The sequence below is a fragment of the Salmo trutta genome, chromosome 11 (genome assembly GCF_901001165.1).
Source record: "Salmo trutta chromosome 11, fSalTru1.1, whole genome shotgun sequence".
In the NCBI taxonomy this organism is placed as follows: Eukaryota; Metazoa; Chordata; class Actinopteri; order Salmoniformes; family Salmonidae; genus Salmo; species Salmo trutta.
This window is the reverse complement of record NC_042967.1, coordinates 689,164-833,342: the sequence shown is the minus strand read 5'-3', so window position 1 is coordinate 833,342 and position 144,179 is coordinate 689,164. Positions and strand designations below refer to the sequence as shown.

At 41.6% G+C, this 144,179-nt stretch overlaps 3 protein-coding genes and 1 non-coding gene across 6 annotated transcripts; 1 reads left to right on the top strand and 3 right to left on the bottom strand.

Moving 5' to 3' along the window:
* Positions 1–215: 215 nt before the first annotated feature.
* LOC115202058 (guanylate cyclase soluble subunit alpha-1-like) lies at positions 216–14,043 on the bottom strand. Its single transcript, XM_029765916.1, has 8 exons — positions 13,646–14,043; positions 13,314–13,375; positions 12,834–12,928; positions 11,806–12,596; positions 7,280–7,765; positions 5,531–5,674; positions 2,371–2,525; positions 216–1,162 (listed from the first exon to the last, which is right to left on the bottom strand). The coding sequence occupies exons 1-8, from the start codon at positions 13,886–13,888 to the stop codon at positions 967–969; spliced, it is 2,172 nt and encodes a 723-aa protein (XP_029621776.1). The 5' UTR covers positions 13,889–14,043; the 3' UTR covers positions 216–966.
* Positions 14,044–59,649: 45,606 nt separating this feature from the next.
* Positions 59,650–90,241, top strand: LOC115202057 (cilia- and flagella-associated protein 97-like). Of its 3 annotated transcripts, none has more exons than XM_029765914.1 (6): positions 59,650–59,921; positions 60,752–61,073; positions 62,238–62,419; positions 67,099–67,390; positions 80,632–80,788; positions 89,022–90,241. In XM_029765914.1, exons 3-6 carry the CDS (start codon positions 62,310–62,312, stop codon positions 89,150–89,152), a joined length of 690 nt encoding a protein of 229 aa, XP_029621774.1. In that variant the 5' UTR covers positions 59,650–59,921; positions 60,752–61,073; positions 62,238–62,309; the 3' UTR covers positions 89,153–90,241. The 3 variants fall into 3 exon arrangements, with proteins under 3 accessions (XP_029621774.1, XP_029621773.1, XP_029621775.1); XM_029765913.1 differs by having other exon boundaries at positions 60,752–61,088; XM_029765915.1 differs by lacking the exons at positions 59,650–59,921; positions 60,752–61,073 and adding an exon at positions 61,379–61,416.
* On the bottom strand, positions 70,979–71,070 carry trnar-ucu (transfer RNA arginine (anticodon UCU)). The gene is given in 2 exon segments: positions 70,979–71,014; positions 71,034–71,070. It is a non-coding gene; the product is annotated as a tRNA-Arg (tRNA).
* A 1,100-nt stretch (positions 90,242–91,341) lies between the features above and the next one.
* LOC115202056 (ADP/ATP translocase 2) lies at positions 91,342–93,980 on the bottom strand. Its single transcript, XM_029765912.1, has 4 exons — positions 93,740–93,980; positions 92,414–92,900; positions 92,141–92,281; positions 91,342–91,957 (listed from the first exon to the last, which is right to left on the bottom strand). Exons 1-4 carry the CDS (start codon positions 93,848–93,850, stop codon positions 91,800–91,802), a joined length of 897 nt encoding a protein of 298 aa, XP_029621772.1. The 5' UTR covers positions 93,851–93,980; the 3' UTR covers positions 91,342–91,799.
* Positions 93,981–144,179: the final 50,199 nt, after the last annotated feature.

Genomic DNA, 144,179 nt, shown 5'->3' with positions numbered 1-144,179 from the left:
AATGGTGTTGCATCCCTCCGATAGTTTCCAGACACTTATATAATCTATGCCAAGGTGCACTGACGATATTCTGGCTCGTGGTGGCCCAACGCCCTATTAAGGCATTTTATGTTAGTGTTTCCTTTATTTTGGCAGTTACCTGTACTATGACTATGCTCGCAGGAAAACTGAAAATATATTCCAAACATCAGAGTAGTAGAACAAAACTGTTAATCACAATATTTATTGTCGCTTGGACAATACAAAAATAATCACAGTAATAAATATTAATTGGAATGGAAGCACATTCATTGTGTTCTAGCCATGCCGTGACATTAGTTATTGTGTAATTCTCTTTAAAGGGATAGTTCAACCAAATTACAAAATTGCATATTGGTTTCCTTGGCACTTAGCCTGTATGCAGTCTAAGGACAAGATGAGAGGCGAAAAATGCAGGGATATTGACTTGCATTTGGAGACCAGTTAATCCAAATTAAAGCATGGATTGCTTTCTTAATTTGTCCATAGACTGCTTACAGGGTAAGGAAACCAATATGTAATTTTGGTGACTATCCCTTTAAGTCCCAATGTGTGATTAATACCTGTATGTATTTACATGGTAGTTACATAGGCAGTTGTAGTGTAATTATAGTTTAAGAAATGACGTGAATCTGGTGAGGTGAATAAACCAGTGAAAGCATACAAAATGTACATCTAGTGATTTTGTAAGAGAATAATCAACATTTCTACATCCCCTAAAGAAATCTACAGCAACGGGTGCTAGCTGTATTTAGACCTGGGTACAAATATTAGTTCTTTCAAATACTTTAGCTCTGCTCGATTGAGCTTGCATGGCGCAATGGAACCAATGAAATATTGCTAAAAGTGCAAACTCAACCAATTTGGTGCTCCAGGCAGGCTCAATCAAACGCTCAAAGATTTAGAATATTAATTGAACCCAGGTTTGGCTATGTCTCATTATACCATCTATGTTTGCTCAACCATGAAGTTTGTATTGCTGTAGCATGGTTCATCAGTCTCACAGTCACTTGTGGTTTTGCCCGACCATTGATCAAAAGCCTCCAAGAAGTAACAAACACCAGGAATATCCGGCGGGAAGTTTGGCGGAAGATCCTGTCTGGTCCGGGGAATGAAGACGAACTCTGGACAATCTTTCAGCAATCTGGAAACCCAAAAGAACAAATGAACCATTATGAATGTAAATACAACGTTTTAGTGTGTGCTGCAGATAGAAATGGGGGCTACGGGGCTCTCTATTCAATCAACATTGGATCCTGTTTCCTGTGCAAGACCACATAAACTATTTATCTTGTACTGTGAGAACGTGTATATGAATGTATTGTATAACACAGTTGCTGTGTGAAACCAAAAAGCAACTCAACTGGATAGGAAGTTAAACACGTTCTCTTGAAACACATGAACAATGTTGTTTTGCCTTCCTTACAAAAAATATACAGTAACATATCAACCAATTACACTGTAATTACACTAGTAATAACAATGTATAACATCTTGTTACATCTTACTTTAGTAACTGCATTATAATAATAAAGAGCACTGCAGTTAATATGTAAAAATGTTGTTAATGTAGTAATTACAGTGTTATTACACAGGTGCAATAAGGACTTTATCGAAAGTGCTACCAAATACACAGGTAATGTTTGGACACACTTTTCAGCGGCCCCAATGCCAGGGCTATTTTTATTACAGTCCGAGAGAACAACCATACACCTTCTGGTTTTCATTCTTTCCTTTCAATCAGGGACAGATTCAGACTTGGGAAAGCAGGTGGGTGAACTTTCTGGCCAATCAAGTGTTTTGTGAAACTGTTTTCAACTGTGTCCCTAAAGAGACCACACTGAACATCCAAGAATGTTTGTAGTAAAGACCTTGGCTTTATTGACTATGACAAATGTTGGGCAGCCAAATTAGGGTTCAAATTCTATGACCAACAGTGGACAGAGCGTAAGAACAAAGAGTAAATAGTACAGATCCAGGCAAGACCTGTAGACAACATAGGGTTTAATGGTCTATCTTCTTATGAATGCCAGTGCATCTTTCATTATCACAGTGAGTCAGGTAGCTTGTCATTTGAAGAACACCACACAAAACCTAATTTACTGTGTGACTTTTGTGAAATACAGTGTGATCCAAATGAATGAGACATTAAAATAAGACATTATAAATACATACATGCTAATGACAAGTCCAACGATGCATTATAACCACATCATAATGATACATGTGATCATCAATGCAAAGTGTAAACACAAGACTCTTCAAAATATAATATTTTTTTAATATAAAACATTAGCTAGTGGCTGAGCTTAAAATAAAATATATTTTGGAATTGCAGAAGTTTTAAGTCACCTGTGGGTTGTGGGGCTAACGTTGATTCTTCTAGGTACGCTACAGGACTCAAACTTATTTGCCAATGTGACGTTGTTGCCAAACAGACAGTAGCGTGGCATCATCACGCCAACAACACCGGCCAGAACTGAACCAGTGTGCAGGCCAATTCGCATCTGTAAATAAAAAATATATAATTTCTGCTGAGGGGAAAAACTACAACATTAAATCAAAGCTTCATTGATTATATTAAGTTTTCCTTTGAAGCGATAGCTATAAGGTGAAATCAACAAAAATCCAATATAAATGTTTGTATATTCGAAAAGTAAAGTTCACCAAGGTGACTTCAAGGAACAACAAATTGTGATTGTGGCTTTAAGATTTCCAAGACACTCTTTGAAGAACAATCAAGTCATTGCAACTCATATCTTTTTGGGAAATCACATTTTGACTATAGTAAATATAATTTAAATGTAATTTGTGATAATAATTCAAGAACATTTCCCTTGTTATCGGCTGTGATGCTTTATATGAAATAACCTTATCCACATGTCCTACTTCTGAATGGATAATTTAGCCAAATTATTATTTAGATTTATTGATTGAATTTATATAGCAATTTTCCAGATGCTCAAAGCGCTTTCATAGTAGGGAGGAAACTCATCCACCATCAATGTGTGGCACCCACTTTGGTCATGCAAGGCAACCATTTGTGCCAGAAGGCTCAGCACACATCAGAAAGCATGGTATAGAGGTGAGGAGTGACATATGCCAATTAGGAATGGCAGGGATGATTAGGTAGCCATGATGGAAATGGGGTCAGGACACCCCTACTCTTACGATAAGTGCCATGAAATTGTAATGACCGTAGAGTCAAGATATCCGTTTAACGTCCTCTCCGAAGGAGTAGGGCAGTCCCATGACAGACAGCAGAGAGCGTTGGATTCGAACCCATGCTTGCAGTGTTATATATATATATGTGTGTTCTGTATGTGTGTTCTAGAGGCAGCGGCTTAGACCACTTGACCACCCAGGGCACAAAGTTGTGTTTTAGAAGTTACTTGAATGTGATTTAGGCCTGATTTTTGGAGCATGCTAACCAGAGGGGTATACAAAGCAGGATCTATGAGTTAGCCAGCTACTTTGGATAAACAACCAGAAATAACTATTGATTTTCTAGTTCATTAGGAAAGCTAAACTTAGATGTGTTTTTGGTTGTTTAGTATATAAGACAATGCACATTTCAAGCTTATCTTCCTAAAGAGCTGGCTAACTCCTTGATCCTGCTTTGTAGTGTACCCCTTGTTTTGTGTTCAATGACATTAATGATTAACTGTAGCAAAGTGAACGAATCCAAATCATGGATCACTGACTCTTTGGGTCCATAATCTGTGTTCTAGGTATTCATAAGATGGGGTCAACTACCTCTAAGTTTTCAATATAATGTCAAATGTCAAATAATATATCAAAATACTGAAAGACAGGAACAGCTGCAGCTTTCTCATTGTAATCTCCAAATTTGAGATGTTGATGAGCCACTGTCAGTTTGCTAGGGAGCTTACTAGCTGGCCTGACATCTGCCCATCCTCTTGACTCTGCAGGTAACACAATACACAGTCTCCCGCAACACCTCTGTCTCTGCCCATCAACAACTGGACTCATTCCTACTGTATCTCTGGACTTGTGGGTTGGTGTGCATGGCCAAAGTGAGCGTGACATGCATATACTGTGACATGTATATCATTCCTGCTTGTTGTTCTTATAGTAGTTATATGCTGCCTTTGTGTATAGCTGTATTGTAATATGTGCAGGTAGCATATATATTCATATAGTCCCTCCCTTGTTAATAACCTTGTTACTCTACTTGTGCTATCACTTATTGCAGGGGTTCCCAACCTGGGGGGGACACAACATTTGGTGGGGGGTAAAACATTTATACAATTAAGGATAATAATAGCTAATCATTTACAATTCGCGATTGTTTATAACGGTCTAAAATTATGCAGAAATATGCGATGTTTTAGGCAAGAAACAAGCTGTAAAATGCCAGAGGAAAACACAACTCTGATGCCAATGGGACTTTGCTTGGGAAGTAATCTTTTTTTTACCCCTTTTTCTCCCCAATTTTGTGGTATCCAATTGGTAGTTACAGTCTTGTCTCATCGAAACGCCGTACACCTGACGACCGTGTCAGCATGCACTGCACCCAGCCCACCACAGCAGTCGCTAGTGCGCAATGGGACAAGGACATCCCTGCCGGCCAAACCCTCCCCTAACCCAGACATCGCTGGGCCAATTGTGCCCCGCCCCATGGGTCTCCCTGTCACAGCCAGCTGCAGCAGAGCTTGGACTCGAACCCAGAATCTCTAGTGGCCTTAGACCACTGCGCCACTCGGGGGGCTGGGAAGTAATCTTATACAATGTGTGACTCTGTCGCTATCAATTGATCTATTCAATTTCTGAAAAAGAGAATATGTATAATTAAATTGAGAGTTTATATAAATTGTCATAATAAAACATATTTGGTAGCGGAAGGACCTTTGGGGAAATCGAGTCTAGAGTTCCATATGCATTATTATTATTATTATTATTATTATTATTAAATAGCCTACCTAAAAGATGTAATGAGTTCTGTCAAGGTCTGTCAAGTTAAACAAAATAATAAAATCAATTATAAAAGCTTGTGGTGTATTTAATATAGGCTATCTCAATAAACAATAACAAATCAAATGTGAAAAGGGGGGCCCTAGGGAAAAATGTTGGGAACCCTTATCGTATTGTGTAGTGTATCCATTACCTCTATTTCTCCTGTTTCAGAACCATTACCATTCTTCAGCCCCATGTACATCTCTGTCTGTGTGTGTGAATAAAATTACTCTGAGGTTGCCTCATTCCCCTCTTAACGGGGCAGGTGCTAGCGTGTCATAGATCAGCCCAAATGGAGAGTTGCTCCCTTTCAGATGAACAATATTGTCATTCTTGATATTAATAAAAACCAGCTAGCAGGGAACACCTTTGTCTACATTTTGAGCAAATGGCATAACAGTAGAAAAGCCTGAAAATCAGTTTTGTGTACAAAACTCTCTTGTCCAGGCAACTTCCTGTGCTACTCAGTGCAGTTCTGAAAGGGGCTTTCCATTGATGGTTTCACACTGTGAAGAAGGTAAGCCGTAACACTCACCTTGATTGGCTCGCCAGTGGGCGTCCTGACCTCATCGGACAGCTCCATCATCTTCAGCGCCATGAGGGCAATCTGCACTGCGTGAGTCTCGCTCTCCTTGTGCAAGCCACCAGCCACACAGTATGCGTCACCGATAGTCTCCACCTAGATACAGTAGAATAGAATAGTTTAATATCCCATAGGCAAACTACATGACATACAGTTAACTTCATCACAAGACTTGTATAATATCTTGTATAACACTATTCAACTTTTTTTTTTAAAGACGTGCCCAATTAGCATTAAAATAGGTCTTCTGGGAGGTGTTTATGTTTTACTCCGGAGCAGGAGAGCACTCGACAGTTGTGTGGTGGTGGTGGTGGTGAGGTAAAAGTCGATGTCCCAAATGGCATTCTATATAGTGAATTGTAGTGCAATGTAAAAGGGAATAGAGTGCCATTTGGAAAGCAGACAAAATCTATTTTGGGATCGGGAATGGAAACAGAGGTCCTAAAGGAACCTCTGACTTCTCAGTGCTTTACGAAAGATCCGTCAGACATGCTGCTCTCCTCTGTTATACTTCAGTGACACACTGATTACATTAACCAAACTCCCCGCAGATTACAAGACAGCTGGCTGAGAGCAAGCAAGTTTGGCCGTGAGACAAGTACAGTCTGTTCTTGAAGAAATAATAAACCCAAATAAAATGGTGGAACTGTGTCATTTTTGTCCAATACTTGTGGAATCTATGAGAGAACGCAACGAAAATAACCTTTCTACCATGAACTTAAAGTACTTTTGTGCCTAAATCACATAAGTCTCATTCTGACAAGGTCAAAAACAACAATGATCTTTCCCCTTTTTGGAGCCTGTGCATCTGTTTTATATGGCACACTCTTATTTTGGAGTAGACCTTGTCATTATTGATGACTGTTAAGAATACACAACTGTTATTCTCTCTAAATTGCTTTGGTCAAGACATAACTGTTAAGTATTGGCTATATTAATACATTGATGAATTATTGCTAAATTATGCAAAAGCATGAGGGAGACAAGCCTCCACTCTCAAATGATTCATATCGGTAAACACATTCTTATGAAACGCTATCGAAGAGCAACATGAAGCATATCTTACCTTAACACCTCCATGGCTAATTCAATTCAAATGAAGCTGTATTCATGATGGGATCAACATAATATAGGAATGCCAGCAAGGGTCTGTAGTCAACAACATAAATGGTTGTTCTAAAAATAAACTGTTGATATTAACATAAGATTATATAGAGGGCCTTATTCATTCAATCCAAAACCGGTAACAGGGGTTGTGGAATAAGACTAAAGCAACATTTTGGGCACAGTTGGAGTCCAGTTCTCATTAATATAAATTTTAGCTGTATAAAAAACCTAATCTTGCTTTCTTACACTGTAAGGCAATTTTTGCTGTTCCATTTAAACTGCTGTTTAACTGCTGTTTAACTGAGAAATGTCATTATAACCTGGTACTTTCTGGTACTTAACTGGAAGGAATTCCACACAATTGATAACTACGTTGTACCAAATGGTGCGTTGTGAGTAGTGTTTCAATTAATTCGATCTATCCCCATAAACAAATATATTCTGTGGTTATTATTATGAATTTAATTTCACTTTTATCATTCCAAGTAATTACCAGGCACTTTGTAAAATAAAGCATAACCACAATGTTTAGTTGTATCCGGTAAATCCGGTTGAGAAGTTCCCTGAGATTCCTTGGGCCCTGCTGTAACACACCTTGTATACATCCAGCTCCCCGCAGTGGTGGTCAAAGCGTGTGTACAGCTCATTGAGCATGGTGACCACCTGCATAGGCGTGCAGCGTGAGCACACGGCCGTGAAGCCCACGATGTCCGAGAACAGCATGGTGACATGCTCAAACTCCCTGGCATCCACCGTGTGTCCTTGCCAAAGTTCCTGGGCCACCGTCCCCGGGAAAATGGTGAAAAGCAGATCCACCGTCCTCTTCTTCTCTTCCTCCAGGGCGAGGTGAGCGTGCTCCAGGGCCGCCTTGGCCTTGCCTAGGCGCTTCTTCAAGCCATCCTGGGCCTTGGCCTGCTCGCCCACCAGGACCACGTCGCGCAGGGCGTTGTGGATGGGGATATCAGAGAGGTAGAGGCCGCGGCCAGTCAGCTCCTCCAGCTTGTCTACGCACGGCGAGCCCAGGAAGAGGATGGTATTGGACTCTGAGATGCAGATCATCTGGCCTTTCAGGTCCATGAGCTAGAAGAGAGGGAAACAAGACATGAGATAAATGGCTTTGTCCGGGTACTCCATGCTAAATGGTACATACAGTGAGGGAAAAAAGTATTTGATCCCCTGCTGATTTTGTACGTTTGCCCACTGACAAAGAAATGATCAGTCTATAATTTTAATGGTAGGTTTATTTGAACAGTCAGAGACAGAATAACAACAAAATAATCCAGAAAAACGCATGTCAAAAATGTTATAAATTGATTTGCATTTTAATGAGGGAAATAAGTATTTGACACAATCTCAATCAGAAAGATTTCGGGCTCCCAGGTGTCTTTTATACAGGTAACGAGCTGAGATTAAGAGCACACTCTTAAAGGGAGTGCTCCTAATCTCAGCTTGTTACCTGTATATAAGACGCCTGTCACAGAAGCAATCAATCAATCAGATTCCAAACTCTCCACCATGGCCAAGACCAAAGAGCTCTCCAAGGATGTCAGGGACAAGATTGCAGACCTACACAAGGCTGGAATGGGCTACAAGACCATCGCCAAGCAACTTGGTGAGAATGTGACAACAGTTGGTGCGATTATTCACAAATGGAAGAAACACAAAAGAACTGTCAATCTCCCTCGGCCTAGGGCTCCATGCAAGATCTCACCTCATGGAGTTGCAATGATCATGAGAACGGTGAGGCGCCCGCAAGTTCCCTGCAGCGCCCGCAAGGTCCCCCTGCTCAAGAAAGCACATATACATGCCCGTCTGAAGTTTGCCAATGCACATCTGAATGACACCCAGGACAACTGGGTGAAAGTGTTGTGGTCAGATGAGACCAAAATGGAGCGCTTTGGCATCAACTCAACTCGCCGTGTTTGGAGGAGGAGGAATGCTGCCTATGACCCCAAGAACACCATCCCCACTGTCAAACATGGAGGTGGAAACATTATGCTTTGTGGGTGTTTTTCTGCTAAGGGGACAGGACAACTTCACCGCATCAAAGGGACGATGGACGGGGCCATGTACCATCAAATCTTGGGTGAGAACCTCCTTCCCTCAGCCAGGGCATTGAAAATGAGTCGTGGATGGTTATTCCAGCATGACAATGACCCAAAACACACGGCCAAGGCAACAAAGGAGTGGCTCAAGAAGAAGCACATTAAGGTCCTGGAGTGGCCTAGCCAGTCTCCAGACCTTAATCCCATAGAAAATCTGTGGAGGGAGCTGAAGGTTCGAGTTGCCAAACGTCAGCCTCGAAACGTTAATGACTTGGAGAAGATCTGCAAAGAGGAGTGGGACAAAATCCCTCCTGAGATGTGTGCAAACCTGGTGGCCAACTACAAGAAACATCTGACGTCTGTGATTGCCAACAAGGGTTTTGCCACCAAGTACTAAGTCATGTTTTGCAGAAGGGTCAAATAGTTATTTCCCTCATTAAAATTCAAATCATTTTATAACATTTCTGGATTCTTTTGTTGTTATTCTGTCTCTCACTGTTCAAATAAACCTACCATTAAAATTATAGACTGATCATTTCTTTGTTAGTGGGCAAACGTACAAAATCAGCAGGGGATCAAATACTTTTTTCACTCACTGTACACAGTCATGTCCAAAATTATTGGCACACTTGATCAAGATTAGCAAAAAAGACTGTATACAATAAACAATACAAATGGTGAGCTACATTGTATTCTCAAATACAATTGTTCAGAGAAAGAGATTTTGTTTAAAAAAATATATATTGGCACCCCTTGTTTTCAAAACTTCACCACCCTCCCCTTGTGAGGATAACGGCACGGAGCTTTTTTCTAGAATGTTTTATGAGATTGGAGACCACATTGGGAGGGATCTTAGACCATTCCTCCATACAGAATCTTTCCAGATCCTTGATATCCTTCATCTGCTCTTATGGACTGATCTATTCAATTCAATACTCTCTTCAATTCAAACCACAGGTTTTCAATGGGGTTTAAGTATGGAGACTGAGATGGCCATTGCAAAATGTTGATTTTGTGGTCAGTTAACCATTTCTTTATGGATTTTGATGTGTGCTAAGTGGTTATTTTCTTGCTGGAAGATCCACTTGCGGCCAAGTTTCAGCTTCCTGGCAGAGGCAACCAGGTTTTTGGCTAAAATGTCCTGATACTTGGTAAAGTTCATGATGTCGTTGACCTTAACAAGGGCCCAAGGACCAGTGGAAGAAAAATAGCTTTGCTAACCAGTATTGGCACTTGAATTGGAACCAGTGCTATGGTCAGATGACATGAAAATAGAGCTATTTTGCCACTCACACCAGTGGTGGGTTTAGCATCAAAAGAAGGATGCATTTGTAGAAGATAACCTCATACCCACTGTAAAATATGGTGGTGGATCTTTGATGTTATGAGGATATTTTGCTTCCACTAGTCCTGGGGCCATTGTCAAAGTCAATGGCATCATGAACGACGAAGTACCAGGACATTTTAGCCAAAAACCTGGTTGCCTCTGCCGGGAGGCAGAGGACTGTTAAAAATACAAGATCAAGTGGATCTTCCAGCAAGACAATAATCCCTAGCACACATCAAAATCCCCAAATCAACAGCCTGATCAACTCTATGCAAAGGACATGTGTCGCGCTGCATGAGGCGAATGGTCACACCTAATTCCTTTATTTCTATTGACAGATTTTCTTATATGAAATCTAACTGAAGGTCTTTGTAGTTCTACGAATGGTCTTACTCACTGGGAGAAATAAAGTGTTAAAATAACTATGAAGCTTTCAGGGATTCTCACCCTGTGAATAGTTAACTTTGTACATGTTTTGACCTGACCTGACTTTCTTTTTACTGCTCTCAATAGTTGACATAAATAGAGGTTGTTACACAATTATATCAGCATCCTCGTGAGAGACTTTGATGGGTGAACTGATTTGACATAGTTCCTCCAATTCAACCTGGTCTCAGAGCATTTCATATTATTCTGAACGTAAATCCAAGACACATTTAATATGTTATGTTTTGTATGGTATATATTCATTTGTGGATGTCCATCACCCATTTTGTATGATATGTTATGAATTACAATTCATATTATACATTTCGAATTTGCAAATGTCCTTTTTGCTACGAATTTTAGCTAGGTGGCTAACATTTGCTAGCTGGCTAACATTAACTAGGCTAGGGGTTGGGGTTAAGGTTAGAGTTAAGTTTATGAGTTAAAGGATTAAGGTTAGGGTTAGCTAAAATAATTATGGTTAGAAAAATGGTTAGATAAAAGGGTTACGGTTAGGGTTAGGGGAAGTGTTAGCTAACATTCTAAGTAGTTGCAAAGTAGCTAAAATTAGTACCTAGTTGAAAAGTTGCTAATTAGCCAATGTTGTCTGTGATGAGATTTGAACTCGCAACCTTTGGGTTGCTAGATGTTCGCATTATACACCTACTCATCCACCCTGACCAACCTCCCTACTTTTTTTGTTGCCTTAAGTAACCATCCGTCTTATGTAACCATACCAAACGTACCATATCATATTCATTTGAGTGTCCCGGATTTAGATTTACTATGTTACATCTAGTCTATGAGACCCGGCTGTCCAATTTCACCCTGGGCTTATATTGTTCTCTACCTCAGGGGGAGCATTCCGCTAATTAGCACATACCAATTAACAACGCGGCATTTTGCCTTTCTGAAGGGCTATTTTTAACATCAAACCTGCATTTAGACAACCTTCGATACCTTGTTAGGCATTCGTCTTAACTCCAAGGGGTCATATCCAGCAGACCTGAGTTCAAATGGTTTTGCAAATCAAAGACTTTGAGTGTTTGCTTGAGCCCACTCCCTGCGGAGTCAACAGAAAGTGGATGTTTCAAGGGATACAGTATTTTCCACCTAACTTTCCACTGAAAAACAGTAGTGGGAACTCCACTCAGGCGTCTTTCTACGGCTGCTACGTTAGGTTAGCTTGAGCCTGCCTGGACTGCCGAATAGGTGGGTTTGCACTTGGTTCCATTGAACCAGGCGAGCTCAATGAAGCATCACTCAAGACTTCAGATACTATTTGAACCCAGGTCTGATATCCAGTCGAAATAGGGTCATACCCTCCCTGTGTCATCGGCCATTGAGCCCCCTTGGTGCTTTATCCGAATGATGAACTGTGTGTTCAGCATAGTCAAGATGCCTTGGAAGGTGCACCTGATCTGGGGCGTGACGATAGCAAAGTGCTCCTGGAAGGCAGCGGGCCGCCTCAGGCCGTCCTTCCGACTAAGCCTCTTCCGGAGGCCATCCCCGATTTGCAACAGGCTCAGGTCCTGATCCAGAAAGAGGTGGAAGGGGAAGGTGGAGGAGAAGAGGGAGGTGGGCATGGTCCCAACCGACGTGGCCCTCATGGGACTGGGGCTCAGGCTCTTGGCATCCTTCACCACCACCGAGTAGAGCAGGGTGGGCTGCCGGGGCCCAGCTTGGAACTGCAAGGGGCCTACGCTCTCCTTGGTGCCTCCTTGAAGGTCCATCTCCATCTCCATGTCCATCAACACCTCCACGGTGGTGTCGTAGAGCAGGCGGGCGGCCGCCTTGATGACCCCGGGGAAGAAGAACTCCGTGGTCTGCCCAGGGTTGAAGTAGTAGACGGTGTGCAGACCCAGATCCTTGTCCAGGCACAGCACCGACGCTGCTTCGTTGTTTACATTATCTGTTATTCTGTCTGGGTTGGCTTGCAGAGCGGCTGGTTCTGGAGGGTTTGGGAAGCTGCCCTGTTTCAACAGGACATTGAAGCTGTTCAGGAAGTCGCTGAGGGCTCCCCCCACCACCCGCAGAATATGGCCGTCCTCGTCGAAGCACGTTTGAAACAGCTCCTCGCCAAGGGAGACTTTCAAAGCGTCCATGTGAATACCTGGTCGTAAAAGGAGGGCAAATGTAATAGAATAGAATAACACAATGTAAATAAAAAATTCAATACTGTAGATTAGAATAGAAAACAATAGAATATAATATTATTATTGTCCACACAAGGTACAAATGTGTCTTTTGTTTCACAGAGGCATGAATATAACAGATGTTAAAAACATCCACAACGGAATAAAAGCAACTCATGTTCAGTGTTGTTTGAATTTGATCAGTTTTACAATACCTGTTTTGAGAGAATAATTCTTCATGATCTCCAGTAAATGCTCTGGTCGATCAAAGGTCCTATCTTGACAGATGTCTGCATAACACACGGAAGGGCTGTGGACAGAAATTACATCAGTATTATATTAGTAAGCACTGCACTCACCACATGAATGAATGGGTCTAGATATCCTATTCCATGAAATCCCATGCATGTTATGAAAAACTGTTTCTAACCAAAGGTTTGACTATTTTTCCTATTCCTTGTATTCTCTTCAAAGCCATCTTGCTGATTGACCATATACAGGTCGTGATACATGGGGCATCCATGCATGGCACGCAGTCAATAGGTATTCAACAAGAATAATAGCTGAACGCATTCAATTGAACTTAACTGAACATCGTCATTTCTTATAATCATGACCTTTGACAATAATTAAATATCAGGGCAGCATAGTTTAAATCATTAATTTCGCCAGCATTTATTGGATTTATTTCTTACCATTTCTTGTCTAACGTATGCCGTTTCATCATTTGCAGAAAGGCAGTATGCAGGCTTTGAAACTGTAAACAACAAGTCCAGAAGTTTATTGACAATATATTTGTATAAGAAATCTTATAGTTTGGCCCATTGCAAATCCATTAACATAACAGCAAACAAATCATTTGGTTCGAGATTATACCGCCAAAACAGATTTTTTTTTTGATAGGTTACTGTGCATGTTCCACGGTGTAAACTGCTCTCTTCTGAGACAACACTCAACAACAGTGCACGAGTCAATTCTGATGATTTTTGTTGAGAAATTGCTTTATTGCAGCACAATCTCAATTTACCTCGGGAAATGCTAATTTGCGGATGCTCTCCCCTAATGAATGAAGATTGACTCTAGTCTTGCTCGTCTTCCTTTGAGGTAGCACCTCCGATACATGTCCATGCACATCCTTGGAAATTGCCAGTACATCCCCGGTATGGTCACTTGTACGTTCCTCAAAGTCTCCGGGTTCGTCCACACGACCAATACCGGCGAATGGGCATTCTCCAGAGATTTTCAGGTCTTTCAATTTTGTGCAAAACATTCTTAGTGCTTATCCTCATCTCTTGGTTACATACAAATGTCTACATTTTGGACACGCAACTCCTGTCTCAGTTGGAAATTCCATTCCCACATCATGGCATTCGCATGGGAGCGAGGAGAAAAAAATAGATTATTTTATGCGCATCCTCTCGTGGACAACTGCCTTTCTCCCCTGCGTATGTTATAAATGATGCACACCTATGCCAGCAACCACACACAATATTCATAGGAAATTACATGGTAAAATATGAGTGAAATACTATTACCACAAGCCAATGAAAACCGACAGAAGAGTCCACCTGGCCAATCGATGCGCGGGTAGGTTGAGCTCTTAAAAAATACATCAGTATGAAATGCCCTGTAGGCTACTCCGGTATAAATCAATAACTAATTCACCGTTTGTCACATAAACATCAAACTAGATATGATTTATTCTAGAAATGTTTAGTATACTTTTATAACCTTTGCTTTGAGTAGAAATTCCAGTTTTGATTTGATAGAAATACATAAAATCTCAAATGTTGCATTTAAAGATGAAGAAATCTAATTCTGAGAAAAAAGTGAAGATATGCATTTATTTGCAATAACTTTAAAAAATATATATATTTCAAGTGCAATTTGTTCTATCTGAAGTTAGACAATGTTTACTTAAAGTTGTACAATGTTTACAATCTTAAATTGTATACCAAATCAATGTTCGCATTTTTAGTGCAGCAGTTACACATTTAAAGTAGTTACAAGGTACAACAGTAATTTATTTAAACATCTCTAATTTAACAGCAAAGAGGCCCCTTCCAATCATTTTCTATTTTGCCTTTGTTGAAGTCCTTCTTTGTCATCCCCAGACAAGCTGAATGGTACCCATCTCTGGCACACAGAGCATTCTATCTGCAGTGTTAAAAACATAAAACAGGGTTATGTTTATTTACATGCAAATTACAGTTCTGGAATACCAAAATTATTTTACATGACTTTGCAATTAGGAACATTTTCAAATTGAATTGGATTTTTGTTCAATTGCTAAATTGACTTTAAATGACATGCATTTGACCACAACCCTGACAGAAGCACACATAACTGAGGTGTTAATCATCGTTGAGTATTCAGGCAATACAAATCATATAGTAATAAAGGCATACATTTGCAAAAAAATGTATGCGTTGATAAAAAAGGTTTAAAAAATTAACATGCCAGAGGATCTACCCATTGGACTTAGGCTTGGCTGGGAGTTTACCTCATCTTTGGAATTTTAAATTCTGCTTTGCCACTAAAATCTTAATAAACACTGACAACTGAAATGTTGTGTTATTGTTGTTATTGTTATGCGTATTATTATAAAAAAAATAGGGGAAGGGGAAGTTAAAAAATGTACCCAAAAAGGTTCTTCAAAAGGTTATTCCAGGATCCATTGAAAGGGGTCCTTTGAAGAACCATTTTGTAGGGTTCTTCGAAGAACATAGAGGTTCCCCCACAGTTTCATTTTGAAGAACTCCTAAAGGATACTCCAGGAACCTTTTCTTTTTAGAGTGTAGGAAGAGTCTTGGTGGTTCCAAACTTCTTCCATTTAAGAATGATGGAGGCCGCTGTGTTCTTGGGGACCTTCAATGCTGCAGACATTTTTTGGTACCCTTCCCCAGATCTGTGCCTCAACACAATCCTGTCTCGGAGCTCTACGGACAATTCCTTCAACCTCATGGCTTGGTGTTTGGCATGACATGCACTGTCAACTATGAGTTCTTATACAGACAGGTGTGTGCCTTTCCAAATCATGTCCAATCAATTGAATTTACCACAGGTGGACTCCAATCAAGTTGTAGAAACATGTCAAGGATGATCAATGGAAACAGGATGCACCTGAGCTCAATTTTCGAGTCTCATAGCAAAAGGTCTGAATACTTATGTAAATAAGGTTTTACTTTTTTAATACATTTGCCAAAATTTTGAAAAACCTGTTTTTGCTTTGTCATTACGGGTTATTGTGTGTAGATTGATGAGGAAAACATTGTATTTTATCCATTTTAGATTAGGGCTGTAATGTAACAAAATCTGGAAAAAGGGGTCTGAATACTTTCCGAATGCGCTGTACCTGTCTGCACTAACAGTACTTTGACATAGTGCATCATGTCCTAATTATTGTTTCCAGGTGCATCCCAACCCTCAAAACAAGACACACCTGGAGACAAATTAGGGTGGATGCTTTAATCTTATGCAATTTACAGTAGTGTGTGCATACATTTTCGTACAGGTGGCCCCAGCAGGATTCGAACCCACAATCTTGACACTGCAAGCGCCATGCTTTGCCAACTGAGCCACATATTACATGTTCAAATGTATTTACATAATTCCATAAATAATAATGTATCTCCCCTGGGTTAATGCCTAGCTATGTAGGCTATAATGAAGTGTTAGTGTGAGCATCACCATTAGCATTCTGCATGTGTATGCCGCCAACTTGTATTGGCAGCGCTGTAACAACTCCCCATTTTCTAATGGAAAGCCCCTCCGACCATCTCCCCATCCTAATCACACTTCTTATCTCCACTGCCAAGACTGCCAAGTTACAAGCGCACTCGCACACACCTCGACTCCCTAGCCAAGCCTGCCCCCTCCCCCTCATCATATGCCCTTCTTGCATGTCCACTTCCATGCTCAAAATCGGTTTTAGAATCCCACAGCTATAGCCGACAAACTCCCACACATTATAGGCTGATTTCCTGAACCAGATTACTTTTGGACTAAGAAGTATGTTCTCCATTGAAAGTGCTTTTTAATCAAGGACTAGGCTCTATCTGTTTCCATTGAACGTGACTTCATGGCCAATACATTGATTCATTCACTTATGCTATTGGAACAGAGCCAATACTGATACGTCTTGCACATGCTTGGCCCTATTCCCAACTGGACTGGTCAATATACTTTTTATACCATAGTGCTGCATGTGAAGGTTGCTAAGGAATCAGAAATGTAATGTAGCCCACACCACGGTCCAGTGTGTTTACACAGAGTAGGCTATGTCCTTCTGTTTCAACAATTACCAGACTCAAACACTCCAGCAGACATAAGTGGCTGTGGGGTCCCGAAAATAGAGTTTAACTTCAATAATTGAATTGCAATTTTACTTCTGGCAGATATACTGTATACCACGGTTACCTTACCAATGCTGTCACAAGCCCATACTTTTAAGATTACTGATGTCAAGCTAAATGCTTATCATCTTAACGTTATGCTTATTTTGTGTAAGATTTGAGAGTCTAAACTGGTCAAATAGAGGTTGAATGATAATAACGAAGGGGCTGCGGTTCTGAATTCTCTGGAAGCCTCTTCTCTATAGCTAAAAATCTGTAGCTTGTGCACATGTATGGGATTCCCTACTTTACAGACTGAAGAATGTGAAGGGAAGGTGTCCATAAAAATATGTGAGTAAAGTAGAGGTAACGCCTCGATCACACCAACAGCGTCATTGCACAAAATGGTATACATCATCATCTGGATATGTGTGCAACAAAAGTTCAACATCACATTCTGCTACCTTTTCTGTCAAGCCGTCTGCGTATACAGTTTGACGCATACATTCAACAAATACAATGTATTCACCACACAGAACGCACTGCAACTGCCTCTGCAACGCAATGCACACAGCGTTCCATTGGAAATGAATGTACTTCTGGTGTACTAAAATGCAATGATGCTGTCGGTGTAATCGAGGCATAAAGAAATTCATGCACAGATGTGATACAGATTTTTTGCTTTGTGGAAAAGGCTTTCATGGGGCCGGGAAAAGGGCAAAAGAGGGGTTATGTTCGGAATCGCAGCGTCCACATAATAATCATAAATTAGTTCTCACATTTTAAAATGTCAACCTATATCACTGCTTTACTGTCGAACCACCTTTTTCATGTATTTCATAACTTAAAGTCTGTCTTTACAACATATCCTCCTAAAATGGACACTGACCAGTGGAATGTTGTGGGATCCCATAAATATCTTTCTCTATTACAGAGTCAAAATCATCACTCACTCAAAAACAAACAATGTGTCGACTAGCCTACCACGCTAGCACATGGTCAAGATGATAAACAAACATATCCGCAGTGTACAATAGTCCAAATAAAGCCAAACAGCAGCTACTTGACTCACACACTTGTGTTTACATAAAGCCAGCTGTGAAAAGTTGTGATATTCTAAAATGTTTTACTTCCTTTTTTAATCTCAAAGTTTGTGTGGCACATATTTGTTGAAATTCACCAATCCTAGCTTTAACTTGAAAATGTTTGTGTGCTGCTGCACTCAGTCTGCCACATGAAGGTGTATATCATTCAAAATGAGTTGGAATAGTTTTTTGAGTTTAGTAGGGCCAAATCTCTCCTCTCCTCTCCTTTACAAGAAAAATATGGAATTGATTGAGGAAAGTATCTGGCTTCAAAATTGTGCTTCCCAACTCTGATTAGATTTAGCTGGTGACTCCCTAAACTAAGCTTGTGTTGAGAAAACACAGAGGTATTGCTATATATATGTAAAATGAAATAGCCTGGCGTTGTCGCTTAAAAAGCACTCTCACTTACTCTGAAATAGTTTTCCCCCTAACACTCCAGCAATATGAGTGAGAGTGTGAGAGTGTTCTGTCTGTCTGTCAGTCTGTGCTTGAATAAGAGTTTGCATGTTTGTTTCCCTCAGCAAATAATCTGCATATCACTTTCCCTATGTGCATAATGACATTGATTTTACAGTGAAGGTCATTCAATGGCATCAATGGTGAATAACCATCACAAAACTACGGAAACCCATTAGGTCTTAACTTGTGACACAACAACCGAGTCACTCTGAAAACCACATAGCTATCTTGACCTTTACGTTTCATCAAAGCAGCTGGCCGCTGTTCTGCCATTCTGTGCTTCTCCATGCCAGGGTTTGTTCTGAGCATATCACAGTTGTGTACTGGGCCTGTGATCAAACAAAGGACTGTAACCTTTTCCGTTCTGTACCAAGGCCCCTGCACTCTGTATGCCCCGGTCATGCCTCGTTCCAGCTTCCAAATTGAACTTGAAAGATTATGCCCAACCAGAACAAGCGAAGAATACTTTTTAATTGCCCAGATTTAAGGAGTTGACAGAAGTGAATTGCTGTAGCTTCCAGGTGAATGGACCCACTTAGTATATGGATGATGATGTCAGAGAAAATGCATGCGGTGTGGGGGCCAATTTCTCCGAGTCCTCGACCTAGACTGAAAGAGCCAACCAAATCCCTAAATAGGAGATTTTGTGCTGAACACCACCAAGGCAGAATCCCCTGTCTCTCCATCATTTTTATCCTGCTTCATTTAGGCTCAACATTTTTGGGATATGATTCTGTACACTGCAGCTAGGAATTTGGTGTGTGTGTGTGTGTGTGTGTGTGTGTGTATATATGTGTTTGTCCAGAATTATTCACAGCTGAACACCATAGCTATACACCATCCATAGGGAATAACATTTACCGATGTCCATCCAGCTTTGGCACTGCATCTCAATTTTGAAATAACGAAAACCTTATTTGCTGCAGTGCTGTGCCAGTCTATTCCTTCAGGCTAAAGGATTTAACGCTAAAACAGAACAAAAATCAGGGTCAATATAGAGCAAAGTATTAGTTTATATTATTTTTCCAGTATTATATGCTCCTGAATGTTTTCATACAATTTTCATGATATAAAATCAATGGTGAAACCAGGGCTGGGGCCAGAACGAATCAACTGGATGGGGATTTGATTTCTATTGTTGCGGGCCTGTTTTTTTCATGCGACCTCCTGTGGGTGTTATAATAAAGACCATAGGCAGCTTGTGCATTTCAAGTTTAGGGAAACGTACAATTTATCCTACCATTTCGATCTACCTGTGTGCCAGTTATGACTATTTTTATATGCGCATTTTCGTGGAACAGCTTCAATTCAATAATAACGTTTTATTGTCACGTGGCATAAAAATCTGAAATAAAATGATAACAAATCTGAAATGTTTTATTAAACTAATGCAAGAGCACCAGCCTTTGCCATGTGGACACATTGATAGCCTACACTGTGATCCATTGGCAGCTAAAGAAATTAACGCATGGAACTCAGAGATAGCCTACAGGCCAATGCAGCAGCCTATACTGTAACTTCCATCATCAACTAAATAAAATACAAAGGCCTAAAGCCGACAAAAATACCTGTAAAAAATATCCTGATGAAAATGCAGTTTCTTTCAATCACATTAATCTCTCTACTCCGCTTGTCTGCCTCCTTCTATATTTTTTATATTTTTTTTATTTCACCTTTATTTAACCAGGTCGGCCAGTTGAGAACAAGTTCTCATTTACAACTGTGACCTGGCCAAGATAAAGCAAAGCAGTGCAACAAAAACAACAACACAGAGTTACACAAACAAACGTACAGTCAATAACACAATAGAAAAATCTATGTACAGTGTGTGCAAATGTAGAAGAGTAGGGAGGTAAGGCAATAAATAGGATATAGAGGCGAAATAATTACAATTTAGCATTAACACTGGAGTGATAGATGTGCAGATGATGATGTGCAAGTAGAGACACTGGAGTGCAAAAGAGCAAGAGGATAAGTAACAATATAGGGATGAGGTAGTTGGGTGTGCTATTTACAGATTTGCTGTGTACAGGTAAAGTGATTGGTAAGCTGCTCTGAAAGCTGATGCTTAAAGTTAGAGAGGGAAATATAAGACTCCAGCTTCAGCGATTTTTGCAATTCGTTCCAGTCACTGGCAGCAGAGAACTGGAAGGAAAGGCGGCCAAAGTAAGTGTTGGCTTTGAGGATGACCAGTGAAATATACCTGCTGGAGCGCGTGCTACGGGTGGGTGTTGCTATGGTGACCAGTGAGCTGAGATAAGGCGGTGCTTTACCTAGCATAGACTTATAGATGACCTGGAGCCAGTGGGTTTGGTGATGAATATGTAGTGAGGGCCAGCCGACGAGAGCATACATGTCACAGTGGTGGGTAGAATATGGGGCTTTGGTGACAAAATGGATGGCACTGTGATAGACTACATCCAGTTTGCTGAGTAGAGTGTTGGAGGCTATTTTGTAAATGACATCGCCGAAGTCAAGGATCGGTAGGGTAGTTAGTTTTACGAGGGTATGTTTGGCAGCATGAGTGAAGGAGGCTTTGTTGCGAAATAGGAAGCTGATTCTAGATTTAATTTTGGATTGGAGATGCTTAATGTGAGTCTGGAAGGAGAGTTTACAGTCTAACCAGACACCAAGGTATTTGTAGTTGTACAAAGTCAGAACCGTCCAGAGTAGTGATGCTAGTCGGGCGGGAGGGTGAATGGCAGCAATCTGTTGAAGAGCATGCACTTAGTTTTAATAGCATTTAAAAGCAGTTGGAGGCTGTGTTGTGTGGCATTGAAGCTCGTTTGGAGGTTTGTTAGCACAGTGTCCAAAGAACAGCCAGATGTATACCGAATGATGTAATCTGCGTAGAGGTGGATCAGAGAATCACCTGCAGCAAGAGCAACATCATTGATATATACAGAGAAAAGAGTCGGCCCGAGAACTGAACCTTATGGCACCCCCATAGAGACTGCCAGAGGTCCGGACGACAGGCCCTCCGATTTGACACACTGAACTCTATCTGAGAGGTAGTTTGTGAACCAGGCAAGGCAGTCATTTGAGAAGACAAGGCTATTGAGTCGGCCGATAAGAATGCGGTGATTGACAGAGTCGAAAGCCTTGGCCAGGTCGATGAAGACGGCTGCAGAGTACTGTCTTTTATCAATGGCGGTTATGATATTGTTTAGGACCTTGAGCGTGGCTGAGGTGCACCCATGACCAGCTCGGAAACCAGATTGCATAGTGGAGAAGGTACGGTGGGATTCGAAATGGTCGGTGATCTGTTTTTTCACTTGGCTTTCAAAGATTTTAGAAAGGCAGGGCAGGATGGATATAGGTCTATAACAGTTTGGGCTTCCCAATCTTTGGGGATCTCAGACGATACGAAAGAGAGGTTGAATAGGCTAGTAATAGGGGTTGCAACAATTTCGGCGGATAATTTTAGAAAGAGAGGGTCAAGATTGTCTAGCCCAGCTGATTTGTAGGGATCCAGATTTTGCAGCTCTTTCAGAACATCAGCTGTCTGGATTTGGGTGAAGGAGAAGCGGAGGGGGGGGGGGGGGGCTTGAGCAAGTTGCTGGATGGGGTGCTGAGATATTGGCAGGGGTAGGGGTAGCCAGGTGGAAAGCATGGCCAACCGTAAAAAAAGGCTTATTGAAATGATCGATTATCATAGATTTATCGTTGGTGACAATGTTTCCTATCCTCAGTGTAGTGGGTAGCTGGGAGGAGGTGCTCTTATTGTCCATGGACTTTACAGATTCCCAAAACTTTTTGGAATTAGTGCTACAGGATGCAAATTTCTGTTTGAAAAAGCTAGTCTTAGCTTTCGTAACTGAGTATATTGGTTCCTGACTTCCCTGAAAAGTTGCATATCGCGGGGGCTAGTTGATGCTAATGCAGAACTCCACAGGATGTTTTTCTGCTGGTCAAGGGCAGTCAAGTCCGGGGTGAACCAAGGGCTATATCTATTCTTAGTTCAATTTTTTTTGAATGGGCATGCTTATGGTGAGGAAAGCACTTTTAAAGAGCAACCAGGCATCCTCTACTGACGGGATGAGGTCAATATCCTTCCAGGATACCCGGGCCAGGTCGATTAGAAAGGTCTGCTCGGTGAAGTGTTTTAGGGAGCGTTTGACAGTGGTCGTATGACCACGGACCCATTACGCACCAGGCAATGAGGCAATGATCGCTGAGATCCTGGTTGAAGACAGCAGAGGTGTAATTACAGGGCAAGTTGGTCAAGATGATATCTAAGAAGGTGCCCATGGTTACGGATTTAGGGTTGTACCTGGTAGGTTCCTTGATAATTTGAGTGAGATTGAGGGCATCTAGTTTAGATTGTAGGATGGCTGGGGTCTTAAGCATGTCCCAGTTTAGGTCACCTAACAATACAAACTCTGAAGATAGATGGGGGTAATCAATTCACATATGGTGTCCAGGGCATAGCAGGTGGCTGACGGGGGTCTATAACAAGCAGCAACAGTGAGAGAATTGTTTCTGGAAAGGTGGATTTTTAAAAGTAGAAGCTCGAATTGTTTGGGCACAGACCTGGATAGTATGACAGAACTCTGGAGGCTATCTCTGCAGTAGATTGCAACTCCGCCCCCTTTGGCAGTTCTATCTTGTCGGAAAATGTTATAGTTTTGGATGGAAATTTCTGGATTTTTGGTGGCCTTCCTATGCCAGGATTCAGACACGGCTAGGACATCTGGGTTGGCAGAGAGTGCTAAAGCAGTGAATATAACAAACTTAGGGAGGAGGCTTTTAATGTTAACATGCATGAAGGCTTTTACGGTTACAGAAGTCAACAAATGAGAATGTCTGGGGAATGGGAGTGGAGCTAGGGGCTGCAGGGCCTGGGTTAACCTCTACATCACCAGAGGAACAGAGGAGGAGTAGGATAAGGGTACTGTCACGAATCCCATCGAAGGTGGCTCCCCTGCCTGCTCGGGCGGCGCTCGGCGGTCGTCGTCACCGACCTACTAGCCGCCGCTGATCCTTTTTTCCTTTTCGTTTGGTATGTCTTATTGTTTGCACCTGTCCCTCATTTGGTTTATTGATTTTGGTTATTTAAGCCTGGTTAGCCCGCCCAGTGTTGTGCGGGATTATTTTAGCGTCAGGTTGTAATTTATCGTTGGATGTGCTGCTGTTTATTTACTTATTATTAATTGCAGGCTGTGCACCTGTTTTGGGCACTTGGCAATTTACCCACGCCGTTTGTGTTGGCGTTTATCGTGTTGGCTTTTGTTTAAATAAACACGAAGTTCTGTACCTCTGCTCTCTGCGCCTGACTCCTACCACCACTCCTAGCAACCGTCTGACAGGTACGGCTAAAGGCTATAAGACCTGGTCATCTAGTGCGTTTGGAACTGAGAGTAAAAGGAGCAGATTTCTGGGCGTGGAAGAATAGATTCAAGGCATAATTTTACAGACAAGGGTATGATAGGATGTGAATACAGTGGAGGTAAACCTAGGCATTGAGTGACGATGAGAGAGTTTTGTCTCTAGAGGCACCATTTAAGCCAGGTGCGGTCACTGCATGTGTGGGGGGTGGAACATAAGTGCTAGCTAAGGCATATTGAGCAGTGCTGGAGGCTCTACAGTGAAATAAGACAAAAATTACTAACCAAAACAGCAATAGACAAGGCATATTGACATTAGGGAGAGGCATGTGTAGCCAAGTGATCATAGGGGACCAGTGAGTAGCTAGGCGAGCTGGAGACACAGCGATTCAGACAGCTAGTGGGCCGGTGCTAGCAGGCTAGAAGATGGGCCTCCGAGGGACGTCGCAACGGAAGAGCCTGTTGAAACCCCCTCGGACGGTTACGTCGGCAGACCAGTCATGATGGATCAGTTGGGCTCCGTGTCGGCAGTAAAAGGGTCCAGGCAAAATAGGTATTTTAGCCCAATAATTGGCTGATGGACCTCTTCAGCTAGCCGGGAGATGGGCCTAGCTCCAGGCTAGCTGGTGCTTGCTTCAGGACAGAGACGTTAGCCAGGAGTAGCCACTCGGATAGCAGCTAGCCAGCTGCGATGATCCGGTGTAAAGGTTCAGAGCGTGCGGTAGGAATCCGGAGATGTGGTAGAGAAAAAGCAGTCCGATATGCTCTGGGTTGATATCGCACTGTGCAGACTGGCAGGAATTGACCGGGCTGAGGCTGGCTGATGTCCGAGTTAACGGTGAAGACCGCTAGCAGTGGTTAACTGACTACTAGCCAGTAGCTAGTTTGCTGGCTAGCTCCTGATGGGGGTTCCGGTTCTAAAGTGTAAAAATAGCAGATCCGTACCACATTGGGTGAGAGTTTGAACTACTGGCACACAGCTCGGACACCAATGCATACCCCAAAAGACATGCCACCAGAATTCTCTTCACAGTCCCCATGTCCAGAACAGACTTTGGAAGGCGCACAGTACTGCATGGAGCCATGACTACATGGAACTCTATTCCACATCAAGTAACTCATGCAAGTAGTAAAATTTGATTTAAAAATACATCTTATGGAACAGCGGGGACTGTGAAGAGACACAAACAAAGGCACAGAGACATGCATACTGTATACACACCAAAACATATGCACTATACACACACGTACTCATGGATTTTGTGTTGAATATATGTGGTTGAAGAGTAGTGGCCTGAGGGCACAGACTTAATATGTTGTGAAATCTGTTGTGAATGTTTTGTAACGTTGTAAAAATTGTATAAATGCCTTAATTTTGCTGGACCCCGGAAGAGTAGCTTCTGCCTTGGTAGCAGCTAATGGGGATCCGTAATAAATACAAATACAAACATAAGACATTGACAAAACTCCTTAATGATGATTATGAAGTAAACACAAATTTGTTTCTCACAAGTGCAGCAGGTTTTGAACTCTGCAAACAACGTTTCTACTTCGAGAATGGTAAATTACTGTAATACATGCATTATTAACAGATTAATGTAACCAAATTACAGGGTTTAACGACACATTTACTAGGCCTACTGGTTACACATGTAATGGGGAATTGATAAAAAAAATGCAATAATCAAAAGTATACATACCTTAATAGAAAGTTACTCAAGTGGGAAGACCACACACCATGTCATCGTGTGACTCCAAGTTTACTTTGATATGGTGGTTGTTATATCAATATTTGTGTATAAAGGCGTTTACACCTCCATTTCTTGCATAATATATTTTACAGGCACAAAAAGATCCCACCAAATGACCTGTTGGCATTTATTAAACGGTAGCGAAACTTCCTGTTTCTATCACAGCTGTCATGATTATTTTTTATAAAGGTGAAATAAAAATGTAATTGCATTTTTTTTAAATACAGTATGACTTTTCTCGCATAAAAACTGTGAATAGAGATGTGGTTAGAGTCTGTGATTAATTGCTCCAGTCTTCACTGTTAATCTTACTTCCCCAGAAAGATTCATTTTATCAGACAGGTATGTATGCTGCTTCTCCTATATCAGCACAAGCTTTGGTAAAATCCACACCTTTATTGCTGTCAGAAAGTAGAATTTGTTTTCTTAAAAAAGTGAGGACTCTTGTGCATGGCACTAGAATCCTACGATGTGGCTCTTTACCACATCTTTACCAGACTTACCTCGGGCCTCAGAAGTAATATTGAAATATGTTATTGAAATTATGTTGATGAATCCGAACAATTCAGTTTGTGATTTTTTTTGCTGGGTTGACTATCTTGGCTACATATTTTAAGAATTGAACCTAAATAACATCTGGTGCAACCAATTACCTTCAGAAGTCACATAATTAGTTAAACAAAGTCCACCTGTGTGCAATCTAATTGTCAAATGATCTGTCACATGATCTCATACACCTGTTCTGAAAGGCCCCAGGGTCGGCAACACCACTAAGCAAGGGGCACCACCAAGCAAGCGACACCATGAAGACCAAGGAGCTCTCCAAACAGGTCAGGGACCAAGTTGTGGAGAAGTAAAGATTAGGGGTGGGTTATAAAGAAATATCAGAAACTTTGAACATCCCACAGAGCACCATTAAATCCATTATAAAAAAATGGAAAGAATGTGGCACCACAACAAACCTGTCAAGAGAGGGCCGCCCACCAAAACTCACAGACCAGGAAAGGAGGGCATTAATCAGAGAGGCAACAAAGAGACCAAAGATAACCCTGAAGGAGCTGCAAAGCTCCACAGCGGAGATTGGAGTATCTGTCCATAGGACCACTTTAAGTCGTACACTCCACAGAGCTGGGCTTTACGGAAGAGTGGACAGAAAAAAGCCATTGCTTAAAGAAATAAATAAGCAATCACGTTTGGTGTTCACCAAAAGCCATGTGGGAGACTCCCCAAACATATGGAAGAAAGTACTCTGGTCAGATGAGACAAAAATTTAGCTAACCCAACACCTCTCATCACCCTGAGAACACCATCCCCACGGTGAAGCCGATGGATTGAGGTCTGGGCTTTGACTAGGCCATTCCAAGTCATTTAAATGTTTCCCCTTAAACCACTCGAGTGTTGTTTTAGCAGTATCCTTAGGGTCATTGTCCTGTTGGAAGGTGAACCTCCATCCCAGTCTCAAATCTCTGGAAGACTGAAACAGGTTTCCCTCAAGAATATCCCTGTATTTAGCACCATCCATCATTCCTTCAATTCTGACCAGTTTCCCAGTCCCTGCCACTAAAAAAACATGCCCACAGCATGATGCTGCCACACCATGCTTCATGGTGCCAGGTTTTCTCCAGACGTGACGCTTGGCATTCAGGCCAAAGAGTTCAATCTTGGTTTCATCAGACCAGAGAATCTTATTTCAAATCAAATCAATTTATATAGCCCTTCTTACATCAGCTGATATCTCAAAGTGCTGTACAGAAACCCAGCCTAAAACCCCAAACAGCAAGCAATGCAGGTGTAGAAGCACGGTGGCTAGGAAAAACTCCCTAGAAAGGCCAAAACCTAGGAAGAAACCTAGAGAGGAACCAGGCTATGAGGGGTGGCCAGTCCTCTTCTGGCTGTGCCAGGTGGAGATTATAACAGCACATGGCCTAGATGTTCAAATGTTCATAAATGACCAGCATGGTCAAATAATAATAATCATAGTAGTTGTCGAGGGTGCAACAAGTCAGTAACACAAGAGTAAGTGTCAGTTGGCTTTTTCATAGCCGATCATTGAGAGTATCTCTACCACTCCTGCTGTCTCTAGAGAGTTGAAAACAGCAGGTCTGGGACAGGTAGCACGTCTGGTGAATAGGTCAGGGTTCCAGCAGGTCTGGGACAGCAGGTCTGGGACAGGTAGCACGTCCGGTGAACAGGTCAGGGTTCCATAGCTGCGGGCAGAACAGTTGGAACTGGAGCAGCAGCACGGCCAGGTGAACTGGGGACAGCAAGGAGTCATCAAGCCAGGTAGTCCTGAGGCATGGTCCTAGGGCTCAGGTCCTCCGAGAGAGAGAAAGAAAGAAAGAGTTAGAGAAAGCATATTTAAATTCACACAGGACACCGGAAAAGACAAGACAAATACTCCAGATGTGACAGACTGACCCTAGCCCCCCGACACATAAACTACTGCAGCATAAATACTGGCGGCTGAGACAGGAGGGGTCAGGAGACACTGTGGCCCCATCTGATGAAACCCCCGGACAGGGCCAAACAGGTAGGATATAACCCCACCCACTTTGCCAAAGCACAGCCTCCACACCACTGGAGGGATATCTCCAACCACCAACATACCATCCCGGGACAAGGCCGAGTATAGCCCACAAAGATCTCCGCCACGCACAGCCCAAGGGGGGGGCGCCAACCCAGACAGGAAGACCACGTCAGTGACTCAACCCACTCAAGTGACGCACCCCTCCCAGGGACGGCATGGAAGAACACCAGCAAGCCAGTGACTCAGCCTCCGTAATAGGGGTAGAGGCAGAGAATCCCAGTGGAAAAAGGGGAAACCGGCCAGGCAGAGACAGCAAGGGCGGTTCGTTGCTCCAGCCTTTCCGTTCACCTTCACACCCCTGGGCCAGACTACACTTAATCATAGGACCTACTGAAGAGATATGTCTTCAGTAAAGACTTAAAGGTTGAGACTGAGTCTGCGTCTCTCACATGGGTAGGCAGACTATTCCATAAAAATAGAGCTCTATAGGAGAAAGCCCTGCCTCCAGCTGTTTGCTTAGAAATTCTAGGAACAATTAGGAGGCCTGCGTCTTGTGACCGTAGCGTACGTGTAGGTATGTACGGCAGGACCAAATCGGAAAGATAGGTAGGAGCAAGCCCATGTAATGCTTTGTAGGTTAGCAGTAAAACCTTGAAATCAGCCCTTGCCTTAACAGGAAGCCAGTGTAGGGAGGCTAGTACTGGAGTAATATGATCACATTTTTTGGTTCTAGTCAGGATTCTATCAGCCGTATTTAGCACTAACGGAAAGTAGAGCATTGCAGTAGTCCAACCTAGAAGTAACAAAGGCATGGATTAATTTTTCTGCGTCATTTTTGGACAGAAAGTTTCTGATTTTTGCAATGTTACGTAGATGGAAAAAAGCTGTCCTTGAAACAGTCCGAGTTTAAGAGTAGAAATTTTGCAGCCATCCACTTCCTTATGTCTGAGACACAGGCTTCTAGTGAGGGCAATTTTGGGGCTTCACAATGTTTCATTGAAATGTACAGCTGTGTGTCATCCGCATAGCAGTGAAATTTAACATTATGTTTTCGAATGACATCCCCAAGAGGTAAAATATATAGTGAAAACAATAGTGGTCCTAAAACGGAACCTTGAGGAACACCGAAATTTACAGTTGATTTGTCAGAGGACAAACCATTCACAGAGACAAACTGATATCTTTCCGACAGATAAGACCTAAACCAGGCCAGAACTTGTCCATGTAGACCAATTTGGGTTTCCAATCTCTCCAAAAGAATGTGGTGATCGATGGTATCAAAAGCAGCACTAAGATCTAGGAGCACGAGGACAGACGCAGAGCCTCGGTCTGACATCATTAAAAGGTCATTTACCACCTTCACAAGTGCAGTCTCAGTGCTATGATGGGGTCTAAAATCAGACTGAAGCGTTTCGTATACATTGTTTGTCTTCAGGAAGGCGGTGAGTTGCTGCGCAAAACCTTTTTCAAAATTTTTTGAGAGGAATGGAAGATTCGACATAGGCCGATAGTTTTTTATAATTTCTGGGTCAAGATTTGGCTTTTTCAAGAGAGGCTTTATTACTGCCACTTTTAGTGAGTTTGGTACACATCCGGTGGATAGAGAGCCGTTTATTATGTTCAACATAGGAGGGCCAAGCACAGAAAGCAGCTCTTTCAGTAGTTTAGTTGGAATAGGGTCCAGTATGCAGCTTGAAGGTTTAGAGGCCATGATTATTTTCATCATTGTGTCAAGAGATATAGTACTAAAACACTTTAGTGTCTCCCTTGATCCTAGGTCCTGGCAGTGTTGTGCAGACTCAGGACAACGGAGCTTTGGAGGAATACGCAGATTTAAAGAGGAGTCCGTAATTTGCTTTCTAATGATCATGATCTTTTCCTCAAAGAAGTTCATGAATTCACTACTGCTGAAGCGAGAGCCATCCTCTCATGGGGAATGCTGCTTTTTAGTTAACTTTGCGACAGTATCAAAAAGAAATTTCGGGTTGTTCTTATTTTCCTCAATTAAGTTGGAAAAATAGGATGATCAAGCAGCAGTGAGGGCTCTTCGATACTGCACGGTACTGTCTTTCCAAGCTAGTCGGAAGACTTCCAGTTTGGTGTGGCGCCATATCCGTTCCAATTTTCTGGAAGCTTGCTTCAGAGCTCGTGTATTTTCTGTATACCAGGGAGCTAGTTTCTTATGACAAATGTTTTTAGTTTTTAGGGGTGCAACTGCATCTAGGGTATTGCGCAAGGTTAAATTGAGTTCCTTGGTTAGATGGTTAACTGATTTTTGTCCTCTGACGTCCTTGGGTAGGCAGAGGGAGTCTGGAAGGGCATCAAGGAATCTTTGGGTTGTCTGAGAATTTATAGCATGACTTTTAATGCTTCTTGGTTGGGGTCTGACCAGATTATTTGTTGCGATTGCAAACGTAATAAAATGGTCGTCCGATAGTCCAGTATTATGAGGAAAAACATTAAGATCCATAACATTTATTCCATGGGACAAAACTAGGTCCAGAGTATGACTGTGGCAGTGAGTAGGTCCAGAGACATGTTGGACAAAACCCACTGAGTCGATGATGGCTCCGAAAGCCTTTTGGAGTGGGTCTTTGGACTTTTCCATGTGAATATTAAAGTCACCAAAAATTTGAATATTATCTGCAATGACTACAAGGTCCGATAGGATTTCAGGGAACTCAGTGAGGAATGCTGCATATGGCCCAGGAGGCCTGTAAACAGTAGCTATAAAAAGTGATTGAGTAGGCTGCATAGATTTCATGACTAGAAGCTCAAAAGACGAAAATGTCGTTGTTGTTTTTTTTGTTGGTAAATTTAAATTTGCTATCATAAATGTTAGCAACACCTCCGCCTTTGCGGGATGCGCGGGGGATATGGTCACTAGTGTAACCAGGGGGTGAGGCCTTATTTAACACAGTATATTCATCAGGCTTAAGCCATGTTTCAGTCAGGCCAATCACATCAAGATTATGATCAGTGATTAGTTCATTGACTATAACTGCCTTTGAAGTGAGGGATCTAACATTAAGTAGTCCTATTTTGAGATGTGAGGTATCACAACCTCTTTCAATAATGGCAGGGATGGAGGAGGTCTTTATACTAGTGAGATTGCTAAAGCGAACACCGCCATCTTTAATTTTGCCCAACCTAGGTCGAGGCACAGACACGGTCTCAATGGGGATAGCTGAGCTGACTACACTGACTGTGCTAGTGGCAGACTCGACTAAGCTGGCAGGCTGGCTAAGCTGGCAGGCTGCTGCCTGGCCTGCACCCTATTTCATTGTGGAGCTAGAGGAGTTAGAGCCCTGTCTATGTTCGTAGATAAGATGAGAGCACCCCTCCAGCTAGAATGGAGTCCGTCACTCCTCAACAGGCCAGGCTTGGTCCTGTTTGTGGGTGAGTCCCAGAAAGAGGGCCAATTATCTACAAATTCTATCTTTTGGGAGGGGCAGAAAACAGTTTTCAACCAGTGGTTGAGTTGTGAGACTCTGCTGTAGAGCTCATCACTCCCCCTAACTGGGAGGGGGCCAGAGACAATTAGTCGATGCCGACACATCTTTCTAGCTGATTTACACGCTGAAGCTATGTTGCGCTTGGTGACCTCTGACTGTTTCATCCTAACATCGTTGGTGCCGACGTGGATAACAATATCTCTATACTCTCTACACTCGCCAGTTTTAGCTTTAGCCAGCACCGTCTTTAGATTAGCCTTAACGTCGGTAGCCCTGCCCCCTGGTAAACAGTGTATGATCGCTGGATGATTCGTTTTTAGTCTAATACTGCGGGTAATGGAGTCGACAATGACTAGGGTTTTCAATTTGTCAGAGCTAATGGTGGGAGGCTTCGGCGTCTCAGACCCCATAACGGGAGGAGCAGACCAGAGAAGTCTCGGCCTCTGACTCCGACTCGCTTAAATCTACACGTTCCGCTAGCGGAACGTCTGCTCCAATATCCAATGATGGGCGGGGCGCGAAATACAAACTCCTCTAAAATCCGAAAACTTCCATTTTTCAAACATATGACTATTTTACAGCTATTTAAAGACAAGACTCTCCTTTATCTAACCACACTGTCCGATTTCAAAAAGGCTTTACAGCGAAAGCAAAACATTAGATTATGTCAGCAGAGTACCCAGCCACAAATAATCAGACACCCATTTTTCAAGCTAGCATATCATGTCACATAAACCAAAACCATAGCTAAATGCAGCACTAACCTTTTATGATCTTCATCAGATGACACACCTAGGACATTATGTTATACAATACATGCATGTCTGTTCAATCAAGTTCATATTTATATCAAAAACCAGCTTTTTACATTAGCATGTGACGTTCAGAACTAGCATTCCCACCGAACACTTCCGGTGATTTTACTAAATTACTCACGATAAACGTTCACAAAAAGCATAACAATTATTTTAAGAATTATAGATACAGAACTCCTCTATGCACTCGATGTGTCCGATTTTAAAATAGCTTTTCGGATGAAGCACATTTTGCAATAATCTAAGTACATAGCCCGGCATCACAGGGCTAGCTATTTAGACACCCAAACAGTTTAGCCTTCACCAAAATCACATTTCCTATAAGAAAAATTTTCTTACCTTGCTTGTTCTTCGTCAGAATACACTGCCAGAACTTCTACTTCAATAACAAATGTAGGTTTGGTCCCAAATAATCCATCGTTATGTTCCATCAAGACGTTTTGTTCGTGCGTTCTAGACACTATCCCAACGCTAAATCTCGGCCACGAGCATGACGCAGAATTTGACAAAAAAATTCTAAATATTCCATTACCGTACTTCGAAGCATGTCAACCGCTGTTTAAAACCAATTTTTATGCAATTTATCTCGTAGAAAAGCGATAATATTCCGACCGGGAATCTGCCTGTCTGTATACTGAGGGAAAAACCGAAAGCCGGGGGCGGGGCGGGTCGCGAGCGTAAGGCTTAGTCCACTGAGTGACCACTTAGCTTTTGCTCTCGTGTGCTTCAGCCAGGGCTTTGAATTACGTCATTCCTGTTTTTCCCGGGCTCTGAGACTTCATTGGAGACGTGGGAAGTGTCACGTAACAGCAGAGATCCCTTGTAATAGATAGAGAGAATCAACAAGGGCAAGAAATGTTCAAACAGGGTACTTCCTGAACAGAAGCATTTCAGGTTTTTGCCTGCCATAGGAGTTCTGTTATACTCACAGACACCATTCAAACAGTTTCAGAAACTGTGGAGTGTTTTCTCTCCAAAGCTAATAATTATATGCATATTCTAGTTTCTGGGCAGGACTAATAATCAGATTAAATCGGGTACGTTTTTTATCCAGCCGTGAAAATACTGCCCCCTAGCCATAATTAATGGGGAGAACCGGTTGAAAGTTTCTGTCGGCTGAATAAGCGACACCGGTTGAGCATTCCTACAGCGTTTACCTCCAGAAGCCATGAGAAAGTTGTCCGGCTGCGGGGACCGTGCGAGGGGGTTTATACTAACGTTACTATCTGTACTTACTGGTGGCACAGACGCTGTTTCATCCTTTCCTACACTGAAATTGCCCTTGCCTAACGATTGCGTCTGAAGCTGGGCTTGCAGCACAGCTATCCTCGCCGTAAGGCGATCGTTCTCCTGTATATTATAAGTACAACGACTGCAATTAGAAGGCGTCATGTTAATGTTACTTAGCTTCGGCTGTTTGAAGTCCTGACGAACCATGTCCAGATAAAACCTCCGGGGTGAAAAAGTTGAACGAAAAAAGTTGAGTGAGGGAAAAAATACAAATATACGGTAATGAAAAAGTAAAAACCGTGAAGTAGTCAGGTAGCAAAGTAAGATCGGCAACAAAACGCACAGCAGCACGTAAACAAGTCTGCAAGTTTCTCATGGTCTGAGAGTCCTTTAGGTGCCTTTTGACAAACTTCAAGTGGGTTGTCATGTGCCTTTTACTGAATTGTATCGAAGAAAGCAACAAGTTAAGGCCCACAATATTTTGATGACAGTGGTCCTGTTATTTTGCACTAATTGATTATGCTAAGCGGTGAATAGACATTACTCAATGTAGTCATGCTTTCGTTTTGCAGACTCTTAGGGTCCATCAATGACTTGGACCAGGGAATCACGGAGGTCAATGTATGGTCAATATGTAATTTGGTGGCAAAAGGAGGGTGACTTCTTTCTTAAAATGAAAATTACCTGCTCTTCTTATTCAGTATATGTCAAATCTTCACAATTATAGCAAATACTTGTCATCGGTGGCTCATGAGTCACTGTGGAAGCTTGGAGTGAAATGGCCTAGAGACAATTCCATTGGAGCAGCCATTTTAAAATCTGACATAAAACACTTTTCAGAGTTTAAATAATAAACAAGCAGGGAAGGAGGGGCGCTTGAAAGGAGAGTTTTCCAATCTCTCCTTGGGAAAGTAAGCATTTGGACGGCATCCTTTGTTACTCCTCATAACAGATACAGAAGCCAGGGAAACTGTTTTGGGACTTCTCTTTTTTTCTATTTCAACTTCAATTTCACTCACAAAGCCTCCAAATAAGCCAAACGATGAATTTGAATTATTGAAGCATCCGTTGGCTGACGCTGCGCACTCTATTTTTGATAATAATGGGACCTTAGATTAAAGAAGGCCACTTGGGTATTTTAGCTAACATGTTGATGAGCAAAGACAGACATCTATTTCATTATACCACTTTTGCTTTTGTTACTTTCCAAATCCTAATACGTAGAACATTTAAGAGTTCAGCCTGTTAGTTGTGCTCATGTATGTGTAGCGGAGGTGGTTGAGTAAATGATGATGAGAAACCTCGCCTGAGACCTAAAGACTTGCGTAAGCTCCCCGAGCTAATACCCTATAGGCTTTAGCTCAGGGGCCTAACAATCTGGTGGCGCAGGCTAACTATCTGCACTGATCCCCAGATATTGTAGCTTCACTGAAGTACATAAACAGAACAAGTCCACGACATCAAAGCACAACTAATTAAGATAATAAAAGAGCATCAATTACATTGTGAAACCCTATCTTACGCTCTTATCTTTCTTGTCCGGAGCAAATGCAAGGCATTATTTGTATTAAGAGTCTGTGGACTAAAAGCATCATCTGTTGGGGTAGGCCTAATTAATAGTCAACAAAACTTTTGGAAAAAAATGTAGCAGCATCTGTTTTCTTTCGCCTTGAGGATTCTATCCCAGATTAAACAAGCTCTAGGTGGCAGCGTAGCCTAGTGGTTAGAGCGTTGGGCTAGTAACCGAAAGGTTGCAAGTTTGAATCCCCGAGCTGACAAGGTACAAATCTGTTGTTCTGTCATTCTGTGTCATGCACAAAAAGTGGATAAAACACTATAATGTTAGGAGTAGGTTAAAAAAGATGTCAAATGGAAACTGTGGGTCATAGTTTGGTTGTTGTTTAGGCAGCCTGGTCTCATAGACTAGACGTAAATGTAAATCCAGGACACAAAATGTGTATGATATGTTACGTTTGGTATGGTTACTTAAGGCAGAAATGAAAATAGGGTGGTTGGGTAGGTGTGTAATACGAACGTCTAGCAACCCAAGGGTTGTGACTTCAAATCTCATCACAGACAACTTTAGCATCGTATCTAATTAGGAACTTTTCAACTACTTACTACTTTTTAGCTAAGTTGCACTACTTAGGATGTTAGCTAACTCCTAAACTTAACCCTAACCTTAGCCCTAACCCCTAGCCTAGCTAACATTAGCCAGCTAGCTGACTTTACGTACAGAATCAGACGAAATGCTCTGAGACCAGGTTGGTTTAGGGGGAAGATTATAGCAAATTCCTGACTGTCCTCAAAAGGCTTTTTTTGAGGCCTCTGTGATGTTAATGGCATAGGCTACAGTAGACTATTCATGTGATACCGCAAAGGTAAAAGTACAACAAATGGACATCACTCCAATGGCTTAAATTATTATCATAAGTGGACAATTACATCGACCTTATAACTGTAATTGTTTTTATTTTCTTTATTTCCAATTTTGCCACCATGCCTTGTAGTGTAATTTGGGTACAACATTTCTCCCAAGTAGGAATTCATTACCTTGCCTCTCTTCCACCTTGTCTCTCTTCCTGTTTACATTGACAGGGTTGCAAAACTTGGCATGTGGTCTTAAAAGGTGTGTCTGATAAACAAGGCAGTTCCCACGGTGTGTGCCACATGCCCAGACAGCTTCATGTAGAGTCCACCTATCCTTTGTTTATACTGAACCGTAAGATGGCAGGCACAAACAACATAGGACCACAAATAGTCCTTAAATAGCAACCCGGGATCCAACACTGAAAGACATTTAAGAAAAAAAAAGACTAAATGTATATAGACACAGCTGTCCAGTCACACAAGTACAAGGAATGTTTGTTGAGATGTGCACTGTTCACAGACAGAAAAAATATAAATCTTTCATCTCCTGAGGGAAGTCCTATCTCAGGAGAATTCCTATTCACCCACCCACTGTAGGGGAATGTAGCACATTTTTACAGTACACCAAGGACCATGTTATGAATTGACATAAGGTTTTCATGTTTTTCTTAGTGACAATAGGGGAGGATAAGTTGATTCAGAGGAAACTAAAATGGGATGAATCTCAAATGTTTCTTGATTCCTCGAATCCTTGATTAATTGCCTCTTCCTCAAAACACATTTGAGGAAAAGATCCAAGGGGTGGAACCTAGAATCTTCTCCTCCAATGCGTTTTGAGAAAGACACTATCAGTGGTGGAAAAGTACCCATTTGTCATACTTGAGTAAAAGTAAATATACCTTAATAGAACATTACTCAAATAAAAGTCAAAGTCATGTAAAACCCTACTTGAGTAAAAGTCTAAAAGTATTTGGGTTTTAAATATACTTAAGTATCAAAAGTAAATGAAATTGCTAAAATACTAAAATATAACTAAAAGTAACAGTATATAAATGTCAAATTCCTTATATAAAGCAAACTAGACGGTATTATTTTAATGTTTTTTTATTTTTTATTTACGGATAGCCAGGGGCATGCTCCAACATTGCTTTTAGTTACTTTTAGTTATAATTTACAAGCAAAGCATGTGTTTATTGAGTCTGACAGATCAGGGGCAGTCAGGGTGACCAGGGATGTTCTCTTGATAAGTGTGTGAATTAGGCAATTTTCCTGTCCTGCTAAGTATTCAAAATGTAACGAGTACTTTTGGGTGCCAGGGAGTAAAAAGTACATAATTTTCTTTAGGAATGTAGTGAAAAGTTGTCAAAAATATAAATAGTAAAGCCAAATACAGACAGGGGTGGAAAGTCCTGTAAAATTCTACTCAAGTAGAAGTACTGTTACTTTAATGAAATTGTAATCAAGTAGAAGTAAAAGTACAGGTGTAAAAAACTACTCAAGTAAAAGTAAAAAGTAGCACATTTAAAAAGTACTCAGAGTAAAAGTTACTAACTTACTTCTAAAATAATTTTAATGGTTATTTTTTTCTCCTTTTACAAGAATGGAAGTCCATGTGAAAAGGGTGTGCCAATTGAATGCAAGCTTCACAAACAAATGAATAACAAAAAAAATGTTTTTTTCTATATACTACTGTGAGGGAAAAAAGTATTTGATCCCCTGCTGATTTTGTACGTTTGCCCACTGACAAAGAAATGATCAGTCTATAATTTTAATGGTGGTTTATTTGAACAGTGAGAGACAGAATAACAACAAAAAGATCCAGAAAAACGCATGTCAAAAATGTTATAAAATTATTAGCATTTTAATGAGGGAAATCAGTATTTGACCCCCTCAATCAGAAAGATTTCTGGCTCCCAGGTGTTTTTTATACAGGTAACGAGTTGAGATTAGGCGCACACTCTTAAAGGGAGTGTTCCTAATCTCAGTTTGTTACCTGTATAAAAGACACCTGTCCACTGAAGCAATCAATCAATCAGATTCCAAACTCTCCACCATGACCCCAAGCATACTTCCAAAGTCACCCAACTTATTGTTGGAAGCCTGTGGAAAGCTACCCGAAACGCTTGACCCAAGTTAAACAATTTAACGTTTGGCCCAAGTTAAACAATTTAAAGGCAATGCTACCAAATACTAATTGAGTGTATGTAAACTTCTCACCCACTAGGAATGTGATAAAAGAAATAAAACCTGAAATAAATCATTCTCTATTATTCTGACATTTCACATTCTTAAAATAAAGTGGTGATCCTAACTGACCTAAGCCAGGGAATTTTTACTAGGATGACATATCAGGAATTGTGAAAAACTGAGTTTAAATGTATTTGGCTAAGGTGTATGTAAACTTCCGACTTCAACTGTATATGCAAATGTTATTGTCCAGCACCTGTAATGCAACTTAAATAATGAAAAACATAACAAAAAAACAATTAAAGAAAAGACTCAAAGATATCATCATATGGACACTGAGGTTAAAACCTTTTGGAGTAAAGAAATCATACCGGCTGTGATGACATCAGCTTTGTCAGTCCAAGACGTCTTGAACTTTGGCAGAAGGATTGCAGCAGCAATAAGATGTGGCTCCTCCATCATTTCTCCAAAGCGCTTTTGGAGACCGTTCTGAATGGCTCTTATAAGTGGTAGGCACATTTGGCAAGTTGCTTCCAGCCTTTGAGGTTTAGTTTTTAGTAAGATCACTGGCAGCAGCCACCCCATATCTGTGTTGGTCTCAGACGGTAGAATGTTCAAAGCTGAGACCAAAGGCTTCATCACTTTGCATTACTCATTCAAGAAGGAAATTTCTGCCGGGCTCAGCCTGAAAGATAAGGTAAATGTAATTAATACCTCTTAGAATTCTAACATTTCATGGACAATAAATATTACTGTAATAGGAAAACATTACATTGATTCAAAGAATTGCTACTCACATTTTCACTTTTAATTCTTCACACACATTTCTTATGGCATCCTCCCCCTTCTCTTGTATGATACGTGTGATCCTCTCCACAGCCAGGTAAATTGAGTTCCAACGTGTTTGATTTGGATGGATCAACTGCAGTTTGCACTCATTCTCTACAACTTCAGCAGCTAAGGTTGACCGGTCCGTTTTATTCCACATGGCTTGGCACTTGGCAAAAGACGACCTGGACAACATTTTGTAGCTATGACTATTTGTTTCTGCCAATGCAGAATCTGTTGATGCAATGAGGTTCAGCAGGTGACATGCACACCGTTGATGCTGAGGGAGTTGATATTCTAGGCCACTGTCATTTTCCAGGATGGAATAGGTGTCTTGGTATTCAACCTGCTCTGCTGGCTCTTCAGCATCTGGGTCTCGGTCTGCTGACTCGACTGCCTGGCTCTGCTCACCAAAAACATTGAATGCTTTGATGAAGTTTTATCCACTGTCTGTTGTGGTTCCTTGGTTTGTTTGTGGTTGTAGAGGTTAGCATATTGTAGTTTGTAATCGTGAATGGATGTTTCCTCTGTAGACAAAATGATTGCATCAATCTGGGCAAAATGCACTGCACCTATACATAGCCCATCTGTAAATAGCCCATCCAACTACCTCATCCCCATATTGTTATTTATTTTGCTCCTTTGCACCCCAGTATCTCTGCTTGCACACTCATCTTCTGCACATCTATCACTCCAGTATTTAATTGCTATATTGTAATTATTTCGCCACTATGGCCTACTTATTGCCTTGCCTCCCTTATCCTACCTCATTTGCACACACTGTATATAGACTTTTTCTATTGTATTATTGACTGTATGTTTGTTTATTCCATGTGTAACTCTGTGTTGTTGTTTGTGTCGCACTGCTTTGCTTTATCTTGGCCAGGTCTCAGTTGTAAATGAGAACTTGTTCTCAACTAGCCTACCTGGTTAAATAAAGGTGAAATTAAAAAAGTAAAACATTTATATATCCTGACCAGTTTGGTTTTATACAAATTAAAGTGCAATCTCTAAGTATTTGGGTAATGACAACATTTTTGTTTTGGCTCTGTAGTCCAGCACATTGGATTTTAAAAGATACAATGACAATGTGGTTAAAGTGCAGACTGTCAGCTATTGGTGTTTTTATTCATATCAAATGAACCATTTAGAAATGTCAGCATGTTTTGAATAATGTCACTGTCCAAATACATACAGATGTTTGGGAATATTGTTCTTTCTTTTCCCCAGTTAAAAGAACTTTAGTTTTCCCAAACATGATTTTTGGCTATTAATCGAAACTCAGTGATCCAACCAGATATAGCTAGATAATAAGCAAGCACACACCTAAAAATCCCAGGTCTCCAAATCATTTATTTATTTTAACTTCACAAGTTCATTAATTTCACTTTTAGCTATCCCCAACAACTTATATTATGGGGATGGCTAATAATGTCAATGCGGTAGTAGCCCACACTACATTTACATTTTAGTCATTTAGCAGACACTCTTATCCAGACCGACTTACAGTAGTGAATACATACATTTCATTTCATGCATTTTTTTTTGTACTGGCCCCCCATGGGAATCGAACCCACAACCCTGGCGTTGCAAACACAATACTCTACCAACTGAGCCACAGGGAAGGCACTACAGTTTATATTTCCTTCAGCTCTGTAAAGATGTTGGTCAGGGTCATCTTCTAACTAACGTTAGCTAGCAACAGGATGACCTAGCTAACGTTAGCCTTATGCTACAGATTAAATGCAACTGGCTAGTAGCAACACCTTGTTAGCTACATTACATAGCCTACACAACAAACGGCATTCATGGCGATAAAATGTATTTAGAACTTTACTTTTCGTACCATTACATGTTTCCTCAAGTTTGACGCAGAGTTTTTGTAGGCAGCCACCTCCACCATCTTTGGTAAGCAGAGTTTACGTTCCATAATCATACAGTCCCCTCTTCTCTGCTTGAAGCTGAAGTGTTCTTTGAGATGCGACCAGGGATTTCCTTCCTCATGGTCTTCAGAAGACCCAGCCACTGTCTCTGTGTCTGTGTGTGTGTGTGTGTATTGACTCCTGAACCTGCTCAATCTCGTTAGGCTCCATTTATTTTTCATGTCATTTAGCTACCTTTTTATACGGTTAGAAAATCCTGCTACCGATCATAATTTGGTTTGCATACACAGCTGTGATTGTATACATACACAACACAGACATGATTGTAGTGGTGTCAGAAAAGGATCTTAGCTAACATGCAATTCGTCTTATAATTGGCTTTCAATGAGGGAAAGTTTTAGCAAGGTGTGGTGCCAATTGAATCACAACAGCAGTTCAGGGTTAAGCGTCCAACTCTGGTCTCTAGGCCACTCGAGCTCCTGTTTGTTATGCACTACAGAGACTACAGTCAGTGACATGGCAATTAAACTGGATTGTTTGGGGAAATTATGTGACGATGTGGGAGGATGTTATTGGCACAAGCCAGCTGGCTCATTGAGAGGGGATGAATATTGCTATTCTGGTCAATCCACTCCAATCTTCCTCCATCTCTCTCATTGTGAGTTAGGCCAGGGTAGATGCTTGGTGGGAGGGGTGGCTCTATGTTAAATGACAAAGGTCATTTTGGTATGGTTAAGCCACTTTTATTTTATTGTTTACCATCTGAGAGATGAATACAGGTCGGTGGCAATCTCTTATTGCTGTTTGAGTTTATTGTCAGTGTGCATTACTAACACTATGCACAGTACTGACTCTCCTGCACTGTGCTATCATAAGTATCTTTGATTTGCACTGCAGCATGTCCCAGAGGGAGGGAGATCACACTCACATTTAGGAATCGACAGCTCTGTTCTGTTTACCAAACAACTTCTCGGCCAGGTTAAAACCCTCAGCACTGAACGGGTCAAGCTACAAGTTAGCCCATTTCTAAATCAAGTATCAACTCCCTTCACCCTGGACACACTGCTGTGCAAATGGTACTTCCAGGAAACGCAGTGCAGAAAATCTACTCTCTGCAATTTAAGGACATCCAGGACTTTCAGTTTTTCATTTATTTCACCAAGCATAAATCATTTATCGGGTTGAATGTACTGCACCATATTACGAAACACTGTCTAGAAGTTTGTCCCAGCCATAAATGGATTTGTGTTCTATCAGCACAGCAAAGCTGCCCTCTGCTGATCAGACCTGTGTTGAAATATAATTTCTTGAGCCTGCCTGATGTGCCAGATGGGTGGGGTTTTCAGTTACAGGACTATTCTATAGGAAAACCAGTAGCACTTTATTTTACGGTATATAAATGACCAGGTATTTACTAAAACAATAACATGATAAAATGGTAATTATATATTTGTAATAACCTATACATTTCATTGGGAATTATTAAAACATTGAATTCCCATTGGAAATAATGGTAAAAAGTATCATTACATTTTGTCTCTACGTGCTCGATAGTGTTGACTTGAAGATTAAAATATCAGGAGGCATAAAATGTGATGCATTGAATTCAACGAATTTCGAATTTTAAGCTCAGCAATGTATGTATTGTATCGGTCTATCAAATAAACAAAATATTATTGTCACTGTAAACTATAGTGTATGATGATGCTGAAATGTTTTTTTTATTTTTTTAAAATACCACATCTGCAGCGTAAGTACAAATACCGTAGATATGTAGAGTAAAGCTTCATCACTAGAAAGCTCCTTGAGCTGCTTTACTGTAGCAGACCATATCTGAAACCATGGGTTCATTTATTCTACCTGGGTTAGTATGTATGGCTGCCATAGACAGGCCTGAAGCAGAACTGTGAGGACAGCATACCAGCATGTTTGGACATTCCTTTTCAGCAGTTCTGGCCCAAAATAAGTTACAGCACTTTTTGTACATAGTCCCTGCATTTTAGGGGACTAAAAGTATTGGGCCAAATTCACTTATATATGTGTTAAAGTAGTCAAAAGTTGAATATTTGGTCCTATGTCCCTAGCACGCAATGATTACATCAAACTTGTTGGATACATTTGCTGTTTGTTTTGTAAATTAATGGTAAATATTGTATTGTGTCATTTTGGAGTCACTTTTATTGTAAATAAGAATAGAATATGTTTCTAAACACTTCTACATTAAAGAGGATACTACCATGATTGCGTATAGTCCAAATTAATTGTAAATAATGATGAGTGAGAAATTTACAGATGCACAAATATCAGACCCCCAAGACAAGCTAACCTCTCACTATTACAATAACAGGAGAAGTTATTCTATTTGGGGGGTATGACATTTGTGCGTTTGTAATTTCAAAAAGGTTCACCTGATTATAGATGATAATACCCTCAATTACTGCTGACAGTGTTAATTTTAACATTATGGTCATTGTATCATTTAAAATCCAAAGTGCTGGAGTATACAGCCAAAACAACAAAAATGTGTTACTCTCTCATCTCTTTTAGAGCTCACTGTATGTATTTTCTATTTCCTCTCTCTCCATCTGTTACTCCCCCAACCCTTTCATTTTGTGCCCCCAAAAATTATTAAAAGATAGAACATGGGAGGAAGATTGACAATGTATTAGCTGAGATGAAAGCGTAAGAATACAGACGAGAGGGGGAGACTTCTCGTAGCAAGACGGCGTTGACAGAGATGGTCGCCTCACTTCGAGTCCTTAGGAAACCATGCAGTACTTCGTTTTTTTATGTATTATTTCTTACATTGTTACCCCAATACATTTTAAGTCTTATTACATACAGCCGGGAAGAACTATTGAATATAAGAGAGACGTCAACTTACCATCATTACGACTAGAGGTCGACCGATTATGATTTTTCAACGTCAATACCGATGCCGATTAATGGAGGACCAAAAAAGCCGATACCGATTAATGGGACGATTTTTATCTATCTATTTGTAATAATGACAATTACAACTGTACCGAATGAACAATTTCATTTTAACTTAAAGTAATACATCAATAAAATCAATTTAGTCTCAAATAAATAATGAAACATGTTCAATTTGGTTTAACTAATGCAAAAACACAGTGTTAGAGAGGAAAGTAAAAGTGCAATATGTGCCATGTAAAAAAGCTAACGTTTAAGTTCCTTGCTCAGAACATGAGAACATATGAAAGCTGGTGGTTTCTTTTAACATGAGTCTTCAATATTCCCAGTTAAGAAGTTTTAGGTTGTAGTTATTAGAGGAATTATAGGACTATTTCTCTCTATACCATTTGTATTTAATTTCCCTTTGACTAATGGATGTTCTTATAGGCACTATAGTATTGCCAGCCTAATCTCGGGAGTTGATAGGCTTGAAGTCATAAACAGCGCTGTACTTCAAGCTTTGCAAAGAGCTGCTGGCAAACGCAGGAAAGTGCTGTTTGAATGAATGCTTACGAGCCTGCTGCTGCCTACCACCGCTCAGTAAGACTGCTATATCAAATATCAAATCATAGACTTAATTATAATATAACAAACACACAGAAATACGAGGCTTAGGTCATTAATATGGTCAAATCCGGAAACTATAATTTCAAAAACAAAACGTTGATTCTTTCAGTGAAATACAGAACCGTTGCGTATTTTATTGAACGGGTGGCAACCCTAAGTCTAAATATTGCTTTTACATTGCACAACCTTCAATGTTATGTCATAATTATGTAGAATTCTGGCAAATTAATTACTGTTTTTGTTAGGAAGAAATGGTCTTCACACAGTTCGCAACGAGCCAGGCGGCCCAAACTGATGCATATTTCCTGACTCTGCTTGCACTGAACGCAAGAGATTTCCCTAGTTAATATTGCCTGCTAACATAAATGTCTTTTAACTAAATATGTAGGTTTAAAAAAATATACTTGTGTATTGATTTTAAGAAAGGCATTGATGTTGATGGTTAGGTACATTGGTGCAACAATTGTGCTTTTTTCGCAAATGCACTTTTGTTAAAACATCACCCGTTTGGCAAAGTAGGCTATGATTCGTTAATAAATTAACAGGCACCGCATTGATTATATGCAATGCAGGACAAGCTAGTTAAACTAGTAATATCATCAACCATGTGTAGTTAACTAGTGATTATGTTAAGATTGATTGTTTTTTATAAGATAAGTTTAATGCTAGCTAGCAACTTACCTTGGCTCCTTGCTGCACTTGCGTAACAGGTGGTCAGCCTGCCACGCAGTCTCCTCGTGGATTGCAATGTAATCGGCCATAATTGGCGTCCAAAAATGCCGATTACCGATTGTTATGAAAACTTGAAATCGGCCCTAATTAATCGACCATGCCGATTAATTGGTCGAACTCTAATTACAACCAGGAATACGACTTACCCGAAGCGGATCCTCTGTTTGGACCACCAACCAAGACAATAGACCTAATCCCAGAAGCTGGCCCAAAACAATGATGCCGCAGAAGAGGCAGACGGAGTGGCCTCCTGGTCAGGCTCCGTAGACGTGCACATCGCCCACCGCTCCCGAGTATACTACTCGCCAATGTCCAGTCTCTTGACAACAAGGTAGATTAAATTCGAGCAAGGGTTTGCGTTCCAGAGAGACATCAGAGATTGTAACATTCTTTGTTTCATGGAAACATGACTGTCTCAGAATATGTTGTCAGAATCAATTCAGCCACCGGGCTTCTCCATGCATTGAACAGACAGAGATAAACTCCTCTCTGGGAAGAGGAAGGGCGGGGATGTATGCTTCATGTTTAACGACTCATGATGTAATCGTAACAACATACAGGAACTCAAGTCCTTCTGCTTACCCGACCTATAATTCCTTGCAATCAAATGCTGGCCATATTATCTCCCAAGAGAATTCTTGTCAGTTATAGTCACAGCGGTGTACATTCTCCCTCAAGCAGACACCAAGACGGCCCTCAAGGTACTTCACTGGACTCTATGTAAACTGGAAACCATATATTCTGAGGCTGCATTTAATGCAGCTGGGGATTTTAACTAAGTAAATTTGAGAACAAGGCTACCTAAATTCTATCAGCATATTGATTGCACTACGTGCGGGTGTAATACCTTCAATCACTGCTACTCTAACTTCCGCGATGCATACAAAGCCCTCCCCCGCCCTCCATTCGGCAAATCCGACCACGACGCCAACTTGCACCTACCGTCTTATAGACAGAAACTCAAACAGGATATACCAGTTACTACAACCATTCAATGCTAGTCTGACCAATCGGAATCAACTCTTCAAGATTGTTTTGATCACATGGACTGGGATATGTTCCGGTCAGCCTCAGATAACAACATGAGTTTATAAAGAAGTGCATTGGAGATGTTGTACCCACGGTGACTATTAAAACCTACCATAACCAGAAACCGTGGATGGATGGCGGCATTCGTGCAAAACTGAAAGCACGAACCACCGCATTTAACCATGGAAAGAGGTCTGGGAATATGGCTGAATATAAACAGTGTAGTTATTCCCTCCGCAAAGCAATCAAACAGGCGAAATGCCGGTACAGGGACAAAGTGGAGTCGCAATTCAATGGCTCAGACACAAGACGTATGTGGCAGGGTCTACAGGAAATCCCGGACTACAAAAAGAAAACCAGCCACATCACGGACACCGACGTCACGCTTCCAGACAAACTAAACACCTTCTTTGCCCGCTTTGAGGATAATTCAGTGCCACCGTCGCGGCCCACTAACAAGGACTGCACCCCCCCCTCTCCTTCTCTGTGGTCGATGTGAGTAAAACATTTAAGCGTGTTAACCCTCGGAAGGCTGCTGTCCCAGACGGCATCCCTACTCGTGTCCTCAGAGCATGTGTAGACCAGCTGGTTGGTGTGTTTACGGACATATTAAATCGCTCCCTATCCCAGTCTGCTGTCCCCACATGCTTCAAGATGGCCACCATTGTTCTTGTACCCAAGAAGGCAAAGATAACTGAACTAAATGACTACCGCCCCGTAGCACTCACTTCTGTCATCATGAAGTGCTTTGAGAGACTAGACAAGGATCATATCAACTCCACCTTACCGGCCACCCTAGACCCACTTCAGTTTGCATACCGCCCCAACAGGTCCACAGACGATGCAATCGACATCACACTGCCCTCTGCCCTATCCCATTTGGACAAGAGGAATACCTATGTAAGAATGCTGTTCATTGACTACTGCTCAGCATTCAACACCATAGTACCCTCCAAGCTCATCATCAAGCTGGAGGCCCTGGGTCTGAACCCCGCCCTGTGCAATTGGGTCCTGGACTTTTTGACGGGCCGCCCCCAGGTGGTGAAGGTAGGAAACAACATCTCCACTTCGCTGACCCTCAACACTGGGGCCCCACAAAGGTGCGTGCTCAGCCCTCTCCTGTACTCCGTGTTCACCCACAACTGCGTGGCTATGCACGCTTCCAACTCAATCATCAAGTTTGCAGACAAAACAACAGTAGTGGGCTTGATTACCAACAACAACAAGACAGCCTACAGGGAGGAGGTGAGGGCTCTCGGAGTGTGATGTCAGGAAAACAACCTCTCAATCAACATCAACAAATCAAAGGAGATGATCGTGGAATTCAGGAAACAGCAGATGGAGCACTCCCCTATCCACATCGAATGGACAGTAGTGGAGAAGTTTTAAGGTCCTCGGCGTACACATCACAGACCCACACAGATAGTTTGGAGAATAAGGCGCAACAGCACCTCTTCAACCTCAGGAGGCTGAAGAAATTTGGCTTGTCACCCAAAACCCTGACAAACTTTTACAGATGCACAATCGAGAGCATCCTGTCAGACTGTATCACAGCCTGGTACGACAACTGCAATGCCCTCAACCGCAAAGCTCTCCAGAGGGTGGTGAGGTCTGCACAACGCATCACCGGGGGCAAACTACCTGCCCTCCAGGACACCTACACCACCCGATATCACAGGAAGGCCAAAAAGATCATCAAGGACATCAACCACCCGAGCCACTGCCTGTTCACACCGCTACCATCCAGAAGGTGAGGTCAGTACAGGTGCATCAAAGCTGGGACCGAGAGACTGAAAAACAGCTTCTATCTCAAGGCCATCAGACTGCTAAACAGCAATCACTAACTCAGAGAGGCTGCTGCCTGCATTGAGACCCAATCACTGGCCACTTTAATAGATGGATCACTAGTCACTTTAAAACCTGTTGAGGACAGACGTTCCGTCTAGCCCAGAGCCAATGCAACAGCAGGGCGCGAAACACAAAACATCAAAAATCTAATAATTTAAATTTCTCAAACATACGACTATTTTACACCATTTTAAAGATGACGATCTTCATCAGATGACACTCCTAGGACATCATGTTACACCATACCTGTATGTTTTGTTCGGTCAAGTTCATATTTATATCCAAAAACAGCATTTTACATTGACGCGTGATGTTCAGAAAATGTTTGCCTCCAAAACTTCCGATGAATGAGCACATTAATTTACAGAAATACTCATCATAAACATTGACAAAATATATAACAATTATTTAAAGAATTATAGATACACTACTCCTTGATGCAACCGCTGTGTCAGATTTCAAAATAACTTTACGGAGAAAGCTCATTGTTCAATATTCTGAGTACATAGTTCAACCATCAATGCAAGCTATACAGCTACCCGCCAAGTTCTGGCATCAACAAAACTCTGAATTAGTGTTATAAATCATTCCTTACCTTTGCTGATCTTCGGCGGAATGCACTCCCAGGACTCCTACTTCCACAAGAAATGTTTGTTTTGTTCGAAATACTCCATATTTATGTCCAAATACCTCCGTTTTGTTTGTGCGTTCAGATCACTATCCAAAGGCATACTGCGCGAGCGTAAATCGAGATACGAAAAGTCAAAATGTTCCATTACCGTTCATAGAAACATGTCAAACGTTATTTACAATCAATCTTTAGGGTATTTTTAACATGAAAATGTGATAATATTCCAACCGGACAATAGCGTATTCATTCCAGAAGAAAAAGAAGGAACGGCACACTCGCGGGCTTACGCATAATCAAGCCCTTTGTCCATAGGCAGTCCACTCATTGACTGAGCTACTATTCTCTGCCCAGTAACAGGAGAAGGAGGAAACAAGTTTCTAAAGGCTGTTGACAGCCAATGGAAGCCTTAGGAAGTGCAACGTGACCCTACAGACACTGTAGTTTCGATAGGGATTCAAAAGAAGAACTACAATTCTCAGATTTCCCACTTCCTGGTTGGATTTTTCTCAGGTTTTTGCCTGTTCTGTTATACTCACAGACATCATTCAAACAGTTTTAGAAACTTCAGACTGTTTTCTATCCAAATCTACTAATAATATATATAATATGCATTTCTGGGCCCGAGTAGTAGGCAGTTTAATTTGGGTACGTTTTTCATCCGGCCGTGAAAATACTGCCCCCTATCCTCAACAGGTTTTAAACGATGTCACTTTAAAAAAATGCCACTTTAATAATGTTTACATATCTTACATTACTCATATCACATGTATATACCGTATTTTATACCATCTATTGCACCTGGCCTATGCCGCTCGGCCATCGTTCATCCATATATTTATATTTACATATTCTCATTCACCCCTTTAGTTTTGTGTGTATTAGGTAGTTGTTGGGAAATTGTTAGATTACTTGTTAGATTTTACTGCACTGTTAGTTCTAGAAGCACAAGCATTTCGCAACACTCACATTAACGTCTGCTAACCATGTGTATGTGACCAATAACATTTGATTTGATTTGACAGCTGAAGCAATGGTTTCATCTACTGCATAATGCTTTTGCATTTTATCTGGGTGACAGAGGATGGGCACTGATGCTGGAATAATTAGATATTCTGTGCCTCAATCCAACAGTGTTTCTCTCAGTGCCCAGAGCTACGAGCACACTGAGTATACAGGGCAGCAGTCTGCTTGTGGGTGGGAGATGTCATCTTCATGCATGAGTGATGACAGAAACACAGGCCTGTGAACACACACATAGGCACACACACAAAGGCACACATACTGTATACACAGAGGTGCTCACGCACGCACACACACATACACACACACACACACACTGTCCCTAGCTGACCCAATGGGGACCTTGTCATTCCATGTTTACACTCTATCTTCCATCAGCACAGAATTGACAGATATGCATTCTGAAATCTAGAAATGACTGTCCCTCAAATGTGTTAATTGTGCATGTGTTGTTTACTTTTGGGTAAAGTGGATTATACTAACATTGTATAATGCATAATATCGATTTATGTATAAAACCTTTTTCTTTTATAGTTCTGAAGCACAAAAATAGTCCGCCCCACCCTCCCCCAAAAAGTATCTGTTAAATGACCACTGTGTACTGTCTCACATTCAGTTTACTGTAAACATTGGTCATAAGGCTGGGACACACAAATCTTTTTCTGATCTTTCCCTTCCCCTTGTGAAACAAATAGGAACAGACAATAAATAGATCTAGTGTATGACGTGTCCTATGACTCCACCTAGCTTAGTACTACTACCCAATTCAGTGTTCCCTATGCAGGTTGACGTTTATTGTCATAGGTTTTGTCCTGGAGGCATAACTAAGTGATTTCCACTTGATAGGCCAGCTGCAAAATAAAAACTGGCTATATTGTAAAAATTCATTAAAAAAAAAGTGCTTTTTGGTCTTAATTTAAGGTTAGGGTTAGGCATTAGGCTTAGCAGTATGGTTAAAGGTTAGGGTTAAGGTTATGTTTAACAACAGATTTTATGACTTTGTGGCTGTGCCAGCTAGTGACCAATCTGCAGAGCTGTCTCCAGAACCAGCTAACCTGGATTCCCTATCTGAAGGGACTGGAAAGGTGTACTTTTACCCTATTCAGTGATGACTATCTAATAGGACTGGAAAGGTGTATTCCTACCCTAGTCATTGTTCGATATCTCAAAGGACTGGAAATGTTTATCTTCGTCTGACTCTGGGGAAGTACAACAGTTAAAAGGGCCAAATTAAGTGTAAGTGTATTCCTTAAATGGTCTGTTGTTTTTTTAAACAATAATGTAAGCACATGCCACTTGGCTAGCTAGCTAGCTAAGCTATTCACATGGCTGGCATCTAAAATTAACTTTTTGATTTCCAGGAATTGCAGATAGAAACTTCAGCACAACACTGGATTACACCAAAGGCCCGAAGGCGTCGAGGAGAACAACTTCTCAGGTAACTATAAAATGATTTTTATGGTCTCTGCATGACTATTATGCCTACCTGCCTATACCCACATGAAAAAATACTATAGTAACGTCAGCAAAAACACTACAGTAAATACTACTGTATACCACAGTCCGCAAAAACACTACAGTAAATACTACAGTATACTACAATCCGCGAAAACATTACATTATTTACTATAGTACAGTTATTTTACTACTATATTTATACAATAGTTAACTTTAAATACTACAGTATACATACTACTGTATACAGTAACTTCAGCAAAAACATTACAGTGAATACTATACTATGAATACTATGGTTTGAATTAGAGCAACCTTGAGGGAATCTTATTTGAGTCAGAAAATGATGTTCATATGATAGGGAAGATATACAAAACCTTGCAGAGAACATCAGTCTCCTCAACAACAACAAAAAACTATTGGAACCAAGATCTGATGTTGGCACAAGATAGTTGGAGCATAATGAAATTACAGTTAATGAAAATGTACACTTAATACACTTAATATATATACTGTTGTTTCTGTTGCACTGCTTTGCTTTATCTTGGCCAGGTCGCAGTTGTAAATGAGAACTTGTTCTCAACTAGCTTACCTGGTTAAATAAAGGTGAAATATATATGTAAATATATTTTAAATACAGTATAAGTGCATTTCTAGAATGTATTAAACAATAGACAGTGCTTGACTCGGGATGAAAGAAGTGCAGGAGCTGTCTTTTTCTAAGTCGATCCATTAGACCATGTATTCCCAAATGCTGTCGGGGGTACGCCAAATAAAAATGTGATTCACATAAAAATAAATGTTTTATAAAAAATGTAAGTAAATGTCTTCACATTTTCAAACAGTCCATTTAGTAAGGCCTGTGTCCATAGAGACATATACCATCTCTACGGGTAGTACTTGTACTACCAGCAGTACTACACCTGCACTTGTCGATGACACAAGTTGTTCTGCTTCCACGAGCACATCCAATGTTAGCATCAGTAATTCTACATTTGTTGTTAGCCCAGCTAGCATGGGCACTGACAATTTTGAATCTGATGCAGCTGAAGAGTTACTGCCCCCTTACCCGGGAAAGCACCAAACAACAGACAGGGACGTTGTACCATCGAAGAGGCGCAAATATGATGAGAACTACATTGATTTGGGGTTCACTTATATTGGCAATAGTGCCTTCCTCAGCCACAGTGTGTTAAATGTACAAAAGTACTATCTCACAACTCGATGAAACCTTCACTCTTGTGCAGACATTTAGAAACAAAACATGCCAATTTGAAAAATAAGCCACAGGTGTTTTTTGAGCGAGAATTAAGACGACTTTGGATTAGTAAGACATGTATAAAAGCAACAGATACCATTAATAAGAAGGGGCTAGAGCGTCTTTGTCACGTCCTGACCAGTAAAGGGGCTGTTTGTTATTGTAGTTTGGTCAGGGAGTGGCAGGGGGTGTTTGTTTAGGGTGTTTCGGGGTTGTTTCGGTTATGTTCTATGTTAGTGTATTTCTATGTTATTTCTAGTTGGTCTATTTCTATGTGGTGTTTATTGGGTTGACCTTCAATTGGAGGCAGCTGCTTCTCGTTGCCTCTGATTGAAGGTCCTATTTATAGGGGTGTTTGTTCTATGGGGGTTTGTGGGTAGTTATTTACTGGTTTAGTGTTTGTTGCACCTGACGGGAATGTTTGGAGTCATTTACATTTACATTTTCCATTTAAGTCATTTAACAGACGCTCTTATCCAGAGCGACTTACAAATTGGTGCATTCACCTATAATATCCAGTAGAACAAACACTTTACAATAGTGCATCTAAATCCTTTAAAGGGGGGGGGGTTAGAAGGATTACTTTATCCTATCCCAGGTATTCCTTAAAGAGGTGGGGTTTCAGGTGTCTCCGGAAGGTGGTGATTGACTCCGCTGTCCTGGCATCGTGAGGGAGATTGTTCCACCATTGGGGTGCCAGAGCGGCGAACAGTTTTGACTGGGCTGAGCGGGAACTGTGCTTCCTCAGAGGTAGGGAGGCGAGCAGGCCAGAGGTGGATGAACGCAGTGCCCTTGTTTGGGTGTAGGGCCTGATCAGAGTCTGAAGGTACGGAGGTGCCGTTCCCCTCACAGCTCCGTAGGCAAGCACCATGGTCTTGTAGCGGATTTGTTTTGTATACATGTTTATTTTGTTTTTCCTTCTTCAAATAAAAAAGAAGATGAGTATACATTTTCCCGCTGCATTTTGGTCCACTCCTTACGACAATCATGACAGTCTTATATGGTGAGCTACCGAGTGACTAGGACAGGCAAGCCCCATACTGTTGTGGAGGACTTAATTCTTCCTGCTGGGACAATGCTGGGGGAAAAGGCCCAAAAAACTATATAGACAATGCCTTCATCAAACAACACTGTTTCACGACGCATCAGTGACATGGCAGGAGATGTTTTGAAACAATTACTGCTTCGCAAACAAGCCAGTGAATTCTATGCGTTACAGCTGGATGAGTCAACAGACGTGGCGGGCCTGGTACAGCTCCTGGTATATGTTCGTTACATTTATGGGGGGTCAATTAAGGAAGACATCCTCTTCTGCAAACCACTGGAAACCAGGACAACAGGAGGGGATATTTTTAAGGTATTGGACAGCTTTGTGACATCAAATGGACTTTGGTAGTCAAGAAATGTTGGTATCTGTACTGATGGCGCAAAAGCCATGACAGGGAGACAGTGGAGTGGTAACGCACGTGCAAGTAATTGCTCCCGAAGCCACTTGGGTACACTGCAGCATTCACCGAGAGGCTCTTGCTGCCAAGGGAATGCCTGACAGCTTGAAAGATGTTTTGGACACTTCAGTAAAAATGATTAACTTTGTTTTAGGGATAGGCGTCCCGCTAGCGGGACACCTGTCGACAACATCCGGTGAAATTGGAAGGCGCGCAGTTCAAATAAATAATCATAATATTAAACATTCATTAACATACAAGTATCTTCTATAATTTAAAAGCTTAAATTCTTGTTCATCTAACTGTGGTGTCCAATTTACAATAGGCTTTGCAGTGAAAGCATACCATGCGATTGTCTGAGGACAGCGCCCCCAGATCAACATATTTTTCAACCAGCACAGGCTTCTCAAAATCACAAATAGCGATTAAATAAATCACTTCCTTTTGAAAATCTTCTTCTGTTTGCAATCCCAAGGGTCTCAGCTACAACATGAATGGTCGTTTTCTTAGATAAAATCCTTCTTTATATCCCAAAAAGTCTGTTTAGTTGGCGCCATCGATTTTAGCAATCCACTCGTTCAACATGCAGACAAAGGAGTCCAAAAAGCTACTGCTAAACTTCGTCCAAACAAGTCAAACAGCATTTCTATTAAATCCTCAGGTATCCTAAAATGTAAATAAACTATAATATTTCATACGGAAAGTAGTATGTTCAGGTACTTTCCCGAAATGAAAGTACGCAGGTACTTTCCCGAAACGGATTCGTTATCCCTTTCATGCCCTGCCTCCAGTCCACTTATCTGACCAAGAGAGCCTCATCGAAATTGCAACAAGCAGTTCTGTGGAAATTGAATTTAATCTGTATTGGGCTGCGCTCAGAGTATCCTGCCTTGGCATATCGTACTGTTAAGACACTGATGTCCTTTGCAACCACGTACCTATCTGAGAGTCACTAGCATGAAAACTAAATACAGACACAGACTGTGAGTGGAAAATGATTTAAGACTGAGTCTCTCTCCAATACAACCCAACATTGCAGAGTTATGTACATCCTTTCTAGCACACCCTTCTCATTAACCTGTGGTGAGTTATTCACAATTTTCGAATTTATAAGGTTTTATATGAAATATGGTTAAGTAAAGAGCAAAATTATTGATTATTATTATATTACTATTTGTGCCCTGTTCCTATAAGAGCTCTTTGTCACTTCCCACGAGCCGGGTAGAGACAAAAACTCACACTCATTCTTATGTTTAATAAATGTATCGTGTAGTGTGTGTGTGGCAGGCTTACAATGATGGAAAAAAACAACATTTGAGAGTACGCTAACCCTGGTGCTGGGGGGGGGTACGAGATAATAAAAAGTATGGGAACCACTGCAATAGACTATGTTCACCAAAATTCACAAATTACATTATGCTATAGAGACTTCTGATTATTCACTGTTAAGGATTTATACACATTTTCCATAACTTCTCCATGACTTTTAACCAACATTTCATGACTATTATTATAGCCTACTTGAAAAAGTAAGCCTTATTGACACTGGAAGGCTGCTGTGTCTGATCCCATTCCATGAGCAGTATTTCTGTCTGAAATAAAGCCCTTTTGTGGGGAAAAACTCATTCTAATTGGCTGGACCTGGCTCCCTAGCGGGTGGGCCTATAACCTCCCAGGCCCCCCCATGAATGCGCCCCTGCCCAGTCATGAGAAATCCATAGATTAGGGCCTAATGAATTTATTTCAATTGACTGATTTCCTTATATGAACTGTAACTCAGCAAAATCTTTGAAATTGTTGCATGTTGCGTTAATATTTTTGATCAGTATATTAAGGCTATCTCCAGTGCCGGTGGAAAGGCAACAACGACACTAATGCTTTAGCTATAATTAACGAGCAAGAAACTGCTACAAGTTATGTTTTGATTTGGCTATCTAGTTTGTCTGTTGTCTGGCATTATTTTATACCTGCTGCTGAAATGTCGTGCTCTCTTTCCTCCGGCAATGGCCCACTCACAGTGGCACACACGCAGCACAGACACAGACACGCACTAAAGGGTCATTACGGTAATGGCTAATATGTAGATTTTTAAGTGATTGATAATATTTAAAAGTGTGCCTTTCGTGAATTACATTAACAAAAATGATTAAACACATTTCCATGACTTTACAAAAAAGTAAAGTCCATGGAGAATAACAATACCTCCTCTCAGCTGTCCACTGCACCGAGACTAGAAAACACTGTAACCACTGGTAAATCCATGATAATAGAGAATTTCAATAAGCATTTCTCTACGGCTGGCCATGCTTTCCACCTGGCTACCCCAACCCCGGCCAACAGCTCTGCACCCCAGCAACTGGCCCAAGCCCCCCCCCGCTTCTCCAACACCCAAATCCAGACAGCTGATGTTCTGAAAGAGCTGAAAAATCTGGATCCCTACAAATCAGCTGGGCTAGACAATCTGGACCCTCTCTTCCTAAAATTATCCGCCGCCATTGTTGCAACCCCTATTACTAGCCTATTCAACCTCTCTATCGTATCGTCTGAGATTCCTAAAGATTGGAAAGCGGCCTCGGTCATCCCCCTCTTCAAACGGGGAGACACTCTAGACCCAAACTGGTACAGACCTATATCCATCCTGCCCTGCCTTTCTAAAGTCTTCAAAAGCCAAGTGAACAAACAGATCACCGACCATTTCGAATCCCACTGTACCTTCGCCACTATGCAATCTGGTTTCCGAGCTGGTCACAGGTGCACTTCAGCCACGCTCAAGGTCCTAAACGATATCATAACTGCCATTGATAAAAGACAGTACTGTGCAGCCATCTTCATTGACCTGGCCAAGGCTTTTGACTCTGTCAATCACCGTATTCTTATCGGCAGACTCAATAGCCTTGGTTTCTCTAATGATTGCCTCGCCTAGTTCAGTGTGTCAAATCGGAGGGCCTGTTGTCCGGACCTCTGTCAGTCTCTATGGAGTGCCACAGGGTTCTATTCTCGGGCCGACTCTTTTCTCTGTATATATCAATGATGTTGCTCTTGCTGCAGGTGATTCTTTGATCCACCTCTACGCAGACGACACTATTCTGTATACATCTGGCTGTTCTTTGGACACTGTGTTAACAAACCTCCAAACGAGCTTCAATGCCATACAACACTCCTTCCGTGGCCTCCAACTGCTCTTAAATGCTAGTAAAACAAAATGCATGCTCTTCAACCGATCGCTGCCCGCACTCGCCTGCCCGACTAGCATCACTACTCTGGACGGTTCTGACTTAGAATATATGGACAACTATAGAGTACAAAAAAAATGCATAAAATGTATGCATTCACTACTGTAAGTCGCTCTGGATAAGAGCGTCTGCTAAATAACTAAAATGTAAAATGTAAATACCTAGGTGTCTGGCTAGACTGTAAACTCTCCTTCCAGACTCACATTAAGCATCTACAAATCAAAGTTAAATCTAGAATTGGATTCCTATTTCGCAACAAAGCCTCCTTCACTCATGCTGCCAAACATACCCTCGTAAAACTGACTATCCTACCGATACTTGACTTCGGCAATGTCATTTACAAACACCTGTATGCTCCAACACCTGTATGCTCTCATTGGCTGGTCTTTGCTACATATTCATCGCCAAACCCACCGGCTCCAGCTCATCTATAAGTCTTTGCTAGGTTAAGCTTCGCCTTATCTCAGCTCACTGGTCACCATAGCAACACCCACCCGTAGCAAGCGCTCCAGCAGGTATATTTCAGTGGTCATCCCCAAAGCCAACACCTGCTGTGGCCGCCTTTCCTTCCAGTTCTCTGCTGCCAATGACTGGAACAAATTGCAAAAATCACTTTAGTTGGAGACTTATATCTCCCTCACTAACTTTAAGCGTCAGCTGTCCGAGCAGCTTACCGATCGCTGCAGCTGTACACAGCCCATCTGTAAATAGCCCATCCAACCAACTACCTACCTCATCCCCATGTTTGTTTTAGTTTTCTGCTCTTTTGCACACCAGTATTTCTACTTGCAAATCCTCATCTGCACATCTATCACTCCAGTGTAAATTGCTAAATTGTAATTACTTTGCCACTATTGGCCTATTTATTGCCTTACCTCCTTACTTCATTTGCACACACTGTATACAGATTTTTCTATTGTGTTATTGACTGTACGTTTGTTTATCCAATGTGTAACTCTGTGTTGTTTTTGTTGACTTTATCTTGTTCAGGTTGTAGTTGTAAATGTGAACTTGTTCTCAACTGGCCTACCTGGTTAAATAAAGGTGAAATTAAAAAATCTTCCCCATTATCCCCTGGGTATTTATACCTGTGTTTTCTGTCTGTCTGTGCCAGTTCGTCTTGTTCTGTCAAATCAACCAGCGTGTTACGCCGGGCTCTTACTTGTTCCTTTTTCTCTGTTTTTGCTAGTCCTCCCGGTTTTGACCCTTGCCTGCCCTGACTCTGAACCCGCCTGCCTGACCATGCTGCCTGCCCTGACCTCGAGCCTGCCTGCCACTCTGTACCTCCTGGACTCTGAACTTGTCATGATCTGTTGCCTGTCCACGAACATTCTCTTGCCTGCCCCTTGGATAGTAATAAATATCAGAGACTCAAACCATCTGCATCTGGGTCTTGCCCTTTGCCCTTATAGCATCCTGCTCTTTCAGGCTGGCACATTTTCAATCTGCGCAATCTCGAACAAACTACTGTCACGCAGATTTGCAGACTAGAGGCAAATAAACTTGAACAAAATGGAATCAGGAAATGAATGCCCAATCTCCATTGCTATTCTGTTCACCCATGACTGCGTGGCCATGCATGCCTCCAAGTCAATCATCAAGTTTGCAGATGACACTACAGTGGTAGGCTTGATTACCAACAACAACGAGACAGCCTACAGGGAGGAGGTGAGGGCCCTCGGAGTGTGGTGTCAGGAAAATAACCTCACACTCAAAGTCAACAAAACAAAGGAGATGATCGTGGACTTCAGGAAACAGCAGAGGGAGCACCCCCCTATCCACATCGACGGGACAGTAGTATGGAAGGTGGAAAGTTTTAAGTTCCTCTGCGTACACATCACGGACAAACTGAAATGGTCCACCCACACAGACAACGTGGAGAAGAAGGCGCAACAGCACCTCTTCAACCTCAGAAGGCTGAAGAAATTTGACTTGTCACCAAAACCACTAACAGACTTTTACAGATGCACAATCGAGAGCATCCTGTCGGGCTGTATCACCGCCTGGCAGGCAAGAAAATGGCCTTGCCGAAACCCTTCTAATTTCCTTAATTTTGTGGCTAGAGTCAAATACTTTCTGTGGCACACATCAGAGTGAAATACTTTCTATAGAACAAACGTCAAATTAGGATAGGCAACCAAAATGAATAACTAATGTATGTGTGTTATATTAAACACAGACGGAGTAAAATGTAGGCAAGCAATAAACATTTTGTTTGAATGTTAAATGACGAGACAGAGGCATTGATGCGAGTAACCAGTCTTGTTCAGTATATTGCAATACATCCGGGTATTTCAAGCACACTAAAACCACTGGAGTTGCTGTAATTAACATTTACCAACAGAGTACATCACTGTGCCATTTTACACCCATAACACATTTCAGAACAACTACTAGTCGAATAAGCCATGGGAGAGATGACGAATTTTGGCAAAGAAATTTATTTATAGACTAATACACTTGAAACAAAGTGCCAAACCGAAAACTGCAGACATTATTAACCGACATGAAAAAATGTATGTCACGCAGCCTAAAGTGATCAGAAATCCCAACTAGCAGGCAAGTCGCAGCAATGAAGAATTGAGTGCGTGCGCGTTCACGCGAAGGGGGTTCCGGCACAACACCGGAAAGCTCCACTAAAAGAAGACGTTGCTTAGTTACAGTATCTATTCAACCCACACATATTTAGTCTAGCATAGCATCGTTTCATGTAACGTTAGCAAACTACTTTCAATATGCCATTTAAAGTAACGTTACATGGAGACTGCTTGGTTATAATGGAATGGACTAAAAAACGAAGCTAGCTAATTAAGCAACTGATTTGTCTCGAGTCATACATTTAGCGTGCATGCCAGGTAAGGTCGTAAAATAAAACATAGCTAGTGTGCTTTATTGTAGCTAGCTAGTTAGGTGGCTGACGTTAGCAGATATTTCTTGTCAAGGATCAGCTGACTTGATACGGTCTTTTGTAGGATACTGACTTGATAGCGTTACAATAAAGTTAACTGTCTGTCTTTATGCTAGCTAACGCTTCCATTTGAGATGTGGATGTTTTACTTGAGCTAGCAAGCTACTACTGGCTTTCCCCATCAATCAAGCCTGCACTGAAGTGTTATATGCAGTGTCTTGTAGTGAAATAAAATAACTTTACCAGAATGCCTTGGTTACTTTTGGTACTGACTGTGTCTGTCTTTCTTCTAGCTAGGTAACTACTAACGTTAGCTAGCTTAACAGTAACTAGCTAACGTTAGTGATATCAAGGAACTTCCACATCTTGTTAACGTACACCCAGGGACTGTTTTACTAGCTCTTCCATTAGAAATGTGGATGTTTTACTTGATCAATAAAACCTGCAATTAAGTGCTACTATATATGCATTGTCCTGTGGTGAAATAAAATAGCTAAATGCATGTGGCATTGGGTACTGCAAAAGTGCTTTTTAGACTCTTAGTTTAGACTCACAGTTAGCTAGCTACTGTAGCTAACATTATGTAGGTAGCTAGATTGTAAGAAGCAGTTTGTCAACAAATGCAGTGCATATAGCCTAAACATTGCTAATGCTGGTTTGATTAAATATGTCAATTATTGATGATTGAAGGGTCACCTATAGGCTACCGTTTTGGAATTTAAATGAAGTATTAACCAGCTGAGAATATCGAATATAAAATGATGTATCGTTCTTCAGTTCTCGACCAGAGTGATGAAGGAGACACCTGTTATGTACAGCCCCAAAGAACTGGAGGGCGACGTGGATCACTCGTTTTTCGACAACGATGGTGATTGTGACATCAGCAAAGAGCAAGGGAAGAGTGAAAGAAAGAGTGAAATAAGCTCTGAGGCTAGAAAGGAGCCAGACATCCAGCCGGAGGCTCCACAGACAGAGCAATGTAGTGGTACAGAGAGGTCCGGTGGTGATACCTCAACCGAGGACAGAGGAGAAGGGTCATGGCTTTGAGGCCGAAGAGAGGAGCAGCTGGTCTTCTAGCATATCTTCCATTAAATCAGAGGTAGGCATGATAATGGTGAGGCTATTTGGTGAATGGCTGTAAGAAAGGCATGAACAATGATAGTCTGATGAAAATAACCACTGTCGTATTTTACCCTTTCCCTTGTGACTTTTTCCGACCCCTTTACCCAGGTCAAGGTAAAGTCACAAGGAAAGGGCAACGAGTACTTTATTATTAGGGGCTCCCGAGTGGCGCAGCGGTCAAAGGCACTTCATCTCAGTGCTAGAGGCGTCACTACAGACCCTGGTTCGATTCTAGGCTGTATCACAACCGGCCGTGATTGGGAGTCCCATTGGATGGCGCACAATTGGTCCAGCGTTGTCCGGGTTAGGGTTTGGCCGGGGTAAGCCCTCATTGTAAATAAGAATTTGTCCTTAACTGACTTGCCTAGTTAAATAAAAATGTTTAATAAATTATAAAATCAGAATGCACCCTAACTGTAATAAATGTACAGGGCACATGCAGGCATAACCGCATGCAGGAGTAATAACTTGTACAAGGCAAGTTGTGGGGCTCCCGAGTGGCGCAGCGGTCTAAGGCACTGCATCTCAGTGCTAGAGCCGTCACTACAGACCTTGGTTCGATTCCAGGCTGTTTCACATCCGGCCGTGATTGGGAGTCCCATAGGGCAGCACACAATTGGCTCAGCGTCGTCCGGGTTAGGGCTTGGCCAGGTTAGGGTAGGCCGTCATTGTAAATAAGAATTTGTTCTTAACTGACTTGCCTAGTTTAATAAAGGTTAAATATGTATATATTTTTTTAAAGTCTGTGTGGCTTCGTCATTCTACTTTACGCCATAAGGTGGCATTAGCCACTCAATACAACTGCCCAGGCTTGGGGTCCTTTGGGATTGAGGCCTAATCAATGTCAAGGAAGCATTATTATTTGGAATTCGAAATAAAGATATATGATTTAATCCTAAAGATGTCCATTAGTATTCCAATTGTTTTTATACAATACAGTACAGATTTAGAACAAACAGCTGTCACATAAAATGCGATCCTCATCATTCATGTTCTTAGTGGCAATCACTTTCAAAAAACATGTCCTTCAAAAGCTTGAATAGAGTTCCATGACCAGGGATCTGATTAATAAAAACATGTCTAACCATGGTCTGTTGTAACATTTGTAGTAGTTGTAAACTATATTCACTTACCTGTCTAGTCTGTGGTGAAGGACGGCAGCGGTGCAGAGGAGGTATCTAGCATCAACTCCAAGAGCTCCAGCGACATCCGCATGGCGTCATTGGCAGAGGAGCAGGAAGAAGGCGCAGATAATGATGAAGATGGCAATCACCAGAGCCAAGATGAAAGCGAGGAAGAGTCAGGGAGGCCACCGGGTCAAAGGTTTCAAGATTTAATTATTTATGAATCCCATATTTCCTTATCTCAAAATTTAAATGAGGCATACAATTTCTTATCTTCATGTATTTATTATTTTATCTATTTATTATTTATAAATTACCATTGAGATTATAAATATATTTTCCAAAGGAGACCTGGCCAATATACAGTTGAAGTCGGAAGTTTACATACACCTTAGCCAAATACATTTAAACTCAGTTTTTCACAATTCCTGATATTTAATCCTAGTAAAAAATTCCCTGTTTTAGATCAGTTAGGATCACCACTTTATTTTAAAAATGTGAAATGTCAGAATAATAGTAGAGAGAATGATTTATTTCAGCTTTAATTTCTTTCACCACATTCCCAGTGGGTCAGAAGTTTACATACACTCAATTAGTATTTGGTAGCATTGCCATTAAATTGTTTAACTTGGGTCAAACGTTTCGGGTAGCCTTCCACAAGCTTCCAACAATAAGTTGGGTGAATGTTGGCCCATTCCTCCTGGCAGAGCTGGTGTAGCTGAGTCAGGTTTGTAGGCCTCCTTGTTCGCACATGCTTTTTCAGTTCTGCCCACAAATTTTCTGTAGGATTGAGGTCAGGGCTTTGTGATGGCTACTCCAATACCTTGACTTTTTTGTCCTTAAGCCATTTTGCCACAACTTTGGAAGTATGCTTAGGGTCATTATCCATTTGGAAGACCCATTTGCGACCAAGCTTTAACTTCCTGACTGATGTCTTGAGATGTTGCTTCAATATATCACATAATTTTTCATCCTCATGATGCCATCTATTTTGTGAAGTGCACCAGTCCCTCCTGCAGCAAAGAACCCCCACAACATGATGCTGCCACCCCCGTGCTTCACGGTTGGGATGGTGTTCTTCGGCTTGCAAGCCTCCCCCTTTTTCCTCCAAACATAACGATGATCATAATGGCCAAACTGTTCTATTTTTGTTTCGTCAGACCAGAGGACATTTCTCCAAAAAGTACGATCTTTGTCCCCATGTGCAGTTGCAAACTGTAGTCTGGCTTTTTTATAGCGGTTTTGGAGCAGTGGCTTCTTCCTTGCTGAGCTGCCTTTCAGGTTATGTTGATATAGGACTCGTTTTACTGTGGATATAGATACTTTTGTACCTGTTTCCTCCAGCATCTTCACAAGGTCCTTTGCTGTTGTTCTGGGATTGATTTGCACTTTTCGCACCAAAGTACGTTCATCTCTAGGAGACAGAACGTGTCTCCTTCCTGAGCGGTATGACGGCTGCGTAGTCCCATGGTGTTTATACTTGCGTACTATTGTTTGTACAGATGAACGTGGTACCTTCAGGCGTTTGGAAATCGTTCCCAAGGATGAACCAGACTTGTGGAGGTCTACAATTTTTTTTCTGATGTCTTGGCTGATTTCTTTAGATTTTCCCATGATGTCAAGCAAAGAGGCACTGACTTTGAAGGTAGGCCTTGGAATACATCCATAGGTACACCTCAAATTGACTCAAATGATGTCAATTAGCCTATCAGAAGCTTCTAAAGCCATGACATCATTTTCTGGAATTTTCCAAGCTGTTTAAAGGCACAGTCAACTTAGTGTATTTAAACTTCTGACCCACTGGAATAAGTGAAATAATCTGTCTGTAAACAATTGTTAGAAAATATACTTGTGTCATGCACAAAGTAGATGTCCTAACCGTCTTGCCAAAACTATAGTTTGTTAACAAGAAATTTGTGGAGTGGTTGAAAAACGAGTTTTAATGACGCCAACCTAAGTGTATGTAAACTTCCGACTTCAACTGTAGCAGCAAACAGGCATGTAACATTATGCAGGGGTGTCAAACTCATTTCAGGTGAGGGGAGTTCTTAACTAATCAGTGACCTTAACTCAATGAGTTCCACCGTAATGCTGGTGCATTTTGGACTTATAACCCCTTTTAAACATTTTGTGTTTGAGCTAAAGACTTCTGAGTTGGACCATTGGAAGTGTCTATTTCTTCTGCATCCATAGATACCAATTCTTAATCAGAGAGGTACGGGGGGCTGCCTTAATCGACATCCATATCATCGGTGCCCGGGGAGCAGTTGTTTTTGGGGGTGCCTTGCTCATTAGTCTGTGATTAACGGGGACTGAACTAGAGCAGTGTTTGTGAGACAAGTGTGGATCCTTAAGGGGACCGGGGCCGGGTCTTTTTACAAAAACATCTGTGGAGTCCTAATGGTTTGAGCTACAAACTATTAAAAGCTATCTACTCTGAGACTCTCACAAACATGCACATGTAACATGTTTTGCTTTATGAAGCTCACAAGCTACACAGGAGTTGTTAGAAGGAAAGGGGGTCTTCTACATACAAGATCATAGGAAATCCCATGACGTAGTGTCTATAATACTGTAATAAGGTCACATAGTTGCTGTCAAAAACTCCAAACTCTACACAGTTGTCACTGACTAGTTGGATATTAATTTGCCACTGAGATGTATTTCTTTCTTTTGACATTTGTCAATAAAACTCATGAATGCAGCTGTTTATGTCAAATTATTTTGTGTTCTACTTGTAGCCCTGGTTGTCCTGCAAATACAATGGTAAAACACTTAATTGTGAGGCTAATTATAGGGGCTGGACATGCAGATAAATGAAAGTCAGATAAATGGAAAGCCAATTTTGCTAGGGCCTCAGGGCTGATAGGGTTAATTGATCAGTCAAGTACAAGGGAGGAGCGAAAACCTGCAGACACTCGGCCCTCCATGGAATGATTTTGACACCTGTGCATTACAGACATTAAATCAACAGTATAGTGTTCCAATATGCAGGCAAAATAAAAAATCACAAAATACAGACAAAACTAAAAGCATTCACATCCTCTGTTTACCAGGTTGTGTTCTTATCTAGACTGCCATATCATTCAGTTGGATTTTGGAAGCCTTTGTTTCTGGAGCTATCTGAGAAAGTGGTGGTTTACATGTGTTTTTATATTAATCTGATGACTTATGTATCGAATCAACTAACTAGGTTTAATTGTTACTCGATTAAATTGATTAAATTAATAATGTAACAATTAGCTCATTAGGATTTGGGACACCACGGAAGAAGTTGTTTAACGAGTTACCATCTCCCGAATTAAACTCTAGATGATATATAAGATGTATATCGATAACAGTCGTTTATTAATCATTACCTCATATCAGTCTCAAAATTCTGAAATTCGCATACTCTTTGCATCTGCACAAACGCCAGCTTTACTGATCATTCCGTACCACACAAATTAATTTAATTATTTATTTACTAACTAACTAAGTAATAACACAGGATACACACACACAGTATAGGTTATTGATTAGAAACTTAATACGATGGAAACAGGTCCTTATCGGACTACCAACAACATGACTGCTTGTTTATCAAAAGAGGGAGGAGTAGAGAGGGGAAAAGGGAGAAAGAATGAGAGACAACACTTATACACTTGTAACTACGCTCACAGTAATCCTAATACTTTGCCCCCGAACCCGTAGATACCCCCCCACCCGTTTGGGGTAAGAAATAATTAATGTATATACGTGTTTGAATGTCTTCCTTTGTTGTTTATCTCTGTTTGACCCAGGCCTTTGTGAAAAGGGTTCCGTTGGGCCTTCCACCGAGCTCTTAAGTGTAAGGCTCTGATTGTCCACAAGAGGTCACAATGTCCTTCTTAGTTGTCTGTGGCTTCAATGCCTTGTACCGTAGTCTAAAGCAGAGCTAAAAGGGTGGTGTTTACATTCACTCGTTCTGGAAGAGTGGTCCTCTGAAGACAGCTAATAAGCCGTGTTGATGATCCCCAGTGGGGTGATGAGAGCAGTGTAGCCGACGATGGTTTGAAGAGAGTAACAGGATGGTCCTACTTAAATTCACTTTCATAGATACAGTACTTAGAACAGCTACTCAGCCGTAACATTGATTGTTAGAGAGGCTACTTGTCGTCTTCACCTCATGTTGATTTTCAGGGTTGTAACCAATGGAGGCCTAAGCTGCAGCTTGAGTCCTTCGGGTCTGATATGTTAATTATCAACTCATCCTTTATACACTCTGGTAAAAAGGGGCTGTTCCATCATGCTGACACGCTCTCTGAGCTCTCTTGGTGGTGGCTACTTACTGGGGCAAAGTATCATCAAAACTATGATCTCGTTAGAAAACTAAAATCACATTCCTATCTTAAAAACAATACTCTAATCATCTTTGATATTTCAGGAAAAAGTCCTGACATAAACCGTGTGTATACTGTTCAAGTTACAATATTTTTGTTATAATATTTTTATACCATTTTTAATGACATCACAAAATAGACATTAGTTTTCCTCTCATCATTCCCCAATTGGGATGTTAGGAATATTGATCCAGTGTTCACTTTTGGACGTTAGAGTTTTTCGGCGGCAAAAAGTCTCTGTAACAAAGCCACATTCCAATCACCAATACTAAAGGCCAAAAGAGTCCTCTGCTGCATACAGTTCACGACCGGGCGTGAGTTGACACAAAACCCCCACCTCAATCCCTCCTTCTACCAGACACCTCTGCAGGTGAGAGGGGTCTGGTGGAAGTTGATCCATTGTAAACCTGATTTTTGGATCCTCACAGGAGAGTCATGACACAGCTAACTAACAAAATGTTCATCTGCTGCTTCCTCCTCTGTCATCTCTCCCTCCTCTCTCTGAAACCTTCCTTAGTTGCCTGGGGAGTGGCCTGGCCATCGTCTGCCCTAGTGGAGGCAGTAACAGGAAGAACTACTCCTTTAGCATCGACGAGGTGCGGCAGACCGACCGGGAGAATCAGAGGCTGCTGCGCCAGCTGTCACTCCCCTCGACCCACTCGCGACCAGGCAGCACAGGGGGCACCAGCACCACCAGTAGCTCCAGGAGGAGAGCCAATGGAGGAGGAGGGAGTCCGCCCCCTGTCCGCCTCTACCACAGTGCCCTCAACAGGCAGCATGAGCAGCAGCGCATCGAGAAGGAGAACCTGGTGTGTGTTCTTCTCTTTTTGTGTGTTTAACTTATCTTTTGTCATTGGGTGTTTGGCTTTATTGTTTCAACGTTACATTGCGTTTATTGGGATTTTTGTTTATTTCAAGCTGAAATGAGTCAAGACTTGCTTTAAAGTGGATGTACAGTGCCAAAAGTATTTGCCCCTTTTCTGATTTTCTCTATTTTTGCAGCTAAAGTTGGCACAACCAGTTTTTGAGTGTAAGGTGGCAATTACTTTTTCACACAGGGACATTGTGTGTTGCGTAACTTTGTTTATGAAATTAATGAAATAGGTATGTAATTGTTGTGTTATTTGTTCACTCAAGTTCCCTTTAGCTAATATTAGGTTTTGGTTGAAGATCTGATAACATTCCGTATCAAACATATGCAACAGTAGAGAAAATTAGAAAGTGGGCAAATACTTTTTCACAGTACTGTAGCTTGAAAAAGTAACCCTTTACTGCCAAGAACTCTTCCATGTTATGTACAGACTAAAAGTTAGAACGTCCTTAAATGAGGCCTTGCTGGCTAAACCCAAAGTCCCAGATAATCCTCCAAAGGTCAATATTTATGGGAATTTTCAGGAAAACATATGTAATGGACATTTCGGTTCCATTTTCACACAAACTGCTGTCTGCACACACACTTTTAGTCCAAAAACTATAATCATCTACCTGTGAGGCAGTGGAGGCTCATCAGAGGAGGAAGGGGAGGACCATCCTCCTCAGTGAATTTCATAAAAATAGAAATTGTAAAACTTTTAAAAAGTTATCATTTTTAGATAAAACTATACTAAATATAATCACGTCACAAAATAATTGATTAAAACACACACGGTGTAGCTGACATGTTGTCCACCCAATCAAAGGATCAGAGAATGAATCTAGTACTGAAAGTATAAGCTACAGCTAGCTAGCACTGTAGTGCATAAAATATGGTGAGTAGTTGACACAAAGAGAGAGAAAGACAATAGTTGAACAGTTTTGAACAAATACATTTCTTCCAAACTGAAGGAGAAGCATGAGAGAAATATACAGTGCATTTGGAAAGTGTTCAGACCCCTTCACTTTTTCCACATTTTGTTACATTACAGACTTATTCTAAAATGTATTAAATGATTGTTTTCCCCTCATCACTCTACACACAGTCTCCCATGATGACAAAGCGAAAACAGGTTTTTCAAAATTTTTGCAAATGCTTTACAAATTAAAAACAGATACATTTGATGAAACCAAGGTTGAAATCTTTGGTCTGAATGCCAAGTGTCACGTCTGGAGGAAACCTGGCACCATCCCTACAGTAAAGCATAGTGGTGGCAGCATCATGCTGTGGGGATGTTTTTCAGCAGCATAGATTGGGAGAATAGTTAGGATTGAGGCAAAGATGAAGTGAGCGAAGGACAGAGAGATCCTTGATGAAAACCTAGCTCCAGAGCACTCAGAACCTCAGACTGGGGCGAAGGTTCGCCTTCCAACAGGACAACAAACCTAAGCACACAGCCAAAACAATACAGGAGTGGCTTCGGGACAAGTCTTTGAGTGGCCCAGCCAGAGCCCGGACTTGAACACGATCTAACATCTTTGGAGAGACCTGAAAATAGCTGTGCAGCAACGCTCCCCATCCAACCTGACAGACCTTGAAAGGATCTGCAGAGAATAATGGGAGAAACTCCCCAAATACAGGTGTTATTTTTTGTTTTATTTATCCTTTATTTAACTAGGCAAGTCAATTAAGAACAAATTCTTATTTACAATGACGGCCTACCCCAGCCTAAACAGGACAACGCTTGGCCAATTGTGCACCGCCTTATGGGACTCCCAATCACAGACAGATGTGATACAGCCTGGATTCAAACCAGAGACTGTAGTGAAGCCTCTTGCACTGCAATGCAGTGCCTTAGACCGCTGCGCCACTCTGGAGCCCTAAAGTGCTAAGCTTGTAGTGTCATATCCAAGAAGGCTCGAGGCTGTAATCGCTTCCAAAGGTGCTTCAACAAAGTACTGAGTAATGGGTCTGAATACTTATGTACATATGATATTTCAGTTTTTATTTGTAATAAATTTGCAAAAATTTGTAAAAACCTGTTTTTGCTTGTCATTATGGGGTATTGTGTGTAGATTAATGAGGGGAAAAAAACTATTTAATCAATTTTAGAATAAGGCTGTAACCTAACAAAATGTGGAAAAAGTCAAGGGGTCTCAATACTTTCCGAAGGCACTGAATGCTATATTTAGCTCACACAAATATACCGTAATTTCCGGACTATTAAGCACACCTGAATATAAGCCGCACCCACTGAATTTGTAAAAAAGTATTATTTTGAACATAAATAAGCCGCACATGTCTATAAGCCGCAGGTGCCTACCGGTACATTGAAACAAATTAACTTTACACAGGCTTTAACGAAACGCGGCTTGTAACAAAAATAAATAGGCTTTAACGAAACACGGCTTGTAACAAAAATAAATAGGCTTTAACGAAGCACGGCTTGTAACAAAAATAAATATGCTTTAACGAAACACGGCTTGTAACAAAAATAAATAGGCTTTAACGAAACACGGCTTGTAACAAAAATAAATAGGCTTTAACGAAGCACGGCTTGTAACAAAAATAAATAGGCTTTAACGAAACACGGCTTGTAACAAAAAATACAAAATTAACAGTAAACAGTAGCCTACCAAGAAAGTCATTGGTCACCATCTTCCTTCTCCTGTGCACTGAAACCACTGAAACCATCTCCTTCGGTGTCGGAGTTGAATAGCCTCAGAATTGCTTCATCCGATATTGGATCGTTTTCATTGTCGATCTCTTCACTTTCATCCGGAGGTAAATCCCCCGCTGAGCCCTCTTCAACACGCAGCAGTCCAGCCTTTCGAAACCCGTTGATGATAGTGGATTTTTTGACAATGCTCCACGCTGTCAGGACCCACTGGCAGACTTGACCATAAGTTGCTCTTCGCATGCAGCCCGTTTTAGTGAAGGATTTCTCCCCACTTGTCATCCAAGCCTCCCGCTGAACACGGAGCGCCACCTTAAATGCACGATTTACACTGATGTCGAGTGGCTGCAAATACTTTGTTGTACCCCAAGGAATCAGGGTGACAAAATGACTACCGTAATCAGAATGATGGGAAGTTTGAGAGCGCTCGATTTAATCTAAACAGTAAACAAAAATAGTTGTTTGACCTTAACCCGTTCGGCAATTTCATTGGTCTAATGAAAGCTTCATGCCGCCAAAAAACTGAGCATGTCACAGAATGTGTTTATTTTTTTTTTTTTTTTTAAAGCGGGAAAAATCCATATATTAGCCGCATCATTGTTTAAGCCGCGACGTTCAAAGCCTGGGAAAAAAGTTGCGGCTTATAGTCCGGAAATTACGGTAAGTGTTTTATTAGATCGTTGAGAAAAATATGTATTTAGCCAAATATACATATCAGAATTTAGCCTTACTAAAGTCTCTTTCTAAATGTTATACTATACTTTTAACAACAAAAATTTGTCAAAAGAGTAACGAAGATAATTTTGTCATCCAGTATGATATTTTCCTTTGTACATTTTCCTGTATCACCATTTTTTTTTAAAAGTGCGACTCTGGTGGGACTCGAACCCACAACCTTTGAATCACCTCGCATTCAGAAGCCTAGAAGTCCAATGCGCTATCCATTGCGCCACAGAGCCACCTGTTGCATGTTTGTGAAACTGAATCTTTTGAAGTGTGTGTGTGTGTGTGTGTGTGTGTGTGTGTGTGTGTGTGTGTGTGTGTGTGTGTGTGTGTGTGTGTGTGTGTGTGTGTGTGTGTGTGTGTGTGTGTGTGTGTGTGTGTGTGTGTGTGTGTGTGTGTGTGTGTGTGTGTGTGTGTGTGTGTGTGTGTGTGTGTGTGTGTGTGTGTGTGTGTGTGTGTGTGTGTGTGTGTGTGTGTGTGTGTGTGTGTGTGGAGCGAGAGCCTATTCAGGGAGAATTGCCAGGGGTGTGTCTGAGAGCACAGGCCGGTCAGTGAAAGCAGACACGGTATGGACACAGAGAAGAGAGACAGTAGCAGGTGCCTGTAGACACAACAGTGGTGGCAGCTCAGATTGACATTATTTAAAGTTCAAGGCCAAACCCAACCTCTACTCCAACAGCCCGGCACTATGAGAGATAATGGTTTTAACCACTGTAAATGTTTAATGTAAAGGTTGTATGGCACAGATTACTATATTTAAAATAGGTCATACCTATTCCTTCCTAGCACTCATACAATTTTTGGGTTGGATCTTGTCTTAAACTGGTTGAGCGCCTAATCTATTGCTCTCCAAACTTTATTTCAAGTATGGAAATATTAAACACAATTACGCACTGAGATAAAGGCATTCCATTAAAATAATCATGGCTGAGGTGGTCACCGGTGTTAGCAGTTGATGTTAATCTTTAATAACACAGACCCCAAAGCAAATCAGGGTGAGAAAAATAGGTTTATTCGAAGAGGACAAATCATATGGGGAAGTAACGTAAACTAACTCACTTTTGTACATCGTGCTGGTCCGTACAATTGATCTTTTTTTAGCGCCCAAAAACGTAATACTTCCAGATCAACTGTAATATCAACACCATTGTAAAGCACAATTTCTCCCCTTTCCAACAAAATCAATGACGAGACCTTCATGATGCCCATCTCTGCATGATTCAAGAGGGCAATGAGCTCCATCGGGTCTTTTTAAAAATGGCGGGTGGGGAAGCGAAACCTATTGCGTGATAGTGAGAAGGAGAGATGTTGTGTGAGGAAACTGCTTTTTTTCACTCAATCTGTCCAACTTATTACATTTACATTTATCACCTCTAAAATGTAAATAAAACACTAAAGAGTTTATGTAATGTGTCATTACATACCTATTTGAAGGTTTGTGTCGAATTTGAATCGGGTTTTAGGGCGGTGCTAAAGAGATCTTCAGAAGTGAACAGCGGCTTTTGAGAGTCATGATAGCTTGCAGTGATGACGCAAAAAATGACTAGGTATCCCCCCTTACTGTTCCTGTCCCTTTCTTGTTTTTAAACGGTGAGAGAAGTGCTACACCTGGTGGAGAGAGGCTGTAAGACAGAATTAGTTGCTTTATGCGTGCTGTACGTTACGCCATGGCACGTCACGATGTAACGTGCAGCATCGGAGGGGTCCGTTTTTTCAACTTTTCTCCAATACTATAGAGACATTACCATGTCAATCAACGCTTGAACAGAAACGTAGTTCACACCCCAGATTTTGATGTCAATACAGTCGCTACAGTCCCATTAGTTTTCTTTGTAGCCTCGTTTAAATGTCGCGGTTGCGCACATTTGTACGGAATGGGGTTAGCTTACGATGGTCATTCTCCCCTGTCCTCAGTGATGCTCTCCCAGTGATTCTCTCCTGTGATTATCTCCCCCGAACAAAGGAACAGGATCTAGTTTTATAACCCAGCCCTAGCCTGTGGTTGACCAATTAGAAGTCCTTGTAGTACAGCTGGGCAAATGGCCAAATAACAAGTATCCTATTTCAGGCTCACTGTATAGACAAATTCCTCCCAAGTAAAAACCTATCTAGTAAACTTCACATAGGGTGATGTGTCGACGCAGAAAGAGGCATCTTTGCAATTGCACTGTTCGACACCCCTATATGGATGTGGTATAATTGATGGATTTTAAATTAACCTCAAGTATTGGGAGCAGCATAGTCTCTCTTGTCTCTAGCACTGCTTTTAAATTGATAGTTAAGCTATTTTACATTTTTAGATACAGTGCGTTCAGAAAGTATTAATACCCCTTGACTTATTCCACATTTTGTTGTGTTACAGTTTGAATTCAAAATGTATTAAATTGTTTTTTTTCTCACCCATCTACGCACAATACCCCATAATGACAAAGTGAAAACATGTTTTAAATTCTTTTGCTAATTTATTGAAATTTAAATACTAAATATCTCATTTGCATAATTATTCACAACCCTGGGTCTTTCAGGTATCTTAGACCTTTGCACACCTGGATTGTACAATATTCGCCCATTATTCTTTTCAAAATTCTTTAAACTCTGTCAAATTGGTTGTTGATCATTGCTAGACAACCATTTTCAAGTCTTGTCATAGATTTTCCAGCAGATTTAAGTCAAAACTGTAATTCGGCCACTCAGGAACATACAGTCAGGTCCATAAATAATTGGACAGTGACCAAGTTATTATGAATGAATGAATGAATGAATGAATTATGATTTTAGCTGTCTACCACAGCATATTGGAGTTGAAATTAAATTATGAATATGAGCTGAAAGTGCAGACTTTCAGCTTTAATTTGAGGGTATTTACATCCAAATCTGGTGAACGGTGTAGGAATTACAGCACTTTTTAAATGTGGTCTCCCCCCCTTTTTAAAGGTCCAAAAGTAATTGGACAATTGGCTGCTCAGCTGTTCCGTGGCCAGGTGTGTGTTATTCCCTCAGCAAATAAAAGATGTAGAGATGATTTCAAGTTTGGCATTTGCCTTTGGAATCTGTTGCTGTTAACCCTCAATTTGAAGTCCAAAGAACTGTCACTGCCAGTAAAGCAAGCCATCATTAGGCTGAATAATCTAAAAAAAAAACATCAGAGAGATAGCAAAAACATTAGGTGTGGCCAAATCAACTATTTGGTACATTCTTAAAAAGAAAGAACGCACTGGTGAGCTCAGGAACACCAAAAGGCCCGGAAGACCACAGAAAAACAACTGTGGTGGATGACAGAATAATTATTTCTCTGGTGAAGAAAAAAACCCATCACAACAGTTGGCCAGATCAAGAACACCCTCCAGGAGGTAGGCGTATTTGTGTTTAACCTCTCTGGGCCAGTGGGACGCTTGCGTCCCACCTACTCAACAGCCAGTGTAATCCCGTGGCGCAATATTCAAATACCTTAGAAATGCTATTACTTCAATTTCTCAAACATATGACTATTTTACACCATTTTAAAGACAAGACTCTCGTTAATCTAACCACACTGTCCGATTTCAAAAAGGCTTTACAACGAAAGCAAAACATTAGATTATGTCAGCAGAGTACCCAGCCAGAAATAATCAGACACCCATTTTTCAAGCTAGCATATAATGTCACATAAACCCAAACCACAGCTAAATGCAGCACTAACCTTTGATGATCTTCATCAGATGACAATCCTAGGACATTATGTTATACAATACATGCATGTTTTGTTCAATCAAGTTCATATTTATATCAAAAAACAGCTTTTTACATTAGCATGTGACTAGCATGTGACTAGCATTCCCACCGAACACTTCCGGTGAATTTACTAAATTACTCACGATAAACGTTCACAAAAAACATAACAATTATTTTAAGAATTATAGATACAGAACTCCTTTATGCACTCGCTATGTCCGATTTTAAAATAGCTTTTCGGTGAAAGCACATTTTGCAATATTCTGAGTAGATAGCCCGGCCATCACAGGCTAGCTATTTTGACACCCACCAAGTGTGGTACTAACCAAACTCCGATTTACTATTAGAAAAGTTTGATTACCTTTGCTGTTCTTCATCAGAATGCACTCCCAGGACTTCTACTTCAATAACAAATGTTGGTTTGGTTCCAAATAATCCATAGTTATATCCAAATAGCGGCGTTTTGTTCGTGCGTTCAAGACACTATCCGAAGGGTAAAGAAGGGCCCGACGCGTTTTGTGACAAAAAAATGCAAAATATTCCATTACCGTACTTCGAAGCATGTCAAACGCTGTTTAAAATCAATTTTTATGCTATTTTTCTCGTAAAAAAGCGATAATATTCCGACCGGGAGTCATTGTTTTCGTTCAAAGAGAGAGAAAGTAAACATGGTGTCGGCTCGTGCACGCGCCTCCAGTCTCATTGTCCTCAGATCGACCATTATCCAAATGCGCTAATGTTTTTCAGCCATGGCCTGCAAAGCCACCATTCATCGTTCTGGCGCCTTCTGAGAGCCTATGGGAGCGTTAGAAAATGTCACGTTATGCCAGAGATCCCCTGTTTTGGTTAGAGATGATCAAGAAGGCCAAGATAAAGTCAGAGAGAGCGCTTCCTGTTTGGAATCTTCTCAGGTTTTGGCCTGCCAAATGAGTTCTGTTATACTCACAGACACCATTCAAACAGTTTTAGAAACTTTAGGGTGTTTTCTATCCAAATCAAACAATTATATGCATATTCTAGTTACTGGGCAGGAGTAGTAACCAGATTAAATCGGGTACGTTTTTTATCCGGCCGTGCAAATACTGCCCCCTATCCCTAACAGGTTTTAAGGCAACAATCAAGAGAAGACTTCAACCGAGTAAATACAGAGGGTTTACCACAAAAAACAATGGTTTTACCACAACCATTGGTAAGCCTCAAAAAGAGGAAGACCAGATCAGAGTTTGCCAAAAAACATCTAAAAAAGCCTGTACAGTTGTCAGGATTCACCTAGCGGTCATGATTTGGGGCTGTACAGATGTTTGATGTATTAGAATAATTGATTCTGCTTATGTTATATTAATAGAAGGGGAGGGGTTATAAGACCCCTCCCTCCTTACATTTATAGGGTACTAGACTACAGATTAACAATATATATATTCATTGTAGAGGTTTAGTATTCCACAATTGTTTTTTAGTTCTCTCTCTTTCTTATAAAAAGGCCCCTCTTATAATGTGTGACTGAGACAGAACTCTACAGCGGAGTGTGGGAGATAAGAGAGTATAGCTATGGATGCAGGGTTTTGGTCTCAGGAGTAAAAAGGTAATGACGTAGTCAGTGACATCACTAAGGCGGGACTTCGGTTTAATAAAACAACTTGAGACCTTTTGTTTGATGCAGAACTTACTCGGAAACATGCGTGCTATGTTCCTGATTGTCAACTTCTGTCTGCAATTGCATTAATAAAGGGTTTTGAATGATTTAATTAATTATATTGTCATAATGCTAATTTCACCAATGAGCCAATGATGATACGAAAGAAACGAACCCTAACACAGATCTGGAACAACATCCTATGGACAGATGAGGCAGCAGGTAGCTTAGTGGTTAGAGTGTTGGACCAGTAACTGAAAGGTTGCTAGATCGAATCCCTGAGCTGACAAGTTAAAAATCTGTCGTTCTGCCCCTGAACAAGGCAGTTAACCCACTGTTCCTAGGCCATAGTAAATAAGAATTTGTTCTTAACTGACTTGGTTAAATTTAAAAAAAAAATATTGGATTTGCTCCAAACATAGCACTTGGTATTTGGGACAAAATAAGGAAGGACGCCTGTATCTTTGTAGTAACTGGGTATATTGATACACCATCCAAAGTGTAATTAATAACTTCACCATGCTCAAAAGGATATTCAAATCAAATTGTATTTGTCACATGCGCTGAATACAGCAGGTGTAGACCTTACCGTGAAATGCTTACTTGCAAGCCCTTAACCAACAATGCCGTTCAAGAAATAGAGTTAAGAAAATGTTCACTAAATAAACTAAAGTACATTTTTTTTATAAAAAGTAGCACAATAAAATAACAATATTGAGGCTATATACAGGGGGTACTGGTACCGAGTCAATGTGCGGGAGTACAGATTAGTCGAGGTAATTTGTACATGTAGGTAGGGATAAAGGTAATCAAATGCATAGATAATAAATAGCGAGTAGTAGCGGGGGGTCAATGTAAATTTTCTGGGTGGCCATTTGATTAATTGTTCAGCAGTCTTATGGCTTGGGGGTAGAAGCTGTTAATTAAGGAGCCTTTTGGACTTGGTACTCCGGTACTGCTTGCCGTGCGGTAGCGGAGAGAACAGTCTATGACTTGGGTGACTGGAGTCTTTGACAATTTGTTGGGCCTTCCTCTGACACCGCCTAGGATATAGGTCCTGGATGGCAGGAAGCTTGACCCCAGTGATGTACTGGGTCGTACGCACTACCCTCTGTTGCGCCTTACGGTCGGATGCTGAGCAGTTGACATACCAGGTGGTGATGCAACTGCTCAGGATGCTCTCGATGATGCAACTGTAGAATTTTTTGAGGATCTGGGGACCCATGCCAAATCTTTTCAGTCTCCTGAGGGGGAAAAGGTCTTGTCGTGCCCTCTTCATGACTGTCTTCGTGTGTTTGGACCATAATAGTTTGTTGGTGATGTGGACACCAAGGAACAGTCTCAACGTCAACAGTGAAGAGGTGACTCCGGGGTGCTGGCATTCTAGGCAGAGTTGCAAAGAAAAAGCCATATCTCAGACTGGCCAATAAAAAGAAAAGATTAAGATGGGCAAAAGAACACAGACACTGGACAAAGGAACTCTGCCTAGAAGGCCAGCATCCCGGAGTCGCCTCTTCACTGTTGACATTGAGACTGGTGTTTTGCGGGTACTATTTAATGAAGCTGCCAGTTGAGGACTTGTGAGGCGTCTGTTTCTCAAACTAGACACTAATGTACTTGTCCTTTACCTCACTTGTGGACCGGGGCCTCCCACTCCTCTTTCTTTTCTGGTTAGAGCCAGTTTGAGCTGTTCTGTGAAGGGAGTAGTACACAGCATTGTACCAGATCTTCAGTTTCTCGCATGGAATAGTCTTCATTTCTCAGAACAAGAATAGACTGCCGTGTCTCAGAAGAAAGGACTTTATTTCTGGCCATTTTAAGCCTGTAATCGAACCCACAAATGCTGATGCTCCAGATACTCAACTAGTCTAAAGAAGGCCAATTTTATTGCTTCTTTAATCAGAAAAACAGTTTTCAACTGTGCTAACATAATTGCAAAAGGGTTTTCTAATGATCAATTAGCCTTTTAAAATGATTAACTTGGATTAGCTAACACAACTTGCCATTGGAACACAGGAGTGATGGCTGCTGATAATGGGCCTCTGTACGCCTATGTAGATATTCCATAAAAAAATCTGCTGTTTCCAGCTACAATAGTCATTTACAACATTAACAATGTCGACACTGTATTTATGATCAATTTTCTGTTATTTTAATGGACAAAAAAATAGATTTTCTTTCAAAAACAAGGACATTTCTAAGTGACTCCAAACTTTTGAACGGTAGTGTATATTTTTTTCTCCCACCCGTCTACCAATAAGTACCCTTTGCGAGGCATTGAAAAACCTCCTTGGTCTTTGTGGTTGAATCTGTTTTTGAAATGCACTACTCGACTGAGGGACTTTACAGATAATTGCATGTGTGGGGTACAGAGATTACGTAGTCATTAAAAAAGTATGTCAAACACTATTATTGCACACACAGTGAGACCATGCAACTTATTATGTGACTCCTGATCATATTTAGGCTTGCCATTTCAAAGGGGTTGAATACTTAATGGCTCAAGACATTTCAGCTTTAATTTTGTATTAATTTGTAAAAAGAAATTGGGAATTGATCCCCAAATTTTCATTGTTTGCAGTGATTAGTCATGTGTCATCCTATATGTCAAAAAGTCACCCTTTTATCTTCAAAACTCCCATTGTTATTGTGCAATGAGCAGTCAGTGTGCTGGCTGGGACAGGCTGTACAGTACTGTAGCTGTCTTGCAGTGCTCTCTTTCACTCTCTCTCTCTCTTGCTCTCGCTCTCTTACTCGCCTCCCCCTCTTGAGGAGTTTCCTCTCCCTCACACTCTTGCATATCAACAGATAGTTTGACCATCTGTAGATTATAATTTGAGACTATCCAAAGTGTGACCTGAGAGAAATATGAATACCTTGTCTTTACCTGGCTCTATGCCTGTTTTAGGATATTGTTATACACACTGTCTGAGAGATTGTATTGGTTTACACAAAACATTTTCTATATATTTTCTAGCAAGGGGTTTAGATATAGTACCGGTCAGTTCTGCCTCCTATGAAATATGCGGGACCATTCTTACCCTTTCCCCTGTTTCCTAGTTCTTCCTGACAGTCTCACTTACTAAGATTTCCTCTCCAAAGGTCTTGTTGGTGGGAGTGTGACTGCACATTACATTTTGAGCTACTGGCTGACCACTGGTTATTTCTTCTCTCAATGGGCACGTTTTTACCTCTGATTTTCAGGGCTCACTATCCTCTCTCCCGGTTTCATTAAGGTCTCTGGTGGTATGGCCTTGGAAACATTTCTACATGAACTGTCTACTCACAGTCTATGAGAAGTCATATTAGATAGTTGAAATGTATATAAAAATGCCATATGATCTTGCCATAATGACCAATTTCTTTGTGTTTTGGTAATGTATTTGGTTAATACTTTAGTTTAATTGTCACTTTTATTTATCCAGTTTCTCATTGAAATAAAATCTATTTGCAAGAAACCTAGCTATTGAACATGATCGGAGGGGTCAAGTAGTTTTAATTAGTGTGGACTGTGTGTAAGGAAGAGTTAGTGTAAACTCATGCCATGCTCTTCCAATAAGGGCAAGGTCATGGCTAAGGGCCAACCAACCAGTTAAATTAGGGAGAGGAGCAAAGCGTTGGGGGGGTCGATGTGGGATCTATGACATCATAGAACCTCATCTGCATGCTCATCTTTATTTACCGGATTTAACCAAATCCATCTCTGAATGAACTACTGCCCAACATAAGTTGAATAGTACTCTCTCTCTCTTTCTCTCTTTCACTGACTCTCACTCATTCACACACATACAAAAGCTGTGCAGTAGACATACAGTGTTCACAGTTAATATACATATGTTGTGTTTTTACCTAACTACCAGCACATACTTTGCGGCTGTCACAAATCGAGATACCGTCACCTTTTGTCAATCATGTGTTAAAGGTAGAGTCAGCGATATGAAGTAGATGCAGAAAGTTAACAGGATAGTGGATCAATTTCCGCATCAACTAAGAGCGCTGAAGCGCGAGGATCAACTTCTCCCCTGTTATGGTGCCCTGGCTCATCTTAATATCTGCAGTGCTGCTCGTGGCAACATAATTTCACTGAGTCTGCCTTTAAAGGGGCAATCAGCAGTTGCTATATCCATTTTTGGACACCTTGACTATTTCCACATTTTGTTACGTTACAGCCTTATTCTAAAATGTATTTAAAAAATTCTAAATCCTCATCAATCTACACATAATACTCCAAAATGACAAAGGAAATATATATATAATATTTACATAAGTATTCAGACCCTTTCGTCAGTACTTTGTTAAAGCACCTTTGGCAGCGATTACAGCCTTGAGACTTGGGTATGAAGCTACAAGCTTGGGACACCTGTATTTTGAGAGTTTCTCCCATTCTTCTCTGTCTTAGGAAGACATTATACAGGTACCCTTCACAGAAATTGTTATCACCCTTTCTCACCAGGCTTTCCTGCGGAGGCTAGAGTCAGTGAGGCCCACCCGGGGCATGAAGAGGGCAGACTACCAGTGCCAGGCCGGATACCTGGGCATCGCCACCGCGCTCTCTGCCATAGACAGATCGCCCTCCAATATGGAACGGACCTCCAGCAGAAAGTCACCAGGTAACCTCTCTGAAGAACTGATGCTCAATAGCTCTCAACAGCCCTAAGACCATACTTATTTCTGTCATTCCTTAAGAGAGACTGAATTTGCATCTTTTAAAGGATCACTTTACTCAAAACATCTTTTGGTATTTTTTCCATTAGTCCACTTTTAATAATCTTTTTTTTTTAGCATATAATGTTTTTGAGATTGTAGGCATGTAGCCAGGACAAACTTATTTTCACAATTTTTTTACATGATGAAGTAGAATCATGTTGAAAAATGATCTTAACATTTATATTCCTAAAGCATAAGTTGAAAATGATACTGTTGCTGCTTCCTGTTGTCATATATTATTTATATATACTGTAGCCGAGTGTAAAAAAAAAAACGTTTTACATGTCCAAATTCATAATCAATATGCTAAAATAAGTTGTGATATTTTGAAGACCAAAACATAAAAATGACTCCCTACTGTATACACACGTGTCACACTTGTGTTCAGATTACTTGTATTTTGGTGAATTAGTAACTACACATACATAGGGCTGTGGCCATCACAAAATTTCATCAGCCGATGATTGTCAAGCAAATAACTGCCAGTCTCACGGTAATTGGCCATTAATTAACATAAACACATTTAGCATCTTCTGGTTTCCGCATCTTCTGGCTTGCAAGCCACTGATGCAGACCTTTGGAACATCTACATTTTAAAAAGTCTAATAAATCCATGTAGTATAGCCTAAACCTTCACAATAAATCCGTTATTTATTTTAGACAGGTCTAAAGAAACATGATAGGGAGAAAATGTAGTTTGTTTCAGAAGAACAGAATAGCGTACTGTGAGTTGTCCTTATGTTAGTGTCACGGGTGTCAGTGGGAATGGATGATCAAAACGCAGACGGGATATGAATGCTCATCTTTATATTTAATTAGAATAAAGTGAACACAGAAAACGAAGAACAACAGGTGACAGTTTCACAGGCTACACAGAATCTAGCAGTGTAAAATACAACAACCCACAAATCCCCAGGTGAAAACAAGCATCTAATATATGACTCCCAATCAGGAACAACGATGTACAGCTGGCTCTGGTTCTGGCCTACTATCCTCCAGACTATAGACAGAGTCTCTTAGCTCCGGGCCATAGGCAGACTCACTCAGTTCCGGGTCGTAAGCAGACTCATTTGGTTCCAAGCTGTAGACAGACTCACACAGTTCACAGTTAATTTCACACTCACTTGGTTTGGAGCGCAGGCAGACTCACCCGGTTCCGGACAGTGGGCCGTCTCACCTGTTCCGGACACTCTGGACGAGGCACTGTTGCCGGACACTCTGGACGAGGCACTGTTGCCGGACACTCTGGACGAGGCACTGTTGCCGGAATCTCGGGCCTGGTCTGACGCACTGGAAGCCTGATGCGTGGGGCTGGTAGTGGAGGTACCAGCCTGGGGACACGCACCTCAGGGCTAATGCGGGGAGCAGGAACCGGCCAAGTTGGAGTGGGCCGACGCACTGGAAGCCTGATGTGTGGTGCTGGTACTGGAAGTGCCAGTTTGGGGACACGCACCTCCGGGCTAGTGCGGGGAGCGGGAACAGGCTGAGTTGGACTGGGCTGACTCACTGGAAGCTTGATGCGTGGTGCTGGTACTGGACATGTCAGCCTGGAGACACGCACCTCAGGGCTAATGCGGGGAGCGGGAAACACTGGACCGTAAAGAGGCGCACTGGTGGTCTCAAGCGCAGGACTGGCATCACCCCTACTGGCTGGATGCCCACTTTCCCCTGGCACATGCGGGGCGCTGGTACTGCGCATACCAGCCTGAAAATACCCGGCCTCGTCACAGCACCCATCACCCCAAAGCACAGGACCTGTCCAGTCAATGGTTGTTTGGAAAAAACACAGGGATTTGGCTTGGGACTTAATCCTCGCCCAGCCAACCTACCCGTGTGCCCCCCGCAAAAAAAATCTTGGGGTTGCCTCTCCGGCTTCCTCGCCAGCGGTGTTCCCCAGTAGCGATTCCGGTCCTCCCCAGACTTCCTCCATGGGCCCTCTCCGGCCAGAATCTCCTCCCAAGTCCATGACTCACAATATTCCACCTGTTGTCGCTCCTTCCTCCGCTGCTTGGTCCATGTTTGGTAGGTTGTTCTGTCACGGGTGTCAGTGGGAATGGATGACCAAAACGCAGACAGGATATGAATGCTCATCTTTATATTTAATTAGAATAAAGTGAACACAGAAAACGAAGAACAACAGTTTCACAGGATCTACAGACTCTAGCAGTGTAAACTACAACAACCCACAAATCCCCAGGTGAAAACAAGCATCTAATATATGACTCCCAATCAGGAACAACTATGTACAGCTGTTCCTGATCGGGAGCCACACAAACCACACAGAAATAGACAGACTAGAAAACCATAGAAAACCAACACTAGAACAATAACTCAAACCCCAGACTACTTAAACCAAACACCCCTTAAATAACACACACAACCCGAACCATATGAAACAAATACCCCTCTGCCATGTCCTGACCAAATATAATACAATTACTCCCTCTGCTGGTCAGGATGTGACAGTTAGGTACTGAGCTGGCTATCCCATATGGCTGTGGGCTACACTAGTTCATTTAGCAGATGAGATTTACTTAGAATTCCATGGCATTATTTTATAGTATGAAGAATACAATTGAAAAAAAATAGAAAGGATATTTTCTCCAAACAATTTGAGGGAGTGAGCACATTTTGTTCTGTGGTGAGCGGTTAATAAAGAAACAGGTACTCCTATATGCTTAATTTAGAGATATTCATGTAAATTTAGTTATATGTTTTGATTTTTAATGCATTCTAAGGCTGCATGATGTGACGCTAATGATGATTTGAAAAAAGTTGCATGAAAGGCATGACGTCTGCTTAATGTTTTTTGTGCAGGCTTCATCAGTCTCTCTCTCATTCACAATTTGACAAGCACTTGATAATACCTCAAATTTCCCAGCGGCATCCCCTTTGTGTGGCTGTAATGCCCCCTAAACAAATCCATGCCATTTGCAGCCAGTGGCCGTTATAATTATAATTCCCTTCTCCCTGCATGACGCTTGCTTCGAAGCACCTCTCACTCACATGGCTCTCCGTCACGTGATCAGGTCTTTCTTACAGACTACAAGTGAAAACAGACACATCAGGGACGCACATCAGGAACACGCCTCTCTCCCCCTGAGTTTCCAGTCTGGGTGTAAAGCTTGATTCCTCCCTGACCTTTGACAGCCACGTCAAACAACCGCGTAAAGCGTCATTCTATCTCCTTAAGGCTGGACTACCTCAACACACTCTTCATCGGGAACCCAGGCAGGAGTCTCCAGAAGCTCAAGTACATCCAGAACGGCGCTGCCAGGATCCTGATGAGAGTGCGGAAACGCCATCCCATCGCGGCATCTCTCTGCACTGGCTCCCCATCTCATTACGGATTGCATTCAAAACCCTCCTGCGGACATTCCAGTGTGTTCATGGCAATGCCCCTCCTTATCTAAAATAACTACTCTCCCTCCATAACCCCACCTGCACCCACCCTTAGGACAAGTGACTCCACGCCCCCAGGACCAAGCTCAGCTCCTTGGGGGATCAGACTTTCAGCTTGACCGCCCCTAGCCTCTGGAATGCCCTCTCGGACCACCTGAAGGCACTACAGCCTCTGGGCTCCTTTAAAATGGGCCTAAGGACCTTTCTCTTTAGGAAGACTTTTAAATCAAATTGTATTTGTCACATGCTTCGTTAACAACAAGTGTAGACTAACAGTGAAATGCTTACTTACAGGTCCTTTTCCAACAATGCAAAGTTAGATAAAGAAAGCTGGGTTTGTCTTTGTCCCTTGTAGCGTCCGCTGTGTTCTTTGTGTCAGTTGCCTGGTCTAGTTGTCCCAACAAAAAAAAATGTATATTTGTTTTTAAATTTATTTTATGCACTTTGAGATTATTCTGTATAATGAAAAGTGCTTTACAAATGTAATTTATTATTATTATTATATTATAAATGCGCGCGTCCTTATCCAATTCCGAGTCGCATATTGAAGATATTGGAAGAACTGTCCACATTTACTTTTTGCCAGCCAACAAGATGAGTAGGCTTAACGAACAGCAAAAGCACTAGCCTATATCAATCTACTATCCCCAATAGTACAAAAGTTGACCTATTCTGTGTGAGATATAAATATTCCAAACATAGTCTGGGACTGTTGTGGAATGTGATAGATTCCAAATGAATACAACCACTAGTATCTCAAAAACTGTTTTACGCAATGATGAACAGAACAGTTCAGTTTAAAATGTTGATAAGCTATTAGGCTATTTCTTCACATTATAAGAGCAGGAATGAGCACATGGCACTAGGCTATAAACTCGAATGTTCCATTAGCGGGAAAACACCATTATCAAAAGTGACCGCAAATGCTATTATGCATGTACTGCTTTTATTATAAAGGTGCATTTTTATGGAGTAAATGATCTTCCCCAAACTTCAAACTCACATGCTGCGTATGTATGCCAGTTAGGCTCTACACCTGTTGTGAAGCAGATTATTGTGCAATCCAAGCGCAATCCAAGCGTGGCCCACGCTTGGATTGCGTCCTACCTGACAGGTCGCTCCTACCAGGTGGCGTGGCGAGAATCTGTCTCCGCACCACGTGCTCTCACCACTGGTGTCCCCCAGGGCTCTGTTCTAGGCCCTCTCCTATTCTCGCTTTACACCAAGTCACTTGGCTCTGTCATATCCTCACATGGTCTCTCCTATCATTGCTATGCAGACGACACACAATTAATCTTCTCCTTTCCCCCTTCTGATAACCAGGTGGCGAATCGCATCTCTGCATGTCTGGCAGACATATCAGTGTGGATGACGGATCACCACCTCAAGCTGAACCTCGGCAAGACGGAGCTGCTCTTCCTCCTGGGGAAGGACTGCCCGTTCCATGATCTCGCCATCACGGTTGACAACTCCCTTGTGTCCTCCTCCCAGAGTGCTAAGAACCTTGGCGTGACCCTGGACAACACCCTGTCGTTCTCCACTAACATCAAGGCGGTGACCCAATCCTGTAGGTTCATGCTCTACAACATTCGCAGAGTACGACCCTGCCTCACACAGGAAGCGGCGCAGGTCCTAATCCAGGCACTTGTCATCTCCCGTCTGGATTACTGCAACTCGCTGTTGGCTGGGCTCCCTGCCTGTGCCATTAAACCCCTACAACTCATCCAGAACGCCGCAGCCCGTCTGGTGTTCAACCTTCCCAAGTTCTCTCACGTCACCCCGCTCCTCCGCTCTCTCCACTGGCTTCCAGTTGAAGCTCGTATCCGCTACAAGACCATGGTGCTTGCCTACGGAGCTGTGAGGGGAACGGCACTTCCGTACCTTCAGGCTCTGATCAGGCCCTACACCCAAACAAGGGCACTGCGTTCATCCACCTCTGGCCTGCTCGCCTCCCTACCTCTGAGGAAGCACAGTTCCTGCTCAGCCCAGTCAAAACTGTTCGCTGCTCTGGCACCCCAATGGTGAAACAAGCTCCCTCACGACGCCAGGACAGCGGAGTCAATCACCACCTTCCGGAGACACCTGAAGCCCCACCTCTTTAAGGAATACCTGGGATAGGATAAAGTAATCCTTCTAACCCCCCCCTAAAAGATTTAGATGCACTATTGTAAAGTGGTTGTTCCACTGGATATCATAAGGTGAATGCACCAATTTGTAAGTCGCTCTGGATAAGAGCGTCTGCTAAATGACTTAAATGTAAATGTAAATGTTATTTGGCCACTTTAGTTGTGATACAAAACATATCAAAACATATAGCCTATGGGCTAGGCTACATGAGGTTTGCGATTATGATTTGAAAAAGTGGCAAAAAAAAGTTATGCATTGTTTCTTTCTGGGCATCATTCACAAGTGATAGGCTAATATTGTCACCCAACAGACAGATTTAATCTTGTCTTTGCATATACTAAATAATATTTTGTTTTGATATAGAATGAACCATTAATCATGCACTTATCTCAAAACAGGGGCAGGAGAAAAAAGTACATAATCTATGCACTTAAAGAGCGAATGGAGGACGCTTTTCCTGTGGTTCATTTTCATGCCAGCCAGGTAGACTATACTCCTGTTGTAAAGAGAAGCAATGTGCTTAATATTAGGAAAGTTGATAAATAAATATAGTAGTCTATAGAAAGCTGATGGGATCCTCCTCTTTTAATAGATGCCATCACTCTGTTTTCTCACGCAATTGCATAGCCTATAGAAATGTTGTGCAACATGAGATCATGGGCTCTCATGAAGTGTTTGATTCGATTTTCGATCACATTTCCATTGATGTCAGCGTAATTAGAGGGACAATTGAGTGCTGAGTGCCAGGCAATTAGCAAGTTTGGTAGGCTACTTAAGACCATCAGCAGCATCAGGGCTTGGAGAAGCCTAATTACCATAACTAAACGTTCACGTTCACGCGGTCACCTTTATGACTGGTGACCGCTGGTGTGGCGGTAATACGGTCACCGTAACAGCCCTACGCACGCGTCAACATTTACCAAGCAGCCACTCCAGACTGAACTTGATTAGCTTGTTCTACTGTAATCAATAGTGCGTCAATATTGCATGGAAATCAATGGAACTGGGACAATTTGCTGTGAACAGAGGCTTTAATAAAGAGAGCACCCGATTTTCCCTTGCCATATGAGTTTCAATTTCACAACTCACAACTTTCACAAGTTCTACGGTACCAAACCAAAGATATGAATCTGTTTAAAGCAATCGATTTAGTGTCTTGATCTGGATGACTATATAGTTTTATATTAACATCACCAATCTGAGTTTAAAAAAAATGTAATTTCCCTAAATGGTGTGAGATGAAAATGCAAGCTTGTGTGAGGTAGTAACACAAAGTGTCCACATTAGGGAAATTTGCACATTGTAATATAGTTTAATATGGCAAAATTATTCAACATGCCAACTTTGGATGATAGTATACACTGAGTATACAAAACAGAACACCTGCTCTTTCCATGACAAACTGACCATGTGAATCTAGGTGAAAGCTATGATCCCTTATTTTGGGCTCCCAAGTGGCGCTGCATCTCATATGCAAGAGGCGTCACTACAGTCCCTGGTTCAAATCCAGGCTGTATCACATCCGGCCGTGATTGGGAGTCCTATAGGGTGGCGCACAATTGGCCCAGCATCGTCCAGGTTTGGCCGTCATTGTAAATAAGAATTTGTTCTTAACTGACTTGCCTAGTTAAATAAAGGTTACTTTTTTTGTCACTTGTAAAAGTCCACTTCAATCAGTGTAAATGAAGGGGAAGAGACAGGTTAAAGAATTATTTTTAAGCCTTGAGTCAATTGAGACATGGATTGTGTATGTGTGCCATTCAGAGGGTGAATGGGCAAGACAATAGATTTAAGTGCCTTTGAACAGGGTATGGTAGTAGGTGCCAGGTGCACCGGTTTGTGTCAAACCCAGCAGTGTTGCAGTTCTTTTCATGCTCAACAATTTCCCGTGTGTATCAATGGTCCACCACCCAAAGGACATCCAGCCAACTTGACACAACTGAAGGTAGTATTGGCGTCAACATGGTGCAGCATCCCTGTGGAACGCTTTTGACACCTTGTAGAGTCCATGCCCCGACGAATTGAGGCTGTTCTGAGGGCAAAAGGGGGGGGTGCAAGTCAATATATTAGTAAGGTGTTCCTAATGTTTGGTGTACTCTTGTGTGTGTTTCCCACTCACAAACTATTGCAACAATGACATGTATTTCTTGCTCATTTAAATAATTTGAGAGTAAAAAAATGCTCTCAAACAGATTGGAGCTTCTATAGTGTCTGTGTAGCTGCCTGAATTTTCAGTATCACGCATCGTCATCACTGTTTTTGCTCAGTACTGAAAGTGGCTGCTGATATGCACAATTTTTATGAACAAATATTAAAATATCGTTTTTGAGTGATCTGTCCGTGTTTAAAGTGCACAAAATTATAACAATTGCTCACAGCTATTTTTGTTCGTTTTTTCCCCCCATGGATTATATTTAGCTCACAAATGTAGAATGCCATGTACTCAAATGTACATGGCCCATATCTTTTTACATTGAGGGAGTTCAATTTGGGAGAAGGTAGTACATCATATGTGTAGTATAGTAATACTAGTATGTAATTAATGTATTAGTGATAGTATGTAAATTAGTAGTAGTATTGTCCCCTGTTGTCTTGTTGTTTCTTCAGGAAAGATCCCCAGGCCTGGCAGTACCAACCACCACCACCACAGTGCCAGGGCATCATCTGCCATCGCTATCACCGCCACACCCCTACCCAGGCATGCCAGTGCGGCAGTGTCCCGAGCAACCTGGTCCTAGGAGCTGTGCTCACGGAGGAGCACCATTCCCCAACTCCCCCAGCCCTTCCAAGACCTTACCAATAAGGCAATACTTGCCCCTAAACACTGATCCAAGGTCAGTTTGACATTCTTCCCCCCAGATGGTTAAGTTGAGTTTGTTAGGAGTGAAGGATCTGTGTCAGAGAGGTGCGAAGCCGGAAGGTGGTCACACTTTGTCGAAACTAAATCTCCATTGTGCTCTGATCATGCACTTGTCCAGTGATTCTGTTTTAGCACACAATACTCATAAATAAAGGGATCTGACACTGATTGGCTGTTTCCCAGATTTAGACTAAGCCTAGAAGAACTTTCAATTTCAATTTTTTTCCTTGGAGAATACTTTTTAGTCCAGGAGTAGGTTTAATTTGGGTCCGGGAAACCAGTCCTATATGATGTAAGAATGATATTGTGTTGCCGTTCTCATGAAACTGTGTCACTATTGCTTCCCAGGACCAGCTCTAGCTGCTATAAAGTATTGTGAACTGTACTTCTGTTGTAATGGATGATATAGCCTGGCTATATCTTGTCACAACAGAACTGATTGGCTCAAACGTATTAAGAAGGAAAGAAATTCCACAAATTAACTTTTAACAAGGCACATTCCATGTTTTGGTTACTACATGATTCCATATGTGTTATTTCTTAGTTTGGATTTCTTCACTATTATTCTACAATGTATAAAATTGTAAAAATAAAGAAAAACCCTTGAATGAGTAGGTGTTCATAAACGTTTGACCGGTAGCGAATATGGTTCAGGTATAATAAAACAATATATATAATTTGGTCAGTTTAGCAGGTGGTGCCTATCAATATGCTTAGTGAATAGAGTAAGTACTAAGTATGCCATGCTGTATTTGCACTCTTGTGAAATTTGTTCAAGTGGAACTTTTCATCAATTTTTCTCTCATTGTTGTGTTACATTATGATGAATAATGAGAGAGAGAGATATTTGTGTTCTAGTAAAGCTTTTTAAGAATATCATGGGAGAATTAGTCATATATCTTTTTTTATTGTGATCCTGTGCAAATTTCTTGACGTTTTCCAATAAAGCTGCTTGTTGCCGCACCAATCATGTCTGTCCGTGGTCAAAGGAGCTCAAACAATGTCCACAGGACTTTCCCACTTGTGGCAGCTGTCTTTTGTAGGCCAGTTAGCTGCATGCCACCCATATGGCAACAAAGACTGCCAATGCAGACACACTTAGCGGACAGCAAATCTGGCATGTTGTGGATATCAATAATTATCCCCCACAATGACATAATGTCACACACGCACACACACAATGGCTACAGCAGTGGCAAGGGATATAGGCCAGTGATTGGCTGTGTTATGGTCAGAAAACCAACAAGTGAGTGACATGCTAGCTGCCAGGAATGACTGGCCCAGCACATCTTGGCCATGTTCTGTTATAATCTCTACCCGGCACAGCCAGAAAGAGGACTGGCCACCCCTCATAGCCTGGTTCCTCTCTAGGTTTCTTCCTAGGTTCTGGCCTTTCTAGGGAGTTTTTCCTAGCCACTGTGCTTCTACATCTGCATTGCTTGCTGTTTGGGGTTTTAGGCTGGGGTTCTGTACAGCACTTTGTGACATCAGCCGATGTAAGAAGTGCTTTATAAATACATTTGATTGATATAAGTCATCAAAAGAGAAAAGAACAAGGAAAATACTTAATCAGTATTTGTAATTAATTAGTACTATAAGCTTACTCAAATAAATTGGTTTATGATGGTTAGCACATGAAAAGTAATACATTTGTATATTTTTTTGTCTTTTTATGTCATCCCTTCACCCAGCATTTATAGTAATGTGTATGTATAGCCTAGTAAAACCTGATGTTTGAGAAAATGAGAGTAATATTGGATTTGTATTGTATCTGTTACATACATAACAACAGACTATGAAGCATGGCAGCTAATGAGACACTGGGCTATACGATTCCCATCTAGGTTGGCTCCCAATAGAAGGATCTCTATAGCAGCCCAAGAAAATGGGATGGATGATATTTCTAACCCTATAATAGCCCAAGTCAGAGCCTGGAACTAGTAAACCTTACCTAAATGTTTCGATTGATTGTTATGTTATACTGTATATTATGTTATATATTGTATACATTACAATATTTCAATAAAACAAATATGAATGACAAAGGAATGCACCAAAGCAGAGGGCTTAGTAGGTATTTTTCATCTTTATTATTAAAATAATGTTTATTGTGGGACACATGAGATATGACAACACAGGAACATAGTCCTTGGTAGACAGCGGCTGCTGTGAAGAGTAGATTCCTTTTGCTTACTATGAGAGAAAGAACTGAGAAGAGTGGATGCAATCTGTTTGCAGTAGGCATGTAATTCAAATGAAAAATCCCTTTTCTGGACCAGTTTGACAGTCAACCAGTAGGCCTGGATGTGTGCTTTTTTGTACATCTTGGGTAAGATATATACAAGTTTCAGAGTCGGTGCGTTGCTCACTTGACCAAATACACTGGCGAGAAGGATAACTAGCAACCAACTCCTGGGCTGGCTCAATAGAATACACATCTACCCCGATAATTCACCAAAGCTGTTATCATTATATGATACAATTAAGACATGTGGTGAAGGGTTTCCTTAGGGAGTTGTGAATGCTTATGTGTACTTCTTGATCTCGTCGTAGAGCACCAAGACGAAGGCACCGCCCATGCCTCGGATCACGTTGGACCAGGCCCCCTTGAAGAAGGCTTTGCCTCCCTCGTTCTTGGCGATCTTCTTCCAGCAGTCGATTGTGCCAGTGTACATGATGTCCGCTATTGAGTTGGACACATTGATCATTAAAATGCAATAAAATAAAATGCAATATATAGGCAACTCAATGACAATTGCCAAGCGTATTGTGCGCGTGCATAAAACCAATGGAATATTTCCATGGATCAGTTACAGTAGACCATTCATTGATATGAATCAACGAGTAGGACCTACAACTGGCTCACCTGATTTGCGTCCTGACTGCATCATCATACGACGTCTGACGGTGTCAAAGGGGTATGAAATAATACCGGCGGCTGCGGTGACACTCTGGGCAATCATCCAGCTGACGAAGATGTGTGTGTTCTTGGGGTCGGGCAGCATACCTAGAAGATGACATAGAGCAACATAATTGGGAATCTGCGCCCATTTCATTGTAAAATACACGACTTTTAACAACGTCCCAATTGCAAACAGCTACTTAGATTTATGATTTGACTTTAGCTCATGCTCCTCACCCTTGGCAGTGTCGTAGACTCCGAAGTAAGCAGCTCTGTAGATGATGATGCCCTGGACAGACACGTTGAATCCCTGGTACAGGCCCTTGATACCGTCGGCTTTGTAGATTTTGCTGAGACAGCTGCCAAGACCGCTGAACTCTCTCTCGGCTCCGCTTTTTCCGATGTCGGCCGCAAGCCTGGTTCTGGCGAAGTCAAGTGGGTAAACGAAGCAAAGAGAGGTGGCACCGGCCGCGCCACCAGATGCCAGGTTACCGGCGAACCAACGCCAGAACTGTGTCTTCTGGTCCACTCCTCCAAGGAAGATCTTCTTGTACTTGTCCTTGAAAGCAAAGTTGAGGGCTTGGGTGGGGAAGTAGCGGATCACATTGGCCAGGTTGCCTCTCCAGAAGGAGATAAAGCCTTGCTCTTTGGGAATCCTCCTGACGCAGTCCATGATCCCTTTGTACTGCATTTCCTTTGTGATTTGTTGGCTGGCATGTTGGACCTGGAAAACAGAACAACAGAAGCCAAATAATTGATGAATTTATCCTCATTTCAGTAAGCAAAAAAAAAAACATGTCAATCGGATTTTCTCATTGTGCTTTAGGCCTACTTTGTATTTAGCAACTGAAGTTTATCTTACGTCTGCTAAATGACTAAAATGTAAAATGTAAAATGTTTGTTGTTGGGACAAATTCCTAATTCACTTTAATTCAATAACAATCACGGGTTTGTACGAATGCATGTGTGCAATTTCTGTTATAATCAGCTATTCTCAGCGCTGTTGTACACTGGCCATTGCTTCATGTCACTTGAGCACAGTCTGTGCGTATTGGGTTGCATGCGTCTGGATAAATTTAGCTGTAGCCTAGTCCTAAACCAAATATCGCTGCTCTTATATCCAAACGATTATCGATATTTTGGCGTAACGAATTATAATCCTATTAATCGAAACATAACATTACGTGTACTTGAAATCAACACTAAAAATATAAAGAACGCATCAAATGAATTAACTTTTTGTTATTCAAAATAGTACTTTTTCTTTAATGATCTGAAATTCATATGATTCGGTTTCATATGATTCGGTGAACGAAAGGCCCGAGTCCTATAGAATCCAATTAGAAAGCTCTATAGCACCTTGGACAGCTACAAGTCACGTGCGTAAAGCGTCTCCCAAAGCGCTTTTCTCATGTCTGTCTGCAGTTATTCCATTTGCGAAATGTATCTAATTTTATTACAATCTTACTCTAAAAGTGTGACTTCTGCGCACTCAATGGATAACCAATAATATAGTAACTTTATGACTGAGACTGAAAAACAATTATTCTCACTTAGTCTTACCTGGAGCAACAACTTTACTCTCTCAATTGGAGCAACAGCTGTCTTGGAGATGGCAGCAGCAATGCCACCGGCCAAAAAGTCCTTAATGAAGCTAACCACCGCGTCCGACATGTTTTCAAGTTCCTCCTCGTGGAGTAGAGGTCAGACCCTAAATGTTCCAGACAGTCCTCTCCAAGACACCCTCAAAGAAACCCAACGCCCCTCCAAGTGGAGGAAGCGCCCCCATCCCGCCTAATATATCTGGGCTATATATCGCGAGAATTTGGGGATGATGGATATGCAGACGGTCGAACAGATTGGCGAGGCTAAATAAATATCCTAGGTTAAGGTTCACATCTTAAGATTTGAACCTTAACCTAACCTTGGTGGCTTTTAAAGGGCAAATTCAAGTCATTTTCCGATGGCACAGTGGTGTTAGACAATATTTATTATTATTCTAATTAATAACACCACAATATCGCAGCTATTTATCATTATTAATGTAGGCTACTATTTATTCTTTAGGCCAAAGTTGTATCGCAGTTTAGGGTGGGAACCATGATACAATGTGAAATGAACGCATGGGTAGGCTATGTTTTTAAAATGTAATTTTAAGCTTAGCTTTTTGATGTATCTTCATAATTCAAAATAGGTCTTATTGTTCTGATAAATGTGATAGGCCTCGCAATTAGGCCATCAAAATTCACACGTTAACAGCGAGGGCGAGAGGGTGACATTGTTGCTGGTATGCGCATGCGACTTTGAAGACTTTGGCTTAGCTTGCCAACTTTTTAACAATGTGATGTTATTAATGATGTGGTGAGGATTTGCTTCATTTCATAGCCTGACCTGTAGCATATGATGCGTTTGAAGAGCCGGAAGCGCGCGTGTCTCCATGTTATGTACTGATTAAGGCCTTTGTAATTATCATTAATTGTCAATGAAATTGTATTTTTAATATCTTCAGGCCTGTTCCTCCTAAGAAGTTAGGCTATTTAGGACAAGCTTTCACCCCTGTAACGAAAGTATTCCTCCGTGTTGTATGCATTAGGCCAATACCTTCAGAAAAACATGTTCGGTTCATGATTTTGACCATTTCTAACCTGGTGTTCCAGCTTTGAAAACAGATTCCTATTCTTGCATTTCTCACATACAGGAAAACATGTTGGATCGTTGTTTGGACACTGCAAGAGATAATATTGTCTCTTGTAGAACATTATGTAGCGTGTGACTTAACCGACACAATAGTAACCTATGAAAGCAAAACATAAGCCATGTAATTACATTTACAAAGGGACCTGGAGTTGCTTCCAAAGACCCGCGTGTGCCCCAATCCATTCCCTCTCCACTTGGTTGCTGAGACAGTAACAGTCGATTTCAATCAAACACTATTTTATTGGTATTTCTAGATGGCTTAACTCAATCATTCTGTTTGCACAACAATAATGTACCTAAAATAATGTTTTGAATCAAAGAAATGTTAAGTCAGCCTACTTGCTGTCTATAGTCTGCACTGTTTGGGAAGAATATAGCCTACTATTTTCCTATAGGCTTTGCCTATACTTACAACCCTGATTACCAGGTTAATTATAAAAGATCTGCACCAAGACCATTGATTTTCCCTTTCACCTGTGACACATACTAATGTAGGTGAATGCCAGCCGGATCCCATTGATAACTAATAGGCTAATGGGTCTGTGTGATTATAAAATCCCACCTTGTTTCAAACTCCAGGCACAACGTGTGTACATGCTCCTCGTGTCCGCCTTTCCATGAGACCCATCGCTGCAGCGTGGAGATCAAGAGGAGTTGCACGAATAGGTCATGTGTGCGCGCAGGGGGCTTCGACGTCTACCGATACTAGTGCGCCGCTCTGTCCTCGACGTGCGTAGGAGCTTGATCTGTGCCTTGGAATGGGACCAAATCCTACGCGCACGTACATTGCGATAGGCTAATTACGCAAATGAATAGGTGATATTTATTTTCACTATATTAATACAGTTATGCAACGAGTAAGAGTAATGCGAGTAGCAGCTAGTGTTCACTGGGAAGCGGTAAAATGCCGCTCGCTTGTGGGCATGCTGGCTGCATATGACGGCATATAGCAGCACTTTCGATTGTTCGTTAAGAATTTAGCATAGCAAGTCTGAATGAAGGTCTGGTTATTAAATGGGTAAATAGTTAAATAGTAATATTCTCTAAAACGCTCTGGTGACAAACACACTTTGCTGCCCTGTTTCCAATCGTCCACATGGCTGGCAGAACATATTCAAGTAAGTAAATACATTTTGAAAATGTACAAAAAAAACAACATTTATTATTAGCTAACTAGCAACAGTGCAGGCTAACTCAAATGAGCTGCTAACGTAGCTAGCTATTTAGCCAACTTTACATACTGTATAGATGGCTGGCTAGGTGAATTAAATATCACCAGCTACCTAACTTCATATTAGCTGGCTATCTTGATGTATTTATCATTGTTAAAAAAAACTCTAAATGCATTTGTAGGTAGCTAGCTAACAGCCATGGAGGAGGGTGAAAGGATAGCAGCCCCAACTGTCAAAAGTGAGAGAGTAGGCTATTCTGGATAGGGCAAGTACTTTTGTGTAGTTCCAGTCCCTAGAAGTGAGGACGGATATAATAGTAACATAATATTCAGTGCCGTCTAATTTGAGTAAAATGAAGTCTGTTTCTTGTGAGGTTTTCTGACCTCAGATACAGAGAGCTGTGAAAGCCTGTCTGCAGACGAAGAGGTCCCAAAGAAAAGCAATGGTTCTCAGTCCTGGTCCTGGGGACTCAAAGGAGTGCACATTTCTGTTTTTGCCTTAGCGCTGCACAGCTGATTCAAATGATCAACTTATCATCAAGCTTCAAGTGTTATTTATGTATTCATTTGTGATGTTATCCTTGATATGATCCTGCTAAATTGTCACATGCTCCACATGCACATGTGTGTGCACATGCATCTATCAATCCAATGTTATCATGATTTGTTCTACTTTAGTAATCCACAGTGACCTGGTGATGTAAAAGTTTAATAATAACATTATCTTCCATATTCCTACAGAAACCTTGTAACTGGAGATTCCTTCAAAACGATTGCCTACAGTTACCGTGTAGGGCACTGCAAGGTTGGGTGACCAGGGCCATCTGGAACTGCCTCCTGGAGGAATTCAGACGTGTGAAGGCTACCTGTGTCCTGCATAACTTCATGCGGATGGACAAGAGGACCAGGAGGGGATCTGCAGCTCGCCGCCGTGTGCCAGAGGAGAAGTCTGCTGCTCAGCAGGATGTTTCAAGGATGGGGTCCAACAACGCAGCAAGAGAGGCAATCCGTGTGCAGGAGATCTTCAAATCCTACTTCTTTGAAGAGGGTGCTGTTCACTGGCAACACCATAGACTACATTACACTGATTTCTACTTCTCAGGTAAGGGTGTGATGTCTGTACAAAAACAAAACTGACTATTTTAACTCACCCATATTGAAATAATGTAGAACAATAACTCACACCTACACACTCATGGATCAATCTGATTGATGGATTGTGTTGTGCAGGCTCAGGTGTATAACTGTGGCTCCTTCCACCTTCAAACAGTAGACAAGAGGGCCAACCATGGAGAATAGTAAGACACTTCATTATTGTTGTCCCCAGTCCACCTGGCCGTGCTGCTGCTCCAGTTTCAACTGTTCTGCCTGCGGCTATGGAACCCTGACCTGTTCACTGTGATTACTATTATTTGACCATGCTGGTCATTTATGAACATTTGAACATCTTGGCCATGTTCTGTTATAATCTCCACCTGGCACAGCCAGAAGAGGACTGGCCATAGCCTGGTCCCTCTCTAGGTTTCTTCCTAGGTTTTGGCCTTTCTAGGGAGTTTTTCCTAGCCACCGTGCTTCTACACCTGCATTGTTTGGGGTTTTAGGCTGGGTTTCTGTACAGCACTTTGATATATCAGCTGATGTAAGAAGAGCTATATAAATTTGATTTGATTATTTTTATAACTGCGCTATATTGTTTGTCCTCGTGTGTCTGTGCATATTTTTCAGCATAAAGTACTCTGCAGCCACTTAGTATGGACACCAGGTGAGGCCACACACACAGATTCCTGTTGAACACTGTCTCTACCTACCTTCTTTTCTCAATAACAGTCTCTCTCCTTCACTTCATCCCTCTCTCCCTAAACCCTATAGGTTATATCAGCTGTGTGTAACTTGCCTAGTTAAATTAAAAATCAGCTGTGTCGGTGAACCCCTCCCGCATCTGAACTGGCTACATAGAGGGAACAGCGTGTTCAGAGGTGAGGTCACTTGGTCAGGTCAACAGGAAGTATTATTAAAGAGATGCTTTACATTGAAATAGAGATGCAGTAGTCCCAGAGTTAATGATCCAAGGTCAGTTTTGCATTTCACCTGATGATTATGATGACTGACAGTGTTAGAATAAAAATGTTAAAAAGCATGGCTTAAACATGCCATCTCTCCCTCTCCATCTGTCTCTCGTCTGCAGGTATGTTTTGATGTGAAAGAGGATGCCAACCCCCAGTCCCGTCATCGCCACCTCACCTGCTCTTAAGATAACCTTCTGGCCGACTGAGAGGCTGGTTATGAGACACCACTAGAGACACTATTATGTAATTGTGATGAACTGAGAGAATATTAGGGTAGTACTGTAATTCATTAATCATATCCTCTCTTCCCTGCTCCTCTGTTCTTACCTCTTTCCCTTTCTGTCTTTTTATCTCTCGCCGCCACCTCTTTCTTCCTGTTTTTTTAATGCACACCAGATGTGCATTGAAGTACAGATTGAACTTGTATTTATAATATTACAATTATAATATTTATAATGCATGTATTATGTATTTATAACACTTGGATAATGAACTTCTTTCAGTGAAGTGTTTGACATTCTCTACTGGTTGAAATTAAGTCTGATTTGATGAAATACTACATCAATCCTGTGTTTATCAGATCAATGCAGATGAAGGAAAGAAAGATATTGAGATGAATCGGTTTTAGAGTATTTACATGATGCATAGGAAGTGGAGTGTACTGTTTTTAAAATTCTATTTCTGTATATATGAATAACAAATCAGCCTTTAACTAGTTAAATCATGTTTCTAGTCTATTGCATAATTACAATATGTAACCGTTGATGCCCCAGGACCAAGATTGGTAAACACTGTTGAAGTGTATATTTGTAATACATACAGTTGAAGTCGGAAGTTTACATATACCTTAGCTAAATATATTTAAACTCAGTTTTTCACAATTCCTGACATTTAATCCTAGTAAATATTCCCTGTTTTAGGTCAGTTAGGATCAACACTATTTAAAAAAAATGTGAAATGTCAGAATAATAGAGAATTATTCATTTCAGATTTTATTTCATTCATCACATTCCCAGTGGGTCAGAAGTTTACATACACTCAATTAATATTTGGTAGCATTGCCTTCAAATTGTTTAACTTGGGTCAAATGTTTCAGGTAGCCTTCCACAAGCTTCCCACAATAAGTTGGGTGAATTTTGGCCCATTGCTCCTGACCGAGCTGGTATATCCGAGTCAGGTTTGTAGGCCTCCTTGCTCGCACATGCTTTTTCAGTTCTGCCCACAAATTTTCCATGGGATTGAGGTCAGGGCTTTGTGCTGGCCACTCCAATACCTTGACTTTTTTGTCCTTAAGCCATTTTGCCACAACTTAGAAAGTATGCTTGGGGTCATTGTCCATTTGTGACCAAGCTTTAACTTCCTGACTGATGTCTTGAGATGTTGCTTCAATATATCCACACAATTTTCCCTGCCTCATGATGCCATCTATTTTGTGAAGTGCACCAGTCCCTCCTGCAGCAAAGCACCCCCACAACATGATGCACAACATAACGATGGTCATTATGGCCAAACAGTTCTATTTTTGTTTCATCAGACCAGAGGACATTTCTCCAAAAAGTACAATCTTTGTCCCCATGTGCAGTTGCAAACAGTAGTCTGGCTTTTTTATGGCGGTTTTGGAGCAGTGGCTTCTTCCTTGCTGAGCGACCTTTCAGGTTATGTCGATATAGGACTCGTTTTACTGTGGATATAGATAATTTTGTACCTGTTTCCTCCAGCATCTTCACAAGGTCCTTTGCTGTTGTTCTGGGACTGAGTTGCTCTTTTCGCACCAAAGTACGTTCATCTCTAGGAGACAGAACGCGTCTCCTTCCTGAGCAGTATGACGGCTGCGTGGTCCCATGGTGCTTATACTTGCGTACTATTGTTTGTACAGATGAATGTGGTACATTTAGGCGTTTGGAAATTGCTCCAAAGGATGAACCAGACTTGTGGAGGTCTACAATTTTTGTTCTGTGATCTTGGCTGATATCTTTTGATTTTCCCATGATGTCAAGCAAAGAGGCACTGAGTTTGACGGTAGGTCTTGAAATACATCCACAGGTACACCTCCAATTGACTCAAATGATGTCAATTAGGCTATCAGAAGCTTCTAAAGCCATGACCAAATTTTCTAGAACTTCCCAAGCTGTTTAAAGGCACAGTCAACTGGAATTGTGATACAGTGAATTATAAGTGAAATAATCTGTCCGTAAACAATTGTTGGAAAAATTACTTGTGTTATGCACAAAGTAGATGTCCTAACCGACTTGCCAAAACTATAGTTAACAAGAAATTTCTGGTGTTTGAAAAACTAGTTTTAATGACTCCAACCTAAGTGTATGTAAACTTCCGACTTCAACTGTACATGCAGACATAGCATCATTCAAAGGCTGGAATTTGATACTCCTGGTATTGGATATGACTGACAATTATCTCAAATACATTTATATCTGAACTGAACCTTTATTTGCCAAGGTAGAGTACATGATCAGTGAATATATTAAATATACAGGCTACAATGTGGGGATGTCATGCATGGTAATAACTACATGTATATACGGCTTGCATCCTTGGCACAAAGTTATATTATATTTTACTCAATCCATGGGCTTCATTAATGTCATTCAAACTGTTTTGAAGTTGATACAACTGGCTATGATAGCTGAGGTGCATAGCTAGGTTCTGAACTAATAAGTATACCAAACGATTGAGGGCCCATACACAGATCGGCTACATAGTTAGCTACACATCCATTGGCATACAAGTATTTTTATCCTGCACTGCACAATAAGCAAGAAAATAGTTAGCTAGCTACGTTACTTCATCTATCTGTATTGCATGGCAAATATCAGCATGGGAAGCTTACAAAATTGTACATTCAATTCACAGTAAATGCTTTATGTAACCGATGTGAAGAGAGGGACGGAAGCTATACTGTTACATTAATGCTGTTGACCCGGATCACTGGTTGCTGCGGAAAAGGAGGAGTGTAACCGATGTGAAATGGCTAACTAGTTAGCGGTGGTGCGCGCTAATAACGTTTCAACCAGTGACGTCACTCGCTCTGAGACCTTGAAGTAGTTGTTCCCCTTTCTCTGCAAGGGTTGTGGCTTTTGTGGCGCGATGGGTAACAATGCTTCAAGGGTGTCAGTTGTTCAATGAATTGGAAGCTGTGTTTCACCGTGTAGCACCGCTTGCTTGTTGGCCCCTTCTTGCTGGCCCCTTTTTAAAAAGTTGGTTGCAAGCTGCATTGCAACTGCGAGCAGTGCAGTGCAAATGGGGCAAATGCTATAGGCCTACTTAAAAAAAAGAGCTATAATTAAGGTTGCATGTCGATTACATTTCCCACAGTTTGGAAAATTTGTTTTTTTTTTATGTGAAATTCCCTTACATTGATGACTTTTTGGAAATCCAAACCGTTTTCCACGTTGATTTAACTTCATCACATTGCATTTTTTGTTGTTGAAATTATACTTGTAAATAATGTTGATTCAAACAGTTTTTGCGCAGCGGGGTATTTCAGCTGTGAGACTATCGATTTGTCAAGTTGCACACATAAAACAACACCGTTGTTTGAGTTGCCAAGTCCACCTCACCATTTACCACCGCAATAAATAAACTTTGGTGGAGAGGGCTGGAGTGCTTTCTGTTGCCTGTAGCAACCGTGCACCTATAGCCTATTCTGCAAAACCAACTCGAGTTGGACACGAGGCACAAAAAATTCATCTTTGCCGTCTAACGCAGTGAAGGAACTTCAGAAATAGAGTAGCCTAAACTATCGAGTAAGCATTAATAACGAATAGGCTAACGAAATAATAACGAATCTAATTAAATAGGGCTATTTTATGCTATCATCACCATGTGACATTTGCGACCGTTTTTATCCTGAAGTATGACAGATACAATGTCTAGACTGTCCTCGGTTGCTTCTCTTCGACTACCAACCATTCAGAACCCGTTATCAAGACTCAGAGACCCTGAAACCCTCTCCTCTCATGGGCTACTCCAGAGATTACGCTAGGAGTGGCGAAGTTGTACCTCCGCTGTTGTGGGATGGGGGCCTCGACTTTGTTTTCTGAGGACAAAACACAATAACGACCACAGGCTATCCTTATGACAAGGCTCCGCCGAATCAGAGCTGTTTCAGCCTGGTCTCGCAGCCAATCCCCGAAAGAGTCGAGGTCTCAGTAGCCCTCGATCCGGTTAAACCACAGCTGCCCATCTTTGGTGAGTAGCCTATTGCAATGTGATCTCTGGCTAAACGAATAATAGTCTCTCTCTCTCTCTCTCTCTCTCTCTCACGCACACACACACACGCTGGAATTCCTTTCAGTACCATAAACAGCTCCAGACCAATTTCTATGGTCCAAATCTCCATGTGGTGGCGCCCTTCTACAAAAAAAAAAAAAAGTGCGATGTTTGGTCAGGTGCTTCTCACTGCTATTGGAGTTAGTAATTGTTTATTATCTTGGGATGAATTTATATTTAAAAAGTGGATATGATAGACTACTATGTCTATTCTCTCCGGATATGGCTAGTATTATTACAAATTCCATGAACTACTGGATTGCAGGGTTGGGGTAAATTCGAATTGAAGTCAGTCAATATTCATGAAGAAAACTGTTATTCCTAGTCAATAATTGGAAAAAAGGGCAGCTATTTTCAATAACTTCTCAATAAACTGAAAGGAATAGTAGAATATATTTATTTCCAAAGTTTTATTTTTTCATTTTAAATTCAAATTACTTCCTGAACTGACTTCAAAATGGTAGATTGGCCCTCGTAGATTGGCTATTATTTTCTTCCATTTATTACCATGTTTCTTACACCTATCCCATCAAATCGACTAGCCTAAATGCAATCCACAATGACTTTGTGACTGTGTGTACTAAACTGGAGTATGCAGATACCCAGAGATAATTACAATGAATGTGTTTAAATTAGGACTGGTGAACTGCAATGCAATTAAACCGAGTTTGCAGTTACCAGGAGTGGTCATGATCCTGTGCCGTGAATGTGGTTGTGCTTTGGACAGGTCAGCGGGTGGCACCAGAGAGCAGGTGGAGCCGGGTCACTAGCCTAACCAGTACCAGGAAAACCAGCATCGCCAGTCAAACCAGTACCATCAGCCAAACCAATACCAGCAGAACCAGTATCCTTACCAGAACTACAACCGCAGCCTCCTGCCTCGATGCCCAGCACAGGATCCATGTGGACCAGATACTGTCCCTCCCTCTTTCTACCTCTCTCCTTTCATTCGTCTTTTGGTCTGTTTTTCCCTCTTTTCACTACATTTCACTCCATCTGACATCTCCTATTCAACTCCTCTCCATATTCCAAGGGTGCTTATTCCTGTTCAACACGCAATGGAATGCTTGATTTCGGTCTAAGTCTGACCATTTGATCCATATGATATATTCCAAGACCACAGAGCTTCTTAGCTATGAGCTCGTCAACAGCAGGATCGTGCAGGAAGTCAGACAATGTTGCTCTCCTTCCACATCAAAGTCAGTCTTGTTCTTAGTTTAAATAACGGACACAGATATGGTGTGGAGTTGGGGTCCGGAGTAATGAAAGGGGGTTCAGTGGGGTCCTTGGACCATGCTGAGGGAAAACCTATACAGTAGGTACCCAGAGAGTCTCATCCCCATTGGTCAGGAATGTTTAACTCAGCAAACCCAGGGGAGGAGAGGCAGGAGAGGTAGCGATTAGCATTTTTACTGTGAGTGTGTTATGGCTGAGATCTGCAGATGTCAGACGGGTATAGCTGACCAGGTTTAGCCCTGTCTGGAACCAAAGCACAAACGTGCACACGCACACATGCAAGTGCGCACACACACACACGTACAGTTCGGTCGTACATAATATGCTGTACACTCACGCACAATGCAGTGTTCAGAGTACACATACTGTGTGCACAAATTAAGACACAGATACCAAGACAAACATAAAAATGCACAGACAGCTGGTGATACTGCCTGTCAAAAGGGATCCACAACAGTTATCGTAATACCCAAACCCCCTCCCTTGCTCTTCCTTAGATCAGAAGAAGTCCCTTGATAATAGAGACGATGAACGTCAGTCAAAGTCCTAACCTACCAGCAGGAAGGGCTGGCCTGCTTATGACGTCAGCATAGTTCTTAGTGGACGTCACTTAGCTTCCTCTGTTTTGTTGGATGTGAGATGTTGAATCATTATTGTTTTGACGTAGTCAAAGTTGTCAAAATGAATTTGGACGAAATGTTTCATGTTCTGATGGTTGATTGGTGTTTTGAATGAACTAAGAAATGAATGCACTAAGTGAGCTATATAGTCACTGCATTGATATCTTTGTGTTCTACCTCCAGCTTGAGCACGAACTAAGGCAGAACACTCAGTCGTTAGGAAACTTGAACCTTCCAAGAATGTTCAAGAACAACCATCCGGATGGAAAAGCACTGGCCAATAGGTTAGGCTTTGACTAACACACACACACACACACACACACACACACACACACACACACACGCACGCACGCACGCACGCACGCACGCACACACGCGCGCGCGCGCACACACATGCGCACACACACACACACACAGGTGTACACACACACACACACACACACAGGTGTACACACACACACACGTGTACACACACACACACACACACAGGTGTACACACACTCACGTGTACACACACACACACAGGTGTACACACACACACACACACACTTAAAAAAAAAATATTATCTACATATACAGTGAGGGAAAAAAGTATTTGATCCCCTGCTGATTTTGTACGTATAATTTTAATGGTAGGTTTATTTGAACAGTGAGAGACAGAATAACAACAAAAATGTTATAAAATGATTTGCATTTTAATGATGGAAATAAGTATTTGACCCCTTTGCAAAACATGACTTAGTACTTGGTGGCAAAACCCTTGTTGGCAATCACAGAGGTCAGATGTTTCTTGTAGTTGGCCACCAGGTTTGCACACATCTCAGGAGGGATTTTGTCCCACTCCTCTTTGCAGATCTTCTCCAAGTCATTAAGGTTTTGAGGCTGACGTTTGGCAACTCGAACCTTCAGTTCCCTCCACAGATTTTCTATGGGATTAAGGTCTGGAGACTGGCTAGGCCACTCCAGGACCTTAATGTGCTTCTTCTTGAGCCACTCCTTTGTTGCCTTGGTCGTGTGTTTTGGGTCATTGTCTTGCTGGAATACCCATCCACGACCCATTTTCAATGCCCTGGCTGAGGGAAGGAGGTTCTCACCCAAGATTTGACGGTACATGGCCCCGTCCATCGTCCCTTTGATGCGGTGAAGTTGTCCTGTCCCCTTAGCAGAAAAACACCCCCAAAGCATAATGTTTCCACCTCCATGTTTGATGGTGGGGATGGTATTCTTGGGGTCATAGGCAGCGTTCCTCCTCCTCCAAACACAGCGAGTTTAGTTGATGCCAAAGAGCTCCATTTTGGCCTCATCTGACCACAACACTTTCACCCAGTTGTCCTCTGAATCATTCAGATGTTCATTGGCAAACTTCAAACGGGCATGTATATGTGCTTTCTTGAGCAGGGGGACCTTGCGGGCGCTGCAGGATTTCAGTTCTTCACGGCGTAGTGTGTTACCAATTGTTTTCTTGGTGACTATGGTCCCAGCTGCCTTGAGATCATTGACAAGATCCTCCCGTGTAGTTCTGGGCTGATTCCTCACCGTTTTCATGATCATTGCAACTCCACGAGGTGAGATCTTGCATGGAGCCCCAGGCCGAGGGAGATTGACAGTTCTTTTGTGTTTCTTCCATTTGCGAATAATCACACCAACTGTTGTCACCTTCTTGGCCATGGTGGAGAGTTTGGAATCTGATTGATTGATTGCTTCTGTGGACAGGTGTCTTTTATACAGGTAACAAGATGAGATTAGGAGCACTCCCTTTAAGAGTATGCTCATAATCTCAGCTCGTTACCTGTATAAAATACACCTGGGAGCCAGAAATGTTTCTGATTGAGAGGGGGTCAAATACTTATTTCCCTCGTTAAAATGCAAATCAATTTATAACATTTTTGACATGCGTTTTTCTGGATTTTTTTGTTGTAATTCTGTCTCTCACTGTTCAAATAAACCTACCATTAAAATTATAGACTGATCATTTCTTTGTCAGTGGGCAAACGTACAAAATCAGCAGGGTATCAAATGCTTTTTTCCCTCACTGTAATCTTCTCCCTATACATTAACACCTACAGACACACAGTTACAGGATATCCTTTATCCTATATGGGTTTCTTGATCCCTCCCCTCTCTCTTGTCTTTTCTCACAGAGATATGTTGCTGATGATCCTCACCAAGTTTCTGGGCAGATTCATCACACTGCAGCAGTACAGCCAGTTGCTGCTCCGCTTAGTACATCAACCAAACTTAATAAATATCACATTGTGATAGTACAGTGCATTCAAATGCATTTGCTGCAAAGTGCTGGGTAAAACAGGGGCTAAACCCCTTCAAAAGAGTCAGCAAGGTTGACAGTGTAAAGAAAAAACATAATAGAAGTCTTTATTCTATAGGGTGGTAGGTACAGCGTTGGGCTGTACAGCCTAGCGGGTACAGTGTTGGGCCAGTAACCGAAAGGTCCCTGGTTTGAATAGCCGAGCTGACAAGGTGAAAAATCTGTCGATGTACCCTTGAGAAAGGCGCTTAACTCTAATTTGCTCCCTTACAGAAATAAATAATAATGTCCTACTATTGCTGACCCTTTGAAACAACACATTTTACTGCACCGATCCAGAAATAATAGTGAAGACATCAAAACTATGAAATAACACACATTTAATCATGTAGTCACGAAAAAAGTGTTAAACAAATCAAAATATATATATAATTTGAGATTCTTCAAAGTAGCCCTTTTCCTTGATGACAGCTTTGCACATTCTTGGCATTCTGTCAACCAGCTTCACCTGGAATGCTTTTCCCACAGTCTTGAAGGAGTTCCCACATATGCTGAGCAATTGGCTGCTTTTCCTTCACTCTGCAGTCCAACTCATCAAAAAACATCTCAATTGGGTTGAGGTCAGGTGATTTTAGATGCCAGGTCATCTGATGCAGCACTCCATCACTCTCCTTCTTGGTCAAATAGCCCTTACACAGCCTAGAGGTGTGTTGGGTCATCGTCCTGCTGAAAAACAAATGATAGTCCCACTAAGCGCCAACCAGATGGGATGGCGTATCGCTGTAGAATGCTGTGGTAGCCATGCTGGTTAAGTGTGCCTTGACTTCTAAATAGATCACTGACAGTGTCACCAGCAAAGCATCCCCACACCATCACACCTCCTCCTCCATGCTTCACGGTGGGAACCACACATGTGAAGATCATCCGTTCACCTACATGATTCCATATGTGTTATTCCATAGTGTTGATGTTTTCACTATTATTCTACAAGGTAGAAAATAGTAAAAATAAAGAAAAACCCTTGAATGAGTAGGTGTGTCCAAATCTTTGACTGGTATTTTTTTGTTTGTTCAGCACACTCCTTTTCTAAAATCTGGCCATGTGTCATGATGCTTGGTGTGATTCACTGAAATTAAACATGAATTATCATTCAATGAACTTGAAAAGCCATGTGTGTTAGAGTTATCTAAAAACAAAACAAATAAACCTGGGTTGGGGTCAATTCCATTTCAACTAAATTCACAAACTCAAATCTCCTCATAGAAAACCATGGCTAATTGTTAAATTTGATAAAATCAAAAATAATCTGAATTCATCCCTGCAGTTAACTCCATTCCTGGAATGAATCATGCAGTAAAACATAACCTTTTTGAATCCTCCAGACTGCATTTGTCCAAGAAGGCAGCCATTGGCTTTGAGGAGCTGTGGGAGGCCATAAGAGAGTCTGGAGCAGGGGGACCAGCCGCTTGGTTTAACCCCACCCAGGACCCCAGCACAGCCCCTCCCTTTGCTCCAGCTGCAGTCACAGCCTCCTAGAACCACTCCCTATTGCGGGGACAGGTCCAGAACAGGTAAGTCTGGAGAGAGGACACCCATCCCCTAAGTTTTGAAAACGACGCCGGATTCAGAACTTATAATTTTCCAATTTAAATGATTATACAACATTCTTGCAACCAATATAATGTTATATATATGGGGGATACAACCATCCCAGCGCTGCAGATTTCGCTGCGAAGAAAAATAATCATTATATCATTTATTTTGGTACTATCCATATGTAGCTTGTTTTTGGTCACAGGTTCAGGAATGGCTGAAGAATTGCAGCGTTTACCTGGAGCTGCAATATAGCAATGCTGGGTGATTTGAAAAGTCATAGTCAATCGATCAATAGTATAATAATACTTTCAGCAAAACATTTTATCTATAATTTACAATCTGTAGAAACTATGAGAAAAGAAAGGTAAAATGTATATAGTATGTATAAGATGGAAGTAAAAGCCTAACTGTTGTTGTCCATTAGTTTACTCCAATTAGGGGAGGGATGGTAGGGTTAGGGGAACAAAACAAAAGGAAAATATATTTACAAAATATATAAATACTGTATATATATTAGAGGTCGACCGACTATGATTTTTCAACCCTGATGCCGATAACGATTATTGTAGGACCAAAAAAAGCCGATACCGATTAATCGGCCGATTTTTATATATATATATATATTTGTAATAATGACAATTACAATACTGAATAATCAATGAACACTTTTATTTTTAACTTAATATAATACATAAATAAATCTATTTAGTCTCAAATAAATAATGAAACATGTTCAATTTGGTTTAAATAATGCAAAAACAGTGTTGGAGAAGAAAGTGCAATATGTGCCATGTAAAAAAGCTAACATTTAAGTTCTTTTCTCAGAACATTAGAACATATGAAAGCTTGTGGTTAAATATTCCCAGTTCTTCAATATTCCCAGTTAAGAAGTTTTAGGTTGTAGTTATTATAGGAATTATGACGCGTCGACTATACCATTTGTATTTCATACACCTTTGACTATTGGATGTTCTTATAGGCATTATATAGGCATATAGACATTATTAGTATTGCCAGCCTATCTTGGGAGTTGATAGGCTTGAAGTCATAAACAGCGCTGTGCATCAAGCATTAGTGAGAGTTGCTGGCAAACGCAGTAAAGTGTTGTTTGAATGAACGCTTACGAACCTGCTGCTGCCTACCACCGCTCAGTCAGACTGCTCTGTCAAATATCAAATCATAGACTTAATTATAATATAATAAACACAGAAATACGAGCCTTTGGTCATTAATATGGTGAAATCTGGAAACAATTATTTCAAAAACAAAACGTTTATTCTTTCAGTGAAATACGCAACCGTTCCATATTTTATCGAATGGGTGGCAACCCTAAGTCTAAATATTGCTGTTACATTGCACAACCTTCAATGTTATGTCCTTAATTATGTAAAATTCTGGCAAATGCTTATACTGAACGCAATAGAAGTGGCACAATTTCCCTAGTTAATATTGCCTGCTAACATGAATTTCTTTTCACTAAATATGCAGGTTTAAAAAAATATACTTCTTTGTATTTATTTTAAGAAAGGCATTGATGTTTATGGTTAGGTACATTTCTGCAAAGATTGGGCTTTTTTCGACAATGCGCTTTTGTTAAATCATCACCCGTTTGGCGAAGTTGAAGTAGGCTGTGATTCCATGATAAATTAACAGGCACCGCATTGATTATATGCAACGTAGGACAACCTAGTAATATAATCAACCATGTGTAGTTATCTAGTGATTATGTGAAGATTGATTGTTTTTTATAAGATAAATTTAATGCTAGCTAGCAACTTACCTATACCTCCAAAATATATTCTATGTCTATATATATATAGTGTATTCGGAAAGTATTCAGACCCCTTGATTTTTTCCACATTTTGTTAAGTTACAGCCTCGTTCTAAAATTGATTAAAATAGTTTTTTTCCTCATTAATCTACACACAATGCCCCATAATGACATAGCGAAAACAGGTTTTTAGAAATAAAAAAACAGAAATATCTTATTTACATAAGTATTCAGACCCTTTGCCATGAGTCTCGAAATTTAGCTCAGGTGCATCCTGTTTCCATTGATCATCCTTGAGATGTTTCTCCAACTTGATTGGAGTCCACCTGTGGTAAATTCAATAGATTGGACATGATTTGGAAAGGCACACACCTGTCTATATAAGGTCCCACAGTTGACAGGGCATGTCAGATTAAGAACCAAGCCATGAGGTTGAAGGCATTGTACATTGTGTCGAGGCAGAGATCTGGGGAAGGGTACTGTACCAAAAAAATGTCTGCAGCATTGAAGGTCTCCAAGAACATAGTGGCCTCCATCATTCTTAAATGGAAGAAGTTTGGAACCACCAAGACTCTTCCTAGAGCTGACAGTCCGGCCTAACGGAGCAATCGGGGGGGAAGGGCCTTGGTCAGGGAGGTGACCAAGAAGCTGATGGTCACTTTGACAGAGATCCGGAGTTCCTCTATGGAGATGGGAGAACCTTCCAGATGGACAACCATCTCTGCAGCACTCCACCAATCAGGCCTTTATGGTAGAGTGGCCAGATGGAAGCCACTCCTCAGTAAAAGGCACATGACAGCCCGCTTGGAGTTTGCCAAAATGTACCTAAAGTACTCTCACACCATGAGAAACAAGATTCTCTGGTCTGATGAAACCAAGTTTGAATTCTTTGGCCTAAATGCCAAGTGTCACATCTGGAGGAAACCAGGCACCACTCATCACCTGGCCAATACCCTCCCTAAGGTGAAGCATGGTGGTGGCAGCATCATGTAGTGGGATTTCTTTCAGCGGCAGGTACTGGGATCAGAGATATCCTTGATGAAAACCTACTCCACAGCACTCAGGACCTCAGACTGGGATGAAGTTTCACCTTCCAACAGGACAACGACCCACAGCCAAGACAACACAGGAGTGGCTTCAGGACAAGTCTCTGAATGTCCTTGAGTGGCCCAGCCAGAGCCTGGACTTGAACCCGATCTAGACCTGTAAATAGCTGTGCAGCGACGCTCCCCATTCAACCTGACAGAGCTTGAGATGATCTGCAGAGAAGAATGGGAGAAATTCTCCAATAACAGGTGTGCCAAGCCTGTATTGCCATACCCGTATTGCCATACCCAAGAAGACCTCAAGGCTGTAATCGCTGCCAAAGGTGATTCAACAAAGTACTGAGTAAATGGTCTGAATACTTATGTAAATGTCATATTTACGTTTTTTTTTACTGCATTTGCAAAAACATTATAAAAATGTGTTGTTGCTTTGTCATTACGGGGTATTCTGTGAGGATTGATGAGGAGAAAAAAACAATTTAATACATTTTAGAATAATGCTGTAGCGTAACAAAATGTGGAAAAAGTCAAGGGGTATATATATATATATAAAGTCAAGGGGTATATAAATATATATGGGGGATTGGAAATTATGCAGATAATTACATTGATGGAAGCTACAATCTATATGCAATATTAAAGCTGATCTACACCCCAATAATTATTTTTATAATTGAAAAGATTGTAAGTCGTGCTATGGTTATGCCGGGGTTGTACTTCAGGCTTTAGGGAAAGTGTGAGTTTGTTATGGCTGAGATCTGCAAGTGTCAGACACGTAGAGCGGATGGTTAAGTTCGCATCTCTATTGTCTTCCTGAGAGCTGAAATACTGTCGCCCCCCCAGCCCAGAATTGCCTTGACAATGCAGCGTCTAAATTCCAACATAGTGAAATCGTGACATTGGTTGTGACAGATATTGTATTATAACCCCAAAAACGGCATTACTAGACCGTCAGGTCTGAAATCTCTTGGTCAAAGAAGGCTGGGCATTGGCTAAGCCTGGAAAGATAACTCTAGACAAAGGGCAGGCTTAGGGTGAGTTAGCTACAATGCTTTTGGGAAACTCACTCTCTGGATAGTTATATTCAAACAATGCAGAGCCAAAATGGCCCTTTCTGCTTGAAGTCAATGCTGACGCAATTCTCCCACTTTAGAGCAATCTCAGTTCAAACTTGGTAGGATGCTTTAAACACTCCCTCTTCATCGACAGGGGAGCCCAAAACCACAGGACTCAGGGGAATGGAGATTATTTAAGTATTTAACTCTTCTCTTTGGTGCCATTGTCGGGGTGTCAAATGGTGTGTGTGTTTATATGTGTGAGTGGGTGTGGGCGCGTGCGCAAGAGAGAGTTTGTCATCAGCAGCTCTCTACCAGTGAGGTATGTGTGTCTCGCCTGTCAGGGTAAACTGTCTGCAGTGGACAGTCAGTTGGAGCAAAGAGAAGGGGGGCAGGGAGAAAGAGAAGGAAGAGGGGGAGTGAGAGAAAAGGGGTGGGGGTGGGAGAGGGGGAGAAAGAGGGGAGAGCGAGGGAAAGAGTGCAGGAGGGGATTGAAAGAAACTGTCTGCAGTGGACAGACAGAGACTAACACACACACATAAACACATTACAGCAGAGGCCGAGAAGGCCTGAGAGCCACCAGTTCAGAAATCCCTGTGACCAATCAGGAAGACCTGGAGACTCCCAGTCAGTTGGAGCAAAGAGAAGGGGGGCGGGGAGAAAGAGAAGGAAGAGGGGGAGTGAGAGAAAAGGGGTGGGGGTGGGAGAGGGGGAGAAAGAGGGGAGAGCGAGGGAAAGAGAGCAGGAGGGGATTGAAAGGGAGGGAATACAAGAGAAAGAGTGGCCAAAAAAGAACATCGTGAAAAAGGAGCCAGTGGTGTAAAGTAACTAAGTAAAAATACTTTGAAGTACTACTTAAGTCGTTTTTGGGGATATTTGTACTCTACTTTATTATTTATATTTTTGACGACTTTTACTTTTACTCCACTACATTACAAAATATTATTTTTAATTTATTACTCCCATACATTTTCCTTGACACCCAAAAGTACTAGTTACATATCAAATGCTCAGGCAGGACAGCAATATGGTCCAATTTACAAACCTATCAATATAACGCGTTGTCATCCCTACTGACTCTGATCTGGCTGACTCACTAAGCAGAAATAATGCGCTTGTAAATGATGTCTGAGTGTTGGAGTGTGCCCCTGGCTGTCCTTACATTTAAAAAACAAGAACATTGTGCACTCTGGTTTGCTTAATATAAGTAATTTGATTTACTTTTACCTTTTACTTTTACTCAAGTATGACAATTGAGTACGTTTCCCACCACTGTACTTAAGTACATTTAAAACCAGATACTTTTAGACTTTTACGCAAGTAGTATTTTACTGTATGACTTTCACACAATTTTACTTGAGGAGTGAGATGCACAGAAAGGGAGAGAGACACAGAGAGAGAGAGAGAGAGAGAGAGAGAGAGTGGGGGAGGGAGAGTCAAATGATTGTGAACTCTTTAATCCCATAACCCCTTACTGATGTGTCTGATTGATAGGACTTTTTCTTGCTTTCCATAAGGTGTTCACAAAGCAAAGAGAAAAGACAGTCCATCATTACTTTAAGACATGATCAGTCAATCCAGAACATTTCAAGAACATTGAAAGTTTCTTCAAGTGCAGTCGCAAAAAGCGCCATGATGAAACTGGCTCTCAAGAGGACAGCCACAGGAAAGGGAGACCCAGAGTTACCTCTGCTGCAGAAGATAAGTTCATTAGAGTTACCAGCCTCAGAAATTGCAGCCCAAATAAATGCTTCACAGTGTTCAAGTCATACACACATCTCAACATCAGCTGTTCAGAGGAGACTACAAGAATCAGGCCTTCATGGTCGAATTTCTGCAAAGAAACCACTACTATTTTTATTTATTTTATTTATTAAACCTTATTTAACTAGGAAAGTCAGTTAAGAACAAACCACTTACTAAAGGACACCAATAAGAAGAAGAGACTTGCTTGGGCCAAGAAACACGAGCAATGGACATTAAATCGGTGGAAATCTGTCCTATGGTCAGATGAGTCAAAATTTTACATTTTTGGTTTCAACCGCCGTGTCTTTGTGAGACGCATAGTAGGTGAATGGATGATCTCTGCATGTGTGGTTCCCACCGTGAAGCATGGAGGAGGAGGGGTGATGGTGTGGGGGTGCTTTGCTGGTGACACTTGGTGATTTATTTAGAATTCAAGGCACACTTACCCATCATGGCTGCCACAGCATTCTGCAGCGATACGCCATCCCATCTGGTTTGTGCTTAGTGGGACTATCATTTGTTTTCAACAGGACAATGACCCAACACACCTCCAGGCTGTGTAAGGGCTATTTGACCAAGAAGGAGAGTGATGGAGTGCTGCATCAGATGACCTGGCCTTCACAATCACCTGACCTCAACCCAATTGAGATGTTTTTTGATGAGTTGGACTGCAGAGTGAAAGAAAAGCTTTCCAGGTGAAGCTGGTTGAGAGAATGCCAAGAGTGTGCAAAGCTGTCATCAAGGCAAAGGGTGGCTACTTTGAAGAATCTAAAATCTAAACTATATTTTGATTTGTTTAACACTTTTTTGGTTACTACATGATTCCATGTGTTTTTTCATAGTTTTGATGTCTTCACTATTATTCTACAATGTAGAAAATAGTAAAAATAAATAAAGGAAAAGCCCTTGAATGAGTAGGTGTGTCCAAACTTTTGACTGGTACTGTATATATATTCAAACCACTTCATATATTGAGTGACTTCAATTCCATTGTACTCCATATGCATGTATGCATGTTCAGTATTTCCTTTATGTATTAATGTACTGTCTCTTGTGTGTGCATTGTATGTGGAAAACTGTAGTGGTACACCTCATTGTATGATTTTTGAAAAATGTGTTGAAAGAAATGTGACAGATTTGACAGCGATGGACTTGGAGCCGTGAAAGTGAGAGGTTTGCTAAGGAAACTGGGACTGAGCCAGAGAAAGACCTCAGACACCAATGATAACAATGATCAACAAGTTTCGTCTTCTATCAGTGGTGAAGACACCAAAGGTAAGAACAAAGGAAAGACATTTTGTATATCTTCAAATTCCATCAGAAACTGTATGAGTCAAAAGATGTGATGCTGTACACCACATTTGGTAATGTCTCTTACTTTGTTGTTACTTAAACTTCAGTATTTTGACTTAAGTATTAAGTATTTACATATACTTAAAGATGCAGTCTGATATCTTAAGCACAAAAAATGCGTAAGATATTGTACTAAGTGAATTCAAAACATATCATACGAATTGCACACACAAAGTTTTTTTTAGGCGGGACGTAACATATCATACGAAATGGATGACATTGTACACAATTGGATGATGTAGTACACAAAAAACGGGAACCTGTTTTGGCTCATGAACACCACTTTCAAAACTACTGTCTGAAATTATACAAAAGTTCTGGAGCATCACTTTAAGTATTAAGTATTTAAGTTAGTATTAACTATTACATGTACAAACATAGTGTCAACGGTCCAGTGGGTTGAAGCATAGTGCTTGCAACACCAGGGTTGTGCCTTTGAATCCCGTAGTGTACACACACTTAATGTAGGTGTCCCTTTCAATTGTATGTTGCATGGATAGAAGCATGTGCCAAATTACCATGTTATCAATATTATTATCAAACATTACATCCAGAGACTAGAATAGTTAGTGATTGCTGTGACCAAGAGTTACCTATAGGGGGCACTGTAGTATCATACCAGTCAAAGGCACCTCGCCCTTATAAAAGACTGCACAGTTCTACATCTTTAATCCATTCAAAGTCCCCTAAATTAATATGTATCATTTTAAATGGTTAATGTTGGATCTTTTTTGGTCTGGGTACCCCCTAACTCTTATGATATTGAAGCTGTTACTCTCCAAGGTATGACTGGGTTAATAAGCAGACCACATTTGGGAAATAAGGGGCAATTTCCCCTGAAATGAAAGGTGCGATCTGTAGATTTTCCACATGCAAACAACCCTTATTGTCTTAAATAATTATTTATTAATAAAGTCATTTATTAGTTACGTTTAGGCACATGTAAGTTCTTCACATTTCGAGGGGTATGTGTCCGGAGCTGAAATGATCATTGATGTGTGTCAGTGGGACATTTTACAGTTTGCTCATTGATACTAAACCACGCTTTTTCCTTTACCCATCATGCCCTTGTGCTTTCAGCCAGACCCAGGGACATGTCAAAGCGTGGTTTAGTATCAATGCCCAAACTGGAAAATGTCCCACTGGCACACATCAATGATCATTTCAGCTACGGATACATACCCCTCGAAATGTGAAGAACTTACATCGTCATGGAGACGTGGCTGAAGGACAGGTTGAGGGAGGGCGTCCAGAGAATGAAATCCCAGTTTGACCAACTGGATCCAGACCAGACCTGCAAGGTGAGTCTGTTGACAGCTAGGAATTGGAGACAGGTGAAGTTTCAATATAGTTTCACTTTTAGTCAAAGTATTGGCCTGGTATTGAACTGAAGAAAGAAAGAAGATTCAAAGTATTCAAGGTATTTAAACATCTGTGTGTTTTCCAGGGCATTTGTCTAGGTGGGCCTGGGGGAGTTTTTGCAGGTGCTGAAGACCTTTGGCCTGAATCTAAAGAGGGAGCATGTGGGCTTGTTTCTGGCCCGCTGTGGCCTGGGACTCAAAAAGACGGGTGTGATCCATTACCCAGAGTTCCTCTGCATTTTTCAGGACCACAGCGAGAAAGGGGTCACCCACAGGATCATATCCAAACCACAACACAAGTCAGAGGTCACAGCCACACAGTTACAATCCATAGGGCGAAACTATCCTTGATGTTTTTTTGTGACATTGTTGTATACTGGTTGTATACTTGACATATTTTTAGCGACCACCTCATTAACCAGAAAACCAGTTTACAACCTTCAATTATATCAAATCAAATCAAATTGTATTGGTCACATACAGTTGAAGTCGGAAGTGATGTCAATTAGCCTATCAGAACTTCTAAAGCCATTACATAATTTTCTGGAATTTTCCAAGCTGTTTAAAGGCACAGTCAATATCGTGTGTAAACTTCTGACCCACTGGAATTGTGATACAGTGAATTATAAGTGAAATAATCTGTCTGTAAACAATTGTTGGAAAAATGACTTGTGTCATGCACAAAGTAGATGTGCTAACCGACTTGCCAAAACTATAGTTTGTTAATTTGTGGAGTGGTTGAAAAACAAGTTTTAATGACTCCAACCTAAGTGTATGTAAACTTCCGACTTCAACTGTACATATGAGATGAGTAATGCCAGATATGTAAACATTATTAAAGTGACTAGTTTTCCATTCCTTAAAGTGGCCAGTGATTTCTTGTCTATGCCTATAGGCAGCAGCCTCTAATGTGCTAGTGATGGCTGTTTAAAACCTCTACAGGATCGGTGTCCCGACTTCGGAACGGTTGAGCTAACGTAGGCTAATGCGATTAGCATGAGGTTGTAAGTAACAACAACATTTCCCAGGACATAGACATGTCTGATATTGGCAGAAAGCTTACATTCTTGTTAATCTAACTGAACTGTCCAATTTACAGTAGCTATTACAGTGAAAGAATACCATGCTATTGTTTGAGGAGGGTGCACTGTTATGAACTTGAAAATGTATTACTAAACCAATTAGGCACATTTGGGCAGTCTTAATACAACATTTTTAACAGAAATACAATGGTTCATTGGATCAATCTAAAACTTTGCACATACACTGATGCCATCTAGTGATCAACATGGATATTGCACCTGGGCTGAAATAATACATTATGGCCTTTCTCTTGCATTTCAAAGATGATGGTACAAAAAAAATACAAAACAATGGTTGTTTTTTTCTTTGTATTATCTTTTACCAGATCTATTGTGTTATATTCTCCTACATTCCTTTCACATTTCCACAAACGTCAAAGTGTTTCCTTTGAAATGGTACCAACAATATGCATATCCTTGCTTCAGGGCCTGAGCTACAAGCAGTTAGATTTGGGTATGTCATTTCAGGCGAAAATTGAAAAAAAGGGGCGGATCCTTATAAGGCCAGAGGGTGTGTGGTATATGGCCAATATTCCACAGCTAAGGGCTGTTCTTATGTGCAACACAGTGCAGAGTGCCTGGATACAGCCCTTAGCCGTGTTATGGTATATTGGCCATATACCACAAACCTAGATGCCTTATTACTATTATAAACTGTAAACGTAATTATAAACGTAATTAGAACAGTAAAAATAAATGTTTTGTCATACCCGTGGTATATGATCTGATATACCACGGCTGTCAGCCAATCAGCATTCAGGGCTCGAACCATCCAGTTTATAATTAAGCAATAAGGCCCGAGGGGGTGTGGTATATGGCCAACATACCACCGCTAAGGGCTGTTCTTATGCACAACACAACGCGGAGTGCCTGGACACAGCTCTTAGACATGGTATATTGGTCATATATCACAACCCCCCGAGGTGCTTTATTGCTATTATAAATTGTTTACCAACGTAATTAGAGCAGTAAAAATAAGTGTTTTGTCATACCCGTGGTATACGGTCTGATATACCACCGCTGTCAGCCAATCAGCATTCAGGGCTCGACGCGTTGCTTTATGCCTAAGAACAGCCCTTAGCCGTGGTATATTGGCCATATACCACACCTCCTCATGCCTTCTTGCTTAAATATACCACACCCTCTCAGGCCTTATTGCTTAAGTATATTGCATTTTATCGTATCGAATATTGTACCATGTCGTAACCCTGATACAGATGATAATATTGAGGGAAAGGCCGTGTCTGAAACCTGTCTTGCCTACTACTTACAAAAACTACATACTCCGTACTAATCGTATTACATACTATTTAGAACATACTGTTTTTATATTTTTTTTAATTTGATTTAACCTTTATTTAACTAGGCAAGTCTAGTTTAGTAAAAACAAATGCAGTAAGCAACAAATATCAACTTACTAGGCTCATCCATACTGGGAATAGTTAATCTAATGCGTAATTGATTTCAACCATTCGTTCATTTTCGTACAGTGCGTCACCATCTCTGATTGCCAGCTGTTGTCAAATACAAAGCATACCAGTACAACATTTTTTAAATGTCATATACTATAAAACTTTTTACTTTTGCAGAACCAAAATACTACTTGGAATGCAAGAACGGGTATTCAGATAAGGACAATGTCTTCTTCTTACAACAGGTTTCATCATATCCAGGGGAGCATCAGCCACGTGTCCACAGTCACCATGGTGGAGGCTAAACTGGCTCAACTCTTCCAGTCAGAGTACCTCGCTCTGTAATAAATGTTTCAGTTAGTGGTGACTCAACAAATAGCAAATATGAGCACTATTGTAGCAGCTAAATACAGTACACGACTAAAAGTATGTGTACCAATAAAGTTGGTCCCCCTTTATATAACAGCCTTTACTCTTCTGGGAAGGCTTTCCGGTAGATGTTGGAATATTGCCACGGAGACCATGAAGAGTAAAGGCGGGGACTGATGTTGTGTGATTAGGCCTGGCTCGCAGTCGGTGTTCGAATTCATCCCAAAGGTGTTCAATGGGGATGAGGTCAACGCTCAATCAGTCAAGCCAGTCAAGTTCTTCCACACCGATCTCGACAACCCATTTCTCTATGAACCTCGCTTTGTGGACGGGGGCATTATCATGCTGAAACAGGAAAAGGCCTTCCCCAAAATGTTTCTGCAAAGCATAGAATCGTCTAGAATGTCATTGTATGCTGTAGCGTTAAGATTTCTTTTCACTGGAACTAAGGGGTCTAGCCCGACCCCGGTCACGATATTTCGTCAGCCAGTGATTGTCAAGCAAATAACTGTCGGTCTCACGGTAATTGACCGTTAATTAACATAAACACAGTTAGCATCTGCTGGCATCCACACATAGCCTACAAGCCACTGATGCAGACCTTTGGAACATCTACATTTTAAAAAGTCTAGCACATCCATGCCTACACCTTCACATTAAATCCATTATTAATTTTAGACAGATCTAAAGAAGCATGATTTGAAGAAAATGTACAGTTGTGGCCAAAAGTTTTGAGAATGACACAAATATTAATTTTCACAAAGTCTGCTGCCTCAGTTTGTATGATGGCAATTTGCATATACTCCAGAATGTTATGAAGAGGGATCATATTAAATGCAATTAATTGCAAAGTCCCTCTTTGCCATGCAAAAAAAAACAATTTCCACTGCATTTCAGCCCTGCTACAAAAGGACCAGCTGACATCATGTCAGTGATTCTCTCGTTAACACAGTGTGAGTGTTGATGAGGACAAGGCTGGAGATCACTCTGTCATGCTGATTGAGTTAGAAAAATAACAGACTGGAAGCTTCAAAAGGAGGGTGGTGCTTGGAATCATTGTTCTTCCTCTGTCAACCATGGTTACCTGCAAGGAAACATGTGCCGTCATCATTGCTTTGCACAAAAAGGGCTTCACAGGCAAGGATATTGCTGCCAGTAAGATTGCACCTAAATCAACCATTTATCATATCATCAAGAACTTCAAGGAGAGCGGTTCAATTGTTGTGAAGCAGGCTTCAGGGCGACCAAGAAAGTCCAGCAAGCGCCAGGACCGTCTCCTAAAGTTGAATCAGCTGCGGGATCGGGGCACCACCAGTACAGAGCTTGCTCAGGAATGGCAGCAGGCAGGTGGGAGTGCATCTGCACGCACAGTGAGGCGAAAACTTTTGGAGGATGGCCTGGTGTCAAGAAGGGCAGCAAAGAAGCCACTTCTCTCCAGGAAAAACATCAGGGACAGACTGATATTCTGCAAAAGGTACAGGGATTGGACTGCTGAGGACTGGGGTAAAGTCATTTTCTCTGATATATCCCCTTTCCGATTGTTTGGGGCATCTGGAAAAAAAGCTTGTCCGGAGAAGACAAGGTGAGCGCTACCATCAGTCCTGTGTCATGCCAACAGTAAAGCATCCTGAGACCATTCATGTGTGGAGTTGCTTCTCAGCCAAGGGAGTGGGCTCACTCACAATTTTGCCTAAGAACACAGCCATGAATAAAGAATGGTACCAACACATCCTCCGAGAGCAACTTCTCCCAACCATCCAGGAACAGTTTGGTGACGAACAATGCCTTTTCCAGCATGATGGAGCACCTTGCCATAAGGCAAAAGTGATAACTAAGTGGCTCGGGGAACAAAATATTGATATTTTGGGTCCATGGCCAGGAAATTCCCCAGACCTTAATCCCATTGAGAACTTGTGGTAAATCCTCAAGAGGCGGGTGGACAAACAAAAACCCACAAATTCTGACAAACTCCAAGCATTGATTATGCAAGAATGGGCTGCCATCAGTCAGGATGTGGCCCAGAAGTTATTTGACAGTATGCCAGGGTGGATTGCAGAGGTCTTGAAAAAGAAGGGTCAACACTGCAAATATTGACTCTTTGCATCAACTTCATGTAATTGTCAATAAAAACCTTTGACACTTATGAAATGCTTGTAATTATACTTCAGTATTCCATAGTAACATCTGACAAAAGTACCTAAAGACAACTGAAGCAGCAAACTTTGTGAAAATTAATATTTGTGTCATTCTCAAAACTTTTGGCCATGACTGTAGTATATTTCACAAGAACAGAATAACATACTCTGAGTTGTCCTTATGTTAGGTCCTGATCTGGCTATGCCAAATAGCTATGGGCTACACCAGTTAATTTAGCAGACAAGATTTGCTTAGAATTCCGTGGCATTATTTTATATTATTTCAGAGCATGAAGAATACAATTAAACAAATCCAAATAAAATGTGAACATTTTCTCCAAATGATTTGAGGGAGTGCACACATACGGCTATTCTGTGGTGAGCAGTTAACCAACATTTTAGTCATTTAGCAGATGCTCTTATCCAGAGCGACTTACAGTAGTGAATGCATACATTTCATACATTTTTTCTCCGTACTGGTCCCCCATGGGAATCGAACCCACAACCCTGGCATTGCAGACACCTTGCTCTACCAACTGAGCCACAGGGGACCTATGCTTAATTTAGAGTTATTAATGTAACTTTAGTTGTTCTACAAACGTTGGGCTATATGTTTTGATTTTCAATACATTGTAAGGCTGCATGAGCTCTGCTTTGTTTTTTGCACAGGCTGTATACACACTTCATTAGTCTCTCATTCACAATTTGACAAACACTTGATAATGCCTCAAATTTCAGGGCGGCATCCCCTTTGTGGCCTTAATGCACCTTAAAAAAAATCCATGCCTTTTGCGGTCAGTGACCGTTGTGCCCTCAGCCCGGAGTGCTGCGTTGTGCACTTCTCCTTAAGTGCTGAGAGCTCATAAGCACCTCTCACTCACATGGCTCTCCATCATGTGATCGGGTCTTTCTCACAGGCTATAAGTGAAGACAGACACATCGGGGACGCAACCTTATCCAATTCTGAGGTGCATATTAAAGATATTGGAAGAACTGTCCATAGTACAAAAGTCGACCTATTCTATGCGAGAAATAAATATTCCAAACAATGTCTGGGACAGTTGTGAGATGCAATAGAACCCAAATGAATACAACCACTAGCATAATATTTTTTTTTACACAATGTGGCTGACGCAACAGATCAGAACATTCAGCTTAAAATGTTGGTAAATTATGATGCTATTTCATCACATTACTTTAAGCGCAGCAATGCGCACACGGCAGTAGACTATAAGTAAAACGTTCCATTAGGGGGAAAACACCATTATCAAAAGTGACCGCAAATACGATTATGCATGTAATGCTTTTATTATAAAGGTGCATTTTTATGGTGAAAATAATATTTTCCAAACTTGATACTCAGGCACTGTTTTTTCTGCCAGTTACTCTCTAAACCTCTTGTAAATTGAATTAATGTTATTTGTCCACTTTAGAATAGTATAGTATAGTATATAGGCCTATAGGCTAGGCTACATGAGGTGTGCGAGTATGATTAGAAAAAGTAGCACAAAAAAAGGCAGCTTCTTCACAAGTGATAATATATCATTCACAAGTGATAGGGTAATATTCTCACCCATCAGACTATTCTTGATTTAATCTTGTCTTTACATATACTAAATAATATATGTGTGAAATTTGTTTTGATTTAGGATGGACCATTATCGTGCACCTGTCTCGAAACAGGGACAGCGGAAAAAATAGAGGTAATCTATGCACTTAAATAGTGAATGGAGGACACTTTGTCCCGTGGTTCATTTTCATGCCAGTCAGGTAGGCTATACTCCTGTTGTAAAGATAAACAATGTGCTTAATATTAGGAAAGTTGAGAAATAAATATAGTAGGCCTAGTGTAAGGATCGACGCTGGAGACGAGAAGCAGGGAGTGAACATTTAATAACCACGGACAGGAACAGAATACGGACAGATTCTGGGACAGGGTAAACGGAAACGACAATAATGCTGACACGGGGATGAAACAGAGGAAACAGACAGATATAAGGAAGGCATTCATAAAGTGAATGTCCAGGTGAGTCCAATGAGTGCTGATGTGCGTAATGAAATGATGGTGACATGAATGATGGTGAATGATGGTGATGGTGTGCGTAATGAAAGGCAGCCTGGTGCCCTCGAGCACCAGAGAGGGAGAGTGGGAGTAGGCATGACAATACCCCCCCCCCCCCCCCCCCAGGGGCGCCACCCAGCGTCCCACCTGGGCGAGCCTGACGGGAGGGCTGAGACATGGGCGCTGGACAAGCCGGCTAGGGGCGTAGAAGCCCGATGAGCCAGTAGAGGCGTGGGAGCCTGGCGAGCCGGCTGAGGCGTGGGAGCCTGAAGATCCGTCTAAGGCGTGAAAGCCTGATGATCCCTCTGAGGCGTGGGAGCCCGATAAGCCGGCTTAGGGTTGGAACCCTGATGGACCAGCTGAGGCATGAAGAGGGATGGGAGCCCAATGAGCCGGCTGAGGCGTAGGAGCCCGACGAGCCGGCTGAGACATGACGTGGTATGGGAGCCTGCCAACCCAACCAGGGCAAGGAAACCTCTCCAGCTAGCTAAGGCGTGGAAGCCCGATGCGCCAGCTGAGGCACCCCCGGTTCCATTGGCGGCGGCACCCGGACCCAATGTCACCAACAAAACAAAAAACTAAAACCTCCCTGATGCATCGTATAGTGGTATCAGCAATCTGTAAGGATCGACGCTGGAGATGAGAAGCAGGTACAGGGAGTGAACATTTAATAACCACGGACAGGAACAGAATACGGACAGCGTCTGGACAGAGGAAATGGAAATGACAATAATGCTGACACAGGGATGAAACAGACAGATATAAGGAAGGCAATCAAAACGTGTCCAGGTGAGTCCAACGAGTGCTGATGCACGTAATGATGGTGACAGGTGCGCGTAATGAAAGGCAGCCTGGTGCCCTCGGGTGCTAGAGAGGGAGAGCGGGAGCAGGCGTGTATCATGACACTAGACGAGACCCAAATGCAGACACAGGAGGCAGATGGTTGGAGTTTAAGATGTTTAATTAATCCAAAGGGAATAGGCAAGAGAATGGTCGTGGACAGGCAAAGGTCATAACCAGATCAGAGTCCAGAAGGTACAGAGTAGCAGGCAGGCTTGAGGTCAGTGCAGGAAGAATGGTCAGGCAGGCGGGTACAGAGTCCAGAACAGGCAAGGGTCAAAACCGGGAAGACTAGAAAAAGGAGAAAAGGCAAAGCAGGAAAACGGGAAAAAACGCTGGTAGGCTTGGACATACAAGACGAACTGGCACAGAGAGACAGGAAACACAGGGATAAATACACTGGGAAGACAAGCGACACCTGGAAGGGGTGGAGACAATAACGAGGACAGGTGAAACAGATCAGGGTGTGACAGCGGGACACCTAGCCTATAGACAGCTGATGGGAGCCTCCTATTTTTAGTAGAGGCCATCACTCTGTTTTCTCGCACAATTGCATAGCCTATAGGAATGTTGCACAACATGAGCTCATGGGCTGTCATGAGGTATTTGATTAGATTTTCGAACACATTTGCATTGGTATCAAAGCAATTAGAGGGACAATAGCGTACTGAGTACAAGGCAGTTAGCAAGTTTGGTAGGCTACTAACGACCATCAGCAGCACCAGAGTTTGGAGAAGCGTAATTACCGTGACTAAACGGTCACGTGGAATGTGGCTGCCTTCATGACTCGTGACCGCTGGTGTGGCGGTAATACGGTCACCGCAACAGCCCAGACCATTATTCCTCCTCCACCAAACTTTACAGTTGGCACTATGAATTCGGGTAGGTAGTGTTCTCCTGGCATCTGCCAGATAGTGAAGCGTGGTTCATCACTCCAGAGAACGCGTTTCCACTGCTCCAGAGTTCATTGGCGTTGAGCTTTACACCACTCCAGATGACATTTGGCATTGCGCATGGTGATCTTAGGCTTGTGTGCGGCTGCTCGGCCATGGTAACCCATTTCATGAATCTCTCGACGAGCAGTTATTGTGCTGATGTTGCTTCCAGAGGCAGTTTGGAACTCGGTAGTGAGTTGCAACCGAACACAGATTATTTTTTACCAGCTTCAGCACTCGGCGGGGCCGTTGTGGCCCACCACTTCGTGGCTGAGCCATTGTTGCTCCTAGATGTTTCCACTTCACAATAACAGCACTTACAATTGGCAGGTGCTACTCTAGCAGGGCAGAAATTTGACGAACTGACTTGTTGGAAAGGTGGCATCCTATTACGGTGCCACGTTTTCAGGCAACGGGTGTGCCTGAAATAGCCAAATCCACTAATTCGAAGGGGTGTCCACATACTTTTGTATATATAGTGTATGGTCATCTCAGTTGGTTCCTTTCTTTCTCTCTCTGTCTCTCTCTCTTTCAATGTGCTTTCCAACAGTTCATTCAACAGAACGTAATGGTGAAAGCGATACATTTTATAGTTTCAGATATACACTGAGTATACAAAACACAAAACATATTATATTTAAATGTAAATTTGTAGCACCAAAGCGATTTAAAAAACGGTATATGTTCTCCTCATGTAGACTAGAAGGTGTCTACATCTGTATAGCGCTCAACCATGAGGTTCAAAATCCAGATATGTTGTTTTGAAAATGGCAAATTAATCTGTGCTAAGTTAATTTGCCTCTATGTGTATTTCTCCGGGTGACTAGTTTGAGGTGTACTGCATGTGTATGTGTGTGTGTGTGTGTGTGTGTGTGTGTGTGTGTGTGTGTGTGTGTGTGTGTGTGTGTGTGTGTGTGTGTGTGTGTGTGTGTGTGTGTGTGTGTGTGTGTGTGTGTGTGTGTGTGTGTGTGTGTCTGCCTGCATCTGCATGTATGAGCATATATTTGTGTGTGACATCGTTGTGCACCATTAGTCCTCTGATTGAGAGAGGATGTGTCCATCTCGACGTGATGGCCGCAGAGAAAGCTGATTGACCCTTGACCCGGCTGTGTGGGGCGAGGAGGGGGCCCTGTCAGAGGGCTAATGACCAGCGGCTGCTCAGGGGCATTATGGGCCATGGCTAAGTGACTGGGCCGGATGACCACCCTCTGTTCTGACCCGATGCCTCTCTTTTGTCCCCCCTCCTGCCCTTTTCTTGCACCCTTAACCCCTCTGGACACACACACACACACACACACACACACACATACACACACACCCTCTCTAGATTCGGCCCGGAGGTCGCAGACCCTGAGTTTGAAAAGCTGTTGGACAGGCTGCCCCTGGACAAGGACGGAAATGTCCAGTACCCCATCTTTATGGCTGCTTTCGACACAAGGTAATCCCCCCAACTCACCCCCACCAATTCTCTCCTTGACCTCTCTCTCTCTCTCTCTCTCTCTCTCTCTCTCTCTCTCTCTCTCTTTCACTCTCTCTCTCTTTTACTTTCTCATTCTCTCTCTTCAGTGAAACCTCTCCACTCTTCTCCCTGAATGCAGCTAAAATGTATTACGTCTTCACTCACTTCTTTTTATTTGTTGTTAATTAGCACCGTCTCCATTTTCGCCATGTGTTGTAAACCTCCCCTAAACCAGCGATTCTCATTTGGTGGACCCACATTTTGTTTGCTGGAGGTTTTGAATGGGTTGCGAGTGTCTGAGTAAAAATAGTACAAATACTACAGTCTGAACTTAATGACTAGGTAGAAAATGTGTAGAAATTATACTGAACCTATATTTAAAAATAATTTAACCTCTGAACTATTTTAGTAATATACAGTTATTAGCAGCACTATTTAGCGGATTTGGTTGATTTTGTGGTCTCAAAGCAGTGAGCTTAACATTCTTCATCAAGAATATGGGCAAAATGTAATTATTAACAATGAAAAGGGTGGGACTGTTGTTCTCTTGTCACATAATTTGTACATTTACTATCAATATAGGATTAAACAAAGTTTTCCAGATTGCATTTTTGCAACAACAAAACATCACGCTGCGAATATTGGATTGCGACTGAGACATCCTGGTTCAAATAGGGTCCTGAGTTGAGAACTACTGCCCTAAACCACTCTTATATACTAATTGTGAAGTAAAGGGTTAAGGCTCTACAGTTAACTAACATAGATCCTCTTTTAGTTATTGGTTAGATTCCTAAGTCGTGGATCCTAGGAGAATCATAAGAGATCATAAAGTAATGTCAAATAAAGTACAATAGTAGCCAGTAAAGTTTTATGGAGAGGTTCATGGTCCGATAATGTTAATTCATACTTCTATGTAATCATCCACCATAAACTGTAAAACCTCAAAATAAACAAATATTACATTTTTTAAATATTTTTCCAAGAATTTTGATCATGGTCTGCTTGGTTCTTTTTTGTTGTGCATAATGGAATATGAAACAGAACCTTTTTTTCTTTTACATCCCTGTGAAACATTTTCATTGAAAGGATAATCATATAGAATTTCGAAAAAGATGTTTAAACATATTTTGTACAACATTTTTCAGGAAATGTGGAAAAAAACATTTAGCAGTCGTATGTATTCCCACCGCTGTAGCTTATTGTTTTTGTTTGCATCCTGAAACATTGCTGTCATTGACAACTTGTTAAAGTACTGTACTTTCAGAATACTATTCCACTCTCAATTTGTTTTTTCAATTTTTCTTTTTTAAATATTCCTTTTAAGCTGCAGAAGGCCAGTCAAAACATGTATTTTATTTCACTGAGTAATGTCTTGAACGTAGATTTGGAATCATAGTATTTTCAGCATTTTTCTTTAGGCTCTAAGAATCATAAACTACTTGGTAGTGTGTTTTCCTGAAAGAAGAACATGGTTTATGAAACATTTTACGATATAATAATGTTTATGAAAAATGTTACGATATAATAATCTTTATCTGTTTTTATGACAAGAATTCATTAAGATCCTTTTTCTATTCTATATGATCATCTTTCACAGGGTTGGGAAGTTGTCAGACCTATGTACAGATGTAGGATCTTAATTTGACCTATATTGTCACAGAAAAATAATCCTGCATCAACATGATTTGAACGTTTAGTCCATAATATTCCTTGATTGGTGTCTAGGTTATTAGCTGGCCAAAATAGGCTACATGAAAAGTGCAATACTGTTGATATAGCTTTGTGTTAGTGTGGGTTTTCAGTGAATTTATGTAAATCATGAAAAATTCTGAGCAGCAAAAGAGTGATCAAATTAAGATCCCACATCTATAGATATCAATTGAATTCGTGACAATTTTACTATAGATTAAATCCTGATATTAAACAAATTGTTAAGTATTGAATCATTTTTCACTTATCTGAAGTTGTTCCTATTCACAAAGTTGGATTGAAGATATATAGGTCAACAAGGTTAAACGTGATGGGCGAGTGAGAGGACAGCGTCTTATGCACGTGAACCCCAAAGCCGCATCACACCACCCAATGAATGGCCAACAAAAACTATCCCAGTGTAAACGTTTCTTAAATTGAACAGGGTAATGAATTTTAAACTGCTATAGTAACTGCTCCCAGACATGTGGTTTTAGTGTGTGAGCGTGGCTGGATGTGTGTGGTTCGGATTTGTGGATGTGTCTGTGTCTCTTTGTGTGTGTGTATGAATGTAGGGGATGTGTATGTATGGGTGGGGGGTTGGGAGTGTGTGTGTGTGTGTGTGTGTGTGTGTGTGTGTGTGTGTGTGTGTGTGTGTGTGTGTGTGTAGGGGATAAAGACCTAGAAAACCAGCCTGGCTTAGTTGACAGGTGACAAGGGTTATTTTGAATGGGGATTTTGTAATACCAACAGTGTGGAAAGGACTGGGTACCAATGGAGCCCTGAAAAGAGAGAAAGAAAACTTTTATGCTCGCAACGGAGGAGAGAAAAGCCACCCGAGACTCCGAGGGACTTAGGATCTCCCTAATCAAACTGCTCTGCTGTCTAGAGTGCTCATTTTTATTCAATCCGGAGAAAAAGTGAAATAATTACAATCGGATTGATCCCCTGTGTCAGTGCCTGTGTGGTATTTTCACTCCCTTTTTTTCCTGTTTGGCTTCAACTTTGACGTATCAGTCAGGGCCCTGGGTTGTCCATACAGAGGCCTGCTCCAGAGGTGGCTGAATGTTTGAAACGTTGGATTTAAATGGTTTTGGAATTAACATCAGTTAATAAGAGACCATACCCAAAACTTGGTTTGCGACACAAAACACAGTGAGAATTACAAACTTAACTTATGTTCAGACAACTACGTAAACCACTAAATGCCTGGAATTTGCAATGAATATACATTATAGAATTAAAGGCACAATCTGTATGTTCTCATTTCCCTATGGTATCGAGTACAAACCCAATCAATCTCAAACAACAACTGAGACAACAACAACAATGTAGTTCAATATATGCCAGGCAATGAGTGTGCCTGTCGTATTTCTTTGGTATTATGGGCATATACACTCGCAAAGACCATCCTTTTCCGTCCTGAGTAACATGTTTTGGATGGAAAGTAGACAGCATATCGACCAGCATGAGACAAGATCAAGGATCAGTCTCCCTCCCTCCCCCAATCCTAACCATAACCAATAGTGTTGTGAATTCAAAACTCACCCAAGATCAGTGTCAACTCCCCGAAAATGTTCAAGAACATCAGACAGAAAAAGAGGCAACTCTGACTCACAAATCAAATCTGATCATCCATTATTATTTAAAGGTTGATTTACTGATTGATTGATTTTATTTGACAGTAAAAAAAAAGTACATACATTTTTAAAACATTATTATTTCAATTGCGGTCCCTTAAAGTGCATGGTGAACACATTACATAGACACAGGAATTGATACATTATAGATACAGACATGAAAATGGCTTCAGTCATCAGCCAGCTTTTTAAAAATTCTGGTTGGTATAGCTTTAACCTCTATGGGATTGGTGTCCCTATACCAGGACAGTTGATGCTAACTTGTGCTAATGTGACTAGAATGGCGTTGTAAGTAACAGCAAACTTTCCAGAACATAGACATGTCTTATATGGGCAGAAAGTTTAAATTATTGTTAATCTAACTGCACTGTCCAATTTACAGTAGCTATTACAGGGTGACAGATTTGTCATTCTGAGTGTCCCAGAGATAAAATGTAGCATAGCTTTGTTTGATAAAATCTATTTTTATTTTCAAATGTAAGAACTGTGTTCTACAGTTTGAACCCCTGCTGTCTCTGGCTCCACACCCACCCCGCCCGGCTATCTAGATGTGTGAAAGTTAGTGTATAAGGCAAAGACCTAGTCAGTTGTCCAACTAAATGTATTCAACTGAAATGTGTCTCTGAATCTGAGAGGTGCGGGGGGCTGCCTTAATCGACACCACATCTTCGGCACCCAGAGAACAGTGGATTAACTGCCTTGCTCAAGGGCAGATCAACAGATTTTTACCTTGTCAGCTCGGGGATTCGATCCAGCAGCCTCCTGGTTGCTAATGATTCAGCTTGTATGACATTCCTGGGAGTGTGTAAACTTACATTTTGTATTACCATATAATTTTTGTATGTTCTCTATAGTTATGTACTTGATCATGTATCAATTGACCAATTCGGCATATTTGGGCAGACTTGATACAAAATATTGTCCAGTATTGCAATGCTTCACTGGATCAATCTGAAACTTTGCACACACTGCTGTCATCTGGTGGCCAAAATCTAAATGGTGCCTAAACTGCAATATTATATTATGGCCTTTCTTTTGCATTTCAAAGATGATGGAACCAAAAAAAATGTAAACGCATGTTTGTTTGTATTATCTTTTACCAGATCTAATGTGTTATATTCTCCTACATTAATTTCACATTTCCACAAAATTCTAAGTGTTTCCTTTCAAATGGTGTCAAGAATTTTCATATCCTTGCTTCAGGTCCTGAGCTACAGGCAGTTAAATTTGGGTATGTCATTTTAGGCGAAATATTTTAAAAGGGTCCGATCCTTAAGAAGTTGTTGTAGTAGTTTGTTCCACTCAACAGCAACGCTATATAGAAAGGTGTTCTTACTGGATAGTCTTACATTTGAAACAGTCAATATCAGAGTCTCTGGTTCTGGTATTGTACTGGTGAACATGTCTAATAAAAGTAAAATCAATGGATAGGTAGGCTACCTGGGAGCTGAGTCTGTAATAATTAGGTGGACCAGACCAAGTTGAATTAATACAAACCTTTTCTCTACAGATATCCAGCCTAGCAGATTAAATTGCTCAACCTCCAGATTAGTACATAGGGGAGTTTAAAGGTAGCAAAATGATGTTGCCACAAGCAGCACCGGTGATATTGAGTTGAGCAAGACGCAACACTTCACTCTCACACAGTAACTGGCATGTGCACAGGTTAACTTCACACTGCCTACAGCGTGGTAGCCACGGGACCAAAACAGTGGAAGAGTTGAGCCTCGCACTTCAACGCTCATAGTTTTGCAGAAATGTACACACTATGCTGTTTACTTCCTTACTTTATATCTATGTCATATCGCTGAGTCTACCTTTAAATACAATCTCACAAGCTTGTTTTGGCTGGTCTGTAGTTTTTTCTTTAGATGTTCAGGGATGCTGGTGAACCATGACGTGCACACATAGTCAAAGTGACACTGAACTAGTGCACCTGCCAGAGTGTTTAGGATGTCGCCATCAAGACATTTTGAAAGCATGATTAAGCATGAATTTGGCCTGCAAGGTAAAACTTTGCGTAACACTTTTTGACACAAGGTTGTAATTACTGAAAAGTTCACGCTTTAGAATTGTCCTCCACTTAGATCAGTTTCAACAGTGATCGGGTTAATGAGAGGCCGTAAGAGTGTGTGAAGAAGTAATTGGGATTTAGAGGACTCAAAAGTTTTGGGGGTTAAACACGCCTGCTGTGACATAGGCCCGTTGAACGGGGGGAGGCGTTTACTCAGGCGAACAGAGGCCACTCTCTCACTCCTGGAGTCCCCCCCCAAGAAAGATGCAGTCGGAAAAAAAGATGTCATCCGTTATCCTTTACTGCTTTAACAGACTCGGATGAAATCATCCGGTGTTTGTGTGGTCATCCTGGTAAGGAGGAGAGGAGGGGAGAGAGAGGGAACGGGAAAATGTTCTGCTCCAGCTCAGATCCGTGTGTGGGAACCACAGGGGGAGAAATCCACACCAGGACACTTTGTTCCCGCCCCCTCCTCCCTTCCTCCCCCATCCCTTTTTCTCTCTGTCCATTTTTGGGGTTTTCATTTTTTATTCATAGGGTGATAGGGGTGGAGGGAAGGGTGTTGTTGAGAGCAAGGGGGCAGAGGTGTGTGTGTGAGTGTGTGTGTAGGAGCGAGCGACCGTGTGCATGTGCATATACGCATGTCTGTGTTTGTGCATGCACACATGTATTGATGGTTGGGGCAATAGCAGTACAACTTGGTTTTAGGCCTCGGACCAGGGCCTATGGTAACAATAACAATGGCCACAGTGTTGTTGAGGGAGTTGCGTCCAGGACTTTCGGACATTCTTCCCATGTCAGTATAATCACTACTGGGAGGTAGCTCCATTAAGGATTACCATCTCATTAATAGTATCCATGACTTTTGTTCAAAGGATACTTGTTGTAATGTTGCCTTGTGGATGACGCCTAATCCTCTGAGCCTGCAGCTGTAGGGAAGGAGAAGGGTAGATCCCATCTCTCTCTCTCTCTCACACACACACACACACACACACACACACACACACACACACACACACACAGGGCATCTCCCAGTACATCCCTGACGGCGATCAGGCCCCCTGAAAGACAGTCAAATTCAAAGTTCCCCCCTTTTTGGAGAAAAAGAAACATCCATTCTGAACTTCCACCCACTCTGATCCCCTCCGTAAATCCAAAGCCTAGTCACCCTCCCCCCAGTTACTCCCCTTCACCCCCCAGTCCCCTGTCCCAGCGCTCCTGGCTCTCGTCCTCCCATTCAGGCCTCCCTTCTCCGACATGCACGGCCCTCCTCTCAGATGGTGGGCCAGATTAGGAGTCGAACAATACAGTTTTCAATGTAAAATGTGCATCTAGTTAAGCTCTTTTTATCCCTCCATCTCTCCTCTTTTACCCTGGGATGGGATAGAGAAAGGGAATAAGAGGACTATTCATCAAGTCATCTCTGGGTGTCATGTCTCGGCAAATGATGGAGAATTCTCTTTATCTCTCGCCCACTCTGTTTTTCAATTAAATGTTATTTATCACAGTGCATAGCGAGCAGCAAGAATTTCAGTATCTCAGTTTTGACCTGTTTTCATGTAATTTCTTTCAGGTTTGTATACATACTGTATATGTATATACAGTGCACTTGGAAAGTATTCACTTTTCCACATTTATGTTACAGCCTTATTCTAAAATTGATTAAATAGATTTTTTCCCTCATCAATTGACACACAATACCCCATAATGACAAAACAAAAACATTTTATTCAAAATAAAAAACAGAAATATTACATTTACATAAGTATTCAGACCCTTTACTCAGTACTCTGTTGAAGCGCCTTTGACAGCAATTACAGCCTCGAGTCTTCTTGGGTATGAGGCTACAAGCTTCGCACATCTGTATTTGGGGAGTTTCTCCCATTCTTCTCTGCAGATTCTTTCAATCTCTGTCAGGTTGGATGGGGAGAGTCGCTGCAAAGCTATTTTCAGGTCTCTCCAGAGATGTTCGATTGGGTTCAAGTTCGGGCTCTTGCTTGGCTACTTTAGGACATTCAGAGACTTGTCCCTAAGCCACCCCTGCATTGTCTTGGCTGTGTGCTTAGGGTTGTTGTCCTGTTGGAAGGTGAACCTTTGCCCCAGTCTGAGGTCCTGAGCGCTCTGGAGCAGGTTTTCATCAAGGATCTCTCTGTACTTTGCTCTGTTCATCTTTCCCTCAATCCTGACTAGTCTCCCAGTCCCTGCCACTGAAACACATCCCCACAGCATGATGCTGCCACCACCATGGTTCACCTTAGGGATGGTGCTAAGTTTTCTCCAGACGTGACACTTGGCATTCAAGCCAAAGAGTTCAATCTTGGTTTCATCAGACCGGAGAATCTTGTTTCTCATCGTCTGAGAGTCCTTTAGGTGCCTTTTGGCAAACTCCAAGTGGGCTGTCATGTGCTTTTTACTCAGGAGTGGCTTCCATCTGGCCACTCTATCATAAAGGCCTGAATGGTGGAGTGCTATAGAGATGGTTGTCCTTCTGGAAGGTTCTCCCATCTCCACAGAAGAACTCTGGAGCACTGTCAGAGTGACCACAGTGTTCTTGGTCACCTCCCTGGCCAAGCCCCTTCTCCCCCGATTGCTCAGTTTGGCCGGGTGGCCAGATCTAGGAAGAGTCTTGGTTGTTCCAAACTTCTTCCATTTAAGAATGATGGAGGCCACTGTTCTTCATGCTTCAGAAATTGTTGGTAGCTTACCCCAGATCTGTGCCTCGACACAATCCTGTCTCAGAGCTCTACGGACAATTCCTTCGCCCTCATGGCTTGGTTTTTGCTCTGGCATGCAGTGTCAACTGTGGGACCTTATATAGACAGGTGTGTGCCTTTCCAAATCATGTCCAATCAATTGAATGTACCACAGGTGGACTCCAGTCAAGATGTAGAAACATTTCAAGGATGATCAATGGAAACAGGATGCACCTGAGCTCAATTTTAAGTCTCATAGCAAAGGGTCTGAATACTTACTTAAATAAGGTATTTATTTTTTGTATTTTGAATACATTTGCTAAAATTTCACAAAATGTCACTTTGTAATTATGGGGCACTTGTGTTTTTTTAATCAATTTGTGGAAAAAGTCAGTGGGTCTGAATACTTTCCGAATGCACTGTATACTAGTACATACAGTATATGGAGCCAAGATTTCTAGTAGCACTCATAATGCAGCCTTTTTACTAGCAGTAAAAAGCAGCTTCCTATATCTTATAAATATATTTTTCACTTCGAAGATTGTTGGACATTTACTTAAATGCGTGAGTGTTTCTTTGACCTTCTTTCAGCTTTATATGCTTATATAAGATTTCCTGTGTCCATTGAAGTGAATTGCCATACAGTACTGTATGTACATATTTTTTGGTCAGTTTGCTTGTTTTTTAACATGTTGTTATTGTCACATCTGCTCCTGCCACGCCCTCTACTTCTCATCCAGTGTCTCCCTAACCTGCCGCCACTCCCCCAGTGCTCTCTCCCTCAACCTCTCTGTGTGTGTGTGTGTGTGTGTGTGTGTGTGTGTGTGGGTGGAGACTGGTGTGCTGAAGGCAAAGCAAATCCCCACCAGCTGCAACCTGTTCCATAATCAATACCTCTACAAATACTCAGCCCTGCCACTTCCACGCTGCCAGATTGTAACCTCTGCTCGGTCAGTTTGCATTTTTAGCCGTTTGTTCCTGCTTAGATCCTGTTTTCGTGTTTTGCCTGTTTACCCTTGCCTGACACTGTTTTCCTCTCCGCTACAGTTCTGCCCGCTCTGACTTTGGCCCCTGTCTCCAGTCCCACGTCTTGTCAGTCCTGCTACTCTGTCCTGAACCCCCCACTCCACTACGTTCTTGGATTCCTCTACGGACCTGCTTACCCAGTCCCAACTCCCCTCGCTCCAGCCTCAGCCTCCGTACCTGGTTTCCTGCAACCCGCCCGAGCTTCCCCTGGCCTGCACCCCATCTTCCCCCTGTGTTTCAATAAATATCTTGGTTACCTCATCCCAGTCTCCTCGTCTGAGTCTGCTCTTGGGTTCACCTATTCCGCTCCGCGGGACAGTTATTGGTCGTACTTGTGGTATCATTGTTGGCTGGGCTCTCTGAGTGTTTCAGTTGTAGCCATAGTGGGTTTTTTTCCCTGCTCCTTGTGATGCAATCTCCTCTGACCCCTGACCCCCACATAATACCCCAGGGCCCAGCCTCTGACAACACAATGGCCCCTGAGCCATGGAAATGGTCCCCCCATGCTGGGCTGGGTTGTAAAACAATTGCTGTGTCCCAAAATGCACACTCCCTTGATAAGTGCTTCTGAAGACTACTTAGCTACTAGGTTTAGCTAGTAGCTAGCCATTTAGCAGATGCTTTTATCCAAAGCGACTTACAGTCAAGCGTGTATACATTTCACGTATGGGTGGTCGGAGGAATCGAATCCACTACCCTGGTGTTACCAGCACCATGCTCTGCCAACTGAGCCAGAAAGGACCAAGTAACAATGCCAACCCAGCACTGCCCTCCCAGATGTCCTCCAATAATGGGCTCTCAAGGCCTTGTTTGTTTTGACCCCAAAAATATACCCTATCTGTTACGTTGACAGAAAGCAGACTCTTGTTTTGTGGACTGTGTGTCCTAATTTATGAAAAGCCTTCTTAAATACCCTAGGAAAAGCAAACACAGACTTACAAAAAGAGAGACAGAGCGAGAGCGAGAGATCCTTTGCATATTGATCAGATCAACCAGAGAGCTTGGTTTAATGGTGCAAAAGATGTAGAAAAATTTGCAAAATGGCTAAATAGATTGTTTGGTGTGTGCGTAAGTTATTTGCGAGTGTGTATGTAAAAGAGATGCTTCAGAAACAGACTTGATGAGTAACCTGACACGGTAAGACTTGTGTTGGCTTACCAAGATAATGTCTAGGCTTCAGTTTAGTGGGCTATCACAGTATTGTGGCAGCAGGAGACCCGGGTGTATGCGTGCCTGCATGCGTGTGGCACGCTGTTTCTGAGCTGACTTATGTTCTTGCCCGGTCCTGTTGTGCTATTGTTGGTGCCCTGGTGTCTGACATGGATGCCCCACTGTGATGGCCGCAGTGGGGTCGTAAAGTCACCTAACCCCCTCAGCCTCTTCTGTTCACACTCTCCACACCACACCTCTCCTCAGTCCCTCATTCCTCCCTATCCTGGGCTACACTGGAGAATGCTCTTTAATTTGATATTTTTTTAAAGAAAAGAAACAAGACATGTTTTTAAAATCTAATATTACTGCTTGCATGAGTTACTTGATGTTGAATAGAGTTCCATGTAGTCATGGCTCTATGTAATACTGTGCGCCTCCCATAGTCTGTTCTGGACTTGTGGACTGTGAAGAGACCTCTGGTGGCATGTCTTGTGGGGTATGCATTGGTGCCAGTAGTTCAAACAGACAGCTCGGTATATTCAACATGTCAATACCTCTCACATATACAAGTAGTTATGAAGTCAATCTCTCCTCCACTTTGAGCCAGGAGAGATTGACATGCACATTATTAATGCTAGCTCTCTGTGTACATCCAAGGGTCAACCGTGCTGCCCTGTTCTGAGCCAATTGCAATTTTCCTAAGTCCCTCTTTGTGGAACCTGACCACACGACTGAACAGTAGCCCAGGTGCAACAAAACTAGGGCCTGTAGGACCTACCTTGTTGATAGTGCTGTTGAGAATGCAGAGTAGCGCTTTATTATGGACAGACTTCTCCCCATCTTAGTTACTGTTGTATGAATATGTTTTTACCATGAGAGTTTACAATTTAGGGTTTAGTAAATGATTTGTCCCAAATACAATGCTTTTAGTTTTTTAAATATTTAGGACTAACTTAATCCTTGCCACCCATTCTGAAACGAACTGCAGCTCTTTGTTAAGTGTTCCTGTCATTTCAGTCACTGTAGTAGCTGACGTGTATAGTTCTGGCTTTACTCAAAGCCAGTGGCATGTTGTTAGTAAAGATTGAAAAAAGTAAGACGCTGCCCTGGAGAATTCCGGATTCTACCTGGATGTTTTTGGAGAGGCTTCCATTTAAATAAAATATATATATACAAAAATGTGTCACATGCACCAAATACAACAGGTGTAGACCTTACAGTGACATGCTTACTTACAAGCCCTTAACCAACAATGCAGTTTAAAAAAAATACCTAAAACAGTAAGAAATACAAGTAAGAAATAATTAAAGAGTAGCAGTAAAACAACAACAGTGAGGCTATATACAGGTGGTACCGGTACAGAGTCAATGTGCGGGGCCACCGGTTAGTCGAGTTAATTGTGGTAACATGTACATGAGTTATCAGCAGCGTGGGGGGGGGCAATGCAAATAGTCTGGGTAGCCATTTGATTAGATGTTCAGGAGTCTTATGGCTTGGGGTAGAAACTGTTTAGAAGCCTCTTGGACCTAGACTTGGTGCTCCGGTACTGCTTGCCATGTGGTAGCAGAGAGAACAGTCTATGACTAGGGTGGCTGGAGTCTTTGACAGTTTTTAGGTCCTTCCTCTGACACCGCCTGGTGTAGAGGTCCTGGATAGCAGGAAGCTTGGCCCCAGTGATGTACTGGGCAGACCGCAGACCAAGTGTAACCACGCCAGCCCAGGCCCTCCAAATCCGGCTTCTTCACCTATCATCTAAGACCAGCCACCCGGACATGAAAGTGTGGGTTTGCACAACCAAAGAATTTCTGCACAAACTGTCAGAAACCGTCTCAGGGAAGCTCATCTGTGTGCTCGTTGTCCTCACCAGGGTCTTGACCTGACTGCAGTTCGGCATTGTAACTGACTTCAGTGGGCAAACGCTCACCTTTGATGGCCACTGGCACGCTGGAGAAGTGTGCTCTTCATGGATGAATCCCAGTTTCAACTGTACTGGGCAGACAGCCATCCGCCGCCATCACCTTATGTTTCAGCATGATAATGCATGACCCCATGTCACAAGGATCTGTATACAACTCCTGGAAGCTGAAAAGTTATACTATGGCCTGCATACTCACCAGAAAAGTCACCCATTGAGCATGTTTGGGATTCTCTGGATCGACATAAACAGCAGCATGTTCTAGTTTCCGCCAATATCCAGCAACGTCGTACAGCCATTGAAGAGGAGTGGGACAACATTCCATAGTCCACAATCAACTCTATGCGAAGGAGATGTGTCACGCTACATAAGGCCAATGTTGGTCACACCATATACTGACTGGTTTTCTGATCGACGCCCCAGTCATGTGAAATCCATCGATTAGGGCCTAATGAATTGATTTCAATTGACTTATTTCCTTACATGAAATGTAACTCAGTAAAATCTTTGAAGTTCTTGCGTAAAATGTTTTGTTCCGTATAAATCGCTGTGAAATATATTTTCAATAGCATAAAATATTGTTTTTACGGCTGTTTGAAGTTGGTGGCCGAAACTGAAAGTAAAATAGTTTCCACCATATGCCACCATGGACGTAACCACATACATTGTGGAGAGGTTATACGGTAACCTCTCCACAGTGTTGTGGGGAAATGGGATGCGGGAGAGGGGGGAGAGTTGTTGCAATTAGCCTAGCTTCCACATGGGTGAGACATTCTACAGTACATGTAGCACCTATAAAGTAATACAATTCAAAGAAATAACATTTTTGTCAAGTTCCTTAAATGTGCTGAGAATGTTACAAAGCCAAGCAGCTATCCTGCATCGTTCCCAGAAAGTTGTGGGAAGGTTGTATGCAAAATAATTATAGGACAACCACGCTCTCACCAATTTGTAAGAAATAAATGGTTCTCAGAATGTTATGTGCTAGCTTAGATATGTCTGTAGTTGTGTGGAGCCATTGTGTGAGAGGGATGCAGATATGGGTAGAAATAGTGTTGTCTATCAAATACTTTAGGTGCGCTTGATTTGGGGCGGCAGGTAGCCTAGTGTTTGGACTAGTAGCATTGGACTAGTAACTGAAAGGTTGCAAGATCGAATTCCTGAGCTGACAAGGTAAAAATCTGTTGTTCTGCCCCTGAACAAGGCAGTTAATCCACTGTTCCTAGGCTGTCATTGAAAATAAGAATTTGTTCTTAACTGACTTGCCTAGTTAAGTAAAATAAAAAAAATTGGCCTACCTGGTACACTGGGTTTGCACTTTCAGGACTTTTCTATTGATAAAGTTAAATCAAGCGTATCTAAATAATTTGAAAGAAAACAAATTAATTTGAACCCTGATCTGGTAAAATGAAATAGTGGATTGGCTTTTGTAGATTTCCAGCCTCTGCTTCAGACCTGTAGTTTAGTTGGAGTGTCACCTACGGCTCCCTGTTGGTGTAAAGAATGCTCCCCTCACCACACTTTACACAATAAACATGCACACACACACACACACACACACACACACACACACACACACACACACACACACACACACACACACACACACACACACACACACACACACACGTTATTGATCCAATCATTCAGTTACTGGTGATGAAGTCCTCAACCCAACTAGCCTGTCAAATTTAAGCTTTTTTTTATGCCTGATTAGTTTTGTCCCGATTGGTCTCCTGATTGTGACCTCTGGCGCGTGACCTTTAAAACCTAGTCTTCCCTCCCTAACACTGGCCCTGAAACTGGCCCCGGCCCTCAGCCAAAGGAGCCAAAGGCAGAGGAGTGGCTGGGCCATTTCTCCAGACAAAAGGCAGGGCGGCAGGGGTTGCTGGGAGGACACACCAGCCCGGCCCCTCTTGAGTCCTGCCAAGCGGACAGGGAGCAAATTAGGACCAGTGGTTTTTGTCTGCCCTTTCTTTTGGCTCCCTTACAGGGTTGACTGGCATGTCAAGTTTGTCAGGTGCCCTCAAACTGTTTGACCACATCACACGTCCTTTCAGGCTGCCTCAAAGCGTTTCATGTCTTCGTCCCTGATTCGTGTTGTCGCTTTGCGCATGTGCGTCGTTGGGCCACTGAAGCATATGTGTGGAAAATGTGCAGGCTTAAGGGCCCGGACACAAAGCAACCAGTGCTTTTATTAAGAGACTCACTGCACTGCTACATTCTCCTGTCCTTTAAGACATTCTTGAAGCGACCTTTTCAAGTGAGCAAAATCTCCCAGAGCACAAAACAGAGCAATTGAGACTGAAATAATCTCTCTATTAATTGAATTCCAGGAGAAGAGTTCCCAGTCTTTTCGAGGCAAGTCCTGTTGGAAATTTGGGGCGTACCAACGGAGAGCAGGAGGGGCTGAATGTGCAACTCGTGAATGAGGAGAGCAGGATTCTGGGATGGGGACGGGGTCAGTGTGACTTTTCCTCATATCTTATTATGTTTTGCATATGCAACAGTTAAAGCTGCAATACTATATGTAGAAATAGCGCCACCATTATCTGGTTCCTAAAGTTCTATCATTTTCGCCTAATTTCAGTTTATGTGACGAAACAATATACAGGTAACTACCAAAATAAAGGAAACACCAATATAAAGCATCTTAATAGGGTGTTGGGCCACCACGAGCTGCCAGAACAGATTCAACACACGGTGGCATAGATTCTGGAACTCTATTGGAGGGACGCAACACCATTCTTCCACAAGAAAATCCATAATTTGGTGTTTTGTTGATGGTGGTGGAAAACACTGTCTCAGGCACCGCTCCAGAATCTCCCATTATGGTTCAATTGCATTGAGATCTGGGCCCAGATTCACAAAACCTTAAGAAGAAATTTCTACTTAACTGTCATTTTTTCCTTAACTATAGACTTAAGAAGAAAGTTAAGCAAAGTTGCTATTCCTCAAAAAGTTTATTGGAAATGTCTTTGCACTATTTCTTATGTTTCTCCTTTAGGAAAAAGTTATGAAGAAATTGGATTCTTGAAAATAACGTTTTTATATTTGTTAAACCCTTGTCTTAAACTGAATGAGAGAAGTGAAAAATTATTCCGTAGTTGTTATTTTTCTCGAAATTTAAAAGGTCCAACCTAGATTCAAGCCAATCTCTTAGGTAGTTGAACATGTTATTACTCCAACCTCGTGAAAGTGACAAACTGATACATTTTCATCAAAAACAACTTCATATCGAAGGAGTGCCTTTGATTTTGATGACCTGGGCCCAGATTCACAAAACACTTCTTATGCAAAAACTTAAGAAGGTTCTTAAGAAAAATAAGAAGTTCAGAAGATAGTTCGTTAGCGCAATTCCTCAACAATATCTTAAGATTTAATGATTTTCTTCCGAACTTCTCAAATATCTTCTTACAAATCTTCTTAAGATGTTTGTTGCTCGGCAACCGTTTTAGCTAGCTATCTAGCTAGCAATGGCAATCATGTTAGCATATTTCTTACTGAGATTACTGTTCTAAAGCATATTCTTGGGTTTAAATGACTTTCAGAGGAAGTTTGTGAGTGAATTAAAGATTAAACTGTCCTGAATTAATCATTAAACTGCCCTGAGTTTAAGGTAAGTGTTAAGCTATCTTGGAATTAAGGACATTTCCAAGTACTTTATTTTCAAGAATTACGTTTCTTCTTAACTTTATGCTTAAGGAAAAACATAAGAAATAGCGCAAGAAAATGTCCAATAACCTTTTTGAGGAATAGCATCTTTGCTTCTATTAGCCTCTTTGGGCTAGGGGGCAGTATTCGGAACTTCGGATGACTGACGTGCCCAAAGTAAACTGCCTGTTACTCAGGCCCAGAAGCTAGGATATGCATTGGATAGAAAACACTCTGAAGTTTCTAAAACTGTTACAATAATGTCTGTGAGTATAACAGAACTGATATGGCAGGCGAAAACCCAAGGAGAATCCATCCAGAATTTTGGTTTTGAGGTCACAGGGTAGTTCAATGCTAGTCTATGGGATATTCAAAGGAATTCCTCCCAGATTGCATTTCCTATGGCTTCCACTAGATGACAACAGTCTTTAGAAAGGGTTTCAGGCTTGTTTTTTGAAAAATGAGCAAGTATTTGTATTTTTTCTAAGGTGTCCCTCGTTAGGAATCTAGTCTTGTGGCGCGCGTAAATGAGGGCGCGCACTTCGTTATTTATCTCCAGTATTGAACATACTACATTCCGTCTTAAATTGTATTGTTTATTTACATATTAGGGTACCTGAGGATTGATTAGAAATGTTGTTTGACTTGTTTGGACGAAGTTTACCGGTAACTTTTGGGATTCCTTTGTCTGCAGGTTGAACGAGTGGAACGGGTGGATTACTGAATCAAACGCGACAACTAAACTGACCTTTTTGGGATATAAAGAAGGACTTTATCGAACAAAACAACCATTTGTTGTGTAGCTGGGACCCTTGGGATTGCAACCAGAGGAAGATCTTCAAAGGTAAGTGATTTATTTTATTGCTATTTCTGATTTGTGTGATGCCTCTGCTGGTTTGGAAAATGTTTGTAATGCTGGTGTATGCGGGGCGCTGTCCTCAGATAATCGCATGGTATGCTTTCGCTGTAAAGCCTTTTTAAAATCTGACAACGAGGTTGGATTAACAAGAAGTTAAGCTTTTAAACAATGTAAGACACTTGTATTTTCATGAATGTTTAATATTACAATTTTTGCATTTTGAATTTCGCGCTCTGCAATTTCACCGGATGTTGTCATAGTGGAACGCTAGCGGGACACTGATCCCAAAGAAGAAGGTTTTGTGAATCTGGTTTTGTGAATTTTGTGAGTCTGGGCCCTGGTGACTGAGATGGACATGGCATAGGGTTTACATAATTTTCATGCTCATCAAACCATTCAGTGACCACTCGTGCCTTGTGGATAGGGGCATTGTCATCCCATGGGGGCATAGCCATGGTAGCCAAAATAATGACCTGCCTAGCATTTTTATACATGATCCTAAGCATTAAGGAGCTCCTTAAACTTGACCCCAAAAAACCATCTGGGTCAGATGGTTTAGACTCTTTCTTCTTTAAGGTTGCTGCCCCTATAATCGCCAAGCCTGTCTCTCCTCTCTGGGGAGGTTCCCATTGCTTGGAAGGCAGTCACGGTCCATCCATTATTTAAAGGGGGAGATCAAGCTGATCCTAACTGTTATAGGCCTATTTCTATTTTGCCCTGTTTATCAAAAGTGTTGGAAAAACTTGATGTCTATAGTATTCTCTCTGGTACGCAATCTGGTTTCCGCTCAGGA

Bases quoted from the DNA above. Each gene is read 5' to 3' on its own strand.
- LOC115202058 (XM_029765916.1), bottom strand. From the start codon at position 13,888: ATGTTTTGCACAAAATTGAAAGACCTGAAAATCTCTGGAGAATGCCCA. The intron at 13,376-13,645 runs GTAAATTGAGAT...TGTTGTTTACAG, and splicing joins GCAAATTAGCATTTCCCGAG to TTTCAAAGCCTGCATACTGC. The intron at 12,597-12,833 runs GTATTGTAAAAC...TTTTACGACCAG, and splicing joins GAATTATTCTCTCAAAACAG to GTATTCACATGGACGCTTTG.
- LOC115202057 (XM_029765913.1), top strand. The intron at 62,420-67,098 runs GTTTCAAGATTT...AACCTTCCTTAG, and splicing joins GGGAGGCCACCGGGTCAAAG to TTGCCTGGGGAGTGGCCTGG. The intron at 67,391-80,631 runs GTGTGTGTTCTT...CTTTCTCACCAG, and splicing joins GCATCGAGAAGGAGAACCTG to GCTTTCCTGCGGAGGCTAGA.
- LOC115202056 (XM_029765912.1), bottom strand. From the start codon at position 93,850: ATGTCGGACGCGGTGGTTAGCTTCATTAAGGACTTTTTGGCCGGTGGC. The intron at 92,282-92,413 runs GTGAGGAGCATG...GTCATCTTCTAG, and splicing joins AGTCTACGACACTGCCAAGG to GTATGCTGCCCGACCCCAAG. The intron at 91,958-92,140 runs GTGAGCCAGTTG...CCAACTCAATAG, and splicing joins GCAGTCAGGACGCAAATCAG to CGGACATCATGTACACTGGC.